The sequence below is a fragment of the Labeo rohita genome, chromosome 13 (genome assembly GCF_022985175.1).
Source record: "Labeo rohita strain BAU-BD-2019 chromosome 13, IGBB_LRoh.1.0, whole genome shotgun sequence".
Classification (NCBI taxonomy): domain Eukaryota; kingdom Metazoa; phylum Chordata; class Actinopteri; order Cypriniformes; family Cyprinidae; genus Labeo; species Labeo rohita.
In genome coordinates, this window is record NC_066881.1 from 4,583,815 (window position 1) to 4,712,538 (window position 128,724).

A 128,724-nucleotide genomic window follows, 5' to 3' on the forward strand; every position below is an offset into this window, starting at 1 on the left:
AAAATAGACTCTGTACATGTAATATGATTAAAGAAGTTTGTGTTTATGAAGTATTTCATTTCTGAGAGAATTAAAGAATCGGAGAAAACACTGTGTACAGACACCACACCAGTCCTCAGAAACTGAGTCTCTAGATACAGTTTATAGACACAAACACACAATCAGTTTCATAACTGTACATTATAATGTAGTTTATTGATCTGTCAGTATAAGAACCACAGACAAAATGTCCACAGAGGTGAGAGAGGTTTACTTCAACGGCACCTTCTACTCTGCCCACAGTTACTTTGCATTAGGTGATAAAGATGTGCAGCTGGAGCTTAAGACCATCAGCGCCATCTACAACTTTATGGCCTGCAGAGCATCTTAAGAGATAGATGTGAAGCTGCAGGTTGTAACAGATGATCACATCTCAGTCTATTACTGAAGAGAGATGCACATGCAGCTGGAGGCTAAAGAGAATGACTATCTATCTATCCTTCTATCTATCTAACTATCTATCTATCTAAATTGTTGAAAACATGCTTGCAACAACTAGCAGAAGGCTGGCTTTTGATGTGGTGTCTTAGCAGTCAAATGAGGTTTAATGGGGTTTGAAGTATCTTTCTGATTTTCTCTAAATTTTCTTTGAGTAAAACTTTCAGACAAGGCTTTGGTCAAGCTTATCATCAAACTTTACTTATCTAGTTTTTCTTCTTTTTTTTTCAGGAACACTGCTGAGTTCAAGAAAATGAGTGCAGTCCTCCAGGCAAACAAAATGAATGCTGTTAGGGAACGTGAATAAAAATACACGGATACACAGCTTGTGTAGAAAAGCGCTTTACTGAGGCTAGACTTGCATTACATAATACGTTTCCTGAATGATTATGCTCAGTATATATAATCACAATACAACAAAACTGGGAACAATCTTGTTGGTGCGGGTCAAATTAATACTAAATAGATTCAATACAGTCTAAAAAGACACTATGAAAAACAAACAAAATCAGGTTTATATATATATATATATATATATATATATATATATATATATGAAAGCTTGTTTACATCAAGGAATAAAAAAAAGGTAACTCCAACTTTTTCACAAAATTTTCACAATGTTTCCTGTATTCTGAGAAGAACTGTCACAACAAAGTTCTGAAACAAAAAAAAACAAAGGAACAATTCTTAAAAGAATTCTATTTCAAAGCAATGTGTCAGTAATAGACTGTGAGGTCTGTGAAGTATGGCCACGCTAACAGAAACGTAAAGTTCAGGAGGTAAGGACAGATAGAGTGGTTAGTAGTGATACAAGAGTGATATCAGCTGATATTTGCTAGCTAATACCTATTTTCTTCAGTATCATGGGCAGATATATAATTTATTATATATATATATATATATATATATATATATCATATATGAATCATATATGAGAACACTGGGAGAACATTCTGTGTTTGCTGGGTCTTTTTGTGTAGCTTTTTTTTTTTTGCCTCTCAATCAGTAACAGAGTAACCCAACAATAGAGATCCAGTAGTAAAAATCTCCAGTGATAATGAATAAAACTTTCATAACAGCCCTTGGAAACTTTCAAAACAGCAAATGGATTGCAAATTATGTAATTACGTTTGTCTATACTACTTGTAGGATACATTCTTATATTTCTGAATATTTTTAATAGATGTTAACAGCCATCAGCTGCCCTTTAGTGTACTACTTATATCCTATATTAATATATTTTAATATTTTGAAATTAACTTTAACAGCCAACTGCTGCCCTCTAGTGGCACTTAATGAAAGTGTAAATAATTACAGTGGGCTTCTAATCTGAGACTACAGGTGAAAATCATGAATGATGAATGTAGTTAGTTATAATTTTATTTTTCAAAAGTCTAAATTAAGACAAAGCTAAGAATCACTCTGCTTGAATTATGGTACAACTGCTTCCTGTTGAATCTTTTATTGACTGATTGATTGACACGCATGATTACAGACATACATGATTTAAAATGACTTTACAGAATAAATTTTGAAATTCTGTTTGTTTTCCAGGGCATGCAGTGCGTACTCTTTGTACAGGCAGGGGCACTACAAATCACTAGCATTCTTTGCTGTCATTAAAATGTATGTATATGGAAAATTTGTTTGCTTCATATCAAAATGTGCATAAATGGAAAATTTGTTTGCTTACTTCAATCATACCAGTAAAATTGTGCCTACACAACGACCAAAGTGTGCAGACTGTGCACACATATTTATGCTGTTTATTTTTAGAAAAAAAAACTGATATAATATGCATGCTCAGGTTTAAAAATCTAAAGACTGAACTTTAATAGAAATTTATGAATATTTTTAAACACATATGTGACCACAAAACAAGTCATAAGTGTAAATTTTTCAAAATTAAGATTTATACATCATCTGAAAGTTGAATAAATGAGCTTTGATGTATGGTTTGTTAGGAAAGGACAATATTTGGCTGAGATACAACCATTTGAAAATCTGGAATCTGAGGGTGCAAAAAATTCTAAATATTGAGAAAATTGCCTTTAAACTTGTCCAAATGAAGTTTATAGCAATACATATTACTAATCAAAAATTATGTTTTGATATATTTACGGTAGGAGATTTACAAAATATCGCTACAAATATACCCATGCAACATAAGACTGGTTTTGTGGTCAAGGGTCACATATATATTTGACCTACTGGTAGATATGAAAGCTGATAACTCAACATGAGTCCCCATCTGTTGGTTATCAGCCAGAACATGTTCCTACACTGTGCACGTTTGAAATCAGTGACATTTTAGTCCGTGTGATAAGAAACTGAACAACTGCACATCAGCAACAGACACACCTCTTTAATAACTACACAGCATAAGTGCTTACTGAAGAGATAATAAAGTAAAGTAAAATAAACAAATTAAGTAAAATTGCTTAACCTATTGACATTTCTTGCTGCCTTTGTCATTCAAATATAAATAATGTGCAAACTTGGTTAATTATCAAGTTCACCACATTATATAGTTTTCAAAGAGAGTCCATTAAACTCTGGCTGAAACTTCAGCCTGTACTGGCTTAGTGTGCTACTGTATATCATTTATGATTAAACTAAACTGATATTTCTGGCTTGAACAATATCAAAATGATTTTTAATTCACAAATTAGAAAACATGTTCGCCATAAAAGCAATTTAGGTCTATGTACCGTATTGCATTTTTAAATGTATTAATACTATTATTATAATAACACATAGGACAAATGAAATAAGCATCATGTCATTGACCCATAAATCTTATCAAAGCCTTGCAATACAGTATTATGTCATACATGCAATCACATTGGCTCATACAAATTTCGTGTAACCAAACAGCTGAGCATGGCATAGGACTTTGAGATTACCAACAGATTGTCAATTGCAAAAATACTATAGCTCTATAAAATGATTGCGTGAGAATAGAGACCTTCTTCCAGGCAAAGCGTGAACTGCATAGTCAAAGCAAAAAGTTGATTACAAAAGGCGAGTGTGATTGTGATTCACTGAGAGAGCAAGCAACTCAGCAAGAGATTGGACCTTACCTTTAACCTTAGCACCAATCAATGCCTTGCTGTCTGCTTGATCTAATCACAGGTCAAAGTCCTTTCCACGAGGCACTATCAACAGAGTCTGTTTGCGTGCTGCTCACTCTTTTCCTTTCTTAGTCCTTCTGCTTTATCGGTCTCCCCTTCTTCTTGGACCCTTCAGAGCTCACAGGACCCAGGGCCACATCATGTTTCCACGTGCATTGGTGCTGCTCCTGTTATGCATCACCGCAGGCTTGGCTGCCACGCTTATCCAGGCCTCTGCTGATGCGGCTACAGTGGATTCTCCAGCTGACGGGTCTGAAGCTCAGGCTGGTGAAACTGGTAATGGGGAGTCCCAAGCAGACAACATCTTAATGGCAGATGCCCCTACTGAGGGAAAACCTGCAACCCAGAGCACCACGGAAGAATCTGAAGATGATTCAGACTGGGGCTTAGGTTCTATCAGAGGGGGTTTCCAGGCAGTGAATGGCTATTTTGACTCTATACTGGAGCTGATGGGAGGCCGGGATGGTGTATGTCAGTACCGCTGTAGATATGGTAAGTGAAATGGTATCGTCTTTGTTTTTTTGCTTTATGGGTGACCCTTGTCAAATCTGTCACACTATTTGCTTTTGGTAAAGATTTTTACCTTTCTTTCTGCTGTAGAATGCAAAAGAATGTGAGTCCGTACATTACAAGTTCAGAAACATGATGACTGTTTGTGACCAAGTCTGTCAATCTCCATAAAGAGACATATTGACTACTTTTATTATACCTTTATCTTTTCAAAGCTTGACAGATGTAGTCTGTAGGAACTGTCATTGTACGGTAATAAGGAGAGTGTGTACATTCTTTAAAACTTTGATTCCACTGAAAAACAACCACAACAAAAACAGTAAAGAAGGTGAATTATGACTTAATGTTTATTAATATACAGCTTCTGGAAAGAAATATGCTGTGCTTTACAATATGCAAAGAGTGTTTGCACTACTAATGAAAAACTAAGCACATTTTTTATTTGATTTAAGTGATTTTCTTTAATGATGCAGAATTAATCATTCACAGGACAGGGTTCTTGATCAGCTTTTTATCTGACACATGCCCTCACTGATCTGTCCTCACTCGTTATGTTGACAGACATGGTTGTGGCATTGGGCAAGTCGATCACACCACTCTACAGATAACAGTAATGAATCAGAACGTTTGATCCTTTTCCTAATCATTTAGAACTTAATGGAACTTAGTGCACCCAGGGTAAAATAAGAAGTTAATTTAATTTCTTTAACTATGTTAAATAAGTGCAAATTGCTAACGTTCCTAATGTTGCCTAAGGAGGGCAGTTAGTGTAGTTTATTCAATCAGTATTCATACACAGTAAAAGTTCTTAATATAGGCCTGTGTACATTTTTTGCAAAATAAATGCATAATGAACTTAAGATAATAAGAGTCCTATACTGAACATTTGGTAGTTGTGCCTTGACTAAATGGCAAATTATTTAAATAGTGTTCAATGGACAGTATCACCTTTTCTTGAAATTATAAAGACCATGCTCTGAATACCATATATGGAAATGGTTGATACTGCTGCACCACGCAGGCAATAGGAAGAATATCTCACTTGCTCATTAATCCTCTGGTTTAAATTATACCAGGCATATCATGAAAATCATAAATAGGGGAGAGCGGGGTGAGTTGAGCCAATTTTTTATTTGCAGTGTGTTTAAAGTGAGCACTTGACAGTAATGGGTCCAACTTAAATGTGTACATAAATTTCAGCATGTGCATCCTTGGGAATAATCACATTGGATCTAAAATAAATAGATAAATAGGTCTCTTGGCACAATTTCCCCCCAGTGAGGAGGAAGTTGGGACTAGGGAAAGAGTAGTGTTCCACTATTTATGCTGAAGTAACATTAAACATTTTCACCTCATGCTATATTAAAAAGAGAAATTCAATAAAAATGACTTATTAAAATCTATGAGTGAACATACAACATAGAAAAAAAAAAAAAAAAACAGACTGCAACTGACCTAGTTGCAGGGAAATACAATTTCATAGACAATTCAATGGCCAATTTTTATAAACATGAAAAAATACAGTAAACTAATACTTTATAATCATAAGAAGGGGTGACCACTGGTTCAACTTGCCCCAGGACTTTCGGCTCAAATTACCCCACTCCTACATTTTAACAAACTTGTATCATCCACGTTTTAGAGCAAACACCATGCTAACAGTATAGCCTCATATTATAAACTCCTAAAGCACAATGCGATATTTTTTTTCGGATTTGTCTGTAATTGTTGAAAAACAAGACACATGAGTCCTTGAACCAAAAATAAATAAATAAATAAAATAATTACAAATATGTGTGGTCATATCACCGATTTTGTTTAAGGTCTAGATATGTGGGGTGGCTCAACTTCCCCACAGGTTAAATTACCCTGCTCTTTGCTATTTTACATTTACTGACATTAGAGTTAGCTAAGGATCTGTTTTAGGACCTCTACTATTAAAATTCCATATGTTAAATGTAGGTAATTTTATGAGGAATTTTGTGAAGTTTTTAATAGCTTTGCAAGTGATATTCAACAGCACCCATCAGTTCGATCCGAAGATCACTATTCAATAATAGATCTAAATACTTTTCAATAGATGTCTCAAAATGTAATAATACTAAGACTGAATTAATTGTAGTTCAGTATAAGCACATACATATATACACTGGGTGTTACTTGTTTTAGATTCTGCGTTTTGTCCCTTTTTTAAATGTATTTTAAATTGACCAAAGTTACATACTATACTGTGAAGCTAAATTAGTCCAGTGTCATGCACAAAAGTATTCATAAAAAACAATGTTTTTGGCACTTTTTTTTAATTTATCTTTTTTTTTTTTTTTTTGCAGGTAAAGCTCCTCAGCCTCGTGTTGGCTATCAAATGCCAGAGCCTGATGGTTGTAGCACCTCACTGCTTGGCTTCCAGGTACCGAAAAGTGTATGTGTCTCTATATTTCTACTAACATTAATCATTGGCCAGGCTACAACCTTGGAGATTTGATGCTGTTCTCTCCCCATGCATGGCCTGTGTGAATTCAGCCAATGAAGTATGCACTGATCAATGAATTAAAGTTATACATTTTAAGATCCATTCAAATCAACCTATTAGTATTTACATGTTAGACAGGGGAAAAACTGGATCATTTTATGCCTTTTTTTTATCTGATACTTGATAACACAAAGGCAGCCCTGCACTGACCAAAGACTTTGGGGTTCGAAGTACAGTGACATTATATAATGCTGGTCTTCAGAAAAGCTGGTAGTACTATGATTATGACTTAACTATGACTTTGCTTCAATAAACTCATAATTTGCTGCATATTAATAGTTAGTAAGGTAGTTATTAAGTTTTTATGGGGTAGGATTAAGGGATCTAAAATATAGTAATGCTGAATACATACTTATAGAAAGCCACTATACTAGTAATATGTATTCTTAATAGTGAGAATTGGTCCTTAAACTAAAGTGTTACAAATGGTCTAAAATAATGTTATGATATAATAAATTTCAAGTCAACCCCTAACTGTGACAAACTGGTAATTATTGGCCATAGTAAGTTGCAGAGTGGACCAGACATCATGCCATAAGGCCATAAGGTTAAAGGTCTAGTTCTGCAAGACTAGTATTGCATAGGCCAGCACAATTTCAAATCTGTGGCTCTTAAAGCTGAGAGACTAGCACGGACTTTAAAGTGAGGTTGAACATCCGACAGGTTCCAGACAGTTAGGTTTGGCATGCAGCCAATGCACTGATGGGACTGCTGTCAGGAAAGAGGAAGGCAAATGTGCCAATTACTTTCCACACAAAGACTCATGAACAGCCCTCTGTGTAATTTCTGGATCTTGAATGAATTCAAACTTTGAAGTTTAAGGTATTCATTCAGAAAGCACTAATACAGGCAATATATCTGTATCCTCCTCTATGGCTGACAAATGTAATTGTCTCATGTTTCAACTTTACGAATTACGATAAGACTCAAACCACCATCACTGCATCTCTTAACCATGGCTATAACTAAATAAGGAGTGTTTCAATTTTTCACAACAAATGGTATTGTGTAATTTAAAATTTAGCAATGCTTTTTAACCATGGCATATTTTATATTTTGGCTAGTACCGTAAAATCAATATTACATACTTTGCTTACATTGCAACTAGTTACTTATTAGCATGCCTATTATTAACTTATTGGCTGTTTATTAGTATAAAGAATATTAGTACTTACAAATAAATATTCTGCATGACCATATTTTGCATCCCAAATCCTACCCAATACCTAAACTTAACAACTACCTTACTGACTATAAATAAGCAGAAAATTAGGAATTTATTGAGGCAAAAGCCATAGTTAATGGTTTATTAATAGCAAACTAAAATTGAAAGGATGCAGTCACATAGGTTGTTCCATTTTTATTAATTTATTGACTTGTGACTAACAAGTTCTTTGTGTTGTTCTTTGAGTTTCTGAACTGCGTTTGTTTGTTTGTGTTTTAACTGTAGAGTGTGAAAAAGTTTTAATGCTCATGTGCAATTTGCTGTTACTCCACAGTTTGATATGGGTGTCCCGGCCATGACCAAATGTTGTAATCAGCTAGACATTTGCTATGACACCTGTGGCTCTAACAAGTACCGCTGTGACACTAAATTCCGCTGGTGCCTCCATAGCATCTGTGGTGACCTGAAGAAGAGTCTGGGCCTCATAGCAAAAGTTGAAGGTGTGAAATACACACACACACATTGGGTTTCCATGTTTTATAGGGACATTCCATAGATGTTTTATATATGTATACATGTATATGCAGTGGTTATTGTATATATCTGTGTTTGGAACAGATCCATCTATTATGGCTAACCAAGCTGAAAAATATTTTTGATTGATTTTATGGACTGTTACTTGCAATAGTAGTTTTGCAAACCAGACAAAACCTCATCCTCAACCCATATCCTTTCTATCCTTCAGCATGTGAGGCATTTGCGGACACCATGTATAACACCGTGTGGACTTTGGGCTGCAGGCCCTTCATGAACGGCCAGAGGGCAGCCTGCTATTGTGAAGGAGAGGAGAAAGATGAGCTTTGAAGACCTACAAACCACAAAAACACACCACCTTCAACACATATAAACGCTTTACAAGTTTAAACTACTCCACACAAGGGGTCAGTATTAGGATGAATCTCATTAAAACAAACCCTGGTCACATTTCGCCACATAAATGAAAAGAAACTATCAAGCAGATTTACTGCAGTGTGTAACAGTGGTGATTGTTATTGGATTCTCATTATAGTTTTGTTATCATTATTATTATTATTATTAATTGTAATTATTATCAGCATACATTAAATGCAGTATATAACATGCTACTGCAATGTATAAATACTATTAATTTAAATACTAAGTTAAATAAAATATTTATTTTATTTGCGTTACAACAAAAGAGTTTTACTTTGTATAATAGCAATTAAATTTTTTTAGAAATTATCCATATCTTTCTAAAAAAAAAAAAATGTTACAAAGCTAGCAAACAGTCAAACAAATGTTTTGGTCTTTAGAATAGACACATTTTTAGTAAAATATGACCTTCACATGTTCAAGTTTCGTGAGATTCACCCACTAACCCTTGACCTGGTGCTAGTGGATTAGTTTATTAGTTCAACAAAAACTAAAAAGGTATATGTTGTATGTGAGAATATCTATCTTACAAATTTATAGTTTGTTTGATTGTGTGTAGGTTTGTTATATGGGAAGACAATATCCATAAGATATATACAGTAGTTTGTGTCAACTTCATATGTCTAATTTAAAAAAAAAAAAAAACTATATTCAGTTGCTTACATTCAAAGATGTAAAATTTACTGGAGAAAAACTAAAGCATAAAATGTAGAACAGGAAATTTACAATACAAAATTCCAATAGTACATTAGTATAGAGGTAATCGTTAATTTATTGCCAAGAAACTTTGTTTTAAACTATAGTTGTTTTGTTTAGAAATAATCAAAATGAAATGATTGTTGAACTTCTGTGGGGTTGTGATATTTATACAATGTTTGATAAGTCTTAATATAATAATGCTGATAACTGAACTGTTCATCTAAGCCAAAGAGTTTTATTTGGTTTTTGTTTTGAAAGTAATTAAAAGTTGAATGAGTGCTGAACTGTGACACAGGAATGTTTATTGCACTGTATGAGACAATGTGACTACAGACTGTGACAACAATACTTTTATTGGCTGTAAAATAATTTTATTTTCTACAGTAAAACAGTGCTGAACTTGCAAATATGCAAATTAACCATTCAAAACTGTAAATTGCTACTCTTGTGCTTCTTGTTCTAAGCTTTATAAAAATGCCCAGGCTTATACTGGTGATTGCACACACAATACATCACCTAGTAAATGCATGCACATGGAAAGACATATTTTCTATTCAGGCAGATGAGCTTTATATAGTAAATATAGTGTCAGAAGCAGTGGAAGGAACAAATGATGCTTTTACTGATAAATGTAAGATTCCTGTAGATACTATATGCGGTATGGATGTGTTTGAATACAGTAAAGTAGCCTGTAGATGGCAGTGTAGGTAAGAGATTTTGTAGATGTGTGTGGTATCATGGATCTGGCAGTATTTGAATGGGTCCACTGGAAAGTACGTGTTTCTCTTGGTGCTGGTCGGTCCACAGATCTCTCCTAAAACGCTTTCGGCAGCCCTGAATACAACGAGATTCCCCTTGTTCCTGTCCACACACTAGCACACGGCAATGCAGGAACACCTCCTAATACACACACAGTACACACAAAAGTATTGTATTCAATGACCCACTCTTTTTGACATGCACTTCTTTAGCTATCCCATTAGTACACAAGTGCGCATGCACAGGACAGACTGGATTTTCCAGCATGCCCCTGTTCTCTACTCACTCTGTTGTCCTTGCCAATGAACTTGAAGACAGGGACCTGGTAGTGTTTGGAGAGCTGGTCTTTAGCCGAAAGCTGACGCACTGTTTCATCTGAAATGCAGCTGGAAAACATAAGGCCATTAAAGCACAACACTCTCTAGACTCTGCCTTTGTTTAAAAATGCCGTAAGCAATCGCTCCTCAAAGTACCAAGGATAAACTGCACCCACAACCTCACAGATGTGACATTACTGAAGGGGAATCACACCTGCCTCTGTGACAGCCCTAGGCACTAAACACAGCTAAAAATTTGTCAGGGGAGCAACCAAATCAGAAAACACTACCTCTGTGCCTTTCATGTGTCAGGTTTGCTATGGTATTCAGGTTTTAGAGAGAGATATTGTAATAGAAGAGATTGGGTGATCCAGGGGTCTCCAACCCTGCTAGTGGATAGTTACCGTCCTGAAGATTTCAGCTACAACCCCAAACAAACACACCTGAACCAGCTAATCAAAGAGGGCTACTTAAAAACAAAGCAGGGTGCTTCTGGCAGGGTGGTCTAATTCAATGGCTAGTTGAAGTTAGCAAAATTGCAAACTTGCAATATGGAGTGTACAGAACAATATGCCTTCATATTTGAATTCTGTTAAATACCTACCCGTCTCTGATAAGGTAATATTTTAAGGCCTGGTCAGCTTTTGGGCCTGGTGTTGCAAAACAGCTTTCTACAAAAGCAGCAAGGCCATCCACCCGCTCTCGAGGCTCGACACCAAAGTACAGCGAATCACGCAAATGCAATTGAGGAGGTTGGTTGTACGACTCTGAAAATTCTGCGTTCTTGAAGAGCTCCAAACTGAAGGGGAAGATTCCTTCGCTGTGGCCTGCTAACTCAAGTGCTGTGTTGCGCAGACTTGGCAGATAGCCATCCGACACCTCGTACTGTCGAGGAAACTCGCACGTAATTGGCAGCAGGAGTTTACTGGTGCGTATAATCAAGTCCCCATTGCTGCTGGTACTAGACCGTGGCAACCCTGTTACCAAGTTGGTGCCAACAATTTTGTCATCAATGACCTGGAGAAGAGAGAAAGGAAGAGGATGTTCCATTATATTCCCATCATACATACTATCATATATATCATATATTTTTAATTTTAAGTCAACATGCATTGGTTCTCACCACCTATTTTACTTCAGTCAAGTGATAGTGAGGAAAATATGTAAGCTGGGACTTGATTTTATCCATAAGGGTTGGATTCTAAAAGTAGGTGTTATAGATCCAGACCTGGATGCAAGCTATAGATTATGAAGGGGCACCATTAGTAAGTGCTTTTGAAGAGACTTTTTGACTAAGATGAGCGTGAATGTCAAGCTCAACCTCTGGAACATCACGCTATATCCCACTGGTAACAGTACTTTTTGTAGTTTTATTTGGTATTATTGCAATAAGGTTTTTTTGATAACATTTTAGAATACAGTTCTGTCATTAGTAAATAACTACACAGGAACAAATGACTAATGCACTATTAACATTCTAGTAATTACTATTGACTAACAAGAAACTTTGATTAACAAATCAGTAAGCAATAGTGCTTAGTTGAAAGCAGTAGTTCACTATTAGCTAATCAGTAACTACTATTTTTTCATATCTCCCAAAGAACTACTATATAAATGTTCATAATTAATGTGAATGATGCAAAATGTATAATTCATTCTAAAGTAAAGATCATGGTAACCCACTAGTAATGACTCAGGAAATAACAAATTACTGGTAATTATTACAGGTAATACAAATTACTATCTTACTATCATAGCTACATATTACATATACATTGTAAGCTATTGAGGTATATGTAAGGTTTTGGATAGTAAAGACTCAAGTGTTACTACATCCTTCTAAAGGAATTACTAATTATTTGGATTAAGTGCTGGATCAAGACTCAAGTGCTACCATTGCCATTGGAAGTATGACTATCCAGAAACTTACAAAAACCTTAAAAGTTTTTAATGACTTTAGTCATTACTAAAGAGTTATCATGATCTTCACTTTAGAATAACGAATCCAAATAATTAGTAATTCCTTCTGAAGTATTTGGTAATACCCAAATCATTACTAGTGGGTTACCATGATCTCCACTTTAGAATTAATTATACATTTTGTATTATTTACATTAATTATGAACATGTATATAGTAGTTCCTAATAGTTCTCTGGGAGATATGAAAAAAGTAGTAGTTACTGATTCAATGTTCAACTGAGTGCCATTACTTACTGATTCGTTAATCAGAGTTTCTTGTTAGTCAATAGTAACTATAATTGCTAGAATGTTAATAGTGCATTGGTCATTTGTTCCTGTGTAGTTATTTATTAATGATGGAACCGTATTCTAAAGTGTTACCCTTTATTCTTTTAACAATAACCAGTACTGAATTACTGCGTCAGTATTTGGGTTAATAATAATTAGTCAGTTGACTTTTCTAGGATCTGGTATGAATGAATGCAATGGCTGATCAAAGATCCAGGGTAATTTTTACCTGGACCACAGTGCCACAGGTCTTCAGGCTGAAGTGGAGGTTAATATGGGTGCCGTTGGAAATGCCACGACAGGAAGTGTTAGACAGGAAGAGTTCCAACCCTCCCACCAGGTCTTTGGGAACCGAGACCTCTATGGAACTAGGATCACACTGCACAGGGACTGCACACAAAACAAATGTCAAAGTGAAATCTACAATCCTTGACAGAAAAGGGGCAAAAGGCAGGAGAGATAGGTTTAGCTCACCCTGACAAGTGCGATTGTCATCTCCCAAAGTCAGACCCCGAGGACAATGACAGTAATATGCATCATCCTCTGAGGAGCATCCATGACTACATCCTCCATTCACATTGTCACATCCTGCAGTCTCTACACAGAACCACAGAATCCACAATGAATGAGTTAAATGAAAGGTTGCCCATATTCAGGATGTTCTGTTTTACTTTGTTCTTACCTTCACAGCTCTTTCCATCCACATCCAGTACTTTACCTGGTCCACACTCACATCGACGAGAGCCCTTGGTGTTGATGCATATTTCTGAACATCCTCCATTGCCTTTCTCACATTCGTTTACATCTTACACATAACACACCAGAACAAGATAAAAACAGAAGCAGATAAATGAATGTGGAGCAGAAACTCTGAAGGCAGCATCTGCACTGAAATAGACTTGGAACACACAGGCAGGAAGTTTGTGTGTCATTCAGTGCTTCACATGAAAAGATTAGAATCAAGTGCATTATGGGATTGCCCTCAATATAAAGGATGCATGCAGTGTTGTGAGTTTTCCCCCTCATATCTTTAATAGAACAGTTTTTTGTTTGTTTGTTTGTTTGTTTGTTTGTTTTATGTTCTACTGGGAGTGGAATTGACAGTGATTGTTTAAGTTGCTCCTGATCTGTAAAAATGTTTACAGGAAAACTGTTTACAGGAAAAGCTAGAGAGAAAGGATCAATAGGGGGAAAGAGGACTTTGTGTCCTTAATTACATCCAATTCAGTAAATGAACACATTCAATTACATCTACTTGTTTTTATTTTTTTTGTTTACTCTTTACTTTCCTGCTGTGTCTTTGCCTCTTCAGTAAAGCATTTGGAGTAGACACCTTTTTCTCACCAGCTTATGAACAGGACTGCCTGATGCACTATGTCCCTTCTGCAAATTAACCCTTAAAGAAGGATTTCAAGGGTCTGACCTTTCAAATTAGGGTTTGAATCCCCCAACCCTCAAGACAGAACTTTAAGTTTCAAGTGTTCGGTGTGTTTAATTAGAATTGGAGGCAGAGTGTGTGGACTACTTCGGCCTATACCATGGATGTCCATTCCTGCTCCAGAGGGTCAACTCTCCTGCCCACCAGCCCGGATCAGTGTTGCCAAAGTCCAGGGTTTTCCAGCAGAATTGAGCTACTTTAATACTGTTGCAACGGGTTGTTTTTCATGTCCGCAGGTTGAAGTGACCCCAGTAACGAGATATTTAGACTCTGGAATGCAAATTTTACCAGGGGACCCCGGCCAAGAAACATGTATTTTACCCCCTGGAACACAATTTTGAGCAGGGGACCCCCCAGAATGTGATTGGGCTAGTTTTGAGTAGCAGTTGGGCGGGTTTTGTCGTGACAACCTGGCAAACCTGGTTGGAGCTAAATCTGCAGGACCTCCAGGAGCAGGACTGGACACCCACACCCTTTACAGTCTTGCCCTAAACTTCTATTTATCCTTGACCTCTGGCTGTTCTTATAATAAGTACATATCATTAAGAGAACTGTGAACATACAGTAAGTTATGCTCATTCTGAGAGGTAATTATAGCAACAGCACCAGACGGGAGCAAAAAAAATTGAGCTCTCCAAGACAAGCTTCAACAGATTGTATCCTGAAAATTACCTACAGAAATTTCTTTAAAAATGTAGACTCCTTGAAAGTTGCTGCATAATTTGTACTGTCTTCTTTTACACCATTAAAAGCATTGACCTTGCTGGCTGCCTTTATACATTAGTGGAATGTTTCTCAATTTCGCCTTTCAACAGTCTTGTGGTCTTTTTTTCATCACTGCAAAAGCCCTCTCTCATTGTAATCGCAATATAACTCTGCTGCTCTATAAGCATTTATCTTGGCTAGCCCTGGACCACACTGTTACTTACCCAGACATGTCTGTCCATCAGGGCCTAGAACCGTTCCCTTAGAACAGCGGCATTCTGCCTCGACAGGACAGTCAGCTCCGTTACACTCCACCTCATCGCATATGTCATAGAAATCTGTTTTGACACACATAACGAAACATGATGGAGGTCAGTTTTATCCAACATGTCATAAAGAACCAGTGAAGCAGGAGGAAGACTTACGGCCACAGTAAACGTGGAAGCAGACTGAGGGTCGGGGGAGGCGGTAGACATAGTAACCCTTAGCACAGGCCTTTACGTCAACACTAGCTGTCCAGTGACAGCAGTTATTATTGAAGCTAGCACATGCAGGAAGTGTGATGATGCCATCACGAGGCTGAGGGTGGCTGCCATTCAGCCAGATGGGGGCATGGGTACCACAGTGGTTCTCTTCAATACAGAAGGTTGGCATGGCATCCCCAGCCATCCCTGTAAAGCGATACCATTCTCCCGCCACATGCCGGTCGCACAGAGGGACTCCCGCAGAGTTGTTGACGTGGTAGTCAGTGTTTCGCCATGGTTCATTCAGACTGATATACGCTGAGCAGGGATCTAGAGCTGAGAAAAATTGGTCAGAACTTATGTTTTAGTACATGCTACAACCAGGCTTCAGGTGATGATGACTTTTTATGCTAAACGTAATATGGAGAGACAACTATAAATAAGCTATTTGGGCACAACATACTTAGGAAACATTATCACATTTGTATTTGATATGGTCAAGTCAAGTCACCTCTGTTTATATAACACTTTTTACAATACAGATTGTGTCAAAGCAGCATTACAGTATTACACAGGAAAATAGTGTGTTGATAATGCAAGAGGACAATAGTAAACAGTCAGTTTTTCAGTTAAAGTCACGTCATTTGGTAAGTATGGGTGTTATAGATTTCCTGCTTCGATTCTGATTTTCAAACTCTCAATTTGATTTATTTGGGTAATGTTCATTGTTCTTACACATAATTTTTTAGAACAGATATCAAAATTACTAAAATAAATATCTCTGATAATTGAAAATCAATATAATGTATGGTGACACTACCTTGCAGAAAAAAAACAGCATATGCTGGTTAGGTATGTTTTGAAACATGGCTGCTGGTTTGAGCCAGTTTAAGATGATCTTTAGCTGGTCATGAGCTGGTTTAAGCTGGCTCTTAGCTGGTCATGTGCTGGTCCTATGCTGGTCTTAAACAACTAGCTCCAGGACCAGCTTAAGGCCAGCACATGAACAGCTTAAACCAGCTAAGGGCCAGCTTAAACCAGCTCAAACCAGCAGCCATGCTTCAAAACATACCTAACCAGCATATGCTAGATTTGTCAGCAGGGCAATGGCAAGAAATCACACATTTACCCTATAACTAACTTAACCTGCAAGACTCCGCTTTACTTGAAAAATGAACCGTTCAACAAGCATTACCAGTTTTTAATTTTTGTTGCTGAACAAGAAGGTTCAGCCACTAGACTACCACCAAATTAACACAAAACAGCATTAACTAGTCAGGAAATTTATGCTGGTCTATGCTGATCATTTCAAAAGTGGTAGAGATTCAATCTCAGAATGTGTTTTTAACCAGAGCAGGATTACTAAAGCTGTACAGATCAGGTCCTGTGCCCTATAGCACGAGCGTGAAACTGCTTGTTAAATAAGATCTGTCAGTGTAAAACCCTTTTCCTTCACTTGGTTGGCAGCTTTCAAAGGAAGGCTAATCAATACTTTACACTGCACCACTGCACCCTCCTTACGCTCTCAAATGAATTAGGTCCACATATGAAGTTGGGCTGCTCTGTTGGACCATGTGGAAATGAAAAATGATGCAGCGTACGGTGTGAATGACCATTAGTCAGGAAGCGGCAGCAGCTTGATGAGGCATGGAGGGAGAATCCTTTCCACAGTAAATTATCACCTCAGATAAAGCAAAAATCAAAGCTGCAAATAACACTGTGCCTTAGCTTGTGGTAAATTTGCCCTGTTGTACAGGTATAGAATCAATTCTCACTGGCCATATCTAATTCCAAACCATCACAACAGAGATTATAAAATTAGTCAGGGCTTTTTGGGCAAAAAAACAAATCTTAAAGCGGATAGACATTTGCCTTTTACTTGCCTTCTCAAAACCCTCACACAAAACTAACCACCTTTATGCTAGGGTGTTGTTTGTGTTTATTAAGAGTATTTTATTGTTATTGTTTTGGCTTTTTGCTATGTTGTTGCTAGGGTGTCCTAAATGGTTGCTAGGTTATTGCTTACTGACCCAAGTAAAAAGAGCCTACCCAGACTCTGATATTCTGGTTTCAAGATATGGTTTAAATGATCACTTAGAAAATTATTAATAGCCACACTTCATTTTAAAGTCTAATTTTCACTATTAACTAATACTTTTGCATCAATAAATCCCTAATTACTGCTTATACATAGTAATGTAGTTGTTAAGTTCAGGTATTGGGTAGGATTAGGGATGTAGAATATGCTCATGCAGAATATGTGCTTTGTAAGTACTAATAAATAGCCAATATGCTAGTAATATGCATGGTAATAAGCAACTAGTCAATAGTGAGGATTGCTCCCCAAAGTATTACAATGTAGTTTTTTTTTTAATTTAATGGTAAAAGGCTGTAAAAATGCTACAGTAACATCCCCTACGATATACGGTGAAAAACTATTGGATGTAATTTTACAGTAGTGGAAAAAGAACGTAAAATTTACAACGAATAACCTTAAATTGACATTTGCAGAATTCCCTGTGTTACATTAAATTTATTTTTGTTGTTTGTTTCTTCTCAGTTTTGTACATTAGAGTTGTATGTTGCATATAATGTTGTTAAATTAATGTTTATTGCATTATTTCAGTTTCATGTGTGTTACCATGATTTGTAGTATATATATATATATATATGAAGAGTTCAGATGCAAAAACCATCTGACGTCTTTCTTTAAAAAATGCATTTTTATCAGGCTCTGATGTTTAGGTTTCTATGTAAGTACTAGTACTTCTGATTGGGCTGAGGCTGGGTTTTTAGCGAGTTTGAAGTAAAAGTATTTGATGGACATATAATATGTGTCGAGAGCATTCACTCAGTATAATTATCTCATTTTAGACCCAGATGGCTTTTAGGGGGTTTTGCATCTGAACTCTTTATATATATTGTGGCGGGAGGAGCAAAACGACACAGTGGGTGTGACGTCAGGCCTCGGAGAGGCTTTTATTAAACAATATAAACAAAAGGGGAAATAAAAGTGTCCAAAATAAACAGGGGATCTGGTGTCCTCGATGTGCAGGGGTTCCATGAAGGAGGGGCAGTGTTCAGAAGGGAAGGGTCCAGGTAAGGGGCGGAGTCTGGCAGCCGCACTCGCTCCCCGCCAAGCTCCGCGGCACGAGGGGTAGCGGCTTCCTTCAGCGGCTTCATCCACCTTTCATCACGGCACTTCCTGAGGCAGGTAAATCGGCCCGGCATCCTAGCCCGCAGCCGTCTGGGTGCGGCTTCACGTCCGGACCGTGGGTCCGGCAGCTCGTCCATCATTTTCGGCGGCGCTCGTCCCTCTACGCTCCCTTCCTGGACCCACGAGGACACCAGCGTGCATGCACGGGGAAGAGACTGGTCTCCCGAGGAGAGGCGCGCTTGGCAGTTTAACACGCCGCCAGCCCTGGCTGTTTCAGCGCCCCTCCTCTCTCGCACACCCACTCCCGTCGGGAGCCTGGTGAAGGGCAGCGATTACGGACGGGGTGACGATGATAATTGGGGGGGAGGCAGCCGACTCGTCACATTATATATATACAGATTTCAGTACTTCCATATGTTGGTTAACATTACATTAGTTAATGAAATTACGGTATTTAAATGTAAATTTAAGTTAAAACTGTAAAACCTAAAACATTGCCACCATATTTTTTACAGTAAAATTCTGGGAACCACAGCTACATTTTTTACCGTAAAGTTTACGATTTTTTTTTTCACAGTGTACCATTAAAACATCTCTTAAAGTTGTAAGCTTTAACAGTGCCTTTAAAAACAGCACTTTTACACCCACAGACATGTTTTAATGATAAGTAATATTAGAGTGTAGTGCTATCAGCACAGGCAGACTGTAGATAGGTCTGTCTCCTAAGGATGTTCAGTTGATACAAGAACAGCCGGAGGTCAAGGATAAAAGGATGTTCAGGTCATGACTGTTTGCAGTAAACACAATATTCTTGGACACTGTTAGAATAAATCCTTAATGTCGTCTTTTATATCTGCTGCGTATCCACATACAAACCCACCTACCCACTCACAGAATTGTTTTTCACTCCAATTATTGCTTATTTCTTAGACACCTTTTGATATATGAAATAAATGGTGTATGAGCTCAAATGAAGAATGTTTCTAGATAAAGATACTTTAATTTGGTTAGAATACAATAGAATATCAATAAAGTCAAATCTATTGACTCACTTTAACTAAAAAATAACAATAAAAATTTATCTTTACAGCTGATTAAGTAGTAATATTTCTTTGGATGTCACACATTAGTATTACTATTGCTTGTAATCATCTTTGGCACATACAATTCATCTCGCATCATACAGTGTGTGGTACAATCATGCATGATACTTCAGTTTCTTATTAAGCAGATGTCTGCTATGTGACCAGATTCATGATTCATGAACTTACACTAAGGTATGTGAACCGTATATAGAGACCATTCTAGAGAACATTCTAACTCAGAATCCTTTCCTATCTTTTTGGTAACCATGGTGATTTCAACTAGGAAATAGAACTATTTAAAATCCTAAAAGGTTAGTTCACCCATAAATGACAGTTCTGTCTTCATTTACTTCCCCTCCTGTTGTCCCAACTTAGAATGACTTTCTCTCTTCTGTGGAACAGGAAGATAATTTGTAAAAAAAAAATTTTTGTTGTTCATACAGTAGAATCTATGGTAACCACAATTTTTCAAAATATCTTCTTTTGTATTCAGCAGAAGAAAGTCATACAGATTTGGAATGACAGGAGGGTAAGTTATTTTTAGTTTTGGATGAACTAACCCTTTAAGTCAAGAATTAAGATGGGAAGTTTCTGTAAAACAGTTACGAAACATTAAAACCTCCCACAACACTCTAAAATCAAGCTCATGACACTTGCACAAATAAGCATATCTTTTTAAAAAAATATCAAATGTATTGTAATATATTAATATGCTAATTACAATCATTTGTGTTTGTCACAAACAGTTTTGGTTTCTTTTAAGCTTAATGAAAAACCATAGTTGGTAGTTTTCTTTTGAATGAAACTCAAAGAATAATCACTTTGTAGTAAAAATAATAATCTGTGTACAAAACAATAAGAGCTTACCAATGGCCTGTGCTGTGCTTACAGCTTGTAGAAGAACAACCAGAGTGAATATAATGTCCATTGGTAGAGAAAAACGTATTTAATGAGAAAGTCGCAGACGCAGAGCCAGTTGTTCCCGTCTTGATACAGTTTGAGGAAGACCTTTGTGGTTTAATAGTGAAGTCTGTTATCTCTGTCATTATGAGGGATGGGTCTACTAGCACAATTACTGTAAATATTTTGTTTGTTGTCTTTCCGTGAACAGGACGTCCATCTCACCTTGACCTCTTCTTCTGTTCCCTTGTCCCCAGTCTAAGAAAACCCACACCTCCGGATAGAGACAAGACCATCCTTTCATTGTTACTGAGACCAGCTTATCCATTCCCACCCTGAAACATCTCCCAGAATCCTCTTCCTATCAAACACCACTTAGCACATAGGTTTTCAACCCCACTCCTGGGGACCCACTGTCCCACAAAGTTTCTTTTCAATCAGCTTCAGCACACCTGGCCTGTGACTTTTCAAGTGATCCTGAAGACCTTGATTAGCTGGTTCAGGTGTGTTTGATTAGGCCTGGAGCAAAACTTAGCAGGAAAGTGGGCCCCCAAGATCTATGATTTAGCAGACAGTGTATTAAGAAATCCAGGTGGAGTTCCATATCATGTTTTCTGTGGAGCTTCCTCAGGTGTTATTGGCTTATAAGTCAAACTATATTCTGGTTTATGAAGTTCCCCAAAATAGACCCAGACAGAACCAGATGTAGTTGCCTATTTTTTGTCCACTCATCAGTCTTTCTCTGTCCTGTTTAGATCAGGGTTGATTTCTTTCACTAAGATGTTTTGACTTGAAAGTGTACCATTTCCACACTTCATTAAGCAGCACAACTATTTTTAACTGTTAATAAGTTTCTCAAGCACCAAATCAGCACATTCTCATGCACAGGACAACTGGCTGCTGAAAATGAGGCTTTGCCATATGGAGGATTAGAAGTTGAAGTGCTTAAAATAAAATTAAGGAATCCATTATCAATCTGTTATTTGTATTATTGGCAATTTCCTTGTCCTGAGAGGACATGGCGTTGTAATTATGTGTGCTTGTCAGTTTGACGGCTGATATATAAATAAATATTAAACTGACAGATAAGTAAAAGAGTGAATTATGTAGTAAACATGTTACAATAAAATAATGGACAAACATGAAATTAACAAACATTCAGACATTTAAAACATTTTATTCATGAGTAAATCATTAGTTAAATGTAAAAAAAAAACCACAATGAACAAAATAAAACATTAACAACTAAGTTTTACATTTTAAACTTAAATCTAGACCTGTTTCACAGCTATTACATGCTGCTTTTTCTTATCAGTTTGGAGAGAACTGCTACTTTAAGCCATCCATTAGTCAGTAATCGGTCAGATTTAGCTTTGTACTTTGTGAAGTTTGTCGTCTTTCCTTTGTCCTTCACAGAAGCACAGGAAAGACAGGACAATGTGCTAATCATTGGTATCATTAGTACAGAGTAGAGGAAAGTGTCTGGAGGTTATCACAGAGACTGAAGAGAGGAGATTGACAAATTAAAGAGGTGCTGCTGGTTTTTTGAAGTCTTAGAGCTTAAGAGGCATGGATGTTTTTTATTTTTATTTTTTCTTATTTAGGTAAAGAAAAATCTTTTAGAGTTACTGGGCTGTCTAGTAAACCTGTTTCCTTGTTGCTTAAGATCAGTTAGATAATATCAGAGTAAATGCAGAGTTTGCAACAATGTAACTGTGAGAGAAAAACAGTCCTGCAGTCCTTCTTCATGTAGGTACATAAGAAGCATCTTCCTTAAAGACATTTGATTGCATACTAATGCAGTTTAAAGTATGCTGCTGGTGCACTGTGTACAAACACAAGCCTACTATCTGGCAGGAAGTTGAGCAAAATGAGGGATGAACCAGAAGTTGAGCAGGTCAAGGCAATCATCACTTTTGAGGTATTCTGTTTTGCATTGTTTGGAACCATTTCCTTGAAAGAGAAAAAAATAAAAAATAACTGCCACTTTGCAACATATTTAAATATACTTATTACTTAATTGCTAATCATTTAATTTGTAATTAAAAAAAAAAAAATCCAATAAGTATTCTTCAAAAAAGGTTTAGTTTTGAAGGTCGATTTCTGAATTTCTGTGTAACCACATACCTTAAAAAAATGTGCAAAAAAATAAAAAATAAATAAACAAACAAACAAAAAACAGATGAAGTTCATTTACTAATTCTGATTATGTATAATATACAGTTGTGGTCAAAAGTTTACATACACCTTGCAGAATGTGCAAAAAGTTAAGTATTTTTATGTTACCTGAATGATCCACAGATGTGTTGTTTCGTTACAATTGTTCATGAGTTAAACTGGCCGCTATTCTTAAGCAAAATCCTTCAGGTCCCAAAAATTCTTTGGTTTTTCAGCATGTTTGTGTATTTGAACCCTTTCCAACAATGACTGTATGATTTTCAGATCCATCTTTTTACACACAACTAAGGGGTTTATATACAACTATTACAGAAGGTTTAAACACTCACTGATGCTCCAGAAGGAAACGGGATGCATTAAGAGCCAGGGGTGAAAACTCTTTGAATTTGAACATCAGGGTAAACTTATTTTGTCTTCTGGGAACATGTAAGTATCAGCTGTAGCTTCAGAAGGGCAGGACTAAATGAGGAAAAAAAGATATTTAGTCAAAACAAGGAAAATGTACACATCTTCACTCTGTTCAAAAGTTTACACCCCTCGCTCTAAATGCATTGTGTTTCCTTCTGGAGCATCAGTGAGCGTTTAAAATTTCTGCAATAGTTGCATATGAGTCCCTCAGTTGTTCACAGTGTTAAAAGATGGATCTCAGAATCATACAGTCATTGCCGGAAAAGGTTAAAATACACAAAAATGCTGAGAATTTGTGGGGTTTTTCTAAAGAACAGTGGGACAAACAAGAGACTCATGAACAACTATCACTAAACAAATAAACAACAAACAACTAAAACAAAACAACAACAAAATACAGCTGTGGATCATTCCACTAATAACACAGTATTAAGGATCAAGCATATGTAAACTTTTGTAGCATACGTAAATATTTCTGTAAATTTAACTATTATTTTCTCTTGTGGACTATATGTAAATGTCTTTTATGTAAAATATCTTAGGTCAGTACCAAATTTTGTATGATCCCTCTTATTTCGGTAAATTAGCATTTTACAGATTCTGCAAGGTGTATGTAAACTTTTGACCTCAACTGTATATTCTGCTTTATAATTGAAGGTGTGTATTTTATGTTCTGTAACAACACTGTTATGCAAAATGTTTCGCTATAAATAGATTTGTATTTTCAATAAATAAAATGACTACCGGTTCCAAAACTGGATAAGTATTTATTGATAATTGAATTACATTTCTCTTTTATACACATTTCATAAATGATACAGGATTTTACATTGTCATTTTTAAAGTCTTCTAACATTACAGCATCCGATGCCAATGACAAAATGAACAAAGAATATGAAAAAAATGTTTTTCATTCAGCGTCACCCATTACCTATTTTCCCCGAAATATAATTTTCATTTTAAGTGCACATGAAGAAAACTTTAAAACAATACACATAACTAAAACATAATCAGTGTGGGAGTATAATAAGGAGCTAAAGAAAGACGAGCAAATGGGCGGAGCGAGGGGTGTTCGAGAAGGTCAGGTCTTCCATACTCTCTGTTCTCAGATCAGTGTTCAGAATAAAGGCAGCACTGCAGCGATCGAGCAGCAGCATTGAGACTGAGAGAGCAAAGACAGGCTAAAACAAGACATAATGGAGAGGAGATCCTTGACCGATCAGAGCCTGTGCAGCAGCCGAGAGCATCCTTGCTGCTGGGTCATGGAGGATGAGGGACAGGGTGGAAAAATCAAACTCTTGATGAACCAGGAGTCTGTAAATCTGCAATCAGCATTCATAATAATCTTTGCTTTTTTGATTCATTTATATATAATTTCCCCATGTAAACATACATTCATGCAACACCCGCTTTAGAATAGATTCCATATATTTGATATATTATTATTTAAAAAAAAAACCCTGAAACAAACAAAAAAAAAACCCTAGAAATAAATGAAAAGAAGTTCAACTTATCAGATAATGACCAGGCCCGAGACCTCTTATAGACATACAATAGGTCAACGGATGTCAGTGTATTGGGCATCTTGGAAAAAGAGATGGTTGAGTTTCTGCCCTGAAATAACTGGAGTGTGTTTACTGCTGAGTTTATGACTGGTGATTACATAAGTGAGGCAGAATGGATGTTTTATGCTATGGACGAAGATTATGCATGAACTGAAAATCTTAGACAAGATCCTTGCACCAACTGCAATCACAGTGACCTTGATTCCTTATGCAAGACATCCCATTCAACCAGTCAGATACTAAGGTTTAGGTTTAGGTTCAGAATGATGAACATTTGTGAGTGATTAATGCGTACCCATCAGCTACGACTACAGTGATGGAACCACAGTTAAAAATCCATCTTATAATATGACATACAGTCTGTTCAAACTCGGATAAAAGAAAGAAGCATCTCCACTGAAACCAGCTGGGTCAGACATAATGCAGTTATCAGCTGTCATCCTTTAAAAAAATAAATCACCTACAGTTCAGGTCTTGCTGTGTTAAATCACAATGTAATTCACTCACGCACACCGAGTAACTCCCACTGACCTGAACTCCTCACCAACAATAAACAGTCACTGTTAAAGGGGCTCCATCACAACACTTCCATTTTTAGCCAAACATGCAAACTCCACAAACCACAATTAGGTTTATGATAACCTGGATTATGCTTTGGCTCCCCAAATATTTCTGTCATTATTTACCATAATGTCATTCCAGACTCAATGCTGTAATTTTTTTCCTCCAATGAACACAAAACAGAGAAATCTTGAAGAGTTTTTTTTCTAAAACCTCAGTTTATAGTGACCATGTCTGTCAAGCTCCAAAAACAACAACAACAAAAAAAGTCATCCATATGATATATTCCAGGTCTCCTGAAGTGTGAGGAACAGACTGAAATATCTGCTCACCCTTTGTCATTACAAAAACATAAGACTCAATTGTCAGTTTGACATAAAACAAATAAGGTATTTTTAACATTCTCTCATCTTTTTCATCCATCCGTTGAAATTCCAAGCATCAAAAAATGCATAAATCCATATGAATCAAGTGATTTAATCAAAGTCTTCTAAAGAGACAGTTACTTTATATGATGAACACACTTAACTGGTAAAATGATTGTAAAGTTTTAACTTTGAGCTTCAGTTTACCATATTTGATAAGCTCCATGTATGTGCATTGAACAATGTATTAATAAAAGACTCTTCATCACATAAAGCAGTCGTGTCTCTTCAGAAAACTTGGATTAAACCACTCGATTCATACAAAAGTCTGTTTTGTACTTTGATGCATTGAGGTTTTGGTTGGATGAACTATCAATGGATGGACAGAAATGTCAATGGATTTTAGCAATCTTTATTTGTGTTTCAAAGAAATACATGTCTTGTGGCTTTGTAAAGACATGCAGAAAATAGTCCTCATTGCAACTCTGAAACATTTAATATCAATGTTTGAACCTAAAAACGAATCTACACAATCAACATTTTAGGAAATGTCAATCTGTGCCTCAGAATTGTTATATGGCTTCTGAAGACTTAAGGAAAATATAGTGTCATGTTAAATAATGAACACTGACGGCCATGGTCAGTATGAATGTTGTTTGGAAATAAGCTGTTAGAACATTCTACTAAATTTCTCCATTGAGTTTGATAGAAAGTTGTCTGAAGTTAAATGATCCTTCTATCAGAGTTGTAGGCTGGAGTCTCACCTTGTAAAATTTAAACACAAGGTAAGAATGGACGAGGTGGACTATGTGTCCCTCCCGCCTCTAGACAGACGAACACAACATGAATATGGCTTTGAAAGCGCTTAATGACGACCACAGGCACAAACATGGATAGTCTGTCATGATGAACAGACTTCTGCTATAGAACAACAGAGCTATTTCTCTGCAGGGGTCTGAGTGTGTAGGGCAAACCCATAAAAGACAGCAAGTTTATGGGTCATGATAATGGCCCAAAAACCAATTTCAAGACTTGACTTGATATGTTCCTTTTGTTAGAAAGCAAGTCAGTTTCACATCCCTTAGATTCAAACAGTCTGGGCGACCATCTCTGTCGAAATCAAAGTGAAAGGATTAAGAGAACTTTGTATTTATAATAGCATATATAATCTCATGTAATAAATAACTGGTCTGAAAATGCATGGGAAAAACAATGTTGACGATCAGCTCAACCCAGCTAGAATCGTTGCTAAGGCCTGTGGGCTAAAGATAGCACATATAGACAAAGGATGCGACGATCTCTCTCTATGGCATGCCACGAAGTGTGCAAAACACACGCTAATTCTAGATCTAATATATTACACGTTCTCTGCACGTTCCAGAAGACTTGGCATATATATGCAGCTAAAAACGCCACATGACTGATGGGAAATTGATCGCGTCCGGAACCTTTTTTCAGAAAAATAAATCGCGTTTTACACAGTGACCTGCCTTAAGACCGTTCGATGGGTCATTTTCTTGGATCGCGTCTGATAAACAGGTGTTTCGTAACAAGCACGCTGCAGCAGATGCTGTGAGGCACTGTGGGAAAATGTCATTTGATGATGTTCGAAAGAAGATTTATAGAGAAGAGAGAAGACCTTTAAAGAGGATCCATCTGCCAAGCAACCATGTGTATGTGCGTTTCTCATCAACATGTAAACTGATGGAGTGTATCATATTTTGAAAAAAAAAAAAAAAGGCTCACAGCGTTAGGGATGCACTATTTGAACTTCGTTTGATGATGGGAATCTTAGAAAATATTTTTTTTTAGAACATCTGCAGATATGTAATGTCTGGTGGCATGGTTAAAAAAAAAAATCTAATAATGAGAAGAAGAAAAAAAATTTCTGCTCATTTCTCTTTTTTTCATCATCATAATAAACATAATATGGCTTTTAAAATAAAAAGTGCCAAAATTCTTTGATTCTTTTTTTTCTTTTGGAATAATAGAACACACAGTGATATTTAAGCTGTTAGATCTGTCTTCAGCTTTTAACAGGTCCGTAAGGAAGCGAGAAAGGATTTGGGGTGAGTCAAGAGTGTTTCGCTTAGGCTGTTGGGTACAGGCGTTTCAGCCACAAGAGGACTGGCTCGATGGTAAACGGATCTTTTCCATGACGGAAAAGTGCACCACATCCCGAAATCTCTTCTGCAAAGTGTCAGAGTTAGGGATCTCAGCAGTACTCCAATGTGGAAAAAACTGTTCAACCCAAGGGCAGATGGTTTTTAGACCTAGAGTCTGTTTCCCATGCAAGACGATATACTGGTTGAATCCCAATGTCTCAAACTTCCTGTCTAAAGTAGCTCTGCGTTTCTCTGCGTGGTCCTGTTGCGATATGAGAGCGCCTGTTCAGCGAGCATCTGTCGTCACCATCCGTTCAGGGATGTAGTTTTGTTGTTTCGTTTAATTGTATCTCTTCTCCTCTGCATAGACTTGCCAAATTAAAGAAAACAATACAAAGGATAATAATAAAACTCCGAAGCCTGCTGTGGTTGTGGTTTTTCATTGAGGTTATAGAGATAAAAGAAAAAGATAAAAAGAGACAGAAAACAAAACGCAAAGAGGCAGAAGAGAATGAAGTAAGAGAGAGAGAGGCAGAAAGGGCTTTAGGTTGTCATCAGTCCTTGCTGGCATCGATTTGCTGGATAGGGAGGTGCAACTGCAGCGGGTCTCGTAGACGCTTTAGATCCAACTCCGCCTGAGGTACAGAAAGAAAATAAGCATGAATGAATTTAGAAAAGTAGAGATGCTGGAGAGAATGTACATCCTGCTCTTTTCCATACAACAAAGCAGACAGTAATCAGGGGCTTTCAAAAAATGACAAAAATGCACTAAAAGTAGTATGTCATGAGTTATCCATGTGACCCATGACCTATATTAAAGTGTTCTATTGCTTTCTTTTAATGCCTGATTGCAAAAAACGATATGTAGAAAGCAAAATCAGGCAGTTTTTTGCCTGTCATGCATTAGAATTGTATAATGCACACCCAACCATAGATTATCCCACTTACGAACCTTCAGAAATTATTCTAATATGCGGATGTGGTTCTCAATTATTATCAGTTATTATTGGTGCTCAACTATTATTAACGTTCCTTTCTTGTTATTTTTTTATTATTTGATTATGAAACAGTTTCTGCTGCTTAATAATTTGGTGGAAAACATTTTTTTAAGTTCTTTGATAAACAGAATGTTCAAAAGAAAATTTATTTGAAATAGAATTCTTTTGTAATGTCTTAATTTCATATAAACTTCATTTTTTATTTACTCCATAATTATTGGATGGTAGTGTATCACTGTTTCCACATAATATTAACCTGTTTTCAACATTGATAATAATAAGAAATGTTTTTTAAGCATTAAATCTGCATATCAGAATGATTTCTGAAGAATTATCTGACACTGAAGGCTGGAGAAAATTCAGCTTTGCATCACAATAAATTACATTTTAAAACAAATTAAACTGGAAAATAGTTATTTTATATTGTAATAATATGTCACTATATTATTGTTTTTACTGTATTTTTCATCAAATGATAAAATATTTAAAATAAAAAAAACATAAAATACAATTGTTTTTGCCATGTTTTGTCTGCACCTACAAAATAGGCACAAAAAAAACAACAAAAAAAAAACCTTAAGAATCTGAACATTGGAAAATAAGAACATTAAAATGAATCTCTGCAAATAAATTCTGATTTATAGACAGCTGAATATGCAAAATGACAATTAGCATTTCATGTGACATAACATTTACTGATTAAAATTAAGCACATTATGAATTATGAATATATTATTATGATAGAGAATAACACCATCTTTAAACAGCATTTGGTATTCAAATATATTCACTGTTGTCTATGACAATGCTGTACAGCTTCTCTTGTTTTGTTGTCAAAAAATAAATAAATAAATAAATAAAGCTGTCCAGGATAACAAAATCATAAGCCATAATAACAAACACCATCACATGTCTGCTGCATACACAGTATAACAACAGTTTTCCGATCCCTTTAAGAGGATGAAAGGAGTGACTCATATGATGTTTGTTTGTGAGCTAGCTTACCTCAGCAATCGCATCCTTCAGTTTGTTGTACTTCTCAATGTCAAAGCGTGTTCTCTTCGCTCCCTTATGAAAGAACAGCAGGTACTGTCTGTCCCTGGCGTCTGGGTAAATATATTCCTGTGTGAGAGAACAACAGCAGAGAGGTCAGACGGATCTCCTCCTGCTGTGGCACCCATGCATTCACAGGCACCTTCTAAAATTCCACTGATCTTCTAGGGCGAGGTGTGGGGATAACGAGCTGGAGCGGCTCACCTGACGTGTCAGCACGAAGTAAGCGTACATAGCCATTGCTGTACCGTAGGTGATAAAATACGTGACAGGCTCCATGATATCCCATGAGTACTCCCACCAGGTCAGCCGTGCCAGAATGCCAAACTGTGTGGCCATGTACGCCATCCCACCCCACAGCACCCAAGTAGTCCGGCGCTCTGCTTTCTTACTCAGCTCTTCTTTAACCTGAGAAAAGGAGAAAGATATTACAAACGATATTACAAACATTCCAAAAAAAACGATATTATGTTTTGAGAAGTAAAATGACAAATCATTCACGAGTTAACATTTCAAAATTAATTTAATGTATAATAGGTAAAATTTTACAGTGAGGTCCCATTGCATATATATATATATATATATACCCAAAATGTGTTACATTAACATCAAAATCTTAAGTAATTTATTCTCCTCATACAACTATATTGATATTTTGCTATCAGAACACTACAGACACACTTCCTTTTCCCTTTTTTAGAGCTAATACGGCTTTTATTTTGCTGTCCATGTGGAATAAACAAACAGTTTGCTCACTTCTGCTGAAGAACACAAAAATCCCAAAGGCAAAGCTCATTCGGTTTATAGCAAAACTTTGGAATTACAAAATTAGCAGTATTCAGGCAGCTCTCAGTGTGTTAAAACCCTCTTTTCCAAACACTCAATGTACTGTGCAATTAGACTCTCAGCCTAATTATCAGTTGTCATTATGATCAGATAATGTGTGTTTGTATTACTCTAGATGTTTCGTTTGCTCATCTATGATTTTCATCTATGATATCCCACAATCCTGTGTGAGTGGGTCAGTGATTGGCGCAACTAATAAAAAATGGAGTATATAAATTCATAAATGTCATAAATTAGTTTTTTTTTCTTCTCCAGTTTATGATTCCACTGAAAAATCTTTTTTTTTTTTTTTTTTTTTTTTTTGAGATGTTGGTTAATATACACTACCTGTCAAATGTTTTTGAACAGTAAGATTTTTAATCTGATCTCTTCTGCTCACTAAGTCTACATTTATCTAATCCAAAGTACAGCAAAACCAGTAAAACTATTTTTACTATTTAAAATAACTCTTTTCTATTTGAATATATTTTAAAATGTAACTTATTCCTGATTTCAAAGCTGAATTTTTAGAATCATTACTCCAGTCACATGATCTTCCAGAAATCATTCTAATATTCTGTTTTGCTGCTCAAAACACATTTATTTAACATTTATTTATTATGTTGAAAACAGTCGAGTAGAATTTTTTCAGGTTTCTTTGATGAACAGAAAGTTCAGAAGAACAGCATTTATCTGAAATAGAAATCTTTTGTAACATTATAAATGTCTTTATTCTCACTTTTGATCAATTTAAAACATCCTTGCTAAATAAAAGTATTAATTTCTATAATTTAATATATACTAACTCCAAGCTTTTCAATGGCGTAGTGTATAATGTTACAAAGGCTTTTTATTTCAGATAAATGCTGATCTTTGGATCTTTCTATGTATCAAACAATCCTTAATGTACTCAACTGTTTTAGATACTGATGATGATGATGATGATGATGATGATAATAATAATAATAATATTAATAATAAAATGTTTCTTTAAAAGCAAATCAGCATATTAGAATGATTTCTGAAGGATCATGTGACACTGGAAACTGGAGTAATGATGCTGAAAACTGAGCTTTGATTACAGAAATAAATTGCATTTTAAAATATATTTAAAAAGAAAGCAGTTATTTTGAATAGTAAAAATATTTCACAATATTACTTTATTTTGCATCAAATAAATGCAGGCTTGGTGACCAGGAGAGAGTTCTTAAAAAAAAAACCAAAACAAAAAAAAACATTAAAAATCTTTTGTTTGGTAGTGTACTACACTGTACTATGCTGTAAATTTACATAATGCAGGGCAAAGACTACGTAAACAAATTCCAAAAGTAAAATATTACACCATATGGTGAACAAGATTATCAATGCTTGTATCAAACTCACTAAGTAGACCGACAATTTGTTTTCAACGGATCCATTGTTCATTACATCTCTGCATGTGGGCAGAGACAAATCATAGGAGGGAAACTTCTTACAAGTAACATTAACTTCATTTTCTTTGACAGGAGATGATTCATGAGAGCTCCACTGTCTTAACTGCAGCCCCTGCATCACATTGCTGATTAATTTGCATAAATTACATCTTTTCTGAACTTTGTAGCACAAATGAAAGACTGTTGGTGCCACAGAGTTAAAAACATGAAAACTAATTGACCATATCTTCCATTTGTGTCCTTACATCACACATTTTGACACATACTGTATATCTTGCAACTGTGACTGCGTCACAAAAGACCAATTTTTATACCTTTCAATTGAGACTTTATATCCCCCAACTGTGATTTCAAATGACAAAATGTAATTTTGCATTTGTGACTTGTTTTCATGTAATTGCAACTTCATATCTCTATTTATATCTCGCAATGTCCTGCAATATCATGACTGTAACGATTGTTTATCGTGATTGTTATTTCAAACTTTGCAATCTTATAACTACCTTTTAATTTTTTTTCCACTCTGAAGTAGAAACAGCTTACACCAGATATGTCAATGGTCTTTTGGTGTAAAATGGAAATCGGTCAATCAACCAATCAAACAATAAAAGCAAGTAATGTTTTTGGTGTTTTGTTGGCTTTACATACTTATATTGACCTAAGTTAACACACCTTCTCCAAGGGCTGGAGCTGAGAGTTGAGGTCCTCCAGTCGTCCAATCAGCTCTCTCTCTTTGGTGAGCTGATGCTCCTCTATGCGCAGAGTGGTGTAGAGCTGCTGCACCAAGAACTTGACATCGTTCAGTCGGTCCGCTTCCTCGTGTGGTAGCAGATCTGCAATGATGCCAACAGAATATCAAAAACTCCATTGGGCCTCTGTAAAGTCTTGCACGTAATGATCCTCAATGCAACAGTCACTGTGCACACTCACCTCTCCTGGGTGGCTGCACCAGGTATGTCGTGTCATTAATGACTAGCTTAAAGCTGTCCATAAGTAAAATGTCAACCCCTGTAGAGGATGCTATTCTTGCTCCATCTATAGAGAGAGAAGGAGAGACATTAGAGGAACGCATTCCTCTCACTGAAACGGTTATGTAATACAAGAGCCAATCCCAATGCTTATCACAAAGGTTTCCTGCTCTGCGTTAGTATGCTCATCAGGTGAAGAAGCATTTTCCAATCTGAGGTGAAACAGAGAGAGGTAACGACAGCAGACAAGGCAAGAGAAAGCTCAAGTGCCTCTCACCCGGGAATAATTGAACTTGTACAAATGATTCTTGTTCCTCAATTAGATTATAGGATGTACTATCAATTAAACATGTCAGATAAAGCCACATTCATCTGTGATTTGTAGATTAAACTACAAAAGATTTTGCTAATGACTGAAATTAAAATACAGTGAATGTGTTTAAATGTTCAATGCTACATTGACTATTCTTAAAGTGATAGCTCACCAAAACATGAAAACTCTACTATTTGTATAGTACCGTTGGGGTCAGTCAAATTTTTTGTGTGCATTAAATTGATGTGGCAGTAAATATTTTAAATATGGTAAAATATGTCTAGTTCAAATAAAAACTGTTCTTTTAAAAATCCATTAACCCAAAAAATTCTGAATATATATTACGGTTTAAGCAACACAACTATTTTCAGCAATGATAATCATAAATATAGCTGCAATCAGCGATTACCGGGGTTCAAGCGCTTTAAGGCATTTAAGCACATATGAAATAATACATTATTTAGCAAGCCTGTAACCACCATATCTATGATTTTAAAAAGCATTTTTGGCAAATCCAGGTGATTTACCATAAAAAATATTATGTTTTTAACATTTACGACTATTATAGTGGCAGCTGTGGTCTGATCTCTTTAAAACTTTGCGTGCTTGTTTAGAATCACCTGTCACATGTGCTCACCAGGTTTCGTGAAGTTTTGAGTTTTTCTTTAGGCTTTGTAGGATTTTTGGTAAGTCTGGGTAAAACGACCCTTGTTATAGCTTTCCAAAGAGTGAATTTCGACATTTTTTTGATAACTATTGACCTAGAGAGTCCACAGAATTGTACTGCCTTGTACTGACTAGTTTGCAAAAGTATGTTTTTTTTTTACATCTTTGCAATCATTTAACAAACAATTTGATTTACAGAAGTGGTTCTAGAGCCAAAGTTGTCCGGAATGAGAAGTTCTATCGCATGATATATGAGTACTGTGTGTATATAAGTGAAAAACTGCAATGTACAATTGTTTACAACCTTGAAAAATGCGATATCGTCCCCCAGTGGCCAATTTCTTTCAAATCTCTCACAGACCTCTGGGGCCGTTAGTCAAACAGGTCCACCAAGTTTCGTTCCGATCGGTCTCCGTTAACCTTGTCTAATGGTTGCTCAAAATTTATCGGCCAAAGGCGGCCATGTCTTTTTGACATACACTAATGTCCTTATAGACACTTGTGGCACTGTGGACCAACACCGTGCACAGCGATTTTAATATTGATAGGACAAATGGTTGGGTAGGTATAGCCATTTTTGTTTTGTTTTTTCTCTTATAGCGCCAACAAGTGGCCAAGCTCCACAATTTTTGTCCTGTGACCTCAGATTGAGCTCTTACATAAGTGTTCTGAGTTTGGCAAAGGAGTTATAGGCATTTTACTAAAAGTGGCCCCGCTCCTTTTGAATGTTTTGGCATCCCTTTGCGACAGTGAGTTAAAAGTTTGTCCTTTTTTTTCTCTAATTATTGATTTTCCAGAGAATCTTTCTGCACTGGTTTGGTTCCAATCGAGCAAAAAAACTAGAACTAGTCAGCAAAAGTAGATTTTTCAAAAAATCCAAAATACATTAAAATTTGAGCACTGTAGCGCCACCGTTAGGCCAACTGGGGCAAGCCTTGGTGATGTTGTAGACAGTGTGAGTACTACCATCCCTCCAAGTTTCAAGTCTCTATGACTTATGGTTTGGTCTCCATGATCAGTTTTACTTGGAGATGATCCTTGGCCATTCTAACAATTACACTAGGGTTTCAGCACTATGCACTTGAACCCCAAAATAAATAACCAGCAAATCAGCATATTCAGAAGACTGAATGCTGAAAAGTAAGCCTTGAATCACAGGAATAATTTCATTCATTCATTCATTCATTCATTCATTCTCTTTCTTTCTTTCTTTCTTTCTTTCTTTAAAAATAGAAAACAGTCACTTTAAATTGTAATAATATTTTGTAATTATAAACTAATATAAGCTTTTAGTGTATTTTTTTTAAAGGCAGCCTTTGTCAGCATAAGAGAATTCTTCAAATGCGTGTTTAACAGAAGATAAGACATTAGACTCAATATCCAAGACTGATTTTCCATGAAAGTGAATGGTGATTTAAACTGCCAAGCTCAAAGAAGAAAAAAATGAAAATAAAAACAAAAAACAAAGGAAGTTCGTACTGCATATGTACATACTACATACTTACATAATACTATTGAAGTATACTTCTGAAGTCTTATGGAACGGAAATCATTACAGTATGAATAGTATGGACTAACATTTTTGTGGTGCTTTTTTTTTTTTTTTTTTTTTGTATGAATCACCTTCCACTTTCATTCATTCATGGAACAAAAGGTTAAACCAAAACTTGACTTGTCTAGATTTCGATTTCAGAGATGTTGATGTGATGCGTGTTGTACTCTACCTGTAGAGTAGATGGCGACTCTATCAATGCCCCTGTCCTCCGCCTGCAGCTGCTGAAGGAAAACACCCACTGTGTCGCTCAAGGGTTTGAGGGTGAACTGGCAGCGTTCTCGTCGGGACGGCAGACGAACAGAGATCACCGGCAAGCCGTTCTGATACACCACTGAAACATCTACAGACACATAATTGGCCATTAGAAGTGTAGAAACCAAATTACACAGACTTTTTATGTATGGTAATAGTGTAGTCCAGTTAGACCTTACTAGCAATTAATTGAGCCTTCAAAAAACTACCAAGCAAGAGTCGCAAAGTCATTAAGGACATTTAAATGACAAAATAATGAGTCTGCTGAGAGTGTGTACAAGTGTGTAACAGACTTATGGGTGCCAGCAGGGGGCAGTATTGTAATGACGGTAAGAGGAAACCAAAGGGCCCTGGTGAATGATGGGAGAATTCATCACACTGCTGCAGCATTACAACTGTCCAGCCTGAGTTATGAACGCTCTCTCTTAAGCGAACAACAACCCGGCTACTGTGGAGTCAGTGAACGTCACTGTACATCAGTTTACTATCAGTGAATATCCTGCCGCTTCGAGATGTCCCGTAGATGGAACAGCTCTGATCTCACCGAGGGGGCTTGCAGCGTCCCATTCATATACTGCCTCATTACTGCAGTCGTTATGTTTAATGAGTCTGAGGGGGACCGTGACGCTCTGTGGTGAGGTCTGATGTCTGGATGATAAAGACGGGAGTCATTTAACATGTCACTCAGACCCCTCATAAGGATGGACCTTACTCAATTTCCCCACATTTACAATTACTTCAGAGCTGAAAGATGACATAACGGAGAAGTATTAAGAACCTATTTTAATATCTGAAGTAACTTGATTCACTTTTTTTCCCCCATCAAGAGCTATTTTTGATGTTAGGTTCAGAGATTTAAATACATCTTAAATCTTCATAGCGATCAATTTCAAACAGTGAATTTTAGAAAGACTCAGAAAATAGTGGCTGAAGCTGTGCAACGTGTGACATTCATATGAACTGGATGCCTGTCAGCTGAACACATATCTTCCAGCGCAGACAGCTTCAGTGATTACAATGGGAGAAAACTAGTTTTATGCAATCTAGGTTTGTTTTGCCTCAGTTTCACCAGAATGACTTCCTGGTTTGAGAACAACAGGTTAAAGGAGCAAGTGCAGAGTCAATATTTTTCTATCTCAGAACTGCCTTTCATGTAGGCACACGCAGGACCGTACCAGATCGGACAAGCGAGCATGGCACGATGACAAAGAGAATCTGTCAGTGCCAATTGCAGGACTATAGTTTTATTAAGGCCCAATGAGTTTTGCTATGGAGGGAATCCAGATACTTAGCATGAATTTCATTTTCAGAGCTGTTCTGAGAGTCATTTCAAGTGCATTTCACCATTTAATTTGATAAAACTATTGATACACACAAACTCAAAAGGTCTTCTCTACAAGCTGTGAAAATAGTCTACTGCAAGAAAATATGAATGTAAAATTGATTGTAAGACGTAAATATTGAAAGTGATCTCAACCCTAATTGAGATCATGCTCCACTGTTTTCTAAACTTATGTAACTGAAAAATACATTGCCACCTTATATAGTTTAAATTAGCCAATTTTGTTAGTAAACTGCAGAGTAGTAAACAAAAATGGCTTGATAGTAGTTTAACTATTACGTTAGGAGTTGCTTGTATTCTGGAGGGTAACAGTTATCTTCCTCAACACTGTTCAGTAAGCCAACTGAAGTAAAGTACATCACATCAAAGACAGCATTAAAAGCTTGAATCAGCTGCTCTGCTGCAGGATTTCATGATCCAACTGTTACACAGCAACTGTTATTAAATCCACTGCAAAGCAAATCACTCTCTCTATAGTGTACCAAATTGACAGTCTACATTCACACTCGTATCAGTGTTTTTATCTCTCCTGACCTGTTGGGTGTAATGCCAGAGATTCATTGCTTTCGTAACAAACACTGATTCCATCACCCATCCAGTCAGATCTACCGGACTACAGTTATGGCAGCAGAACTACATTACCCACTGCCTTGGAGCTATGCTGAGTTCAAGGAAGTAGAGTGAGTGCCATTTCAGATTCTGAAAGTGCTGTTTATATGAACTTTTATGATTCACGTATTCATTTACCCTTAGCGCATGTGTGGTGCCTAGTCACTGCATTCGGAAACAGAGAAAACTACTATGAAATATATATCAGAAGACATTTTTAGCCAATATTTATCAAGCATTCAGTCTCCTACACTGACCTATTCATAAAACATGAGACATAAATAAACAAACACACATTTTTAAGACATAAAATGTATCTGAACATATACATTGTGGCACTGTGCATGTCTATTTTTTTATTTTTATTTTTAATCTGACTGAGAAAATAGCCTGATTCATGCATTTACATGCTTCATCTTTTCCTGTCGATTAAAATTATTTCTTGTCTACACCACCCTATCCAAATTTTTTTGGATCAATCCCTGTCACATCCATTGAGATGTTCACATCAAGGCTTTCAGTCCAACTGAGCAATTATTTCATTTACAATTCATATCTGGGTGCACATAAGCGTAGCAAATGAGTCAAAGATCCAACATTACATAATGATAAAACCTGTTTAGCAAATGTTTCCAGATACAGGCGTATAAAAGACAGTAAATGATAATCATACACCTGCAGAACAATGCTACCATTGCACAGCATCCTTTATTTGTATTTGCAGTTGCTAGGAGGTTTCTTTTTTTAAATACAATGTTTCTGAAAACTATTATGCCAAAGATAATAAGTAGGAATATCCCACATCTGATTTTGAATGAAACACACTGATCAACATTATGGTCCTAAAAGTTAAAATGCTATTCAAATTCTCAGTAAAAATTACTACATAAATTACAAAAATAACTACATAATTTTATTGATTTATTTGATTCTGATTTCCACAGAATCAGATTTCCCTGTTGCCTGAGACTATGTTTTATAGGTAGTAATGTTGTAAATAATGTTTTGTTTCTTGCACAGGCTGATTATTTCACTTCATAAGACTTCAATACATCATCAGGAGCCACAAGTAATAATTTTTTTATTTATTTAAAAAAATTTTTTTGCCTGATATGCTTTTATTCTCAAATACGGGCAGCTGCTAACTTGCATTTTAAGAAATCACCAAGGACCTCTGTCTCAGCTAAAAGTCCTCTTTACTGTTCTACTCAAGAAAAAAGTCACTTACATCTTGAATAAATAAATTAACAGCCAATTTTCATTTCTGTGTGAACTATCCCTTTAGGGTTGTTAAGTACGTACAAGTGGCATGCGAAAGTTTGGGAACCCCTTGCAGAATCTGTGAAAATGTGAAAAAGTTTAACAAAATAAGAGAGGTCATACAAAATGCATGTTATTTTGTATTTAGTACTGTCCTGAGTAAGATATTTTACATACACGATGTTTACATATAGTCCAAAAGAGAAAAAAAATATCTGACATTACTCAAAAAAAACCCTTCAAAAATCGGGAACCCTTGGTTCTTAATACTGTGTGTGGTTACCTGGATGATCTACAGCTTTTTGCTTTGTTTTCTTTTCTTTTCTTTTGTGATGGTTGCTCATGAGTCCCTTGTTTGTTTTGAAAAGTTAAACTGAGCACTGTTTTTCAGAAAAATCCTCCAGGTTCAACAAATTCTTTAGTTTTCCAGCATCTTTTGTGTATCTGAACCCTTTCCAGCAGTGACTGTATGACTTTGAGATCCATCTTTTCACACTGAGTATAACTGAGTGACTGAAACACAACTATTAAAAAAGGTTCAAACATTCACTGAGGCTCCAGAAGGTAAAATTGTACTTAATTTGTCTAATGGGAAAAGATGCAAGCATCTTCTTTTGCTTCCGAAGGGAAGTACTAAATGGGGGGAAAAAAATGATATTTCAACAAAACAAGAACAATTTGGACATCTCTAACCTGTTCAAAAGTTTTCACCCCTGGCTTTTAATGCATTGTGTATCCTTCTGGAGCATCAGTGAATGTTTGAACCTTTTTAAATAGTTGTGTTTGAGTCCCTCCCAAACTGCTGAAGGGGGTTATTTTAATTATTTATATATTTTATTTTATTTTATTTTATTTTATTTTATTTTTTGTCACGTAGACTATATGTAAACATATTTTATGTAAAATATTTTACTCAGAACAGTGCTAAATAAAAAAAATAACAAAAAAACATGCATCTCTAATTTTGTTAAAATTATTCACATTTTCACAAATTCTGCAAGGGGTTCCCAAATTTCCGCATGCCACTGTGTTTTTTTTTTTTTCTCCCCCCTCATTTTGTCATTTCTGACAGATTCTCAAATATTTACTTTAAAGCAAATATTATTTGTTTTGTACACTGTATCTTCTCTGAACTGGCTGGTTTGGTTCAAGGCTTTGAACTCTTTAATAAAGAATTTTCTGAAACGCCTTCGGAGAAAACCGAAATTGAAAACATGCTTTGAGACCAAAAGGTAGGTAGTTTGTAAACCATTTTAATGATGCAAATACACACACGTATTTGCATGTGTTCAAATAAACAGAGCAAGAACATGACCACTCACCTTCTGTAGCAGCGGGTGAACACAGTAGTCTTTGACCCTGCCATGAGGGGGAGTCCTTCCAGCCCTACAATGAAAGAGATGGGTCAGTTGTTGTTGAATGTTATTAAGTAGTACAGTGGCACAAACATATTGTTACTAAGCAGCTTGCACAATTGAGCCTGTTTAAATGGTTGCAGACATTCCCTATTTGTCCAGGCTTGTCTGACTGCAAAACGTGAGATATGACGGCACTGACATCGCAGATGGGCTTTTTTCATTTTGAGTAGTTGATGTAGGTGTTAGAGTGTTTATGTGATCTACAACAATCCTTCAGGGGATAAATGGAAATGTTTTGTCTTCACAACATGATGGGGGTTGGCACTAAGCAATATACACTAGTGAAAATATACACAAAGGCAAGAACCACTGAATCACAGAGAATGTGAGATACTAACCAATTCATTTGTCTACATATATTTAGCATTCACTAAAAACATCATGCAGAATGAAGGTGACTGAGTTTTATACTGCAGGATAAATGCAGTGGCAACAATATTCAAAACTTGAGCATTCCCAAAAAAATATTTTTCATGTCATACTCAACCTGACTTTCTTCTTCAGTAAAACACAAAAGGTAAATATGAAGAAAACTGAAGAATACCCAGGCCACACTCTTTTTAACATAATGTAAGTAAATGGGGACTGTGGCTGTAAATCTCCAAGATGACAAAAACGTGGCATAAAAGTTGACATTGTGCACTATATATCAAAGTCTTCTGACAAACGAAAGCATTGTGTGAGGAACAGTCATTATTCACAGCACATTTTGACATCTAACTTTACTCTTTATTGCCATGCTGAGGGGAGTTTATTGGGAGATGTCAGAATCATGAATAAATTGACATTTAAGTCTGATCATTTTAATTAATCAACTGATCCAGTCACAAAACTGTTCTGAACTATTCATTCACAATTTGGACAGTTACACTTTATTTTAAGGTCTCACTATTAATTTGTACTTTATAAGTACTAATAAACAGCCAATATGGCAGTAATATTCATACTAGTTAAGAGTAAGAAATTGGTCCTTAAAATAAAGTGTTAACATTTGGATTTATCTGATTCCATAGTCCTAATCCTCACTTTGATCATTTGAATAAGAGTGAGTAGGATAATCTTTAAATTTTTTTTTTTTTTTCCATTTGTGTATGGGTTGATACATATCATATGTGTCAGGAGCAGTAATTTTGATTATCAGGTAAACTATCCCTTTAGAGGTGCAATGATATTTGCTTGGCTAATTTACGTTGCTTGGCTAAATTTCACAGGCGGAATCCAGTCATTTCAACAGGAAACTGCATGGTTGGGAGTTTCATGTATGGGGTGAAAGTTCCCTATGACAGAATTCACTCCTGTTCAAGTTTGTCATGCAAATTTGGCACATGGGCCAACAGAAAGCTGCATGCATGGTGCCCCGAGTTTGAACTTCCAAAATGCAGTTTAAATGTGGCTTCAAACAATCCCAAATGCAGTTGTAAAAAATCCCAGCTGAGAAGGAAAGGTCTTATCTACCGAAAGGATTGGTTATTTTCATAAAAATAATTTTTCTTGTTCATGACAGTAAGGGTATGTCGAGAATCCCTTATCTCATGCTCTCAGCATTCAATCCTCCACCAATGCCATCTCTCATGTCACTAGCTAGCCTCTGTTCTGCATGTGTACATTCATGTGTTTTGGAGGAGGTGTGGCTTTGGAGGGTGGGATCTTATGCTCTCAAAACTAGCTTGCTATTGCTAGCCTCTTCGAAATCGCCTACCCTACCTTTCAGGCATATGAACTTTGAAAACACTGTTTGCATCTGAGGCAGCAACAGTATAAATAACAAGACCACAAAAAAAAATATATGCAAATGAGCAGTGGATTAAAAAACGTGGACAGTATAACCCGGTATGATGGAACACCCTCTGTCTCTCTCAAACCGGCAGTTGGGCGTTTCTGAATTGCGAGGCAGCCAAAAGGGAACCACATGTTTTAAATCCAGGAAAAATGCATCACATTTTCCACTGTGCCTCTGGAGACGACAATCACCACAAAGAAAGAGACAAGCATAGAGAGAGAGAGAGGAAGAGAGCAGAGAGAGAAGGGGTTGTGACCAAACTGAATGGGGATTCTATATTGAGATCATGGGAATTTAACAGACCTTTGCCTTACACCACATTACGAGCTCACACACAAGCACAGAGAGAGAGAGTTTGCGGAGTTACCACCAGCAGCAGCAGAAGTGTGTTTGGTGTAGAATGTCCAAAGATTTGCAGTGTGGTCATTTTAGTGCACATGGTGTCGGACTAGCGTTGAGGTGAACAGGTCTGATCCAGTCTCTTCTGTCAGCGTGTTTTACAGGCCTCTCCATGTCTTCCTGAAATAGAGCTCTCAATGTTTCCACCCACGCATCACGCATCTACACACGACTCTGCACCCACACACGCTGCCCCACTAACCTGACAGCGCTCGATTTTTACGCACAGCAGATTTACTTGTGTTGTGTCATTTATGATGCAGCAGTCAAAGCTCAGGGCTTGTAATGGGACGGTTGCCGGTTTAAATAAGGAACAAGTTAAGAACAAGTCATGAACTATCAGCACTACACCCTTAAGCGCTTGGTTTTTCCAGGTGGACTGTTCCTGTAGTAAATCTGCTTTGGCTAAAAGCGACTGTTTACATCTCTAAGGTGAAGTTCTCCTTCCACTCCTACTGTAAGCAAATGACTCACTCTACTGTAACACCATGACCTACATGTTCACATGTAAAACACAAGGGACCAGTTTCCAGTTGTACCAGCTGTTCATAAGTTACAACTTAGCCTAGTTTTGATGTAAAGTTACAACCTATACAATATTAAATATTTTTGAATACGTAACTATGTCTATCTAAATATTTACAGAAGTTAATAGCTGATAGCTGATTGACTAAAAACAGCTGAAATGCATCTTGTTTTACTTAACAGACTTCAGACATAAACTGAATGATAACATTGACATTTACACTTGTTCACGTTTTAGGAATAATTACAATATATGTCAGTATTTATTGATTGATCCTTATTAATTTAAAATACAGTTTCTGTCCTGAGCAAGATATTTTACATAAAATATGTTTACATGTAGTCCACAAAAGAATAAAATGGCTGAAATTAATAAAATAACCCTCTTCAAAAGTTTGGGAACCCTTGGTTCTTAATAGTGTGTGGTTACCTGGATGATCTACGACTGTTTTTTTGTTTTGTTTTGTTTTGTTTTGTTTTGTTTTGTTTTGTGATGGTTGTTCATGAGTCCCTTGTTTGTTCTGAACAGCACTGTTCTTCAGAAAAATCCAGGTCCTGCAGATTCTTCAGTTTTCCAGAATCTTTTGCATATTTGAACCCTTTCCAGCAGTGAATGTATGATTTTGAGATCCATCTTTTCACATTGAGGACAATTGAGGGACTCAAACACAACTATTAAAAAAGGTTCAAACATTCACTCCAAAAGGAAACACGATGTATTAAGAGCCTGGGGGTGAAAACTTTTTGAATTTGAAAATCAAGGTAAATTGTACTTAATTTGTCTCCCGGAAAACATGCAAGTATCTTCTGCTGCTTCTGAAGGGCAGTACTACATGGGGGAAAAAAATAATATTTCAACAAAATAAGAAAAATTTGTCTTCATCCTGTTCAAAACTTTTCACCCCCCAAGATGCTGGAAAACTGAAGATTTCTGAAGAACAGTGCTCATTTTAACTGTTCAGAACAAACAAGGGACTCATGAACAACCATCACAAAACACAAAAAAACAATTGTAGATCATCCGGGTAACCACACAACAGTATCCACACAACCCAAACTTTTGAAGGGGGTTATTTTAATAATACATTTTTTGTCTTGTGGACTATATGTAAACATCTTTTATGTAAAATATCTTACTCAGGACAGTACTAAATAAAAAAAAATTAACATGCATTTTGTATGATCTCTCTTATTTTGTTAAAATTATTCACATTTTCACAGATTCTGCAAGGGGTTCCCAAACTTTCGCATACCACTATAAACTACTGGATCATTGAGGGTAAATTTTATAGTATCTGACTACACTACTTTACAGAGAACTTATGTCCTTCTAGTTTTTCTGGTAGAAGGTTTCTAGTTAGTCAGAACTGGTTCAGTCTGGTTTAAGAGGATGACCAGCTGGACTGACAAACAGGATGAACAGTTAGCCATTAGTTAATCATTGCAATCCACAGCTTCAAGTGTTTGACCAGCTTGACCAAATTAAACCACCAAATAGTGAAAAAGATCTCGCCATCATTTACTCAACCTTACATTGTTCTAAACCGACAAGACTTTCTTTTTCTTCTGTGGAACACAAATAATATATTTCTGAAGAATACTCTGGCCACTCACGATTGAAACTGAATAGCAACTAGGGCTATGAAGCTCCAAAATGATAAAAAAGCATCATGAAAGTCTAAAGCCATTAGATACTGTAACTTTGTCTGCTCTCAGACCATCATTTTAAATCATTACTCACTGAAAGCAGCCAACCCAGCTCTCCCTGGCACATTCATAAAGGTATATAAGAGAAGTAGAGGTTTAGTAAACGTATTACTCTTTTGAGAGCTTTTCAAAAGAACTGAAGTTTGATCCAGTTCATGAAATCAGTCTGAATGATGCTTTCAAGACAGATTTGATTCTTGAGTTCTGACCTAATGATGCAGTTAACAGCCCAGAAGCAGAAGATTAGTGAGCAACAACCTTCACAGTTTCTTCTTTGTGGCTTCAGAAAGCACAGGATATAGCAAACCAGTCATGTAAAGCACTTAGACGACATTTAATAGACTTTAAAAGTCTGATTTGAATCTTGAAATCATCAGTCCCCATTCATTATAAGTGCTCATACTATGGGCTGCTGAATGCTTGAAACTGATGGTTGATAAAAGTGTGCAATATTTTATTTAAAAGGGCCTTACAGCCTACAAAAAAAAAACAAAAAAACTAAAACCCACAAACACAGTGACTATGCCAATAAATAACAATTAATGAAAAAAAAAAAAAAAAAAAAAAAAAAAAAAAGTTGTTCGAAACAGTGTGCTAGAAAATAATAAAATAAAATAAATAATAAAACAAAACAAAATAAAATAAAATAAAATAAAATAAAAAAAAGTGTGTGTTGTAACTTGTATCAAGGATAGAGTTTGGTGGCTAATTTATTAGAAATTAGCCATCATTTACTCAACCTTACATTGTTCTGAACCGACAAGACTTTCTTTTTCTTCTGTGGAACACAAATGATACATTTCTGAAGAATACTCTGGCCACTTACAATTGAAAGTGAATTGGAAAAATTATTTAAAAAATAATAACTTGTTTCAGGGATAGAGTTTGCTGGGAATCCTGTCATATTATTAATTCCTGAGGCATGAAGGCTAATTTATTAGAACTGAAATTGGCTTTTTGTGGGGAAAACACTAAATCTTTTTAATTAAAGACTAACATCCACTGACACTACAGTGGCACTGGGACACCATGCAACTGATCCATTTGAAGTGTTTACCACTGCAGTGGGAACTAGAAGTCATAGATCCACCTGATCAGAACCCCTAACTGTCATCACAAACACGGTGTTTGATTGTCATACGTCAATAAAACACCACAGATACAATGCCAGTGCCAATCAGCGATCTTTAACACATAAGATCTGACATGGTAAATGACACTCCTGACAGACAGCAGAGGTGTGAAGGAGTTCAATGAGTGAATGTGCTCAGCCTGAGGGGGAAAACGAGACTGGAGGTCACTGCAGTTCTCTGACAGCCGTTTAAGTGCAGATTTCAGACAAGGACTGCCATTAATTAGTAATGAAGAGATAACGAACCAATCCCTCCTCAGAGGGTGATGTCTGCTTTCATTATTACGACTGAAAATGTGGAGAGGTGTCAGGGGCAATAGACAAGAACAATAGTCTTTAGCTTTACCCAAACAAACATAAAATGCAGTCTCAGATTCACAAAAAACAGAGCGTCCGATGCATTCTGCACACAAAAAAGCAAGAGGCAGCTGAAATCACCTGATCCAATCTGATAGAACTGGCGTCTACGCAGTTTCTGGAAGTCAAGGTGAACAGGCTTTTAACAGCCTGTCAGGAAACAATGTTCCCAAGCCGCCACAATGAGAGTAGAGCTGGAGAAGAGCTAGCGGCTAGCTTTGCCCTAGTATCCAAGGTGAATCTTTTTTTTTTTTTAATCTTTCTAATTTAAAACACACGTGGCATTCAAGTAATCCATTATCATCAAGTAAAAAGGCAATAACATATTGTCCTTACATCTTTAAATCATTATTACCATATTTATTTCATGGTGTCCTTGTTATAGTGTAATTATACATCTGCCTGCTTAAAGAGTTGGAAACTGCAGTCGAATAGGAACGCCTACCAGAAACCATCAGCGGAGCAAGCTGATGACCTCCAGATATTTACTGAAGAGATAAAAAGAGACAGTGACAGTTTGTCACTTGTGGTCTACAGCAGCTTGTGTTGTTGCTTGTGTTATTTCTGTAGCACTAGTTCAGTAGCTCTTGCTGGTGAGAAGCTGCATGTCAGTGTTGCTAAAGAAAGAACTGTTAATGGGTTGTTAGTGTGGAGCAGGAGATCCTGCTGGACCTTTAGTTCACACAGTTTGGCTGTGGTTTGTTAATTCAAGAGGCGGGCGACGATGTGAAGCAATCATTGACTGACTATTTAACAAACAATTAGCACTGACTTGTGAAGACTTGTGAACCTATCTACTGAGCAGGGAAACCAACAAGGTACAAAACACAACCTTAAAGATCTCTCTTGTTTTACTTACATATTTTATCTAACATTCTCTTTTCTGCCATTTCCTGTCATTTTTTCTACTTGCCTGTTGGCATCAATACTTTAGATCTCTACTTGCCTTGCCAACTTTTTAACTAGCCCCAAAATATGAATTAAAGCTACAGTCTGTCCCCATTACAATCTCTGTGTTGAAACCTGCAATTGAAGTTATTTGCATAATTATTTTCTTAACATAGGTTGTGCATCAGCACAGCTCCTCAGCACGAATTAATCTAATGTTTTGAGGAGAATGTGTGGCTGTCAGTCACCGGTGTGGATTCTGTACTTCAGAATCACAGATTCTTCGTCTTGGAAGTATGACTCAAATAAGAATTTTCACCAGATATTGTCATCTAAACAAGTAACATGTCTGCCACTTTCGTTCTGACTAGGGCCCTATGATTTCCGCAATGCGGAAAACGTGGAATCCAGTTATAAAAACGGAATTTACTGAATAGCGCGGAATGTCACGGAATTTGTCAAAGTTTTCATGACTTAATCAAAAGTAGGTCATTACACTTAAATCAAACCGCAATATAGACTAGTATCTGTAAATATTATGCGGCAAAAATACCATTTAAATGTGGATCCTGCATGTTCTGTGTGTCTCTGTTTTAATGAATGGAGCAGACGAGTGCGTTTACTACACACACCGAAGCGCACGTGACACTAGCGGTGATTTCAGCGTCTGTCCTCTCACTAAATGAGGACATAAATACATGAACAATATCTGCTGAGAGTCACTTCATGAGCATTTGACCATTCCATTTTAGGAAAACTAGCTTTATATTCATATACACACAAAAATGTAAGACACGGCAGGTCGGGTTTAACCTGAAGACATTGTGCCAGATATATATTACAACTATTACTACTACTACTAATACTAAAATGAAAACGAGCATTATTTTTTAGGGTATAATCACATAACATTTCTTCCATGTTTTAATTTTAATAGTAAATTCCCCTTTGTTTGCCAAAAAAAAGTTTGCTTAATCTTCAATAATTAAAAGATAAATGAAATTAATGTTTTACGCCTTCATTTGATAACCAGAACATTTTAAATACGCGACACAGAATTTCTGAGGTTAAAAAAAAACCTTTCATGAGGCTATTTTAAGAATAAATTTGAATAAATTAAGTATGCATTCACAAATAATTAGACATGCTAAAACAAAGAATACACACTACCAATGGTGATTAAATCTAAGGATCGCTTAGCTCATATCACATTAAACCATGCAAATTATTATTGTTATACTTTGTTCTCAAATTGTTAATCTTAGCAACATCAGCATTGTGTGACTAGTACGTGTATATATGTATTAGCATTACCTGTAGACTTCAATTTCTGTACAGTCTAATCTCTAATTAGCATAGAATTCAAATTTCATAGAAAAGAAATTTCTTTAAAGCCAAAAAGCAAATTAATGTTCCTTAGAGCAACAAATCTTGTGTAATCCCATGTATCTGTAATCAGACGCACATTTAAAACTGCAATATAATCTAATTTCAGTCACTTACACGTGTTTCTTTAACACAGTCTTTTCTGGATTACAGTCTGCCATCAAAATGATAAGTCTAATATTTTATTCCAGCTGCTGGTTTCCCCACGGCGCATTCGCACTCAACACTTTCGCCCGGAGCTGCTTCCGTGTACAACCAGTTGGCGAACAGCTAGATTAAAGTGATTCGTATGTTTTAAATATGGATATTTTTCTTATAAAAATGCATCGATCCGGTACAGGAGGCCTTCATTCACCCCCCGGAGCCGTGTGAGGCACTTTTTTATTATGGATGCACTTTATTGGACTTGTTTTCGACTGATGAAGATAAACACTCGCCTATACCGTATAATTTTAAATAACTTTTAATATAACTCCTATTGGATTCATCTAAAAGAAGTAACGCATATACACCTAGGATGCCTGGAGGGTGAGTAAATAATGGCCTCATTTTAATTTTCGAGTGAACTTTCCCTTTAATATGTGCTTTATAAATATTAGTAAACAGCAAATACGCTAGTAATATCCATGCTAACAAGCAACTAGGTAATAGTGAGAATTGGTCCTTAAAACAAGCTGCTGTTATTATAACTACACATGAAACTCCAAATTCGTTTCCAAGGAACGACACTCTATGTGCATCATTAAAATGGAGATGATAAAGATAAAGCACTGAGCCAATAGGACATATAGCTGTTCCTTCAACTGGCCTGAAAATCTGTAACACTGGCCCTCAGGCCATCCTTATTCTTGAGCCCTGCAGTACATCCCACGTTACATGTACAGAATAAGTGTATCTCTGATCACCTTCACTCTTCTCTGTGCTGCTCTTTCCTTCTCAGTAGGACTGAGCCAGTCTGCTGTCAACAACGTTGACTTCATTGCTGCCTTCACCAGTCAGTCATTCTCACTGTATTGGCTCTAACTGAGACTGCAGCCCTGTCCACTTAACAAATACTACAACAGCACCAAAATTCTACTGAAATAACTCTGCTGACAGTCAAAAGTCTGGCTGAGACTAAGCACTTCAGCAGAATATCCCATATCAGTGACTCACAGAGGATGCAAACACACACTCAGCAGTGTGTGTACTCTCATAATGCACCTGTAATAGTTAGTCAGCGTGAAATGAATCCCAAACAGTGATTAGATTAGTGCCGTGATCAGATGCTGCAGTAAGACGCATTACAACCATAACAGTAACACCCACGCACTCGCACTTCTTTACAGTTTGTCAGCACTAAAGACAGCCACAACTGTTTTCAATCAGGTCCTCCCTTTCAGCTCAGGGAATAACACGAAGCACTGTTCTGCAGCAGGACCAAACAGAGAACTAGGGTTGAGAATCGACAACTGTTTTTTCCTAAATGTCTGCAATTCCTCTGATATTGCAGATACACTGTAAAAAATTATTTTCCAGTTTGTAATTGAAACAAAATCATTAAATGCTACTTTCATTTCTACTTCATAATTCCATGTTTAATTCAAAGTGTTCATTGCTGTTCCTTTGTAATTAATTGTAGCAATTTCTGAGTGGAAATAGTTTCTACAACTTTTTTTTTTATTTTTTAGTGTAGAGCATTAAAAACTGACAGTGTTTTTTTGCACCGGTGAATCTACAGGGCCACAGCAAAAGAAATTGTTTTGTCTGAGTCGTCAGCTCTCAGTATGAATCAAATGTGATGAGACAGAAAATTCATGCTGCAAAATAATACAAAGACAAATAAATAGACAACCCTGCTGCCATCGTTTTGCACTGTAAGGAATCAGCGGACACTGTGTTGGTTAGTTATTAGGAGAGAACAGCTTGTGTGGGATTAAATGAATAGCACTGCATTCACAGTGGTGTGATGTGTGTGTGTTGAACACAGCACTCAGTGTGCAGCAGGGCTGTAGTGAAGACGGGGAACCAGAAAACCCCTCCTGTCCCCTCTGCACGCTTACACAGCAGCTGAAATATTCAACAGAGGGCTGGTCAATAGCACAGCACCCGTAGAATCAATGTCATTTAGGCAGACGGAGAAGGAGAGAAAACGTGAGAGAGCAAGAAAAGGCAGAAAAATGAAGCAGAATTGAGGGGCTCTGAGCTGTTTTCTATTTGTTGGTCTATGTACAACTATGTTAGATGAACGTTTTTAATCATTGCATCATCTCTTGCTGTTTTTTAGCATCTCACGCAATGAGTGCTTGGTTTTGGCATTTAAACCGATAAGAAATCTCAGCCTTTAATGTTTCAGGTCTTACTGTGAATGATTCATTGGTGCACCCTGACATCTCTATCACCTTTTATCAAAACGTAATAACTTACTTCACTGCTAAAATGATTTTACTTTTAGACTGCTGTCACCCTCATTTTTCAATCCTCTCCACAACCTCTCTATTCTTTTAATCCTAATACATAATGACACTTACATACTGTAAAATGCCCTGTTCAGTAACCCTGACCTCACTTGTCTGCTTTCCATCCTGTAGTTTTTATGCACATTTTGGCATGTTACATGAAAAATGCTAAATAGAAACTACAAGATGTGGAAAAAAAAAGAAAGTCCAAAATGAATCCACTCTCTCTGCACATAAAACATAATGATAATGAAAACATTTTACTGAATAAATTTGTAGATGCACATTTAAAATTAATTAATTCAATCAGAAAAGAAAATATTGTCTAATGCTGCAGAACACAAAGTTTAATCTAAACCACAATGTATCACAATTACAGTGATGGTTCACCCAAAAATAAATTCTTTAAACATTTGCTCACACAAGTGAACACATCTTCTAGACAAGTATTAAATATACACACACACAGATTTTCGAGAATGTTTTTGCTGTAATTTATAAGATGACTTCATTTTTCAACCCAGGCTCATGAAAATACATCCCTCTCTATATATGTTTCTTTAACACCGAATTACGTACCTTACTGCACATTTCGCCACAGTTTTAAAGTGAAGTGTCCAGAGAGTGGCACTAAAACGTGTTTAATACGTGAGAATGGCATGTTTTAATTATGTTGTTACAGGCACATATTTCTGCAGTTTTATTATGCTGCTTGAGGTATGTGTTCAGAATTCAAATATCCAGGTAGTGTCACTAAAGGTTAATGCTCTATGGTGTTGGAAATATCCCCTACACCAAACCCAACCCTAAACCTACCCGATAGTGTTAACAAATGCGAAAGTGATATAAAAACACATCTGCATGCTGCTGTGCTTTTTTAACCTCTCTATACCAAGTGCAACGTTGCATCACATGAGCTACTGAGCAAACCTACTGAATTTGCATATAAAGCTATATATGTGATGACAACATTCAAAAGTATCAATTCACACAGTGAATTTGTTGAAATTGTTTTGAAGTCATAACATAAAATTCTGTAAGTAATTGTGTGAAAATTAGGCTTTATTAATCAAAACTCTGTGTATAAATCATACTTTGTGTGAAAAAGAATAAAAGTTGTTGGAGTTTAACTGCATCTAGTGTTCATTTCAAATGGTAACTGCAGTGATTTGTACATATAGGTATGTTTTTTCAGGCTTGCAGAAAAGTATATAGAGGCATGTATTTCCAATAAGCTGAGGTATTTTTTTTTTTATTTTCAAAAACTGTAAATGTCCTATTTTTTTTAAACTTTAAAATTGCATGAAATGTCCCGTTAGATCTGTTAAAGTAAGGGAACCTAATGTTAATCAATGAACAGGTTTTTACAATAGCATTTTACCTTTAAAATACCTTTTAAATTTATGAAGTCACAGCAACTACAACTTCTGTGTAATTCTTTTTTCAGAAATTTCTGTAAAAGTGACAATTCATTCCCTTGAACACATCAGAAGGAAATTGCCATTTTCGCTAATTGTTTTTGCGATATTCAGATTTTTTTCACTAATTAAATCTACTACTTGGATGGTTGTATGTCTAAACAGAAGCCAAATCCATATTCCAGCATTTAGTGGTAAGCATCCTGTAACAATTAAAACTGTAATAAAAGACCAACTCCCTATAAAATTAAATGATTTTGCAATTAAATGTTCAATAAGCAATATATGGGTGTGGTGTACCAATGTCCACATATACAAACTATTACAGAAAACAATCTATTTCACACAGAATGTCCTGCTCGACCTTGTTTCTTTTGTCTGAACGGTTCAGGACAGGCAGAAGGACAGTGAGAGTGAGAGAGTGTGTCATGGTAAATGATGACTGGAGTCAGATGAAAGGATTTCTGGGGGAACACGTTTGTGAGAGCGTGCGCACGGGAAATCTGCAGCAGCACAGAGAGAGACTGCAGGAAACGCTGATTACTGCAGTGGTGGAATCCCTTGCCTGGAAAGGAGGGTTACCCCTTACCTCGCCTCTCACCGGCATCCCCATCCCTCCCTCCCTCACTCTGAAACCTAGTGTTTCCCTGTTTGACATGCAATAACGCCCCCGCTACCCCCGCACTGCGCTGAAACAGCTCAGCAGAACGCATTTCACACCGCATGCGCATGTACGTGCACGTGAGGATTTCGACACAGGATGTGGCCAGACCATAACACAAGAGCACAAGCTGTGTTAATAAAACACCTTAACACGACTACAGACACGCACTCCCCTGCCTGTAACATTAATCAATGCACGCTGCAGCACTTTGTAGTATTACTGCAGACACACGGCCATATGGGTGTTTTGCAACAACAGCCACACATATTTCACTGATTGGTGATCATTATGAACACGTCCATTAAGAGCATGAGATGGGATACAGGCCCCTAGACACCATTCGCTTAGGAGTGAATGCTTGCGCGCTCACACTCACACACACACACACACACACACACACACACACCAATATTTGGGTAAGCTTCCCATTGATTTCTTTTGTTCTTAAATTCAGCTAATGATTTTACGTCACCCTTCTACTCTACAGTCACACCCTTCCCTTTAAAAACACCATCAGATTTATTTATTATTATTATTTTTTTTACATTTAATTAAAACCTTTTGCACTTTAAAAGAGCAGGTCATATGGGCTTTTGAAAAATCTCTTTTGCAGTTTGTAACGTAGCTATCAATCATTAATCAATAAAAGTGAATAATAAATATATTGTCTCACTTCCGCTAGTTATTGTGTTTATATCATGTCGAGAAGACGCTGTGTTCTGCGCTGTGAAAGCTAGTATTTTTTTTTTTTATTGCTGAAAGATGATGATAGGAAGAATCAGTGGTTAAAATTAGTTTTTTCCATGATACCACAGCAATACAATTCAAACCTTTTATTGCACTCGTTATTTTACTGAGGACTGCTTCTCTAATCTTTGCGAGTTCAACGCCAAATTCACTTAATGCTTGCCGATGAAAGATAAGTCTGTACCTTCTTTTTTTGGACCGACAAGCGTCTCCGAACCACAACCTGTAAGTACGACTGATATGTTATGTGCTCAAAATATCAAGTTTTTTGTTATAATATGTGACGTATACCTAGTGTTAGCTTTAGGTTCCCAGGTAAACCACGATAGTACTGTCTAGCTGAAATAGTTCTGATAATTCGTGATACATCGTAACATCCTTTGTCACCACAACAATTAGCATTTACATAGCAACCACAGTATATATAGTACAGGGTCAATGTGACCTAACCACTCTTCCCTGTCTAGCCATCTTTAGTACTGAGACCAATAAAACCTTTTGAGAACTAAACACTAATAAAACACTAAACTAGGGATGTTAGATGTTTGACTTATTATTATTTCCCTAATGTGTTCTGTTGCTGCCTGGCCTTTAAAAACTAAACACAAAAGCATTACAGCCAGATTTCCGAACTTTATTTATATATAGCACCATATTACACCACTTAGCCAAAAAGGCTTTGTGCATCTGAAAGTATAAAGTCAGTGCAGCTGATTTATCCTGTCTGGATTCATTTGGGTCAGTGTTTTACGCCTGCTTCTCATTGCAGTGAGATGCAGCAAATCAGACAGTTATTTATACCATCTGTGGAGATCATTGATGTTTGTACATTTACTTGCAGTGAGGCTTAGTGAAATGTGAGACTGGGCTGGTCACCATTACCAAGAATCGTGTTTCTGAAGAGCTCTACTCTATTCACAAATCATCTGCACTACAGTTGCACAAATAGCATCCACCTACCCAAATAGCATTTAACTGAGCTGAATAGAATTCATATCGAACGTAGTAAAAACACTACTGCTTCAGCTCTTTACCATGTGAACCTGTGATGACTGGGCTTATTACTGCTGTCATTGCTAGGGTGCTTATAAAATGATTTTGTGCATAACACATCAGAAACCACCACAGCTCTTCACTTGGAGTGTTTTGAAGGATCACATACTCGTACTGTATGAATCAAATGTATTATTCACTTAAATTTTAGTACTTAAAAACAGAAATGTTGCTTGGCAAATAACTGAAATATATTTAAGATGAAAATGTTCATTGAATATTTATATTTCCTTTCAACTTCATTTAAATTTAATACTTTAGTTTCAGTTAAAAACAACAACAACACTGGGCTGTGTGTAAAACAAGGTAAAATAAAAACAGAAGTGTAGCACCTTGTTACGGTAGATTGCCACTTATAGGAAATAAACAGCTTGGAAAAAGCTGCACATTTTAAAACAGCTGTCACACTACTGAAAGATGCCAAGTTGTACCCATTCTACTTCTGTTAGTTACTTCCCAACATTGGCACGCACAAACAAACCTGTTTCTCCTCTGTGTGAACAGAAGGCAAGCTTAAATAAGTATTCAGGGTTTGGTCATTCACAGGACTTACAACTACATTATAAAGACTACAAATTCTATACTTCCAATTGAAAACTTCAGGCAGTGACAAGCAAATTTACTTTTAAATCCCTGTAGAATGTGCAGAACCTAAACAACAACAGATTTTGGGCTGCTTTGGACAGTTGTTTGCTGTTGAAATGAGTCTCAAAGTGTGCTTTTGCTCCATTATTTTGTTGTCAGTAAAAATAAATTTAATTACGTGAAAACAAATTTCAAGTCAATTTAGGCACCACAGCATTATTATGTAAAGTTTGCAACAGGGTTTTTAAGTTTTTAAAGATTAGAATAATTTTAAGTAATCATTACTTTAGGATAAATATAATATAAATATAAAAATAGCGGAAATGTGCACAATTACATATGCAATTTCACTTGACATTAATAAATATTTTTTAAATCACCAATACTGGCTGATACCAAGTCAAGTCACCATTATTTGTGCGCTATATGCAATATAGACTGATTCTCAGATTCTTGGCTGTGTGACATCACACAGGCCCAGGTTTGTCAGTCACGATTTTTGACTGACTGGCTCATTTTAGCATTGACCTCCCCTGAGTGAGCTATGAACTGTCTGCCATTGTTTCGACGAAGAACAAGACAAGAATGTCTCCGAAACGATTGAGGTGTTTTGTTGTTGAATGTAATAATGAACAAAGCAGTCGTCAGTTTACTCCCGACATCTGAGCCATTGAAGACGCAGTGGATTACTTTTGTTTTAGAAGGGAATGCACCCTGATCTACCTAAATGCATCTGTGTTTGCGCAAATCATTCGTGATCCAGCTTCACCTACAGAAGAAGTGAGTATAAGTTTATGAATCTTTGCAAATAGCTTTTCCTAATAATGTGCTAGTTAGCAAGTTCCGTGGCTAAAGTTTACAGTCTCTCAGAGAACTGCTCGTCACCCTACAGAGGAGAGGGGCGGGGTGAGCAGAGCTCATTAGCATTTAAAGAGACATGCACTGAAACGACTCGCTGTGAACAGAGCTGTTTTCGACAAGGTAAAAGGGGTGTTGTTTTACACTACCACTGAGAATGTTTAACCAAGGTATGATATAGACTTCTTTTAAAGGGGTCATCGGATGCTAAGTTCATTTTTTCATGTTGTTTGAACATTAATGTGTGTTGGCAGTGTATGTACATCTCTACCCTATAATGATAAAAATCCATGCAGTGGTTTTTAATTAATCTGTAAAAATAATATCCCCTTTTTCAAGATGCCTGTCGATGTGCCGTCAACGGCTCGATTTGAAAAAGGCCGCCCCCATGATAGCTGATTGATGTGAGCTCTTACCTTAGACCAGCTGTCACAGTCCAGTAACTTTCCTTGTTTCAAAGCCAAAGCAGGGATGTAAGTTACACAAGAATATCTCCGATTGAGCGATTGAGGTGTGTTGCTGGATGTAATAATGAACATAGTGGTCGTCATTTACTCCCGACATCTGAGCAGCTGAAGATGCAGTAGATTACATTTGTCTGTGAATGGAATGCGCCTCCCAATCTACATATATCCGTCTATGTTCACGCGAATCATTCATGATCCAGCTTCACTTACAGCAGAAGTGTGTATAAGCGTTTTTTATGAATCTTTGCGATCGCCTTTCCTTATAACGTGGTAGTTAGAAAGTTTAGCGGCTAAACGCGGCTAAATGCGACTAATGTAAACAAGCTCGTCACTCCACAGAGAGAAGAGAGGGGTGGGGTGAGCAGAGCTCATTTGCATTTAAAGGAACAACCCCTTAGAATGAGATGATTTTTGCTGAACTCATTTTGACAAGGTAAAAAGGGTGTTGTTTTACAAAACCATTGAGAATTTCTAATCAAAGTATATTAGAGACTTTTCATTAAGACCCTAAAGAATCATATCAACTTGCTGACAATGGGCATCCGATGACTCCTTTAAACAATAAAACAGTGTCTAGAATGCAAACAAAATTTTATTCTACTGCAAAGTACCTATAAAAGAGGAGAATAGTAAACAATCAATTTTTCAGTTCAGTTCAGTCAGTTCTTCGTTGATTCAGTGATGTCATCGTCCTGCCCAGCTCAGTTCCCTTAAAACAGTGTCTGTGCAATTAAGTCGACAATATTGCCAAAAATTAACTGTCTATTTTATTCCTGTCTATAGTTCATTACTTTATGAATTGGAATCCATCACATCTCACAATGCAGCAACATAAAGTGCTAGAAGTACTGTATTTGCATTCATGTAACTGTGTATGCTATGAGCGCACTGCCGACCTAATGAGTCATAGTCTGGTTGCATATGTAAACAGACTGCAAAGTCCATAGGCTCCAAAGTAGAGTGAGTAACCTCAATGCAACAAACAATCAAACAAGCCTCACACATGACTCACTGGAGAATCCTTAGTGACCGTTGCGCAAATATGAGCACACAAACCCAGCCACTGACTCACTGGAGATTCCTGGGCTCCTAGTCCGTCCCTCACTGCAGAGCTGCGGTTGAGTCTTCCTCTGCAGGAAAGATATTTGCTGGTGGAAACACTGATGGCTTATGTATCTGAATACTGGCGTCTCCAGGGTCATGGCACAGTCTGCCAGGCTGGGGGGGCACAGCTGGGCTGGGAGGGAGGGAATTGGCTCTTTCTTGCTTTGCTTGTGTCAAAGTTTCCACTGTCTGTCTGTGCTCTCTTTGAGGCTCATGTCCTCAGGGTGGATACAGTATGACTGAGTGACACAGCAAATTCAGTAGAAAATATGTTTGAGCATTTTGAAATTAGATAAGTGTTGGTATTTATGTATCAGCTATTTTTTTTTGGTATTTACATATCAGCTTTTTTTCTAGGAAAAAAATCATTTAGGCCAAACAACCACTATAGCCAAGTAATGGCTAGAAAATTCTCCTTTTTTTTTTAACTGTACTGCTACAAAATGTTTAATAAAAAAATGTGCATCAGGTGTTTTTGCTGTTCATGCTTATTTAATTTATAAATGTGCTCTAAATGAAATTATATATTCTGTGGTAATTGTATAGTATTACTGTATTTTGTACACTGGAAATGACGATGAATTGTACAATATAATGAACGCACCGCAATTCATAAAGATTAATTGAACTTACCAAATCTAATGCCATTTTTCTAACATTTAAAATAGAGACGCTAATAAAACCTCTCCACCTTATAGCCCAAACTCATATCTTACACTCATCAGACAAAGACTGACTGATAAACTAACAGCCAATAAATAGCTCATTAAAATCCTTTAGATATTCACAATGTTGCTTAATTTTATATCACAAGCAAAATCAGGGTGAATACATCATGAATATTCAATTGCCTAGCCATTAGATGTATTAAGCATTTATTAATAAAAATGAGAGAGAGTTTGACATGACTTATTATGAGTATTTGGGGAGTTTTCCAGCAGTCTCATACTTCATTCGCAGAGCTCCACTAAAGACAAGAGTCTGCAGTCATTTAAAGTTCATGTCACTGGGGTTATGGTGTCGGAGGACACACATACACACACACACACACACACACACACACACACACACTCAAAAGCAAAAAACAATTTAAATGCCACATCAGCTGTTGTAAAATACGCCTTAGTGGCAAGAATCAGAAATGGCAGTGCCACTTTGCAGCCATCATGACAATTAGCTAGAGTTTTGTGCAACATGGTCACAAATGTAACATTCAAGAATACAATACATGTTTCTGACAATTACAATTTCTGTATATGCTTAAATGCCAACCTTAAAATTATGCAGGCACAAATTCATTACTAAAGTTTCATGCATGATGCAAAGAAATTAATTTAAAGAATGTTGGTAACCAAACAGATTTTGGTGACGTTTCAAATGCATTGTATGAACATCTGTGAAATTTCTCAAAATATTTTATTTTGTGTTCTGCAGAATAAAGACTTAAGTTGTACAGGTTTGGAACCACATGAGGGTGAATAACTGATTTTTAGGGAATCTACTTTTAATTAAAAACAAATTAGATTTCACAGGCTGCTGCTGCATCACTTAAACTATGGAAGACACTGTGTTTGGGAAAGCTGCCATTCGTTATTTGAATATTGAATCCTAAAATTCTTTAGGGTAATAATTCACCCTTATCACAACAATTGCAAATGTATTACTTATAGATAATACAATCTGTAGGGTTTCCAATTAATCTAATCACATAACTAAACATAAGCTCCTTGGAGAGGTGAGAAACAATTAAAAACAAATGATTCACTGAAGCGAATCAGTGAACACACAAAGCCACAAGGGTTTACAGAAACAGCCGTCCAAGAGCAATCAGTGATAGGTCTTTATGACAAATATTGTTTTTTGCAAGCTCAATGAAACTAGGATCAAAGATTAAAATGTCACGACCCATTCATTTTCCTAAGAGACAAGAGACTGAATCAATACTCGTCCGACCTTTCAGCTTCACTCGTTCACTGCAGAGATTTTGTACGGCTGAACGCGTGCAAATGGATTTATACTCCGCACTGATAGGATTCATAGTTATCTATCCCTCTAAAAAAATAAAATAAAATTATGTTCTACTGTAACGGGGTTAAAATGTGGTGCCATTAAAATCAAATCTTATCTCTTCAATTCACAGTTGCAGCCTATTTCTGTTAATGATGCCGTTCCTCTCTGGCACACACACCTCCCAGGAGATCAGATAAAGATTTGAGCCTTAACCTAAGACAAAGACTCGATTCAAATTGAGTCCTTCACTCTGAGATCATTCGGACATTAAGGGGAGACACTGCAGGCAAAAACGTTTTTTTTCATGCACCTGTCAAATTTAAGATATAGGGGTTTTTGGTTTTTAGAATTTTTTTTAGAAATAAAACATCCAAAAGACACTGTTAAATGTTTCTTTTATACCACCTATCTGTTTGTGTCAATAGATTTCAGTTACAATACATATTTTTAAAGGCCGTATTCCCAAAATGAGCTTTTTCTCCTACACTGAGCTATAAATCTCCACTTCAGTAACACTTAGACACACCAAACTTTACATTTTTATTACGGTCTATATCCTGAAGGATTTTACAGACGGATTTGTTTATATATAACCCAAAGGGAACCCAAAATCCCCTTTGTAAAAACATTTGACTCTAATATGTCAAAAAAAAAAAAAAAAAAAAAATTAAACTGACTTCATCCAGTGTTTAGATTTTTGTACTAGAATGTATGCAAATTAGCACATATCATTAAATAATGCCTCATTTGCATATTTAAACCTTACATTTTAGAAAACTTGTAATACAAACATTTTTTGCAATTATCAATGTATAACTGCGATAACTATTAGTATTTTTTTTTTTTTTACCCTATTTACCTGCAGTGTCTCACCTTAAATAATTATGTCACGGAAATAATTTACATATACTAGGGCCTTATGACGCTGAAAACACAGCAAGCTTGACTCAAGTAGGTGAAACTGTATGTCTGTGCCATTCATTCACAAGGAGACATTCAAAATTAATTTTTAAATAGACAAGTCCATTTGATTTAAGTGTACCGACCTACTTTTGATTTGTTCATTCAGAATTTGGCGAATTCCGTGATACTCTTTGTTATGCAGTAAATTACATTTTTATTACTGGATTCCATGATTCCTTATTGTGGAAATCATAGGACCCTAATATGCATACACACAAATGCTACTTTTGTTACATAAAATGGGACAGCAATGGTACCTGAACTGTTAAAGAGGTCATAGATTACGATTTAATGTGGCTGAATTTGCTTCTTAAGGCCTACAACAAACAGCTGGTAGGAACTACAACGAGCTATTTCCTGGGTTAGTGACATCACAAACCCTTAAAATTTACATAAACTTTGTCCCCAGGAACATGCAATTAACCATTATGGTACGTGCACTAGGTGGACAGTGAATCACAACACACTGGGCCAGGTAACCAATCTGAGACAATTGCAAATTTCTCAGAGAGGAACCAGAAAATCAACAAACTGTTTATTTACCATACACACAATGAAGCCTTCAAAAGAAAGCCGGTAGACCACCCCTTTAAAGGTCCACTGAAGTGCTTTGAATCAGCAGCGTTATTCTATGTGTTGACATAATTTCAAGTGAAACAGGACGATTCTTTTTTTAAATAGCCAGTAGCATTTTGTTTATATCACTTCTTTGGGCCAGAGCCCTTGAGCTGTAGCTTCAGCGTCTATTTATAGTGTAGGGGGCGGGACGCATCAGATTCATTTGATTGGACAGAAAGTTTAATGAGAAGCTGAAGTGCAGGGTGATGTCATTAAAATCATTGATCCATATTGGCAAAAGTTAGAGATTGAAAGTTTTGAATGCTTATATTTTCTAAATGCGAATTTTGTCAAAAAGCCAAAAAAACAAAACAAAAAAAAACTCATAGGGAGTTTCATAGGGACTGCTATTTTACTTTAGTAAGTTGGGGAAAGCATCTAAATCTAAAGTGAAGGTTCACCAGACACCATAATGACAAAATAACTTCAGTTATGGTCAAAATAGTGTGGAAAAATAATAAAAGTAAAAAATAACGCTACATAGACATTATATGTCTCAGAGGAGTTTAAAGCTGGGGGAAAAAAAACAATAGGTCATATGTTCCATAAAAGACGTGTTTGGACGGGGTTCAGATCACACTAATTTACCCGACCTCTTCACGGAAAATTTGTTTTGTCCAAATTGGGCTGAACAGTGAGATGGTTCCACTTCATTAATTCTTTCCTATGGAGACTGTTGGTCACGATGCTGGTTTTCAGCAGACTTCACCCATCTGATGTCCAGCACAACATGATATCAGATTTCAATATCAACACCAGCAAGGTCAGTTATATCTAATGTTTGTGTTTTGTAGAACGTGTTTGTGTGTGTGCCATTGACCCACGGGATCTGATGGGTTTTCAGATCTCATGGGGCGGAAAACATCATCTTCCAGTTTTCCACAGGGAGAAAGACAATCTCCAGGCAACTTTAGTATCACAGACAGAGCCTAAATACAGTGTTTGCCTTCACCACCACAAAAACACCTTAACTCTCTGAGAAAGCATCTATTTACCCTTCAGAGAGTGTTTTTCCATCTCAAAGAATGAAGTAATCAAACTTTCTGACACCAGGGTAAGACTGCTGAACAATATTATAGCTCTCTCTCACATTAAACTAGGATCAAGTATTTTAACATCATAAAACACATCAGTGATTCTCATTCAGATTGCATAACAGTGCCATCAAACATTCTTTAGTCATATTTAGGAGAGGGGCATAATGTTCATTGCTTTGATAAAAGAAAAAAATATTCTTATTGTATTCACTACACATCAGCCTGTTGTGAAGAAATTATAAAAAAAAAAAAAAAAAACACAAACATTTACATATTCAAATAAAATTCAAATTCACATGCTTGAAACCATGTCCTGTTGTTTATTGGGTTGGTTAGTATGATAAACTCTTGTTTTTTAGTGTCACTCCTGGTAAGTATGTTGTGTTACAATGGAATAATATGTGATTCTGTGCCAAATCATTAAACAAACTGCTTCAACAGAATGATTTGTTTGTGAATTGGACACCATTAGCCCAGGCAAAGAAAGACCGCAGGCAATCAGAAATGAGGCAGATATGTGCGCCAGAACTCCTGGCCCTTGAAAAAGGGGATTCTGGCTCTAGGCTCAGGGAGGTCTGGCAGCTGGGATATTACACTGAACACACACTCTGCTGTCATTATAAAACCCTACGTGCACACTGTCTAGGGTTGACACTGCTGCTTACTTTGTTGCTGCTACGTTGCATCATGGCTGTTCCCTGAGGAACAGCACTACAATCGTTTTCAGATTTCAGCAACTGTAGTGGGACAATATCTTATTATAGTACATTACATACAACAAAGAGGCAATCTGCAATAAAAAGGAGAAACACAATAAGTCAATAACCAGGTGTTCTGCCTGGCAATAGTGTGCATTAGGGTTTGCCAGCTGCTGAGGACACAAGATACGAAAGTTTGCTTTCTATGTTTAAATTTTCCATAAATTGGATATTCAATATGGAAATCATAACTATTTAACTGAACCAAATACAATTTACTCAAGGTATTAATAATAACATACAAATTATTATTAAATTATTATTAATATATAAAATACAGTTGAGGTCAAAAGTTTAAACAGACCTGGCAGAATGTGCAAAATTATTTTACGAAAATGCATGTTTTGTTTTTTTTATTTAGTACTAACCTGAATAAGATATTTCACATAAAAGATGTTTACATGTAGTCCACAAGAGAAAATAATAGTTGAATTTATAAAAATGACCCTGTTCAAAAGTTTGCATACACTTGATTCTTAATACTGTGTTGTTACCTGAATGATCCACAGCTGTTTTTCTTTGTTTGTTTGTTTGTTTGTTTGTTTGTTTGTTTAGTGATAGCTGTTCATGAGTCCCTTGTTTTTCAGTTAACTTGCCCGCTGTTCTTCAGAAAAATCCTTCAGGTCCCACAAATTCTTTGGTTTTTCAACATTTTTGTGTATTTGAACCCTTTCCAGCAATTACGGTATAATTTGAGATCCATCTTTTCACACTGAGGGACAACTAAGGGACTCATAGGCAACTATTACAGAAGGTTGAAACACTCACTGATGCTCCAGAAGGACAAACGATGCATTAAGAGCCAGGGATGTAAACTTTTGAACAGAATGAAGATGTTTATATTTTTCTTATTTTGCCTAAATATCATAGTTTTTGTCTTCAGAAGCTACAGAAGATACTTGCATGTTTCCCAGAAGACAAAATAAGTTAAATTTACCCTGAACTTCAATTCCAAAAGTTTTCACCCCCGGCTCTTAATGCATGGTTATTCCTTCTGAAGCATCAGTGAGTGTTTCAACCTTCTGTAATAGTTATGAGTCCCTCAGTTGTCCTCAGTGTGAAACGATGGATCTCAAAGTCATACAGTCATTGTTGGAAAGTGTTCAAATACACTAAAATGCTGAAAAAACAAAATATTTGTGTGACCTGAAGGATTTTTCTAAAGAACAGCAGGCAGTTTAGCTGTTCAGGACAAACAAGGGACTCTTGAACATAGTCATTTTTTATAAATTCAACTATTATTTTTCTTGTGGACTATATGTAAACATCTTTTATGTGAAATAGCTTATTCAGGTCAGTACTAAATAAAAAAAATAGCATGCATTTTGTACAATCCCTCTTATTTTGGTAAAATAATTAACATTTTGCAGATTCTGTAAGGTGTACAGGTATGTAACTTTTGACCTCAACTGTATTTAAAAAAAAAGTGAACAAAACTCTTGTGTACAAAAATCTGTTGTACAAACTTTGCAACAGATCTTTTCTCCTGCACTGTGATGTACATTTAAGCAAAATCGATTAAGATTACAAAGCAGGGAAAAAAAAATCAATTGGTTCAATACACTGATTGATGGAGGGAGATCTGAATGCAGTCAATTGTAAGAAAGGGACAGGGTGTAAACAGACTAAACGATTGGAGAAGTCTGTTATTTCACTGGAAGGTTGCATTTTGAGATTTCGATTAAAAATGACATGGTTAAAACATGAAAAACATGCATGGATAAATCCTTCATAAGACAATCAATAAAATGCATTAAGATACACAACCCAAAAAGGGTTTCTACAGTGATGCCATTAACGGACCATTTTGGGTTTCCCAAATTTTTTTCTTAGCTTAAAGAACATTTTAATAATCTAAAGAACTTTTTTTTACAATATAAACAACCATTTGAGCATGGAAAATTCTCCACTGATGTTAAATGTTCTTCATAAAACCATAGATGCCAACATGAACACTTATTTTCAAGTGTGCAGGGTAAAATTTTATTCCATTCTGACTTTAACACACTAGCAGTTTTAGATTAATTTTGAGCTGAATATGTCTGAAAGCAATGACCTGTAGTTCAGTGATTGAGTCAGATGGTAAATCACTAATCGTACTAACTAATTTAGTCATTGAGTGAGCTGTCAACCATGAGTAGGAAACTGATTGCAATTGATTCCGGTTGATTCATTAAATTCATTAAAAATAACAGGTTCATGAGAGTAATTTGTTCTGGAATTGTACTACACTGGTTGTGCTTCATTCACTGAAAAAGAAAAATCAAAAATCAACTGTCACTTCTGATTTTAAAACTGCTAACAGGAAACGCTGTGTTTTAGTACGGTGTTCCAGCATGCAAAACAAAAAGCGCATATGTTCAAAAAACACACAGAACCGAACGTCATGAAAATCACTTGGTTCCAATATTTTTTAAGAAATGGAACATACCCTTGATGCCCAATCCCACAGTGGCAGACAGGATGTGATGCATCTCTTCACACACTCCCACACTCCAAACGTCCTCCTCTAGCGTATCACACGTTATTTAAGCAGAAATGTCTCAGAGGAATTCAGGGCACCTTCAAACAACACTTTCTCCATGTGACATGTCTCAGACTAATCTAATTGAAGCAGATGCAGAAAATACCACAGGAATTGGATTGTCTGTGTTCTCATTTCTCTCTGCTGTAGTAACTAGATTTTCTCAGTTCTACAGAATGCTGTTCTTCAAGATAAGAAAGTTAAGAAGGTAGTGCTGAGAGTGCGAAAAAGACTCTGCAACCAAAGCAGTGTTTTTAAACCGGTGCAGCTGTACAGCTGTTCAACTTCTAGGTCCCGTAGAGCAGTCAGGTCACAGAAGTCCACACTACAAAACACTTCTGTTAAAGACAGAACAACAGTCAGTTCTGTCAATATGATGTCAATACAGATTGTTGTACCTAGATGTTGTGAAGCCCCCAAAAGAACCAAAAAACACAACAAGGTTGGAGGAATAACAAAATTTCAGTGCATTTGCAAAGGTTTGCAAGGAGGAAGGAGGAACACTACTGAAATGGAGGAACACAATATTTTTACATTCAAATATACATATACATTTTTTCTCCCACAGTTGGCAAATTATATAAACAATAACAGAAAATATCTCTATATGCTATGGTAGAGTCACAAAATGGGATGCCAACAGTATGTTAGAGAGGTTGTTATTTTTACCAACAAAGTTGGCAAAGGGTGTGAATCCATAACAAAGGAGCGCAAGAAATTCAGTTTTAGTTAGTGTGCAGTTTGCCGAAGATCAGAATAAATGAGAAGCACTGTGAAAAAGCAATATACCACAATTCCTATCCGAACAGGATTAGATTCCTCAGAGGGCACAGAAATTACATAAATTTGATCCCAAAAGACACGTCTGGGGTTAAAAATCAAGACATACATCAATGTAAAATATGAATTGGTCTGACTATAAATTAGTACTGTCTGAATCTGGAGGACAGAGACAGCAGCAAATGACAGCACACGCAGAATGACACTGCAAGCGAGTCTATCATTTTTATTAAATGATGTTTTTGATAGGGTGGCTCTTTTTGGACTCCTGGCATACATACATGAAGAATGACTGAAAGCCTAACTCAGTCCAAGCAAGAATTGCTATTCTCTTGTTAGGCAGAGTGACAGAGTGTCAGCCTGCAAGTATAAGAACGATAACATTCAGTTGCGGAAAACAGGCTTCTGCAATAAAGAAAGCTGTGGAAGAACATCATTGCAGATTTGACTGAAGAGGGCAGTGGCCTCTCTAAGCTGCATGTGTGTGCGGCTGCACAGTTCTGATATTGCTCCCCTCACACAGAACAAAAGTGCAAAAAGCAGCTGGAATGTGTGAATGCCTTGAATCAGAGCGAAATAAATGGACAGCAGTACAATCTAGAGTCCATACACATGACCACTGATTTTCAATACGGTACTAAAACTGTTTCTGGATTTCAAAATCTTTTCTCAAAATTTTTTATTGGAACTATTTACATTTACATTTACATTTAGACATTTAGCAGATGCTTTTATCCAAAGCGACGTACAAAAGAGGACAATGGAAGCAATCAAAATCAACAAAAGCAAGCTAGTGTTAGAGGCTTTTTTTTTTGTTTGTTTGTTTGTTTTTTTGTTAATTGTATAATAAATGAATAGAAAAATAGGTAGAATATAAAAATAACAGAGAAGCTAGTTTTTTTTTTAAGAAAACAAGTAAATGAATAGAGTAAGTCCAAATGGAATTTTTTCTTCTTTTTTATATAAAGAATAGAATTAGAAATTATTTCCAAAGATTTTTTGTGTGTCAACCATTTTGAATAACTGATTTTCAGTTATTGTTTTATTTTTGCCAAAATATTTTTTGACAAAAAAAATAAAAACAATAAAAAAGTATGCATTATTATTAATGTAATAATATTAATAATAATCATAACCATGTAATTTGTAAATAATTATGATTACATTAAATAGGTACAAAAGTGTAAATATTGTTACTAAAATACAAAGTATATTAGATACTAGTATGCTAGATTGCATATACTAGTATCCATATAGTTGTGTACTAAATCACACAAACATACAAATATAATAAAAGCAAATGTTTTGAAAAAATGTAAAAGTAATGACATTAAATGAAGATGCAATACTTACAATTCACCACTATTTCTAGGTCACTAAATTTGTGAGACTCTGTACACTACCAGTCAAAAGTTTTTGAACAGTAAGATCTTTAATGTTTAAATGAGTGTCTTCTGCTCACCAAGGCTGCACTTATTTGATCCTAAGTAGAGCAAAAACAGTAAAATTCAGTAAAATAGTTTTACTATTTAAAATAACTGTTTTTAGCATCATTACTCCAGTCACATGATCCTTCAGAAATAATTTTAATATTCTGATTTGCTGCTCAAAAAACATTTATTATTATTATTATTATTATTATCATTATTATTATTATTATTGTTGTTGAAAACAGCCGAGTAGAATTTTTTCAAGTTTCTCTGATGAATAGAAAGTTCAGAAGAATAGCATTTATCCGAAATAAAAATCTTTTGTAACATTATAAATGTCTTTATCATCACTTTCGATCAAGCATACTTGCTAAATAACCATTTTGATTATAACATAACTGTTGCCTTTGTTTATTTAACCCATTTTGGGTTCATTTAAAAATTTTTACCCAGCAGTACTGTAGTTTTACTATGGTTTTGCATGTTCAAACTTTTAACCCAAACCAGCTGGGTTTGTCCCTAATTGACCAGTCACTGCATTGCCAAAATACCCCAAATTGGGTTGTTTTTACCACAGGACTTCCATTAACATTCATTAGAAAAGAGTAACTGCAGGAAAACGGCAGACAGGAAGGCACTGAATGATCAGTGCTATTAAGGCAGGCCTTAGCGAAGGTCAGTTTTCCTAATGCAGCACACCAGCTATTGCTCCATCTTTGCTAGCTGCGCCGGTTAACCAATCCGGCATCTCTCTCAAAGTGACACGCTGTTTGTTGGGGTAATTCCCGTTGTGTGTGCGTGTGTGTGAGAGAGATAAATCACGTCTATATGAGAATAATGCTGAGCACAGCTCTCTGAGAGATAACCTGTCAGTGGAGGAAGAGAGCTGCAGTTCAGAGCAATCGATGCAGCGCCTGACCCTCAATACAGCAATGCAGCGAGAGAGAGGGAGGGAGTGAGAGAGACAGACAGAGACACCGAGAGAGACATGCAGCCTTGAAGAGATTTATTAATTAGGTTATACAGCGGAACATGACGTTTGTCAAAATATTGCCTAATCTTTTGATTTTGTTTAATAGGCAAATAACACTGTGAAACAACCAAGTTTATACATTCGTACAAGCTCATTAAAGTGTTTTTGCATAATATTACAGACTGGGCACTTACATTCATGTCAGCTTTCATTTGAATCAACCCTTGAGTCTATCATCTACTGAAGTATAAACCCAGACCCTTTAGACATGCAAACTCTATTTCACGCACCGCTGTCCTGAAACATCTGAGCGCAAATTTGCTGCATATTCAGTGTTACAGCACGGGGCACTACAGCACTTTTGTGATAGTACTTCTACTGGTCGTTTTCACTTTCATGTTCGGAATACCTATTTAAAGGAAAATGTATGGCGCAAGTTAACGTTAGTTAAGTGCTGTGTGTAATTTTTGAGCAAAATGATGTCCAAAAATAATGACTTTTTAACCTGCTATTAGTCAGATTCACTCTCAAAAATAAAGCTTAAAAACTAAAGGCACTCCACGAAGAGCCTTTCCATAGTACAAAAGGTTCTTTATAACAGAAAAATATTCTTCAGATTATTAAAATAATCTTCATACTAAGAAAAAAAAAAAAGTTCTTTAAAGAGAAAGGCTCTTTGGGGAAGCCAAAATGGTTCACAAAAAAAAAAAAAATTGGGTCAAATATGGACTAGCCCAACTTTTGGGTTAAAATTTTAATTTAAAAAATTGGGTTAGTCTTATTTGACTCAATATGTGATTATATATGATCAGTTATATGAAACAGTTAATAAGATTATGCGATATAAGATCGTCGGGCCATTCTGTAACTCCCCAACCGGACCTCACTGGAAAATTGGACCTTTTTAGTTACATCCAGCATCACTACCCACTCCTACCCTGCGAATATTAAGCCCCGGGACGCCCCTGTTGCTTTAAACAAAGCGATAGATTAAAGCTTTTCCCCTGCGCTTTACTGGGACGGCTCCCGTGAGGGCTCGTGGGTGATTCCCATTTATATCATTAACCACTGGCCACGAGTTTTGGGGCTCTGCTCTCACTGAGCATATTTATTCATATAGCATAGTTTATTATATTTGAGATCAACTACAAACAGTGTTTAATTTATAAAGTTTAGTTTTGAAATGTAAGTGAATAACAATAGGCTGAAGCCAGAGCCAATGGGGAAAGTCTTTGCACAACGAGACCCTGGCCCATTTTGGAGGTTATGCCCACTTTTAGAGTTGCCGCCCCATTTTGGAGATCTCCGGTCTGCAGTTATACATACTTGGGAAAATCACTAGCAGTGTGAATGAACCAAAATCAAAAGATTCTGGGACAAATCATGGGACGCATTACCCGTGTATTTTCCAGAATCACTGTGTGAAAAAGGCTTTAGAGTTGGGTTGAAACCACCCAGCATTTTGTAGACTGTTCCTATGTTGCATTGCTATGAAAACTCCCTTTTGGAACCAATATTTTTAAAAGTTTTGATATGTGTCCCAATCTTTTACCATTGGTTGATCTGCAACCATGAGGAAACCAATCACATCATAGCGTAATATGTTTTCCCTCTTTTACTATCCAATCAAATTTCAATTGCTAAAATGAAATCTAAATCTAGAATACAGATGTGACACACAATAAAGGGTATCTTTTCTGTGTTAATCAATTCAATTCTGCAACGTCACGGCTGACAGCTCAGATATTGTGTTTTGTATGATATTAAAATGGTTTCATTTAAGTTTGTATATTATTGTTCTTGACTTTAATAAAACTAATGAAAGCCACAGTGAAGATCTCTTTTAACATCTTGACAACAACGGAAATGAGAACGTTCAAACTGTGTGAACAAACAAATGTATTTCATAACAATTGCATCAGTCACATTTTCAATAATGGTGAAATGGTATTGTTTTCATTTATTTGATTGTTGTTATCAATTTCGTTGGAAGTGCATATTAGAAGGCGCCTGCTGAGAGAGCCCTCTTTAAACTTCTTAATGAAAGTTTCTAGACATATTTTGAATGACATTTTGAGAGAAAAAAAAAAAAAAAAAAAAGTATTTAAAAATTAGGAATAAAATCCAACATCACAACTGGCACCGGCAGCAAAAATAGTGCTTCCTAACCATGCAAAATTTCTTTTTCAGACTGCCTACATCAATGTACACATCAATAATAATGATAAGAGATAATTGTCTCTGATATCCTGTTTCACTTGGAAATACATCAGATTACAGAGCTGAAATGGGTTTAACTGACTTTAAAGAGGCTTACATTTGGCATGCTGCTGAACCTACTATTTATTCATACAGTGGGTAAAATAAGTATTGAACACATAACAATTTTCTCAGTAAATATATTTCTAAAGGTGCTGTTGACTTGAAATTTTCAGCAGACGTCTTATTACCAACAAAGGCTTCTGTACGAAGTATGAAATAAACTTCAATAGTTCAATACTTTTTCCCCCAGTGTCATTACACATAACATAATTTCTAAAATTTGTTTTGTTTAATTTGTATGTATGGATTGCTTGGGTTATTATCAACATTTGGTGAAAATCGTGTCAACAGCACCTTCTGAAATATTTTTACCGGTATTTTTAAAATGGTGACATGTTCAATACTTATTTTACCCACTGTACATACATGCTCTTTCCTTTCTATAAAAGCATACACTCTGCAGCAGTCTGAGAGAAGAAGGTGAAAGGAGAGAGAATGCTCTGTCTCTCTACTATCCTAAAGAGGTTGATAATGCGCTATAATCTATTCCTTCATCAAATCCCTCTAGTAGGAAGGAGAACACCTCCATTTCACACTCAACACTCTGAAAACGGCATTTCTCTAAAGGTCATGCCAATTTTTTTCCCATTTCAATGATCAAAAAACAGGCGCACACACACACAGAATCATACTAATGCATCAGCAAGAAGGCTAGCGAGCACTCACAACAAATATCATCCTCTGATCATACATTTTTCATGTCGTAGGCACTGGCAGGAAGAAGATACACATCCCTGTTTAAAACATGCGAAAACTTTACCTGTTTTAATATCATGCATACACCTCACTGGTTTTGCAAACTAAGCCAATGTTGCAGAAAAAGCCAATACTAATGTTTCTCCAGACAGATTTAGCTAAATTGATGATCTGTCAAAGGGAATTACAATGAGTAGAAACCAGGATGAAATGATCATGCTAAAGAACGCTACTACAGGAGACATCAATTTGATTATGCTGGGGTTGCTCTTCAGGAACTAAATTGCACATGGCCAAATATAAAGCTCCTGGGAGTTGGAATCATATTTCATTAGAGATAAAGTCTCAAACCATAAAATGAAAATTACAGGTAAAGTTAACATGAGATGTGAACATGCACCAAATTTGAAAATGCTTAAAGGGAGTTGATCAGAAATTAACTGGATTGAATAGAAAGGGCTTGATTATTTTAGTCAACAAGGAAAGTCATTTCAGGAGTGAAGCAAGTTGTAGCCATTAGGGTACAATGTATAGTGCACAAGGCACAAAGCCTGATATTTCTAACCATGCATACTATGGGTACGCAGCTTGCACATGCACCTTTCATGCTAATTATTTTGTCCACAAGGTAATAACACCATTGTTCCACAGTTCAAAAAAAAAAAGAATGGGAGAAGACAGAAGAACAACAAAACAGAACAAAAAGCTACTTGAAACAGCAACAACAAAAGACGCCCAAGTGCTTGCGTGAGGGAGCTGAGAGAAAAACACAACTTTAGTATTTTTTAAGCAGGACAAAAACACAGTCTCAGTGTGGACTGAAGGCCAAAACTCAGAAAAAAAGTATTAAGATTAGTGTAGATGAAACCTTACTTTCTTACTATACTGTCCTGGTCTTATTATGGACAATCCATTTGTGCACATTAGTCGAAAGAAACCTTAAGTTTTTGAAGATGCTCTCCCGAGTGGATAAATTTGGAAATGTTGTTTTCACATTATAGTGTAGACTGTGAAAACAGAGGCATTTGAAAGCAGCGAGGCATGTTTATAGTCTTGTGACACATGCAGCGTTGGGGAATAACTTGTTACATGTAATGGAATTACATAATTTACTTACAAAATAAATGTAACTGTAAACTGTTACAATTACTGTAATCTTTTTATTTTTAAACTGATACTTTTGAATGTTGTCGTCACATATGCACCTTACATGAGTTTTGTAATTCATTAGGTTTGCCCAGTAGCTCATGGCGTTGCACTTGAGTGATAAGGAGCTCCGGTACGAACCCCATGAAACTACAGTTTGACAAAACAGCTCAAATCCGCATAAGGAAGTACAAATAGCATGGCTGCATCAACAAATGTGTTTTTATATAACTTTTGGCATTTGTTAACACTATCAGGTAGGTTTAGGGTTGGGTTTCGTAGGCGATATTTCCAACACGAGAGAGCATTAACCTTTAGCAACACTACCCGGAAACATGGTAACTTGTAATCTGTAACCTATTACATTTCCAAAGTAACCTTCCCAACACTGTGACACATATTGTACCAATACGTATTGTGCCTTATGTGTTATTCACTTACACGCTGCTGCCTAATATACTTTAGTTTGTACACTCTTCGTATCACTGTACTGCAAAGATTACAGAAAATGTATTCACAATTGCTGTCCTGTGGCAAAACATAAGAGCAGTTGTGTTTTAGACCAGACATCTGCCTGCATCATCTCAGTGAGCTCATATGAAGGTTTTATGCATGCGGAGTAAGACAATGTTAGCGCTTTCCAACATTGAAAAACTTCTGGAAAAGGCTAGTGTGGAGAGACAGCATTTTGCAATGAAAACACTATTTTTGAATGTATCCTGATTAACCCTCTGGGGTCTGAGGGGTTTTTGGGGCCCTGGAGAAGTTTTTACAGATTTAGCCTAAATGGGGTCAATTTTGCTTTCACGTCTGTGGACTAAATCTACAAAATGACGCAAAAATAAAAAGTAAAAAGTCGTTTTTCATCCCTCATGATTTTGTTCATAAAAAAAGTAAAGCTTCCCCCCAGTAGTTGACTTACCGTTAGTTAACGACAAGAGGCTTAGTCAACCAAAATTTTATTAGTTGCTTAGTTGCAGAAAAAACAATCCACAGTAAGTGGTGAAGTCATGCAGTCTGTGACAGAAAGATTATTAACGACTGGTCTATGAGGTAATATAGTATAGGGCAGGACATCCAGGCACTCTTGTATCATTCATCAACCTTAAATATGGCTTTTCATCTGAAATATGTAAGTAGTAGCAACTTCACATGGCCGCTCACTGTAATGTTAACCTAGAAAACTGTGCGCTACTTAAGTGTCTGAGTGGAAGCTGAATAATAGTGCGGTCACTGCATGACAGCTAGAGGCGCCAGTGCAGTCACTTGCTCTTAAAATGCTCCCTTTTTTTGTGGTCATACAGATAAGAGTAATACATCTTTCGAATCTATGTTTATTTGTGTGCACTCACAATAACAACAAAATGTTGCATTTTTGTAAAATAATGAAAGTAAACAGGATGCGCTTTCTGGCTCTCGGTCTCTGTGAACTTCAGCGCAAAATTTTGAAACTCTGTGTGAACTTGCCTTACAGATATGAAAAATATATCTACAGAGAGTGAAATGTCTACTTTTAAATGAACCAATTCAAACAGAAAAAAATATTCTCAGATTATGTCATCCATATGAAACACACATACAGGCTTCATCTCTGAAGTCAAAAAGAAAGCACTAGTTTATTAATAAATTATTCAAATGTTAATGCAGCCTCCTTACTGTTTTTCCTGACATGCGCTTGAGCGCTTCTAAGCTATGTAGGCAATTAAAAGCTCATTATTATGATTTATATGGTTTATTAATAAACGTGTGACAAATAGTCAACTAATGCTTAAAGGAGAAGTCCACTTCCAAAACTAAGATTCACATATAATGTACTCAACCCCCTTGTCATCCAAGATGTTCATGTCTTTCTTTCAAATTATGTTTTTGAGCAAAACATTTCAGAAACATTTTCAAAACATTTTTCTCCATATAATGGACTGATGTGGTGCCCCAAGTTTGAACTTCCAAAATGCAGTTTAAATGCAGCTTCAAACGATCCCAAATGCAGTTGTAAACGATCCCAGTCGAGAAAGAAGGGTCTTATCTACTGTAACGATTGGTTATTTTAATAAAAATAATACAATTTACTTTTTAATGTCAAATGTTCGTCTTGTCTTACTCTGCCTGGACTGTTTTTGTTCCAGTTCATGACAGTTGGTGTATGTCGAAAAACTCCCATCTCATGTTCTTCCTCAACTTCAGAATTGCCCTATATCGCTGTTTTACCTTTTGATCTTCTTCGCATGTTCACTTTGCAAAAACTAGGTGGGTAGGATGATTTTGAAATGATTTTTGAAGTTGAGGGAGAAAATACGAACTATCTTGAGTCAGAACACACAGAGTTCAGGGAGAGCAAGACAAGACGAGTGTTTAAGATTAAAAAGTATTTAAATTGTATTTTTTTAATGAAATAGCAATCGTTTCGCTAGATAAGACCCTTCTTCTTCGGCTGGGATTGTTTACAACCGCATTTGGGATCGTTTGAAGCTGCATTTAAACTGCATTTTGGAAGTTCAAAATCGGGGCACCATATCAGTCCATTATATGGAGAAAAATGCAGAAATGTTTTTTTTTTGTTCCTCAAAAAACACAATTTCTTCACGACTGAAGAAAGAAAGACATGAACATCTTGGATGACAAGGTGGTGAGTACATTATATGTAAATCTTTGTTTTGGACTTCTCCTTTTAAATGAACGACTACTAGTCGACCAGAAAAATCTTTGTTCAAGGGCATCCCTATAAAAAAAAATGACTGGGACATAATTGTATATTGTAAAAATGTATAATAAAACATTTAAATAAATGTTTAAAATATACAGTGACTGCATGGCAAGGATGTGATGTAAGTCTTTGCATGGATCTAAGGTCTGTATTATACCGTCAATGCATAACCAACTGTTCCTCCACCAAAAAAAGCTACATCTCAAAATTTAGACAACTTTTTCATAGTTTTTACATTAGTACAGACTGCAATAGCTTCAACAAAAATACAAAACCCTGGTTTTAAATGCTTCTTATTGGACTGGAGTAAGAAAGAGGAGATGTCACTCTCTGAAGAAACCTTACTTCACAATGTATGCGACGTTACATCACAAATGTAGAGCCTGAGAGGGATTGTGAGGGCTTTGATTCTGCATTTGGGATAGGGCTTATAAACACTTTCAAGCGTAGCTTTGCACAGTAGCTCTGGCTGTGAATAAATCATGCTGTGTGAAACACTCACCTGGGCTGTCAGAGTGGCACTGGGGTGACAGAAAATAGCAGACCTGGCACCTGTTCTCAGGCCGTGCGCTCTCCTGACAGTCTGGTGACTTCCAAGAGAAATGGACAGCGCCTCCTGTGGGAAAGGAGGACAAACAGCATATCAGTCTCTGAGAATGTGACAAAGTCAAAGTTCTCTCAAAGAAAATTTTTTGTTTGTAATTTTACAGTGCCATGTATTTTGCATTGTGGTAATATCAACAATATCTGTGCTGCTAAAAGTGCATAATAGCAAAGTACCAAGCATTCACCAGACATTCAAAGAAACATTAAACCGTTACGCCCCTACTAAATACAGCACTGAAACTCACCATCCTCTTTTCATCATATAGCAGCTGTTCCCTATCCAATTACGACCAGTTACACACATTACAAATTAATTATGCAAAAGCTTAGTACTACAGACAGCTGCAGGTGGGTATGTCGCATCAAAGAGGCAGAAAGCAGCAGGGGACGGCGTGTGGCTGTGAGGGACTACGTAGGCGAGGTGTAGCGCAGGTTGAGAGGGGTCAAGGACTCGAATGTCTGCAGCGCTCTTATCTTAAGTTAATGCAGGCGCAGAGCCCGTAGATCTTACTCTCGACTTCTGCAGTGTATTTGCACAGCTCCCAGAGTGATGGATAAAAGCTGTCACGTCCATCACCTCAGGAACGAGAAGAAAGTAATAGAGAGAAAATAATAGGCCGGCGTATGCAAAGCGAGAGATGAGATTTCACGTTGTGTCGCCGGTGTTTAAACACAAAGCTGTGACAGGACAGTCAGTGCGAGCAAGTAAATCGTTTTGTTAAAGTGAGACAGTCTCAGGAGTTAGTGAACCTCTCGGCCACTCATCCATGACGGCGGCAATTAGCCCTGCCCTGTGTAGGCTGTGAGGATATCCCTCCTTCAAATCGTCTCATCAAAACCTATTACTTTCGCGATATCCACTTATAATGTCAGACAGGTTGTTTATCTCAGTCCAAACTGTTAGATAGCACACTAAGAGTCCATTTACTGACCATCTGATGCTTACTGCACGCAAACAGGCAAACATTCTCTCAATCTGGCAAACTCTAATCTGATTGGTTGGCGCAGCGTAACTTCCAAGAATTGGATCCACAGGGGGGTTTTTTGTTTGTTTTTAAATGGGACCAGGCTGTGTTTCAGAGGAAGAATGAATCCATGGATTTGCCTTGATTAGAGGCATTATACTTTTTTTTTCTGAAATATTTCTTTGAAATAAAAATCAATATACTTATGCACTTTTAAATTTTAAAATTCTTTTTTACCAAACTTTAAAAATTGAGCTTTTTATTTTTATTTTATTTTTTTTTTACATGTAGAAGTGAAGATTTTGATTCAACCCCCGACTCAAATGTTTTAACTCGGTTTGATTTGTTTAGTGATTTGTGATGACCAATGACCGTTTTTTGCATATTTGAGTGAATTACTGAATTGTTCAGTTAATGTATTCTTAAAAAAAAAAAAAAAAAAAAAAAAAAAAACACAAGTTACATCATGTTTTATTAAATGAACACATCCAACGGTTGATCCTTTTTTCTGCTGTAACTATTTAAATCATCTTCTCAGACACCAGAAAGAGAGATTGATACACTGTAAATAATCAGTAATAAATAAATAAATGAATTACATCCTTTAATGTCTTCACAATACTTGATTTTATGTTTAAAAATGGCAACATACATGTGAATAACATCTGTTAGGTTTGGTTAACCTCTGTGAGCAGGGGCATAGTTTATAATGTCATTCATGTCCATCTCATTTTTATTTATACAGGTTTATAACTTCATTATTACATTTATTTTTATTTAATTTTACTTTACCATTTTATTTTATTTTATTTACATTTTTATCTTACCATTTTATGTTATCTTATCTTACCATTTTATTTTATTTTATCATTTTATCTTATTTTGCCATTTTATTTTACAATTTTATTTTATTTTTTACCATTTTATTTATTTATTTATTTTACCATTTTATTTTATAATTTTGTGTCACATTACGTTACATTTAAACTATATTATTATTTTATTTTATTTTATTTTACCATTTAAATTTGATTTTATTTTATCTTACCATTTTATTTTTTAACCATTTTATTTTATTTTATCTTACCATTTTATTTTATCTTATTTTGCCATTTTATTTTACAATTTTATTTTATTTTATTTTTTTACCATTTTATTTTTATTTTTTTTTTACCATTTATTTTATAATTTTGTGTCACATTACGTTACATTTAAACTATTTTATCATTTTATTTAATTTTATTTTATTTTACCATTTAATTTAGTTTAATTTATTTTATTTTATATTACCATTTTATTTTATCTTACCATTTTATTTTTTTAACCATTTTATTTTATTTTATCTAACCATTTTATTTGATCTTATTTTGACATTTTATTTTACCATTTTATTTTATTTTGCCATTTTGTTTTATCTTATTTTGCCATTTTATTTTACCATTTTATTTTATCTTATTTTGCCATTTTATTTTATTTTACCATTTTATTTTATCTTATTTTGCCATTTTATTTTATTTCACCATTTTATTTATTTTATTTTACCATTTTATTTAGTTTTATTTTATTTGACCATTTTATTTTACCATTTTATTTTACTTTACCTTACCATTTTATTTATTTATTTATTACCATTTTATTTTATCATTTTGTGCTACATTACGTTACATTATGTTATTTAAACTATTTTATAATTTTATTTTATTTTACCATTTTAATTTACTTTACCTTACCATTTTATTTATCTATGTTTTTTTTTTACCATTTTATTTTATAATTTTATGGTACATTACGTTATGTTATGTCACATTATGTAACGTTATGTTATTTAAACTATTTTACAATTTTATTTTATTTAACCAATTTATTTTATTTTATCTATAAGAACAGTTAGGGTGAAGAAAGCTAGGAAACTTGGGTGACTCAAAGTGCTAATGTGATATACAGTGTGTCTGCTTGTATGTGACCTATATTTATTTTTGTCAGCACTGAATTAACCCACCAACATTTTTCAACACTGCAAAAACAAAGAATATCTTTCAGACTGCAGACAGAGCCATTAGAAGATAAATATTTTCTGGAGCAAAGAAAGTTGGAGTCTTACTGATGATTTGATGTTGTATAAAAGGTAATTGAGCATGTATATGTAGTGAATCTATTGTGTCAGTATTGCAATTGGAGGTCTGCAGGAAAGCCAGTGCTGTGCTCAGCTGTGAGACTTCAATTAACCCAATACACTGGCAATAATTGTTCCAGATGACCTGAGGTTAAAAGTGCATGCTTGGTGTGATTTCTTAATTGTACCCCGCGGATTCACATGCAAGAAAATTAAAAAGAACCGCAGTACAGTTTAGAGGTTGGACTTGGGATAATAAAAAGGATACATTTTCATCCAAAAGAAAAACAATTCAGTTATCACCACAACTCACATCCTTAGAAACTGGGTGTGGATATTCTTATGTAAAGGGCTGAAATATCATTTTCAACCTCAACATCAAGCGACACGTGTATTCCTGTTGATTAGTCGATCACAGCATTACAAGTTTCCTCCAAAGATCAGAAGAACAACCATTCATGTCTAGTTTTCTACTGTCAGCACAATGACAGCCACTTTCTGGACATTTCACCTCTTGAGGCCTTTAGACACGGTGTCCATGAACAAAGGCTGACAGATTCAAAATCTGCTAACAGAAAACATATTTTTCTAACCAGTTTCTATTTTAAAACATTGGCTATCAAGGCATTTGGGGAGATTGTGGTGGGGGGCGGGGGTTGTTGACAGTTATGTAACATCTTTTAGTTCAGAATAGAGCTCTTTCATCAATGTGGGAAGCTTAACCCACAGGAAAGTCACACAGTTTAATGTGACAAAACATGAAGTTGCAACTATTGCCTCAGAAACTGGTTAAACGCTTATTTGCAGGCTAGTTTATTAGGGATAAGCTCATCGTGAATTGACAAGAACCTAGCAGTGAGACATTTGCAAGGTCCTCAATTCACTAAATTTAATGACTTAAAAAAAAAAAAAAAAGCACCTTGACCTCCTCTCAGTTGTTAAAGGTTTGGATATTATAATCTTTGTGAGCCATCACGAAAGCCATTTTACATCTTAACTCAAAATAAAACAAGGAAACTGATTTTTTTAATGTTGTGGGCAATAGATTTTTTTTTTCCTGTCGGTAAACCAACAAATAAATGAACGAATACATTATGACCACAACCAAGATTTTGTTTTTTTTTTTTTTTTTTTGCATTTATCTGATCCAAAGTACAGCAAAAACAGTACAATTTTAAAATATTTTTACTATTTAAATGAACTGTTTTCAATTTGAATATATTTCAAAATATATATTTTTTCCTGTGATTTCAAAGCAAATTTTTAGCACCATTACTCCAGTCACACGATCCTTCAGAAATCATTAGAATATTCGCATCTGCTTAAAAACATTTATTATTATTATTATGTTGAAAACAGTGGAGTAGAATTTGTTTTAGGTTAAACAGAATTTATCTGAAATAAAAAGGGGTACGGTATAGTATAGTGTATAATGTAACAAAAGCTTTTTATTTCAGATAAATGGTGATCTTTGGATCTTTCTATGCATCAAAGAATCCTGAAAAAAAAAAGTTTTAAATATTAATAACAACAATTAAAATGTTTCTTGAACAGCAAGGAACAGCAAATCAGCATATTAGATGATTTCTGAAGGATCATGTGACACTGAAGACTGGGGCAATGATGCTGAAAATTTAGCTTTGATCACAGGAATACATTAATTTGAAAATATATTCAAATAGAAAGCTGTCATTTTAAAGAGTAAAAATATTTCACAATATTACTGCTTTTGCTGTGTTTTGGATCTTCGAGAATTCTTTAAAAAACATTAAAAATCTTTTGACTGGTAATGCATTCCTAATAGGGCTGGACGATTTTATCGATTCTGCGATATAAATCGATATTTTTTTTCCAAAGAAAGTATCGATTTTTTAGCCGCGAGTATCGATACATACGTCCCATTCAAATCCCCCGTGTTGTTTACCCCTGTTCGCGTTGCAGGAAGAGCGATTTGGTCAGCCAGCCGCTAGTGTTGCTGTAGAGCAAGTTACCCGTACTAACTTTACACAGACACAGATGTCTACCTCTTCCTGTTTACCAAGTCAGAGCGAGGATATTCAGAGAATGGCGGCGAATATAAATCCAGCACCCGCCTGCTTAAAAGCAGATGTGTGGGAGCACTTTGGTTTTAAAAAAAAGAAGGAAAGCAACGACTTGGATAAATGCATCGCGGTTTGTAAGCTATGTGGCACTAACGTTAAATATTCCGGCAATACCACAAATTTACGAGCGCACCTAAAACGTCACCACCTGGACAAGTTTATGCTTACGGAGGACCCAAAGCAGCAGCGGCTTGTAAGCTTGTAAGCTACAGTTTGCACTGTTTCAATAAATGGAACTAATTTTCTCAACACATCTTTGATTAATTTTGTCCAGCATTTATTTTGCAAGCTGTCTGATGTTTTTTGAGTTTATTTCAATTAATTCAATCCAAGTAAATGAAACACTCACAAGATGTCACCAAAATCACTCTGTCTCTTTTAAATAAAAAATCTTTTATAATAATAAAGCGTATCGAATTATATAGAATCGTATCGAATTATATCGAATCGTATCGTTGGCTAAATATCGTGATATATATATATCATATCGTGAGCTGAATATCGTGTATCGTATCGTATCTGAGATTAGTGTATCGCTACAGCCCTAATTCCTAATACTCTCTCGTCACAGTTTTACAGAACACATTCTGGTAATGAGATTCCTTATGAGGTCAAGTTCTGCTCGCGTTCAGAGATGAGTAACAGACGTAAAGTTAATATATGACCTGACATACAGACACGAGCAAGTGGTAATGAGGCCCCCCGTGATACACAAGACCAGAGCGCAGCAGTTCTAAATACAGACACATGGCTGAGAGAAACAGGAGTAAGAGGAAAATAAAGCCATGCACGCAATCTAAACACCCAGAAAGGCTTCTAGGCCCACAGCACATGACACAGGAGACATACCGGCTCGAAAGAGCATTAGTTGTGCTTAGCATAGCAAGGTGTGAACAGGCTTCAGTATCTGAGAGATCTTCTCATCCGAAAATCTAATTAACGTTGACCACAATGTGGCAATTCCACGAAAATGTCAACCAGAACATAAAAAATCTATGGTTTTAGCAGAATCCTCAATATTTCACTAGAATTAGGTGATATAACAGAGTTATGAAGTGAATTGCATTATCTACAGTAAATTGCATTATCTACAGTACCACATGAGGTTTGCAATTATAAAGTTTCATATTTTATGGCTTCAACAGAAGGAACAGAGCATTCCTTACTCTGAATTTTTCAGACAAACATATTCCTTTATTTATTTACTTATACACATCTTTAATTACTGACTTTAAAAAGTCAGTTCAACTGATAATCCTAACAGTTGAGTTGATTCTTTGACAGCTTTGAAAATGGCTTTATACAGAAAATAAACTGATATCTGGGTTACTAAATTGGGTATTTCTTGTAATAACAATCAGAAATTAATTATAAATGGCTACATCACTGTTTTACCTTTTTTTGTAAAGGGTGTTTCACCCTCATAGCGCATTCACTTTGTCAACACTGAGTCAGTACTTCTGCAGCCATGTAGGACGATTTTAAAGTTGGAGGAGAAAATGAGACTAGAGATTTTCAACATACCCTAACTGTCATGAACCGGAATACAGAGAGTTCACGTAGAGATAGACAAGACAAGCGTTTTGCTAGATAAGACCCTTCTTCCTCGGCTGGGATCGTTTAGAGCCCCTTGAAGCTGCATTTAAACTGCATTTTGGAAGCTCAAATTTGGGGGCACCATTGAAGTCCATTATATGGAGAGAAATCCTGATTTTTTTTCCCCTCAAGAAATATAATTTCTTATCAACTGAAGAAAGAAAGACACGAACATCTTGGATGACAAGGGGGTGAGTAAATCTGTTTTTGTTCTGGAACTGAACTTCTCCTTTAAAGGGATAGTTCACCCAAAAATGAAAATTTGATGTTTATCTGCTTACCCCCAGGGCATCCAAGATGAAGGTGACTTGGTTTCTAAAGTAGAACACAAACGAAGATTTTTAACTTAAACTGTTGCAGTCTGTCAGTCATATAATGGCAGTCAATGGCTACCAAATCTTTGAAAGTAAAAAAAAAAGCATACACAAACAAAACCAAATTAAACCCTGCGACTCGTGACCATACACTGATGTCCTAAGGCACGAAACGATCGGTTTGTGTGAGAAACTATGTCCTACAGTCTTACTGCATATGACGCATGACGTGTACACGCACTGGCGTAGTATACACAAACGCCGGCGTTTGCGTATACTACGCCAGAGCGTGTACAAATCTTTGCATGCAGTGTAAAACAGGCCTTAGTTCAACTTCCCTATCAAAACCGGACTAGATTTTTCGGATGTCCAGTCTCTCTATGCAGGTGCTTAGTCAGATTATAGACACAATTAATCAATATACTGGTAATTAGTTTTTTTGGTGGGGTTTTTTGGCTGCAAATGTCACGTCCTAAAAGGTTCATCATATGGCTTGAGGCTTTGGCTACCGCTGTGTGTGTATGTGTGGGGAGGAAAGACTCTCACATCCAAAGCAATCTCACTGTAGACAGATGCTGGAACAAAGAGTGCAAAAAATCAATGCCTGCTGCCTTCTGCATCAGTGTGAATGAGGGATAAAAGCAGCATTCACAGCTTGAGTGTAAATGTAATAATGAGAGGGGGTCAGTGTGCAGGTACGCTTTGTTGGAATGATGAGAGGCCCTTCTGACATTGGGTTTTTTTTCTGACCCTTTTCTTGTATTAGGAGTGGTATCTATGACAAGCCTCGCTATTACTTTAGGACATAGTGTGTAAGGGATTTAAAGGAGAAGCATCTTACAGATAATGTACTCACCCCCTTGTCATCCACAATGTTCATGCCTTTCTTTCTTCAGTCATAAAGAAATTATATTTTTTGAGGAAAACATTTCAGCATTTTTCTCCATGTAATGGACTGACATGTGCCCCGATTTTGAACTTGCAAAATGCAGTTTAAATGCTGCTTCAAATGATCCCAAATGCGGTTGTAAATGATCCCAGCCAAGGAAGAAGGGTCTTAGTTAGCGAAACGATCGGTTATTTTAATAAAACTAATACAATTTATATACTTTTAAATGCCAAACGCTCGTCTTGTCTTACTCTGCCTGGACTGCTTTTGTTCTGGTTCATGACAGTTAGGGTATGTCGAAAAACTTCTATCTCATGTTCTCCCTTAACTTCAAAATCGTCCTATATCACTGTTTTACATTTTTTGTTAAGGGTGTTTGATCTTCTTTGCATGTTCACTTTGCAAAGATTGGCTCAAAACTTCTGCCGTGATGTAGGATGATTTTGAAATGATTTTTGAAGTTGAAGGAGAAAATACGATTGGAGTTTTTCGACATACCCTAACTGTCTTGAGACAGAATACACAGAGTTCAGGGAGAGTGAGACAAGACGAGCATTTAAGATTAAAAAGTATTTAAATTGATTTTTTTTTTTTTTTTAATGAAAATAACCAATCGTTTCGCTAGATAGATCTTTCTCGGCTGGGATCATTTGCAACCGCATTTGGGATCATTTGAAGCTGCATTTTGGAAGTTCAAAATCGGGGCACCAGTCCATTATATGGAGAAAAATGCTTAAATGTTTTCCTCAAAAAACAATTTACGATTAAAAAAAAAAGACAGACATAAACATCTTGGATGACAATTGGGTGAGTACATTATATGTGTATCATTGTTTTGGAAGTGGACTTCTCTTTTAAACAAACCTCTCACTTTAAGTTTTAAATGTCCTGAATAGTTAGTCCCAAAATCTGGTAGCTTGTGGCTTGTTTCTAAAGAGGATTCCACTTTAAAGGCATTTAAAGATCTAAAGGTCAACAATTCAAATTTGTTGCATCAGAAATGATCACTAATACAGCCAGAATTACTTCTAGTTGCTTTGTCACACTGTCAGTGTGTATTTCCCAAGTCATTGTTTCCCAAATCTGTTCCCAGAGGCACAATAAACAGTACACATTTGGATGTCTCCCTTTAAATCAGGGGTGGCAAATGTCAGTCCTGGAGAGCCACAGTCCTGCAGAGTTTCACTCCAACCCCAATCAAACACACCTGAACAAGCTAATAAGGTCTAAGGGTTACTAGAAAGCTACAGGCAGGAGAGTTTTTAATCAAGGTTAGAGCAAATCTCTTCTGGACTATGGGTCTCCAGGACGAACTTGGCCACCCCTGCCCTAATTGATCCATCCATTTCAGTTCTCGGTGAAAGGATGGACAACTCTGGCCCTTGAGATCCATTTTCCTGTGGAGCAGGGGGTCACCAGACTTGGTCCTGTAGGGCTCCAACCCTAATTAAACACACCTAAACCAGCTAATCAAGGTCTTACTAGGTATCTTAGGAACTTCCGGGCAGGTGTGTTGAACCAAGTTGGATCTAAACTTTCCAGGACACTGGCCCTCCAGGATCAAGTTTGGTGACCCCTGCTGTAGAGCTTATAGCTCCAACCCTAATCAAACAATCCTAAACAAGCTAATCAAGGTCTTTAGGATTACTGGAAAGCTGATCAGAGTTGAAAAGTGGATGTTGAGGGCCAAAATTGCCCTCTCCTGCAAATTGGAGTCTACTAATGAGCTGACTAGTTGAATCAGGTCACGTTTGTTTTATTAGGAAGAGTATAAAGATATCTGCTGGTGTGTCTCCTGGAACAGGGTTGGGTACACTGCCATATGTGTCTGGACACAGTCCTGGTGGGTGATAAAATGGATAAAAGATCTTAAAGAAGGGGCCTGAGCCATTATCTTGGACCAGAATGTGTGACACTTGGGCCAGTAAGCAAAACCCGCAGCATGTGCTACCCACTTTCTTGTTGACTCTTCAAAACCCTTTTGGTTCTTCTTTGAGACTACATTGAACAAGTCCTCTGTTGTGGAGGCAGCAGCAGCATGGGTTTGTCAAAAGTGTGCAAAGCAGGTGCTTGTGGCTAAAATGACAAATATACCATGTCACATGCTCATGGAGTTTACACACATGCACACGTAATGTTTAACAGGATTTCACAAGACTGCAGTTGCTTATCATGTGCACCATTAGGGACTTAGACTCTGTATCCCGTAACTGGCTTGGGACACACAGAGAACATGATCTCTTGAAGCTACAAACACACATGCTCGTGAGCATTTGGCGTGGCCCAGAGGGACATGAAAGAAGAGGTTAAGGAGAGCAGGGAATGTGTGAAGAATAGGTTACATTGAGTGGATAAAGATAAGGTGCTGTCTTGCATGAATCAGGCTCTTGTATATACAATGCATTCCATGGAGGTGAGTGTGTGAAGCAGGGTTAGAGGAGGGCAGCTCAGCCAAGAGAAGAAAAATTGTGGCAGGAGTTGTGAGGGGAAGACGTGAGCTCTTGTGCTGAACTGAAAATGAAAGGAATCCCTCCTAATGAGCAGTATTAGTGTGCTTGGAGGAACACGCATGAGCGAAGTAAACAGATATCGCAGACACTGTGTCCATGAGAATGTGCACTCAGTCAAACACACATACGCATTCAATTCCTCTATTCTAGACTCACATCAGGTGCGCAACCTCTGCCAAGGACAAAACTAGGTAACTGAGGCAACCAACAGACCTTTGTCAGAGTAGGTGCCATATTTAATTTGAACACTTCAGTCCCTCACAGCCACAGCCTTATTTTTCATTTGTGTCGGTGTGACATGGCTGTGTACCTGAACACTTATTTTTTTTATACAAAATGTACATTCACTAAAAAAAAAGATTTTTTTCCCCCCAAATAGTCACTTTTTTTTTAAAGCGTTAACTGTGAATATTAAATAAACTAAGACAGGGCTGTATAACCCTGTTCCTAAAGGGTCACCTACCAGCAGAGTTTAGCTCCAACCCTAATTAAACACACCTGAACCAGCTAATCAAGGTCTTCAGAATCACTAGATCAGTGGTGCCCAAACTTGGAGGGCTGGTGTCCTGCAGAGTTTAGCTACAACCCAATTTAGACACACCTGAACCAGCTAATCAAGCTTTTACTAATCATACTAGAAACTTCCGGGCAGGTGTATTGAGACAAGTTGGAGCTAAACTCTGCCCCTCCAGGACCAAGTTAAAGCACCCTTGCAACTTCCAGGTAGGTTAAAAAGGACCTCCAAGAGCAGGAATGTACACCCTCGAAATACTACCTCAAGACCAGGCTTGTCCAATTCTGCTTCGTAGCCTAATGGTTAAAGTGTCAGGCTTGTAATCCAAAGGTTGCGGGTTCAAGTCTTAGGGCTGGCAGAGATTGTAGGTGGGGGCAGCACTACCATGACTGAGGTGAGACCCTTGAGCAGGACACCGAAACCCCAACTGCTCCCCGGGCTCCGCATCATTGGCTGCCCACTTCTCCGGGAGTGTTCACGGTGTGTGTACGTGCGCATGCATGTTTGTTCACTCACTGCTGTGTGTATGCACTTGGATGGTATTCTCATAATGGGTCACCATACTTGGCCACGTCATGTCCTTTTCTTTCTTCCTTTCCTAACCTTCCTGCGGAGCTTAGGTCTAACTGTAATTAAACATACCTGAACCCAGTAAGTGTTACTACAAACTTTGACTGATGTGAATTACTGACACTAAACTCTGCACGAAGGTAGCCCTCCAGGAGCAAGTTTGGACACCTCTGCGCAAGACAGTACAACATACTGAACAGACCGTGCTTTTATCCCAAACAGGCAGCGTAGGTGTAATGTAGTGCAATAAGGTGCAATGTGGGACAGACTGCCAAAACCTCAAGAATTAGTTTGATAACCACCTACTTTTAAACAAGAACGGTCTATCTGACCAACATATAATGTACAGCCAGAGTTTGTTTGGTTTTATGTGTCGTTCAAGAGTTTTGTCAGAAATACTTTATTCTACACTAGCAAACCAACTTATAGTTATAGAAACTTCATTTCCAGATGGACTGATGCACTCCAATGGCCATAAAATGGGCAGAAGCCAGTCAATAATGTGGATGAACTATCAATCCATGAATGTACAGTCCAGGACTCTGAAAATATATATTCTGCAAGAGTGATAGAGATATATAGACCCGGAGTTCAATACTCCCAGCCAATAGCAGAGAAACGCAACGTACCCGCTCTCAGTAAAGTGGTGAAAGCTAGCAGGCTCAATAACAGTGAGGTAGGTAATCTCTTAAACTGGCTGCTGTGAAGAATTTTTTCATCATTCATAATGAAAGACCTGCAACATGGCAGCCCTACAAAGAGGCACAAAGAGTGAAGGAGTGCCCATTCCAGTCGACACACTCTAATAAATATAGTGGAATGTTATCAAAACCAGATTGTTATTCATATTTACAGCTGTTGTTTACACTGAAATTCTCTCAAAGGGGGAAAACGGGCACATGCTGCAGAGCTACAGTCACTAAAAGACAAACAAAGCCAGCGAGAGTCCTGTAAACCTGAGAGGTCCTTACAATGTCAAGAGATTACAAGGGACTTTACAGCGCTTGAAAACGACGCCTCTGCTCATTGTAGCAAATTACCTTTCACTCTTTCTCTCCCCTGGCCTTTCTCTTGATCTACGTTTTCCTGACTGCTTTTCTGACATTTTCAAAGTGTGCCCTTTTGCGGGGAAAAACACGAAAAAAAACTTGGTTGCCAGGAAGTCTTGCTCCCTCCCCAACTTTCGCACCTTTACATAGCAGATCACATGGAAAGGAACGCATACTAGGAGAAATGCTGATGGTGTAGGTGTGTGGGGGTGAGACAGATAGACAGAGGAAAGAGCGGACAAAGGCAGATGGCGGAGAGATGAGAGTGCCGGTAAACCGTCTGACAGCAAAGAGCGGCTGTGCTGTATGCTAAACGGGGAATTAGACAGTTGCCCCCTGAGAGCCTCTTTACCATCTCATTTTCATTCAACCTCTGTCATGCACATCTATTAGCAGATCTTTCTCAAGGCTCAAGTTGTTCCTCCACAAGAACATATCCTGCTGCTAGCTGCTCCCATCCAATCAAGGATGATTAAAAAAAGCAGCTAGTTATCCATTATAAAATGATATATCTAAATAAACTTCAATATAAAGACTATGATAAAAAAAAAAAATACGAAATTTCCAAATCGTGAATTATGAGAACCAAAATCCGAAATTCTGAATTTCCCCCTCAACCTAATATGCACATTCATGTAGCTGTGACCATTTAATCTCAGCTTGTAAAAACAGCCTACTTACTGACATCAGACCCTGACAACCCCCATAAGGAGCGTGAACGGTCAATTGGTTGAGGTTTCCAGTGGAGGAGAGGTCTTTTTATGACAGCTTCCCCCTTCGTTAGAGTCTGTCATTAGTCATGCACTGGAGAGAGCTTTGATTCTATTACTGGTCACTGGATAGTACTTACCACTCTGAGTCTTGACAGAGAAGCAAACCCATTTTCTTACTTAAGACTTACCCACACTGCACCAAGTTAAGATAAGCCTTTTTCCATTGGCTGAGCAAAATTGTGGGAAACTAAAAAAACTCTCGACTTCAACAAACATTCATTCAAAATGACAGCAAAACATCTGTTTTTACCTAGTACCTCCTGACTCCTTTACAGCCCCTACGCTTGAAAAATTTAGATCTTAATTAATTCTTGGTTACAGATGCACCTTTCTTTCCCCAAGAGTGGATTCATTCATTTCAAACAAGCTTAGAAAATGTTAAAGACATCTGTATGAAAGAATGTTTCATTTAGCCAAATTTATTGAAGTCCATATCTTTCACTTGATCCACACAATAGGCATTTTTATAGAACATGATTCAGTGAGCCACAGCGCCGTATTGACGCAAGGCCACACAATCAAATCACTCTGCAAAGAAATTTGATATGGGCTTAGTGAGTCAATACAAGACCGCATTAGTCTGGGACTAACACTACAGCTGCATGTCAGAGTACACCTTGACAACAGCTCAGTTTAAACCCGAGAGTCTAACTGCCAATGCTCTTAACGTAAGGTGTTAGTGCCGACCATCTGGCTGTAATATTTCACAGATCACACATAAATGAAGGGAGTGTGTCAGAGTGGGTGCATTTCAGCAGGCTGAATTGGAACTTCCTGAAAGAAAAAAAAAAAAAAAACGTTGCGTTTCCACAGCAACTCCATGGTGACTGGGAAAAGTGTGAGGTCATATGCTCTCTGAATGGCGTCTCTTCACTCCTTGCCCGCCTGAAAGCAGCTTGCCCTGAATGTTCGTGCTTTCTTTCGAGCTGCGCGTGGAACACTTCAGTCTAGATTTAAATGCCTTTGTGGAGTCGCCGCGGGCTCACCCGCCTTAGTAATTTGCCAGCGAAACAAATCTTTTGTATGCACGTGTCTGTTTTCTGTGCAAGAAAATTTGGAATCCTTTCAAAACCACAGTCTCTTACCTTTGAAGTCTCTCTACCTATTGCGCACTGGGTAAGAAGAGGGAATCCTGTAGGATACCCTGGTGAACCGGAGATTTAGGCACAGGGGGATTCTGTCAGAAGCACTGATCATGGCTATAGAATAACTCTGTTGTTTTTCTCTTTTTACTCCAACCTTTATTTTTTTCCTCTATTTGAACAAAAAAAATATCAATCAAGACTGCAGAGCTATCGAGAAAAATCCATTTGTCATCTCAGCACTTGAAACGTGATATACTTTGAGGATATGAAGCAGTGGTGAAGAGTGGTGCATTGCAAACCTCATGGACTACAGAATAGCTTCATATCATTTGATTACACTCTAAAACTGGCTGTTTTTTTTTTGTTTTTTTTTGGCTCAGATCAGCCTGTTGGGTCATTTTGATGAGTTATTTCCAGAGTGTTTGGTTGTTGTTTTGTGTGTGTGTGTGTAACCCACTGCTGGGTAAAGATTCACTGACAGCAGAAATGTAGTGCCCTATGATTTCCGCAATGTGGAAAATGCAGACGTAATCACAGAATACAGTAATAAAAACAAAATATACACAGTTTAAAGTGGAATGTCACAGAAATTAACAAAGTTTGGATGGATTAATCAAAAGTAGGTAATCAAATCATGATATGGACTTGTATTTGTAAATATTAAGCTGCAAAAAGATTTAAATATTAATTCTGCATGTTCTGCACGTCTCTGTGTAAATGAATGGCGCAGATGCACGGTTTTGTTTACTGCTCGTACTGAAGAGTGCGTGACACTCACAGTGATTTCAGTGTCTGCCGTCTCTCTAAATGAGGACATAAATACATGATTAACATCTCAGGACTGCTCTGAGAATACTTCATGAGCATTCTATGATTTCATTTGAGTAAAACTAGCATCATATCACATACACAGAGAAATGTAAACTTATTCACATCAATCCGTCAAAATGAAAGTTCAGTTTAACTTGAAGACATTGTGGCAGAAATACACTAATATTGTTCAGCAGAATGTACATAATACTACTACTAAAATTATTAAAACCTCATTTTTAAGGAATAACCATACTTTTTTTTTTTTTTAAGTTTTAATTGTGATAGTAAATCCCCTTTATTTGCCAAAAAATAAAATGTTTAATTTTCATGAATGAAAACATAAATTAATTTTTTATGCCTTCATTTGATAATCAAAAAAAAAAACATTTCATAAGGCTATTGTAAGAATAAATTAAACTTGTTTTTATGCATTCAAATAATTAGACATGCTAAAACACAGAATTTGGTAACAATAAAAAAGGTGGGAAAAAATAAAACATGTAATTGGGTCCTTAGACATACTTTTTGATTAACACAATTTAATGTAACCATTAAAAAGGAATCCAGAAAAATGAAAAAAACGGAAACGGAAAAATTTGGGAAATTTTATAGGGCCCTAGAAATGATGCACCTCTTTACAAACTACCCAGCCTGCTGGGTTATAGTAACCCACTGCTGGTTTGCAGTTTTAAAACTAGACTGGTTTATTAACAGTCAATTTGTCTCTTGTCCTAAGAGAAAGAGGTTTAAGAAAGAGGTGGTCTTTGTGAATAACTTTTACATAGTTTGTATTCCAGATAAAAACATCTGTAGTTTTAATCTTTTTTTCCCAGTAAATGTAGCATTGTTTGCTCCACTACTATTTCATGTTTCCTAGGTTATCAACATTTGTTGTGCATGCAAACAGACTCATTGGTTTAGCCACTATGTAAAGTTCCACTGCACTCCTCAGATGACCCACATCTTGTAACTCAACATTTTTTATTAAAACGTTCTACATTTTCTCAGTTTCAAAATGCAGGTCGCAGTATATTGCGACAGTCTGGTGGTTTATCAGTTGCCAAGGAAACTTGATGTGAGGGTTTACACCAGGGTGACCCTCACACACTGTGTTCTGCCTACTAAACCCCTCCGAGAGTTAACTGTTAGAGCCATTAATGAGTGTCTCAGGGTTTTCCTTTGTGCTTCCTTTTGTCTTATTTCCCTTGTGGCACATAGAATCATACACTGCAAATTCTGCGTTTGTTTGCGCTAGAGCTGGCATGACTACTTATTTTTTACTAGTCAATGAGTTGACCACAACATTAGTCAATGTGAATGCCATACAAAATCCACATGTGAATTCACAAAACTAGTCAAGGCAACACCAAAGCATTGACAAGTCGAGTAGTCCAAATGTTTGCATGTTTAAGTGTTAGTGTTTCTATTTACAGGATCTTAAGCATGCACCTTGACAGTGAAATTAACTTTGCATCATGAGGAAGACATTCAAATTACGGATGCTATAAAAAAATGTTTACAGATGACTGGATACTTTAAATGATAAATACTATATGCCATTCCAAAATTACTCATGGTAAAATGGTCTGGTAGATTAAACGGAATAAGCATGCAAAAGGTAAAGCGTGTTTATTCATCCATCAGTAGTAGTGGGAATGCCCGTATCACTTTGACAGCACATAGCTGGAGCAGGGCTGCAAATCTACTGCTCAAGAGCCAAGGCTGACAGGCTGATCCACAGCGCAAACTCCCCCATCAAACAGGCTGTTTTCCCCCAAGACACAGTTGACAAACAACACACACAATCATGCCTTAACCCCCTACTAGCCAAGGCAACAAACAACTTAACCTCACACTTGTAATTACAATACCCGCTTTCATTTCAAGTTACGGTTCACTGTTGGGTCACGTGGGGCTGAAACAACTTAATGCATCACCAAACAAATCAATTCTTTTATGTGCGGTGGAAAATAATCTCCAATAACTAACCAGGATAACTTTCATATGCTGAATGACTTACTATCCACTAGGGCAGGGTAGTATGACAGAAATGGGACATTCAGTCTTAAATAAACTACATTTCAAAAAGGTGCCAAGCTCAAAATTTTGATTTTGCTTATAATTTTTCCTGAAGAAAGGTAGACTTGTAGAGGCATGAAAGCCAAAAATATTAAATTTCATGGATGAATATTTGCAGAGTAATCCACTATTTTGTAGAGAGGGGTCAGAATGGCAATTTTCACCTGAGAACAGAGCCAAATTACAAGGGGGTAAAAATGACTTTAGAAAGCTGGCAGAATAATAATGTTATTTTTACTCAGAGATTGGTAATTCTGTTAGTAAATCAGTTGACTTTAGCAAGCTTTGTTGCATTATGTGCCAATGGTGACCATTCAAAAATGGGGAAAGGGCACATTTCAAGTTTTTTGTTTTTCCTCCAAAATTTGGATGTCTGTAACTTCAAAAGTATTACACATAACTTAGTGCCCGTTTAGATAGTGGGTCTTAACAAACTTTCCTTTTGGCATCTTAATTTTTAAGCCTCTATATGATTCGGTTCCAGAGATATGTGCTCCAGGAGTAAATTGTTAAAATGTACACATTTTCAGTGGTCAAAAACCAAATGTGGTTCACTTTGCAAAAGTATACTTCTTTTAATTTAAACAGGAATGTTTGAAGAACAAATAATCATAAGACCAGAGATGCATTTCAATTCCTTCTGTCAAAACAACTGCACTGAACATACCTGCTTGAGTGCCATAAAAATCTTGTATGCCTATAACTCAAGAAATATCGCAGTATGATTTTAGTACATCGTAGACCTATTGAAACCAATGGAGCTACGATCAACTTAGGCTTAGGAGGCTTTTGGGAAATGCAGCCCTGTCTGAATCTTTATTTTCAAGGCCCTACATTGTTCAGTCCCAGAGATACGGGGATCTTAAAGGGGTCATCGGATGCAAAGTTCACTTTTAAATGTTGTTTGAACATTAATGTGTGTTGGCAGTGAATGTACACATCTATCCTATAATGAAAAAAAAATGCAGTGGTTTTTAATTAATCTGTAAAAATAATATCCCCTTTTTCAAATCAAGCCATTCTCAGATGCATCACACTGACAGAGGGCGCTCCCACGATAGTTGATAGACATTAGCGTCTTACCTCAGACCCACCCTAAATCAGCTGTAACAGTCCGACCTCCATTGTTTTGAGCCTGGCGCAAGGTTAATGTAGGTTAAACAAGAATATCTCCGATTGAGGTGTTGTGTTGCTGGATGTAATAAGGAACATAGTGGTTGTCATTTACTCCCAACATTTGAGCCACTGAAGATGCAGTGGATTACGTTTGTTTGTGAAGAGAATGCGCCTCCCAAACTACATAAATGCATCTATGTTCGCGCAAATCATTTGTGATCCAGCTTCACTTACAGCACAAGTGAGTATAAGGTTTTTTTTTAAATGAATATCTGCAATCACCTTTCCTAATAACATGCTAGTTAGCATTTTCACGGCTAAACGCGTTAAATATGGCTGAAGTAAACTTGTGGATCTTGTGGAAAATGGGCATCCGATGGCCCCTTCAATGAGGCTCTATGTTCAGAAAATTGAATATTACCCATTTTCAGTGGTTGAAAACCAAATGTTGGTTATTATGATGGCTGCCAGCTTTCTGAAGTAATTTTTACCTTCTTGTAATTTGGCTATGAATCTCAGGTGAAAATTGCCATTTTGGCCCCCTCTGCAAAGTAGTGGATTGCTCAGTAAATATTAATCCATTACATTTAATATTTTGGCTTTCATCACTATACAAGTCTGTTTTTCTTCATAAAAAAATATTAGCAAAATCAAAAATTTGAGCCAGGCTGAGTTGATACGGAATGACCCAAATGTTATATTTCTTTTTATATTGCACTACATTTGCACACAAGAGAGGGATGAAGTAAGAAGGAATAAAGTGGGATATGATGCAAACAAGTCAAGACAGGTTTAGTTGTTTACAGTCAGCTAGCATTAATCTAGATGTGCGGTCACATGCAAGGTTCGAAGGCAGATCTAAGTATATAATAATATATATGTTAGTCATATTGTTTCACTGCCCACCTCAAATTTCCAGACATCTGTGTTCTGTAGTGTTGCTAAACCTTAAATGCCAAATCAACTTGAGATCAACTGAGAGCAAATGCCAGAGAGAGACAAATAAATAATTGACCATAAATAGACAATTTGTGAATGAAACTCTCTCTTTTTTGCATTTCATTTCATATGCAAGTTAGCCTGAATCAAATTCTTTAAAATGAAATCTAAATTATATGAATAGACAATTGCCTGCACATTTCGTGTTAGATTAAAGCTTGGTGACATGCAAAACGTGCCAAAAGCAAGCTGCTTGAAATGAAGGTGACCTCTTGGGAGGTGCTTTGTAAATTCAGCTGGTATGAACATTCTCAATGGACAAGGCACTTGCTTCAAACCTAGTACTGTCTTCTTTAAGCAGCAAATTTTCAAAGGGTGTGATTTTAAAAATCTGACTGATGCTTCATTCATGAAACTCAAGCAGAACGACTGTGTAAACTGTTATAAATCATAAATCACATTTTTTCTTAAGAATGGTATCTTGAATGATTCACAGAAACAGTTCTGAATGATTCTTCAGTGAGGTCCAATGTGTAGCAGCTTTTCATTAAGAATTCTGCAGTGGGACACTGTCCCAACCTGACCCACGGGCACCTGCAGAACGTAGGAACACCAACTGTATCCACTCAGGGGCACAGTGCGGCTACAGAGTAATGAAACAGTGGAAAGCTGAGTCATCTGCATCAGGAGCACCATTGCTCAGCACAGACACAGCGGCACATGCTGAATTAAGGATGAGAGCGGCGCACAACTGCCCTCATTATTTCACACACTTCGGTTCAACCATAAGAGCTGCTTACAGCACTTATTCTTATGACTGCTCATGTAACATACAGTATAATGGAGAGCTTAGAAAGATGGTAGTGAAAGCCATGTGGAGTCCAGCAGAGCCCAAGGGACAATACTGACACTGCCTTCCTACAGAACAATTAACCTTCGGCTGCATGGACGGCTGCATCACCCTTCTGAAAAAGGCTCATATGATAGTAGAACAGCTAACCCATATAAGTCTGACAATTAGAAAACGTGGAAGATCTCTATCTTTCAAAACACTTTCAACCAACCACAGTGACCTAAAACAAGCCTTATCATCTACAAAAACAAAAACCAATGTTTGTCTTAACGACCACAGGCAAATTAAAAGCTCTTTTCCTCTGTGGTGTCTTGAGAAAGTATAACATTATTGTACATGGCAAACTTGCCCCTTGGATGCATTAGATCCAGCATGGAGGACCCATGTTGAACTGTCAACCCAGGCTCATGAAAATACATGTCTCTACACATTTCTGCAAGTTTCGCGGCAGTTTGAAAGTGAAAAGTCCAGAGAGTGGCGTTAAAACACACATTCAATACGTGACCGTAGTTATTATTACACTGCTTGAGGTCCGCAGCGTAACACCAAACCCAACCCTAAACCTGAAGTCATAACATAAAATTCTGCAAGTAATTGTGTAAAACATTATTAATCAAAACTCTGTAGCTGTAAATCATACATTTGTGTAAAAAGGCAGAAAAATGGTCAGTTTTACTGCCTCTAGTGTTCATTTCAATTGGAAACTGCAGTGATTCATACATATACAGCGGGTAAAAAAAGCATTGAACATTTCACCATTTTTCTCGGTAAATATATTTCTAAAGGTTCTGTTGACATGAATTTTTCACCAGATGTCGATAACAACCCAATCAGTCCATACATACAAATAAAACAAAACAAATAATTTCATAAATGAAGTTATGTGTAATAAAACGGAATGACACAGGGAAAAAGTATTGAACGACTGAAATTTATTTCATACTTTGTACAGAAGCATTTGTTGGTAATGACAGCTGCAAGAGGCCTCCAGTGTGGACACTGCTCAGGTGCAATTTTGGCCCATTCTTTCACAGAGTCTTCAAATCTTGAACAGTCTGTGGGCCTCTTCTATGAACTCTGATCTTTAGTTCTTATTTTCTATTGGGTTCAAGTCAGGTGATTGGCTGGGTCATTCTAGGAGCTTTATTTTCTTTTTCTGAAACCAATTGAGAGTTTCCTTGGCTGTGTTTGGGATCATTGTCTTGCTGAAATGTCCACCCTTGTTTCATCTTCATCATCCTGGTACTGTAGGTGTTGGGACTGAACCATCTAATAATAATTTCCACTGACAAGAGGCAGGAATGTTTTCTAATTACTGATTGATTTCAGCTGGTGTTTTGGCTTTCCATGCCTTTTTGTACCTCCCTTTGTTAATGTGTTCAATACCTTTTTCCCTGTCTCATTCCATTTTATTACACGTAACTTAATTTCTGAACTTATTTGTTTGTTTGTTTTGCATGTATGGATTACTTGAGTTGTTACCGACATCTGGAGAAAATTTCAAGTCAACAGCACCTTTAGAAATATATGTACTGAGAAAAATGGTGACATGTTGAATACTTATTTTACCCACTGTAGGTACGTTTTTTCAGTTTTGCAGAAATGTATATAGATGCACATATTTCCAGTCTACCATGCTAGATATACAAAACATTGTTGATCCATGAACATGTCTTATTGGCAAAAATCACGACAACAAGGTGACTACAACACTTTGAAAACATACATAACTGGAGACTAGCAAGGAGTCCATTAAAGTGAATGGAAATGCTAATGGAGACCTCCTTATGCCCTACTCACCACCAGTGTTGGGCATGTTACTTTAAAATAAGTAATTAGTTATAGTTACTAGTTACTTCTCACAAATAGTAACTGAGTTAGTAACTCATTTACATCATTATAAAAGTAACTAATTACCAGGGAAAGTAAATATTGTTACTTTTTAAAAAATATGTCAAATAACTTGGATGTCCCCAATTTTAAATACGGTAAATGAATGAAATTGACACTAAATACACACACACACACACACACACACACACACACACATATACACATACATATATATATATATATATATATATATATATATATATATATATATATATATATATATATATATATATATATATATACACACACACATACATATATTATATACATATATTATATATTTACAAAAAGTTATTGTAAATATTATCAACCCTCTACAGACACCTTGACAATAGAATTTCCATTAGCTAGTAAATTTTTTTGTTTACTCACCAGACTAATATTAAATATCTTATATATAATATTAAATTATCTCTCTCTCTCTATATCTCACTCTATCACTCTATCTCTCTCTTTCCACAAAGCGACGGCTAGTCGTGTGCCTTCACACTAGACTTTACGATTCATCAAATACACGTAGGCCTACGCTGCACATCCATTCAAATGAATTGAAAAATAAAATTATAATAATATTATAATATATTATAGTAACGCCACATTTTATTGTCAGTGACGGTAACAGCATTATCATGGGGGAAAGAGTAATTAGTTTATTAGTTAGTTAGTTAATTACTTTATATCTAGCATGGAGAATTAACCATGAATCCTTCCTTACGTCAAACAAAGCCTGAATGTTTTTATGATACAACCTAGTGTAATGTTCATTTTTGCATACTTGCAATGTCAATAACATTGACTAAACGAACAAAACACACCACCCGTTTAATTAACGACTTATGCACATCAGTTGTGTATTCGTAGGCTAGTATATTTCTAACTGTTTGTTTTGAATAGACATTTTGAACATCAACTGTAAGAATAATACAGTCTCTTCACTCCACATAACACACTTTACAGTAGTCAACATTTGAAATGGATCAAAAAAGTTCATCAAAGTTGTCCTATATGACAAAAACAGGTATTGTTTTGGTTTAAGGACAAGTTTGATGAAAGGTTTTGATCCACTTCAAATGTTGACTACTGTATATCGTTGTTTGATATTTTGATCATTCCCTTCGAACACTGAAAGGAAATACAGTGTGTGAAATGTTCTGTGACTGTACAAAGATAATGAATATTTAATGAGTAAAGAATACTTAATGATAGTGTGTTTGTTGTAAACAACTGGTTATTACAATCTAACATGATTTCACACTGTATACTTTTTGCACAAGGGCTTGGGATTAACTCCACAAAAGCAGAGCTCTGGGTTTAGTGATGTTAACCTTCTTTCAGAATTACAAGTGTGAAATGCTACATAACTAGTGTCAAAAATGCAGGTTTAAATGATGATAAACTAGCACTGAGCAGTGTGAAAACCGGAGGCGACATATTGTGCTGAGAACCATCCAACAGATGTTGAAACCGATCTGGCAGATTAATTTTTGTCTTTCACAAGTTTGGCACGGTTTCAACTAGGCTCAATTATTCTACTATGATGTATGGTGATAAATTGTGACTAATGCATCACATGTATCATCACATCATGAGGTAACAGTGGACGAATCTCAGCCTTGTACCAATTCGCTTAAGGCAAGATCCCACTACATTTAGATTTTGGTGGTGGATCTGCTTCTGATTTTGCCCTACTATTCCTAGCCACTTGAAGCTCACTAAAATAAGCACAGGAGCACCGTGTGAGCATAAACTGTAACGGAGTGAATTAGAAAGAAAAGTTTTGGATCAGATCTAAAGCAATGATTCTCTTTGATTCTACATAAAAAGTAACCACAAACTACAAATGGTGGGATGCCAGGATAATCAGTCATGAGTCTCAGCAGTAGCTTTAAAGAAGCTGTGGATCAAAACTCTAGTCCACTACCAAGGTAACCCACTAACTCACTAAACTAACGCACATAGGCATGTCAAAGCACATCTCTGAGTAGACCGAATCCGCATGTCGTTGTCTAAGCTTTAGTTTTCCAATCTCACATCCCCAGAGGAGGCCAGTGTGTGAGGCTGCTTTGTTACAGTTAATAAAATCAAGCCCCAAAGGTTAACAGATCAGTCTGAAGGATGGCTTGCTTTTCTTGTTTTGTCCAATGTCCAAAATTTTCCTCATTCTGTTCATTTCTTCCTTTTCTTTTCATTCCTACAGTCACCCTTTTCCTGCACAACCTCCCCGTTCTGCAACATGCTTAGCTTGTGTGTAATTATATTGATTTCCTGTTGTGATACAGAGCTTAAGTGGATGTGATCAAGCTCTACGGAGTATGCCTCCCCTCCCATTCGCTTTTTGTTCAGCGGGGGAGGAGGTCGTGGTGCAGACAGCCCACCGAGAGATCCACGACAGGCCTGGCAGGACAAGGAGTCAGATGGGAGCTTGCAGAGCAACTGTGTCCTTGGAATATCTGGGTCACGCGCACACACTTTAAAACCAAAAACACAAACGGAGATCAAATAGCCGGTATGAAGTCAGAGAGAAGCCTGCGGTTTGGGTTTCACATTTGTCTATTGTATGCTGAAGAAATGGCCAGTCGGGGTAATCGACTAGAAACACAACATGGCAGCTGTTGAGCCGGTCAGAGCTGGATTGTTTGTTTATGGCGCTCTCAGCGCTCAACGGTAAATCTGGCAGAGCATTGTTGTTGTGGTAACTCATTACAGTGTAAACAGATTTCAGGTCATCATGTGGACGCTGGGCTTGTTTGTAAAATTTTAATTGCACTAATTAGCCCGTATAATATGCAAGTAAAGATTTCCCTTAACCCCTCCGTTAATGATTATTCATCTTTAAGCATGCAACCTTTGTCATTGTATTCTCAACTGACTAAAACAGGTTCGATGAAGGTGACTTACACTTCCTGTGGAAGTTTTTAAAGCCGTTTACATGCTTCACTGAAGAGCAAAACTTTAAAGGGACAGTTCAACCACAAAAAAAAATAATTTTATGTACTCTAATGTCATTCTAAATATCTAGAATATTCTTTTTTAACACAAAAGGAAAAATGCTGAAGAACATACCAGCTACTCTTGTCCACATAATGAAAATGGTGATTTGTAATGTTGAGCACACCATTACGAGAGCTCTGGTTGATGAACAGAGTGAAATTTAAGTCATTATTCACATAAAATGTTGCCTTCTGCTGTTTGTATCAAGTACTTTTAGACCAATTAAACTGAAACAAGCTTGATTGCAATATGCATACTTTAGAATAGGGAAAACTTACAAGTGAAAATACTGTACTTCTGTTTTCTTTCTTTTTTAAACTTTGGAACTTAACAGCCCAGATCCTCATTCACTTTCATTACATGGGAAAAAAGTAACCAGTACATTTGTCAGCATTTCTCTTTTTGTGTGGAACAAAGTCATACAGGTTTGAAATGACATGAGGATGAGTAAATGATGACAGCATTTTCTTTTTATGTGATGCAATATTCTAAATTCTCCTCCATTTTTCTTCTGTCTGGCCATTAAGAGTGAGCTACATGTATTGGAGATGGAGATGTTACATGCTTCCCAATGCATTAAAACACAAGGCAGAAGTATTTTACACAACATGAACTGTTGACATTGCAACAGATCCACCACAAAACCACCTAGCAAGGTCACTACTTGTCACTTCTCCACTCATTTCCCCTTAATGTCCTCTGACTGTTTCACTTTAGATTTAGGTACTTTTAAGCAGTGTTGGGGAAAGTTACTTTTAAAAGTAATGCATTACAATATTGAGTTACTCCCTAAAAAAAAAAAAAAAAAAGTTACTTTTTATGGAAAGTAATGTGTCACTTTACTTTTGCGTTACTTTTTTAATCTGGGCAGGGCTTGCCTGTTTGTTTTTAATATAAAAAGTTATATTTTTGGCAAATGTAAAAGCCTTTGCGCACCAAAAGCCTCAGACTTTGAAAAAAGTAAATTTACATCTGTACAGTAGACCACAGAAAAAAAAAAAAAAGTCAACTCTTCAGCAATTAAAAAAAAAAAAAAAAAAAAAAAAAAAAAAAGGGAAACAAATGTTAGATTATCTTGAGTGATTTTTGCTTAATAGTATGGTTGAATTGGATCATCGAAGGTCAGCACTGGTTAATAAAATGGGATTAAATGCATAGAGGATATTTGTATAATTTAACATATTTAATTATTGCATGTTTGCGTCATATTCTGAGTAGAATTTCACTGTTTTTATTTATTTTGAGGAATACTGAATCTGTTTTTTTATGAGTGAGATGAATTAATGCTTGTTCACATTTAATGTAGAACATCTTTCTCGAAAATCCACACAAATTAATTCCATATGGCCATTATGAATAAAAAGGGAGGGAAAAGTAAAAGGTGAGTTTGAAAAATTAAATAGTGGCTACACCCTTGAAATGCTATGGTTAACTAGGCAGTGTATGCGAGCAAGATAGGCAGCCATAAAAAATCCTGTGATAAGAATGACAAGAGCTGGAAATGCAAATACCTAATAAAGTAATCCCACTCAAAACCTTGGTAATATGCAAACATTAATGACGCAATCAATGCAAATCTGTTCATTTCCTGATACTCTGTGCAGTCTACATGCCAAATATGGACTTGTTTACTTCACTTGTATATTCATTCTATTGTTTGTATGTGCCATCTTTTTTTTGGTTACTTGTATTATACATAATTACAGTTGAAGTCTACATGCTATACAGTGTTCACATTAAAGTTTTACTTAAAAAAATGCATATTTTACTTGCATTCACAACTATGAAAATTCTGGAAGCTTTGACAACCTTTGTTATAACACTCAAACATCTACATCGCCAATTTTTTTATTGCCAGTTTAATGCCTTAATTAATATAATTAATATTCCAAGAAAATATTCCACAACTCCATCAATGACTTCTCTGTTTTAAATCCCTGGTTTAAATTTATCCTACCATGATGGCAGGGTTTAAAATCAGGCAGGCAGGCAGGCAATATTTTCAGATGCTCGCATTACAGTCTGGACAGGATGTTTTTTTTACCTCCTCCAAACTCTTTTATGGATTTCCAGCAAGGTGCTTAAAATGATGAACTACTTCAAATCAAATCTCATTTATAGTTGTGCAATTAAATAAAAGCTGAATAATGAAACTGAGCAGAGGAGGGTTAACAACGATGTCCGGAGATAAAAAAAGAATGCAAAAGCAGGTGCAGAAGTGATAAACGCAAGAGGGGGTGCGGCGGTACTGTTGGCATGCAGGTTAGAAATATGACCTTCAATGACTATAAATGTGCATACCTGCAAACCGTTAAACAGATATTGTTGAAGCACATTATTAAGCATTTCACATATAAAAGCGCACGTAGAAACAACTATCAACCCAATAACGCATTAATTCAGCACGTACACCAACCTATAGTGAACCATCAACATACTGCATGGAATCTTAGCTCGGATGACCTTCGTCTAAAAGCCTAATTTACCAAGCTGATGCAGATCTTCAATGGACAGAGAGATTTGTTTTCCTGTCAAAAGTAATGACATTGTGCTGCGTCTAATATTCACTAACCAATCAGATGGCCGGGCTTTGTAACGGTGTCAGAATCTAGGGGAAACATCAGAGCAGAGGGGTAACCAACCGCCTCCTCATCCATCATCATATTACTCTCACCGGCCTCCATTACTGCCTGCATTAAGCATGACTTGCACCTACGGGCAATGGGAACAGCGAGCTGCCCAACAGCAATGAGAAGGTTGAGCTTTCATGTAAGGGCACTTATACTAAAAGCAGCTCTAATAACCTTCAATATTGTCACCTAGAATGTTAAATACGCCCCCGTCCTCTCCACACTCAAGAAGCGGCTAATTTGAACATACTTAAACTGATTACAGATGGACCTGAAGATGGCTGTAAGACACTATTGCATATGGGGGTAAGTGAAAAGATCTTTCTTAAATAACAGCAGAACTTAGGATTGGGCACAAATTGTGTGATTTGACAAAAATTTAAACAGAATCAATGGCTCTGTTCAAAAACCTAGTAAGCTGCCAACAAAGCATTTTAGCATTTTACAGACACAAAGGGACTTCCAAGAAGTCACAATTTTTTAGCTAATTATAAAGCAACATTTAATGTATCGTTGAAATATCAAAATGCACTGTGGAAAAAAATAAAATAAAATCTACCAAAACACTGCAAGCAAGAATACTTTTAATTAATTCAATGCCAACAAATATTGATAATTTTATTAAAAAGGACTGCTTTCGGCTAAATGTTACATGTATTAATTGTAAATGTACTGTTAGCTTAGCAACAGACAACTGATGTCACTTGTCAGAAGTCAAAAGAGTGGAATTTGTAAGATGCACATGGTTGCTGCCTATTTAATGAGTTTCAAATGAATCTCATTTGATGTTTAATAAAGAATGATGCTCAAGAAGGCAGTAAACAGCTCAGAAAAAGTCATGGAAATGAACCTAAAAACTTGTCTGCAGCTGGTTCCTAAATCACATACTGTCTAGTAAGTACTAAATTTAAGGAATGAAATTTGCAATCATTAAAACGTATGTTCTAGGTTAAATGTGTGTAGTATGAATGAAATCCAGATGTACTATGGTAAATCCACCATAATGGAATTATCATGTGACCTACAACATCAGGTGTGTCAATTTACTGCAGTTCATAACTTATCTTCCATGGCTTCAGTCAAAAAAAATAAAAAATCCAATGGCTACACACTTCAAAATATCAATGGAAGTATCAGGTGACCAGGTACATTCCATCTACTATACTATGGATTTGGACGTTCTATTCAGTCTATTTTTTTTTTACCTTTATTTATACAACACTTCTTTTAACAAAACTGGTTGTGGCAAAGCAGCTATTCAGTATTAAACAGGAAAAATTGTGTGTAATAATGCAAAAGGACAACAGCAAACACTCCATTTTTAGTTAAAGTCAGTTCATCATTAATTCTGTCTCATTTACTATATACTTCTTTTACCTTACTAAATAGTATGGAAGTAGGACACTGTATGAGATCCAGCTCGTGCTTCTGTTTATGATGTTGTCAACCACATGAACCCACACTGGAATGCCTCTGTTTAAACATTTTGTGTTTATACACTTGTTGGGAAAGATAAACAGAAACACAAAGTTGAGCTTAAGCTACACCTACCCAAATATATGCAATACTAATAGTCTATTACAAAACTGCATCTAAGGATTTAGAATGATTAAATGCACAACTGTACCAAGCCATAATTAGGTGCATAACCATAAACAAAGAGCCAATGGATCATCTTTTTATTAGACATAAAGGGACAGTACTGAATAATTCTGATCTTATTTTCCAGCCCAGAGTTTGCCCTTCCTGACATTCCTCAATGCTGAAATGACAATAGACTACCCATTATACATATTAAAATCTTAATCTGAATCTGTCTGATCAGCATCCATATATTGATTATTAGGAGTGTCTGCAAAGGCAAGCATCACTATGACTATTCATGCTACCATAAATGGAAGAGAAGTGCAAGGCCCACACAAAAGAAGATATTCTAAAGAAAGTTCTCATCCATAGCATGGGGTCCAAAACAACATCAGACCCTATTAACTTAACTGTACAGTAAAGAAACACACACACACACAGTCTGGTTTATTATCTTTGTGGGGGACTCTCCATAGGCGCAATGGTGTTTATACTCTCCACACTGTATTTTCTATCCCCTTACCCTACCCCTACCCCTAAACCTAACCCTTACAGAAAACTTTCTGCATTTTTACTTTCTCAAAAAAAACTCATTCTGTATGATTTATAAGCTTTTGTACCCATGGGGACCTCAAGCCAGTCCCCACAAGGTCAAAAATTTCAGGTTTTTCTATCCTTGTGGGGACATTTGGTCCCCACAATGTAGCAAAAACAAGTACACACACACACACACAAAGACATCTTTAAAGAGCAGGTCATATGGGTTTTCGAAAAATATCTTTTTTGCAGTTTGTAACATAGAAATCCTTCAATGTAAACAGCCTGCAAAGTTGTTAAGCAAAAAAAAAAAAAAAAAAAAAAAGAAAAAAAAAAAAAACTCCGAATCGCCTTAACGAGTTGTCATATTTTTGAATCTTCTGCCTGTTACCGATCTGCGTCACTGGGTAACATATTTGCATAATGCGAAAAAACACCCATAAAAATACGAACAGTCTGACCTGCCCACCTTACACTAGTTAGTGTGTTTACATCATGTCAAGAAGATGCTGTTTTCTGCACTGTGAAAGCAAGTTTGCTTTGTTTTCATTGCCGAAGGATGATGATGTAAAGAATCAGTGGTTAAAATGACTTTTTTCCACGATACCACAGCAATACAACTCAAACTTTTTGTTACGCTCGTCATTTCACCAAGGACTGCCTCTCTAATCTTAGCTTTTATCTTTTGATTCTACTCTTCTTTATTTGGACTAACAAGCATCTCCAATCCACAACCTGTAAGTATGATTGATACTTTATGTGTACTTTAAGTGAGTGCTCAACATATCTATTTTTTTGTGCTATGATGTATACATAGCACAGTTTTAGGTTTCCAGGAAAACCACGATATTACCTTCTTGCTGAAATGGTTCTGATAATTCGCTGTGAACCCACTATTTCCTAAGAATGTGTTGATTAATGTAGACTAATCGTTGTTCTAATTAATTTAATTAATAATAAAGAATTGAACTTAGACATATTTTTGTTTACAAACTGTATTGTTTCATCAGTTAGTCATGTTAGCACTTGGCTAACATATCCACCATTATTATTTTGTTACGTGTTTACAGTTTAACAGCTAAACTTTAGCTAAGGGCACGATTCGCTTGCATAAGTGTTAAGCAAAATGTTTTTATGTCATTATTTTAAGAATAGATTGGAGCAGTATATTATTGTTTTATGTAAAGGTGCATGCTAGGGTTGCCAGGTTTTCACCACAAAACTGCTACTCAAAACTAGCCCAATGGCATTTCAAGGGGGGTCCCCCGTTAAAAATCACATTCCAGGGTGCAAAATAAATACCAGGGTTCCCCTGGTAAATTTGCATTCCAGAAGCTAAATATGACGTTATTGGGGTTGCTTCAATCCGCAACATCAAACACAACCTTGAACTTGGCAACACAGATGGTAGCACTCTTGTAACTTGCTCAAGTACTCCTCTCTGTACCAGTCTCAACAGGCTTGGCCAGCTGACCAGTAAGAGCAGAGTAGGTTTATGGAAGGGAGAGATTTACAGACCTTATGCTCAAAACTGATTCAGACGAACCGTTTTGAAATCACTGACGAATGACTATGTATAAATGTATATTCTGACTAAATTTTCTGACCGTAGATGCATTTAAACCTGTTGTAGGGGACTCCAACACAATATTAGAACACAAAAAAAAACATATATTATATACACATCTGAATTGATATGCAACCACAATCCAAATTGGTTTGTCTGTTTTTCACATCACTCTAAAATATAATATGATCATGTAAGCAGATTTTAATTTGTCAGCATTCTTATCTCAGCAGTGCTCTCTTTTATCAACATAAAGGATCTGAAAACATAAAATAGAGCTTCTTATAACAAGTAAGAGAATGCTTTATAAAGCTGTCCACTGAGAGAGACAGGCAGACCGCAGTTTTATAAAACCAGTGCTCCTAAAGCATTGTCCATTCAGATAACCAGCCAAAACAGCCTGAAACATAATTAAGGACTATCAAAAAGTGATTGTTGGTTCGGTTGTGGTCTTACCCTTGGCTGTCAAAAGGCAGACGAGTTTCAGGGGTTTCCAGCTGGGACAATGAGAGTTGCAATCTCTGTCTAGGCCATCCTTCCTCTCTTCCTGCTACTCTAGATCACTGAAGCCGCCCAGTCAATCACTATGACAATTAATCGGGCCACTTAAATCCAAATTGGATTAACAAACTGGGAAGGGTTATAATTCAGATTCGGTTCGTTTAAAAAAAAAAAAAAAAAAAAAAAAAAAAAGGAAGTTAGTGGTTTCATGATGTTCATGTTCACATGGTAAGAGTGAGCAAGTTTAAAAAGGAAAAAAAAATATTTTTCCAAGTACATAATAACATTTCATTTTAAAATTACATTTATATAGACATCTGAACTGATATGCAACCACAATCCAAATTTTTTCCAAATAATATGTTGACACAGGCAAGGGTCAACTGCTTCAACACATTTTGCAGTACTTTTTATTGTTTTATATTTGCTGCCATGTCAATGGCAAAACAATCTCTGCATATAATTTCTTGAGTCGCACTACTCATTAATATGATGTGACCACTGGTATGTACTCGTCTGTGTAAACACCAAAAACAGACCTCACAAGTAATTAATCTGGCATGCTTTGTAGAAAGCATGAACATTATAACCAGAAACGAGTGGCTAGTATGACTCCAGATGGCTGGAAAATAATATACGTCTAAGGTATGCAAAAGGACTTGCAGCTGGAGAGAGCGCTCTGCATATGCAAAAGAGTAAACTCAATTCACTGCCCGAGTGATGACCCTTAAGAAGATACGACAGAAAGCCACTGCAGTGGCCCACAAAGATCAGTGGACACAGCAGACCAGGTTTTCTACTTTTTAGATTTGTTACTTAGCAGTCTGTAGCTGTCCACATTCAAAAATGAGACTTTTGCTGAACAGAGTCAATAGCGAGCCAACAAAAGTTAAATGCATATCTCAGGGGTCTGACTTCAGAGGCAGGCTAAATATGTGACACTGCAACTGCCATTTCAGCTAGCGATCTAAGAGGATGTTGTTTTGCCATGGCATTCTCCACTGCTCATGTCCAGCTAAGGTTCAAAGTGTTTTTAGACACTCAAAGCCTTGTTATTTCTACTGAAGTGCACAGTCCTAAGGGAAAACGTTGTGCCGCAGCAATTCGTTAAACACCTCACAGCTGGGCTTTGGATATTTATGATGAAACTGTGCTTTGAGACTTGGTGCTCAGCTAGCATGTGATGAACAGATGAAGGCAGCATGGCCTTACTGTCAGAGACCTGTCACTGCGGTGTCTCAGCCCGACAGGTTTGTGCCAAGCACCGTAAGAAGCCACGCTTGCTTGGTTTGGGGAACACTATAAATGCCAACAGAGCCACAAACATTACTGCCCAGAGATAAATAAACAGAAGACACAAGATTCATGATCAAACTGGAACTGCTTAATCCATGGAAGGGTGTCAGAGTCTGCTTTTGTGATTCTCTGCCAATCTAAGGGACATGGTTCTGGAAACAACTAAGATTTATGTGTATGCTGCAATCTCAAAGGCAAATGCTAGTTTAAATTCAGATAGTATTTCTGTATTTACCATAGTATTGTTTTAGTATATTTTGATGTTTGTATTCACATAATCAGGTCCATATTTATAGGTTTTCTGATATGGTAAATTTGCTTGGTACCTCACCTGCACTTGATGCAGAGCACTCTGAAACACGAGTCACGATAAAACAGCTTGTAGAAGCGAGCAAAAATGGCATGTTACTTCAGCTAACAAGTACTATATCAATTTTATTTTTTGTTAACACTATCGGTTTGGCTTAGGGTAGGGTTTAATACATGTGGCATGCTAACATCAACAGAGCATTGATCTTGTAGCATTGCTCACTGAGCATTTAATTCCTGAAGTGCCGTGAGATGTACAAAAGCAATGTAAAAGAACGTTGCCAAATCCATGTTTATCATTCACATTTCGGACAAAACTAAAAATGCTTTTAGTGCCACACACTGGACATTTCACTATGAAAGTGTCGCAAAACATACAAGATGCAATTCCATTTTGGCAGAAATGTTGCCACAGAGTTGTTTTTCCAATGAGTCTGGATTGAAAAATCTTTTTTTTTTTTTTTTTTTTGCGTACAAAAAGTATTCTTGTCACTTCATACAATTCAGATTGAACCACTGATGGCAGATGGACTATTTTGACGATGTCTTTCATACTTTTCTGGGTCTTGACAGTGGTATTTAGATGGAAGTCAATGAGTTTGTCACAAGCCTCTCAGTTTTCATCCAAAATATCTTAAATTGTGTCCAGAAGACAAACAAAGCTTTCACTGGTTTGGAACGACATGGGGGTAAGTGATTAATGACAAAATATTCATTTTGGGGTGGAGTAACCCTTTAAGCTACTTAAAATAATAACTGTATAACCAACCAACCATGCTATCCATAGATTCTCTTCATCTATGGTACTGTCTACTAGCTTAATTCAAAGAATATCACATATGTGACCCTGGACCACAAAACCAGTCGTAAGTAACATGGGTATATTTGTAGAAATAGCCAGAAATACATTGTATGGGTCAAAATTATCGATTTTTCTCTTATGCCAAAAATCATTAGGATATTGAGTGAAGATCATGTTCCATGAAGATATTTTGTAAATTTCTTACCAAAAATATATCAAAACGTAATGTTTGATTAGTAATATGCATTGCTGAGAACTTAATTTGGACAATTTAAAGGCAATTTTCTCATTATCGCACCCTCAGATTCCAGATTTTCCAATAGCTGTCGGCCAAATATTGTCATATTCTAAGAAACCATACATCAATGGACAACTTATTTATTCAACTTTCAGAAAACGTATAAATCTCAGTTTCACTTAATTGAACCTTATTACTGGTTTTGTGGCCTAGGATCACATATAGCATACAAAAACAGCTGTATCTTCACGGAAATGCCTCAGTACTTTGCTGAAAGGGAACTCCTCGTCTTCCTCCCCCCATTTTTCTAACTAAAACTAGAAAGTCATGAAGGTTGAACAAATCAAAATATATGGTGGTGTCTCAAGGATTGCCCGTGTGCTTTCTTTCCAACTGACGAGCTTCCAAAACATGCTTGAGCGCCATTGAGCAATGCGCACTGGAGTTTGCTCAAAGGAAAACCCACAGGCTTGCCGCTGGAAACGGGAAACACCCGCAGAAAGGAAGGGAGGGGTGTGTGAGTAAAGAGGAGGAGTGACATAATTAAACGAAGATCTGAACATGCATGGCTGAGGGAGCGTGTAGTCCTTTTTACCCAACAATGACAGCACTTCATACGAGAAGGGGGCGTTCTCACTGTACGCATACTTGCGTTCCATCTGCGCTCTTTTTTTATTTGTCGTTCTCAGTACGCATGCGTCGGCCGTTGCGTTGCGTTTATAAGACGGCGCGTCAAGTTACGAACAGTTCAACTTTTAATTCAGTTCAACGCGTCTTGAGAACGTTTGGACGCAACATCCTGCGTGAACGCAGGGGTCCTGCCGCACTGTCACTATCTCTCAATGCACAGTACACACACACACACAATCGGACACTGCAGTGAATCGAACAGACTCACACGGTCCGTCCAGTCCGGCAAAGCTTAAAAGAGCACGCTTTGCATGTCTAAAATCACTGAAGCGGTCCAACGCCACGTAATCAATCACGGAGTGATTATGTGTCTCGAAGTTGTGCGTGCAGTCAACGTTAAAGTTGAGACCACTGTTGCTTTCAAGGTTATCCTGGAAGGGAATGCACGGAGCCCATGCGCTACGAGTGCGTCCGATCGCTCGCGTGTGATTCCGTACCATGCATGCAAAGTTCAAATGTAATGTGCATACATGAGTCAAACCGTGACTCTGGCTGTACATGTGTAAACGCCTCCGGTAAACGGGACGTCTTGTACAGCTCGACTGAAAGTGCACTGGTTAATGATGCAGCACTGCTGATCATCACTGTGCAATGCACGAAACACTCACTGCGGACAGAAACGTCCCAAAACACTTCCTTGGCGGGTTGTTTTTATCTAACCCTCAGCAGAGAGTGGAACCCAGCCCCCTTATCTCTCCCTTCACAACCCTCCCCTTGTCCAGCAGCAGCAGCAGCAGCGGTAGCGGCACCCATGCTCGGTTGGTTTCCATTCCGGGGACTCACCGTTCTTGTGCTCTGAGGATGTCGCTGTGATGAGACACCGAATGCGGGAAAAGCAGAAGAGGCTACGGCTCCGCTGCTCCGGGACAGGAGGAGGACCGATCTACACACTTTCGCAGCCATCTCTGGAGTGAAACCCAGCCGAGAGAACGCAAGTGCTGCGGGCGAACCGACTGAGACTGTTGGAGGAAAGGGAGGGGAAATAGGAAGGGCTGCTGGGTTGGGCTAATATTTCATACACACACGCAACACTACACACAAACGCACACATACACGTATAGCCTACACAAATGTTTCACAAGAAGGTTGCTGTAGTTCCGCGTTCGAAGCAAAAGCTTTTGTATTTCTAACGAGGGAAACTCTGACAGTTTTTTTACGGTTGTGTCTCATAACACACTCTGAAATGTCAGAATAAGGAAGTCGTAGACTGAAATATCACGGTCTCTAGGACAACATGAAACGAGCGTTTTGATTGGTCGAGCGGTTACCTGCTGGCGCCGCTTGGAACTCTTTTCGTCCAATGAGAAGACGCGCAGATCTGTAGTTTTGACAACTTGAAAATAAGGTCAGCTCGACCAATCAGAAAGCGCGGGACGTTAGCGCGCCAGCCTACTCTCTTTATAAAGAAAAAATATGTAACATCTAACTCTATGTATCTAGCCTATATTTAACTTTATATGCTTACATTATTAAACCATGAAACAAAATCCTTAATGTTTTCTTCCCAAAATTATGTATTCTACATAGCTTGTTCATTACAAAGATAGTGACAAATATGCTAGAATTTGGTGGTGCAGCTACCTTGTCAGCCATGATAAAGTTGGCGTAAACAACTCAATCCCAATATGCTTTCCTAACCTTTCTATATACGTCATTCCCCTTTACCCACCATTCCAATGAACTTATTTACATATTATTGTAATGACTGCAGTAACCAGACTTGGTCTGCACCAATGTGTTGGACTGCATCAATGAAATAAATATTAAAGTTCAGATCAGTTAGAAGAATATTAAGGCGACAGCCTGTGTCCACTTTTTGCAGGGTACTCCACAGTACACCAGTAAACATTTACTAAAAAGACTAGAAACATGTCTTAAACCATCTCCTAGGCTATCTGACGTTCCACTATGCCACTGTGTCACTGTGTCATTCATTCTTGCTTCTTGGCAACTCAACCATTCTGTGCATTATATAATTATGTCTCTATTATTAGTCTGTCCTTCAACAGTTCCTTGGAGTTACAGGACAAGAAAATGCCAAACCACATTTAATATACTCTGTCAAGACAGCTAATCCACTTAAAGCAATAACACAATACACACTGAAATTCAATCTAGGCCTACTGGCATATGCATATGCTTCTCTGAGTCCTTGTGTAGGGCTTGTAGTTTCTGATCTCAAAAAGATCACTAGGCAGCCAAACACATCTGAGGCTTTCAAAGATGTGTGTGTTTTGTCTGTTTAAAGGTTGCATGGCAGGTCACACCCTTTAAACTGTTGCTACACATTCCAGAGTTCAATCGATGATTACAGTACACACTGTAACTCCATTAAAAGATCACTGATTTCCAAATGGCACTATTTTGGCATTGATCTGATTCAGTGCCATTATTTAAATTACAGAGTGACAGATGGCATGGGTTTTTCTTTGGGATGCACTATTGTTTGCATATACAAATTCTGCTAGAAACAGATGGCTGTTATTGATAGTTCCCATGAATCTACCATATCATTCATTAAAAATTTGAAATAAGTCATGGACTGCTGCATACATCTTAATTCAATCTGTACTGATTTTCAAGTATTTTAAATCCACTCTATACTATCTATCTGTGAACTTCAATTAGCAACTGTTTTCCAAGGAGTGATTCTCCAAGGTCGGTCAGATGGGACCTGTGTTACCTTTGAGCCTTGGTTCCTCCCAAGGTTTCTTCCTCGCCTTTAAGGAGTGGTTTACTGCCATTGTTTGCCTTTATTTTTATGTCCACCGTTGATAAAAGCACTAAATAAATATGCCTAAATTGTGGCTTGTAATGTTGCTTTTTCATTTCAAATCAAGCGACTCTGATTCAATCAAAAGAACTCAATGGCAACAAATATCTAGGAATTTGCTGTGTTTCATACCTCTTTACATTAATATTATGCAGTCACACTATAAAAAGTCTTTGTAAAGGGCAGAGAACATGGAAAAAACATTACTGATATTAAGTACTTTCAAACATTCATTAATCAATTCTAATCAGTTTTCATCAGAATCATATGTGATTGAAAGAACATCTCTGATCACTGTTGTTTCTTTTCACTGAAAGGTTTTTTGGAGAACCCAAAATGGTTCCTTTATGGAATCGCTGTAAAAAACCGTTCTTTCAGTCTTCATTTTTAAGCATGTATTGTGACTGTTTATGGGAGTTGTTGCCAGATTAGGTAACTAGGTTAACTTTATAGGTGATAAGATTTTTTGAACAACTCTAAGATATTTTTGGAACTGTCTGGCAATCTACATTGTTTTGATACTTTTGTTTTTCACTAAATTATATATTTAAAGGTTTGAAATAATGGAAAGAGACTGAAGACTGAAGAGACAGAGGCCATTTCAATCCTCACTCAAGTAAGTTTTTGTTTTTTTAGTATGCGAGATCAAGGGTTATCTCATTAAACAATTTTAAAAAAGTATCACAGGTAAATCTTGTGAAATAAACATATATTTTTGTTATTTTTATGGTGAAATTATTGCTTTTTTCTGCTGTAATTTCAGAAGGAGTTTTCAGGTAACCTTAAGGACTTTTCTACCTGACCTGACCCTTTAAAAATGACTGAAATGATCCCTCTAATGACCATTCGAAAGTGATTTAAAGTTTAATTCTTGTGGGATTTTCTTAGTGTGTGACAATTCTGACCTATTCTGATTGATGAACATCTACCCACCAAATCCTCTACTTATTTTAAGACTTAATCTTAGCAAGAGTCAAATCAACTGAATATACAGCTGGCCATTAGTTTTTAAGACAGCATATGTGTTCAACAGCTGTAAGGCTTATGCAGTTAGTTAACTCGAGCCATGTGATTGAGGCTAAAAACGGACACCGTTTTTTAAATTTCACACCTGTTGCTGAGTCACAGACCTCTAAAGGCCCAATTCTAACAATGACACCCGGCTGAAAACATGGCTGACATCCTGATTCTCTGCCTACAACTCTCTCCGAGTCACTCCTCTGTTGCCATGGGTGATAATCGGGCACATTTTTGAGCCGGTTCTTCTTAGATCACCTCAGGAGTCTTATCAGTCAATCTGAATGAATTACAGATGAACTCCAGCAGATAAGTCAAACAGATAAAACCAAACACAAGCTCTATTCTTAACTGGACAATCTGGACTGGAGTGTTTCAGTCATGTCGAGGGGTTCGATTTTGATGACACTAAATCCAAAGGTATACAGCCAAGAGTCAGGGACTTTAGATCTGAAGTATGTGGGGTGAAAGGAGTTTAAGAACGACATTAAAGAACAAAAGAAAACATCTGTACTGTCACTTATCCTCGCCAATACAACTGCAGGAAATAGTACACAACATTTCCTTAAGGAAACACCTTGTAAAGAAGTACAATAGTCTAAAAGTAAGTGATAGAACAGTTATAAACCCAGATCGATGGACAAAGGGAGTGAGAAATTAAAAGTAACATCAAAGAAATGATTTATAAATAGGCCTATGAGAAAGTAAACACTCATCATAATTTAGTATGCAAACAAATTGCAGTTCTGCGTGCAAATATTCATTTAAATATTCATTCAGACGTCAAATCCCTGTTTTTTCCTCATGTAAATATTTTAGCAAAAATATTATTCATTAAAGTTTATAAAAAACCAAATGTAGCTAACATACCAGATGAATTATTGAATGTTTTATTGAATTAAAAAACTAGAGTGCTATGAAATTGTGTCTATGATGAGTGTATAAATAAAAGTGCTGTTGCTAATTAAAACACTGTACAGTATTTATCCTGCCCTCATATTCACCTTATTGGTCCGTTGTTTTAAAAGTGACATTCATTCACTGCATAGCATATCAAAAACTTTTTTAATGTCTAGTGCATGTTTACAGGCTGAAGCTATCCATCTTATTTTTGCAATGCAGAAGTAAGCTATTTTCTTTGAATGTGTGACTTTCACTTCATTAGATGCAAGAAGTAAAGAATCAGAAGAATAACAAAGTGTAGTAAATGATGCAGTAACGAATAACACGCTGTTTCTGTACAGGTGAAATAAACAAAAGTGTATTACACTGGAAGCTTTGCACTTCCAATCTACTCTGCATGCTATAATGTTAAAAACAAGGTGGATAGTCAAACCTGTCTTTTAGCATGCAAACCATGCAGCTTTGAGTTTGTGTGCTCTTTGAATTCAGCAAGAGTTCAAGAGGTCATCTACTGACTTGACTAATGGTAAAATGTCTGTGCGCTATGGCAATTTGCAGGTGCGCTTGAACTTTGGTAGGTATCAGAAGATAAACAAGTGAAAGAAGCATGATGATTAGTGTGACTGTAGCTTTACAAATAAATACATCCTGTGTGTGAACAGCAGAAGGCTAAAATTACCTACAAAACAAAGATTGAGAGTTTGTTTGTTGAGAGGTTTGAGTTAATTCATTGTGGAGAAGAGGAATTAGAGGAACTAGATTTGCATTTCCTTAAGGAAACATAAGTGTTTGCAAGGCAACCAAAGGACGTTGATGAATTAAAACTTCTGAGAGATTGATAGAACACTTGAGGCCAAGTGATTTGAATGAATTTGTTTCTTAAAACTGTGCAGGTGTAGAAGATGAAGAAAAATATGTTTTAAAGGAATATTTCATTTAATTTTAAACTGATATACATTTTAAAACTAAAAAATGTAAAATAAATAAATAAAGCGCTATTAGAATTCCTTAAATGAAGTACTCAATGCCCCGTTTTAAGGTCACATTCCAGAAATGCAGTCATATGGTAACCACAGTGACACGGAAACATTTGTCAGCACCTGATGAATGCACCGCTCCCAGGGCTCAGAAGCGAATCGAGGGAGAAAGCGAGTGAGCACCTGACACCCCTTACTAACCCGTATGAAATATTCATCCACACCACGGCACAAATACTTGGATGAGAGAACTGATCTATTAAAGAGCACATATTTCCATTCATTAGACTCTTAGTTGCATGAACTCGACATCTGATGACTTGGCCCTACTCTCATACATGGCAGACACACACACACACACATAGTGACCAGACAAGATAAGCAGAAATCTGAACCTGCATTACTCGTTCTGTTGGAACTATCACACACACCTGATTAACAGTGTGTAACATGAGTCCATTTCTTTCTGTCATACAAACACGCAGATGACAGATAGCCAAAGCAACCACATCGTCTGCACTTCTGTGTCAACAATATCAAAAGAGCTCTGCTTTTTCTGGTTTTAAAATTCTGAATGGGCAAATTCTACCTCTGTTTAAAGATCCTAGTAAATCAAAATGGCTTTATGGCTTTTAGCCTGTCTGTTAGCTTTAGGCCATGTGTCCACCAAAGCATTTTTAGCCAGCTGAAAATGGCAGGCACGCTGAAAACGCCTAGCTGTGAACGCTTCTGAGGCGCAGCGTGTTTTCAGTTGAGACACCTAAGCTGCTATCATACAGAATATCCGCGGATGTGTAACTAGTCTCTGATATAAAAATGTTGACAATGTGCTTTGCTGTCATCTGTTGCTGTTGAATAAACAGGATGTGACGGTTGTGTGGAATTTGTCCTGCCCATCCTCCACTGTGATTGGACGGCTGACTGAAAAGTGACAGTGATGAGTGCTATGTTTTACCCAAAGCTAAACATTCTTAAACTCTGGGTGCAGAGCAAACAATGCTGAGGAAAAAATGCTCAGCGCCTTGTCACACTCCTGGTGTTTTAAAAAAAGCAGCGCTCCCATTGAAAACTACTGAAAAAAAATATGCCTTGGTGGACACATGGCCTCAAAGGGTTAGCCCTGCTGAAAAAAAAACAGCTAAAACTAGCCTCGGCTGGTTGGCTGGTCTTAGCTGGTTTAACCTGGAAGTAGCTGGTTTTAGCCAGTCTCCCAGCCTGGCTAGGCTGGTTTTAGCAAGTTGTTCCAGCTGGTCTACCAGCCTGACCAGCTAAGACCAGCCTGGCCAGCCAAGGAAGTGGCCAAAACCCCTCTAAAACCAGCTTGCCGACCAACTATGATCAACTAAGACCAGCATGGATGACCAGCTAAAACCAGCCAACCAGCTTAGGCTGGTTTTAGCTGTTTTTTTCAGCAGGGAAGTCACCCAAAAATGAATATTCTGTCATTAATTACTCACCCTCATGTTGTTCCAAACCTGTAAGACCTTTGTTTATCTTTGGAACACAAATTAGGATATTCTTGATGAAATCCGAGAGCTTTCTGACCCTGCACAGTCAGCAACGCAACTCCCATGTTCAAGGCCCAGAAAGGTAGTAAGGACATTGTTAAAATAGTCCATGTGACATCAGTGATTCAACCGTAATTTTAAGAAGCTACGAGAATACTTTTTGTGCGCAAAATAGAGAGTACCTGGATGCACATGGATGCATCATGGTACTTTAAATAATGGCAGAACATGTGATTTGCAGGAGAAGAAATGTTGAAAATAAGTTGTTATTTTTGTTTTCTTTGCACACAAAAAGTATTCTCGTAGCTTCGTAAAATTGCAGTTTAACCACTGATATCACATGGACTGTTTTACCAATGTCCTTATCTAAGTTTCTGGGTCTGGGAACACTTCAGTTGTATTGCTGTCTATGCAGGGTCAGAGAGCTCTCGGATTTCATCAAAAATATCTTAATTTGTGTTCGAAGATAAACAAAACGTCTTACGGGTTTGGAACGACATGAGGGTGAGTAGTTAATGACAAAATTTTCATTTTTGGGTGAACTATCCCTTTAAGGTCAAAGGCTAGTGAGGATGTTTTACTGGTCCTTACTGGTTATAAAAAGCCTCAGCCAAAACATGTTTTGATGTAAATTTAGTATTTTGCACATGTTTCTGTGAGAGGTAGGTTTAGGGGTAGGGGCTGGGTTAGGTGATAGAAAAAAATCATTGACTTGATAAAAAAAAACAGTATGTATAATGAAACAAACCTGTGTATGTGTGTGAAAAGTGTGCCTTTTTGTGTTTACAATATGTCCTTGGTGTACACATAATTATGCCCACTTTAGTCAAATAGTCATCTGTCTGGTGATTTTTAAAGTAATAACATTCTGACATTGTGCAAAGGTATAGTCAATGCTAAGACAGTTCTGAAACAAATGTTAAAAATATAAATAAATAAACCAATAAACAAACAAACAAACTAGATTCTTCCATTATATGAAGCAAATATGAGTGGTTCTTCCATGCTGTTTTGGCAAATGGTTTTGAGGTTTCTAGGGTTTTCTGGGTGGTTGGTTGGTAGATAGTTAGTGACTGGCCTAAGTCAACGTGGTTATTTATGTTTTTTTATTTTTTTAACAGCTTCTACAAGTTTTTCAAAAGTAGTAGTTTGGTAAGCTACAGTTTCAAAGTCACCTCCTCAAACACTAATGTACACTTTGTTTACATTTAGAACCGACACAATAATGTCATTGTTGCCGTGTACATTTTCCTGTCATAAAGAAACATGGAAAGGGTTAAAAAACAAAAGAGGTGAGGACACATATGCTGCCAATAAGGCTAGTTTGGTCATGCTGTAGGCGTATGATCTGAATAGGTCTATTGTAATAAAGATGAATTTGCGTGCAGATATTATCAGGGCCACCACTCTGTGCCCACTGTGGTTTCAAAATGGCATCCTCTCTGAACTTTTATTACCACCGTCCCCTCCTCCAAACTCGGAGGAAATAGATTTATCAAAACTTTGTTCCATGTAAATGCAGCATAAATACTGAGCACTATAGCTCACATCTCCTCCCACCAAAAATCAATAATAATATGTTTAAAAACAAGCCAATCCCTTTTTCTAGCCAGAAAAAAAGCTCCTGATTATACAAAACTTTATATTTATGGCTTTGAACAATAAAACACCATGTTTTATTCTGGCTTAGTAGCTTAGAAGGCCTCGATGATTATGAGAGAGATTCTGTCAGTCTGACAGCAGAGAAATTGGATACGCTATGCAGAGCACTCAACAGATCAATGACATTTCTGATTGACTGAAATAGACTTGAATTGAAATATTGCTCTAAGTTACTCTATTTTACACATCATAAATGACTGTACCACTGGTGACTAGGTGGATCTGAACTAAAATACACACCTAAAAATTGATAATGGCCGCCACTTGAGACGTTTATGGAGATTTATAGAGATTCAAAAGGGTACAGGGAAGTGGGCTTAAATTGAGACATGTCTGCAGTCTGGCTCCACTCTCAAAATTAATGTGAGAACAGTCAGTGGCCTGTGGTTATTTCTGAACAGCAGTGAGACTTCTGCTTGAATAGGCTACAGTCGTGCTCCGCCATACTTTTGACTGTAGGCATAAAGTCTGGTCCTCTTTACGTCAAATTGTATTTAACTATGCTAAGTGCAACTAACTATAACTAAAGACTGATTATATGACATTCAGCTATAAATACATTTGCTAATGGTCACTGACTGCAATACACAGTCAAACCAAAATGTATTCAGACACCTTCAACCTTTCTCACATTATCACAGTTTTTTCACTCTAGTTTAGAAAATGGTAATAAAATATGAACTCAGAGTTAAACTGTGTCAGAACAAATTCATCTTGACAATGTCGTAACAAAATATTGTCACATTTTTATCAGTTTTACTGGTAATCCACTGTATGAAGAATGTTTGGGTATAATATGTCACAGTTTACTTTATTTTCCTATCCTCACTTACATAAATTAACTATAATGTCCTGCACTAGTAAAATTATATCAAAAATTATATATTAATTTTTGGTTTGACTGTATTCCTGCATACACAATCACATTTTCTCATGGGCATACAAAGATGAGTCAGTATAGCTTCTTGCACTATAAATTTGAGGTCAGTATGAAGTCAGATATATATATATATATATATATCTATTTAATACTGCCCTTTGGAAGCAACAAAAGATACTTGCATGTTTCCCGGAAGACAAATTAAGTACAATTTACCTTGATCTTCAAATTCAAAATGTGTTAAAATTATTCACATTTTCACAGACTCTGCAAGGGGTTCTCAAACTTTTGCATTACACTGTATAAATATATATATATATATATATGTTCCTTCAAAATCATTCTAATATGGTGATTTGTGGCTCAACACGGACAAAATTTACACATATTTCAACTTCAAAATCTACTTTGCTGTATGTCATTTCAACTAAAATTACATTAAACTGAAAAAAAAGTTGATTTTCATTTATATTCATTTGATCAACTTATTAAAAAAAAGTCATTTTGATAAGTTAAAGTAATGTAAAATCATAAGTGCTCATAATTGTCACGAAACACACGAACAAACACACAGGAGGAGATGACTGGTAAGTGCAAATGATAACAATGTTTAATAGTGTAGAGAGAGTCAGAGAATGAACAAACAAGGTATGGCAGACTTTCCTGAATGAAGAGTGATACAGGTCCAAACAGTAAACATACGATGATCACAGGAGACATAAAACACGGTCCAACAGGAAGGAGAAAATCCAAACAGGGAGCAGAGCGGTCTGGTGTGAACTTGAGACCAGACAACCAATTACTGGAAGCGTGTCCATTTTATAGGGAGTGGTAAACGAGATCAGGTGTGTGTAATTAGAATTCAGGTGACGTGGACCGGTTGGGCGGAGCCTCCTGTGATGTGGCTTGTGCTGGTGGATGAGGTGAACGCCTGACACTACCCCCTCCTCCAGGGGCGGCTCCCGACGCCCTAACACGACGCCGAGGACGACCGCGACCACGAGGGGCAGGACGCTCTGGGTGGTTGCGATGGAAGTCTGTGAGTAGACTGGGATCCAATACGTCGTCCCGAGGCACCCAAGAGCGTTCTTCGGGACCATACCCCTCCCAGTCAATAAGGTATTCCAAACGGCCTCCTCGGCGTCGTGAATCCAGAATCTGGTTGACCGTGTAGACAGATGGTTGGTCCAGGATCTCTGGAGGAGGGGGCTCCAGCCTCAGCTCCCGGGGTTTCTGTGGCAGACGGAAAGTGGGGTTTAAGGAGTGAAACGTGAAAAGTGGGGTGTATGCGGTACCTGGGAGGGAGCTGAAGCTGGAATGTGACATCATTAAGCTGCCTCAGGATCTTGAATGGACCTATGTAGCGGGGACTCAGCTTGCGGCACGGAAGCCGGAGACGGAGGTCGCGGGTTGAGAGCCAGACTGAGTCACCAGGTTGATATCGTGGTGCAGTCCTGCGTCTGGCATCAGCAAAACGTTTGTTCCTGCAAATGGCCCGCTGAAGGTGGTGGTGAGCTGAGTCCCACACTCTCTCGCTCTCCCGGAACCAGTAGTCAACAGCTGGAACATTGGAGGGTTCCTCCGTCCAGGGGAACAGCGGCGGCTGGTAACCGAGTACGCACTGAAATGGTGTTAATCCGGTGGAATCTTGACGTAGGGAGTTCTGTGCGTACTCGGCCCACGGGAGGAACCTGCTCCAGCTGTGTTGGTCCTCTTGACAGTATGCCCGGAGGTACCGTCCGAGCTCCTGGATCTTCCTCTCTGTCTGGCCATTGGTCTGCGGATGATATCCTGAGGAGAGATTCACAGAGACACCCAGTAATTTGAAAAACGCCTTCCACACATGAGAAATAAATTGAGGACCCCGGTCCGACACGATCTCCTCTGGTATACCAAACTGACGAAACACCTGATTGAAAAGATGTTCCGCGGCCTCCATAGCCGTGGTAGACCACTCAACGGGATGAGTTTGCACATCTTGGAGAACCGGTCTACGGCGACTAAGATGCAGGTGTGTCCATCTGACCTGGGTAGATCAGTGATAAAATCTACCCCCAGGTGGGACCAGGGCCTCTCCGGGATGGGAAGTGGGACCAAGAGACCTGCGGGGGACATGCGGAGGGAGTTAGACCTGGCGCAGACAGAGCAACTCTGGACGTACCTGATGGAGTCCCGGCGCATACTGGACCACCAGTAACGGGATTGTAGGAGCGAGAAGGTCCGTTTGCTGCCTGGGTGTCCAGAGCCCGGAGACTGATGAACTGTGCCCAGAAGGCGTTGGCGTAGGGAGCTGGGGACATAGATCTTGCCTTCTGGGCAGTCCGGCGGAGCGGGCTCCTGGAGGGTGGCACGTCGAATATCCTGATTAATATCCCAGATGATGGGGCTGACGAAGAGGTGAGAGGGAATGATCGGCTCCAAATCTGTGGAGGGTTCCGGGGATGAAAGACGGGAGAGTGCGTCGGCGGGTATGTTCTTGGAGCCTGGTCTGTATGTGATCTGGAGATGAAAGCGTGTGAAGAACAGGGCCCAGCGTGCTTGACGGGGGTTGAGTCGTTTAGCATCTCGGAGATATTGTAGATTCTTATGATCGGTAATAATCGTGACTGGATGTTTAGCCCCCTCCAGCCAGTGGCGCCACTCCTCCAGGGCCAACTTGATGGCAAGTAGTTCTCGGTTCCCTACGTCATAGTTTTGCTCCGCCGGAGACAGTTTATGAGAGTAGAAAGCACAGGGATGGAGGATGGCAGGATCACCGGCCGCCTGCGACAACACAGCACCAACCCCCGCTGTGGACGCGTCGACTTCCACCGTGAAAGGGAGTCCCGGATCAGGATGACGTAGGAGGGGTGCTGTGCTGAAGAGATGCTTCAGGTGCTGGAAAGCTTCGTGGGCAGCGGGGTTCCAGGTGAGGTGTTTCGGCTTACCCCGCAGGAGGGAGGTCAGAGGAGCGGTGATGGAGCTGTAACCTTGTATGAAACGGCGGTAGAAATTGGCAAAACCTAGAAATCTCTGGAGTTCCTTGACATTACTGGGAGGTGGCCAATTCAGAATGGCATCAATCTTCTTCTGGTCCATGTGCACGCCCTCGGCACTGATGTTATAACCTAGGAAATACACAGAAGATTGATGAAACTCACACTTTTCCAGTTTGAGGTACAGCTGATATTGGCGGAGTTTATGGAGGACCTGCTGGACGTGCTGGCGATGTTCGGCCATGTTCCGGGAGTAAATCAAGATATCATCGATGTAGACTATGACAAACTGATGGAGGAACTCCCGGAACACCTCGTTCATAAACGTTTGGAAGACAGAAGGACTGATGGATAAGCCATAAGGCATGACCAGATATTCATAGTGCCCCGTGGGTGTTACAAAGGCGGTCTTCCATTCGTCTCCCTCACGAATACGAACGAGGTTATAAGCACTCCGCAGGTCCAGCTTCGTGAACACCTGGGACCCACGAAGCTCTTCGAGGGCGGCTGGGACCAGAGGGAGCGGATAGGGCTGTTGGATGATCTGAGAGTTGAGTGTTCTGTAATCAATACAGGGGCGGAGACCTCCATCCTTCTTGCCCACGAAGAAAAAGCTCGAAGCGGCCGGTGAGGTAGAAGGTCGAATGAATCCTTGGTCGAGAGCCTCTGTGATGTAAGCCTCCATCGCCTGGCGCTCCAGGATGGACAGTGGATAGATTTTACCTTTAGGTAGTTGAGCCCCAGGCAGCAGATCGATGGCGCAGTCCCATGGCCGATGCGGTGGTAATTTGGTGGCTGCTTGTTTGCTGAATACGTCCTGGAACGCCCTGTATTCGGCCGGGATTTCTTGAGTGCCGAGAGTTTCGGGACTTTCAACCAAGGTGGATGCTAACGGAACAGACGTGACGTGATGAGGGGGAACTCCAGACAGACAATGGATGAAACAATGCTTACTCCAGCGCGTGACGTCACTGGTCTCCCAGCATAGCTCCGGATGGTGTAATTTCAGCCAGGGGCGTCCCAGGATTACACTAGCCGTAGAGCCCTCCAGTACCAGTAGTTTAATTTCTTCAACGTGAAAAAGTCCGATTTGCAGGGTGATGTATGGTGTAGAGTGCTGTACCCTCCCACGCCCGAGTGGTTTTCCTTGTATGGTAGTAACAGCGTATTCCTGATGATGACGTTGGCGGGAAAGTTGTAGTTGTTTTAAACAGTCCGAGGAGATGAAGTTGCCTGAGGAACCTGAATCAATCAAAGCAGAGGTGGAAAGAATCTGATCAGAAGTACGCAAGGTAACAGGCAATAACGTGAGCATGGTGGGTTCAATTTCAGTGGTAATCGTACTCACCATCGGGCGTGGGGGTCGGACGGGGCAGGTACGGAGAATGTGTCCAGATTGACCGCAATACAGGCATAATCCCAGACTGATGCGGCGATTTCTTTCGGTGCGAGTAAGACGTGTGGAATCCACTTGCATAGGTTCAGGTACTGGAGGGCTAGCAGCCACCGAGGCAGCCGGAGGAGCGGTAATGGGAGGCTGGCAGGCGGCTAGCTGCTGAGAAACTCGAGTGGTGCGCAGAAGGAATGCCTCCAATCCGATGCTATCCTCATAGATCGCCATAGCGGAGCGAATTTCTGGATTCAATCCCTGACGATACGCACCCAGCAGCGATACCTCATTCCAGCCGCTAGCCGCCGCCAGAGTGCGGAACTGAAGGGTGTAGTCGTGAATCGAAGACGAACCTTGACGTAAGCGGAAGAGTTGGTCCGATGTAGACAGTGTATCGGTGGCCGTCCTGAAAACCTCTGAAAAATGGGAGACAAACTGTTCATATGAATTAGTAATCGGGTTATTGGAGCTCCATATTGCCTCAGCCCACTTCAGGGCTTTTCCAGTGAGGAGCGAGGTGAGGAAAGCCACTTTGGTCCGTTCGGTGGGAAACTGTTGAGGTTGCATCTGGATATAGAGATTGACTTGCAAAAGAAAACCGCTACACTCGGCTGCCTCACCCGCATATTTAGCTGGTACGGCCATGGGACTTCCTGAGGCAGCTGGCGGCGCAGGTGGAATTAAAGCCACTTTAAAGGCGTTCACCAACTCCGAGAATTGATCGCTTGCAGCTGGCGTCTCGGTGCTCATCGTGGTGTGTGTGTCGGTCTGGTCTTCTGTCACGAAACACACGAACAAACACACAGGAGGAGATGACTGGTAAGTGCAAATGATAACAATGTTTAATAGTGTAGAGAGAGTCAGAGAATGAACAAACAAGGTATGGCAGACTTTCCTGAATGAAGAGTGATACAGGTCCAAACAGTAAACATACGATGATCACAGGAGACATAAAACACGGTCCAACAGGAAGGAGAAAATCCAAACAGGGAGCAGAGCGGTCTGGTGTGTGAACTTGAGACCAGACAACCAATTACTGGAAGCGTGTCCATTTTATAGGGAGTGGTAAACGAGATCAGGTGTGTGTAATTAGAATTCAGGTGACGTGGACCGGTTGGGCGGAGCCTCCTGTGATGTGGCTTGTGCTGGTGGATGAGGTGAACGCCTGACAATAATATTTTCCCCCCCAGGATTCTTTAATGAATAGAATGTTCAGAAGATAAGCATTTATTTCAAAATAGATTATTTTGCAGCATTCATTTTATTTTATTTTGATGTGTCCTTTCTTAACAAAAGTATTATTTCATTTTAAAAAAACTTTATGAACCCAAATGGTATGTAATTTATTAAAAATGAAGATTTGCTGCTTGTATCATTGGAGGGTATTCTTGTTGGCACTTCCTATAGTTTCTTAATGCCCAAAATTTTGCATGATCAAATTGCATTGCAATTAGAAATGAATGTATCTGCTTAGCTGATTTTAAGGAGAAGACTAGCACGACTTTAACAGCATGAATATTTTCCCAAAACCAGTTAAGAGCAAACCCTGGACTGCAGCTGATTTCATCAGTCAACTCAGTCATGCACTTACCTGTCAAGATAAGTTCAGACTTCATGGATTTATTCAAATAAGCTACCAAGTCTATACTAAGGTTAAGGTCAGGGTTATGGTTAGGGTTAGGTTTCATAGTGTTTCATCGGGTCTTAATTATCACTATTTGACAGGCATTTGATCAATGGACCTGCAGTTGTTGCCACAGCGTTTAACTTGTATACAGAATTCTTTTATGTAACTGGACCTTGCAGGCTAACAGTGACTAATTATTTAGTCTGTTATGGCAACAAGTTAACTCTATGTAACCCGGTGACAAAGCCGAGCTTCACATAGATTTAACTTCAAAAGATCTGGTCTCCGAGAGCATCCAAAATAGAATAGTTTGCATAGATGGATTCTCTATGCACCCAAGCTCAGATCCTGTTTCACGGTTGGTTGATCCAGAGAGGAAATTTGCCAAAGACAGTCTATTTTGCAGAGGGAGTATGTGTGTGATAACACTAGGAGACAAATTATAGCAGAGGAAACACAGCAGAAGGGAGGGAGGAAAAAGAGGAAGGCTGAAAAAGGAAGGAATTAGAAGAAGCAAGAGCAAGTTCAAACATGTAGGAGAAAAACTTTCAAAAATGTGGCCTATTTCTGGTCTTCGGCTCTTGTGTTGTGTGCTTTGGGCATACAATTTTGATACTGAGCCATCTCCATCTGCAGGGAGGCCGCCAAACATCTTGAAGGGGAAATTAAATCATTCAGCTAAATCAAATATCCATCCCCACAAGAAGTGAACATAGAAATGTAAGTGTTTATGACCAAGCCCTGCTGGAAAGATCAAGTCATACTGTACTAAAGTGGTCAAAGCTGTATTTTATAACATGGTAACCAGTTCCACTGGCTTAGACAAAGAGGTCTACCAGCTTTACTCAGCTTGATTTTGGTTACTCTTGCTGGTTGCCCAGCTGAGCAACATATCAGGTATCTAATGACTAGTCTATATACAATCTATGATATATATGGAAACAATTTTGCTTCCATCCGAAGCTGGTTTAGCTGGATTTTCTGGCAAGACGACGCCCTATTTATAACAAAAACAACAACAGCAACAACAAAAAAAACATGGTTTTACAAACAGGTGACATAATAAATTTCTGAAATAAACCCTATGACATTTTATACCGGAGTATGAATGTGTGTGGGTAAGAAGACTTATTGTAATGATGATTCTGATTTAACTGTAATGTTAAGTATGTAACTTTCATATGACTTAAGTATTGTCTG

At 37.3% G+C, this 128,724-nt stretch overlaps 3 protein-coding genes across 4 annotated transcripts; 1 reads left to right on the forward strand and 2 right to left on the reverse strand.

Annotated features, from left to right (window-relative positions):
• The first annotated feature begins 3,625 nt into the window (after window positions 1–3,625).
• On the forward strand, window positions 3,626–9,117 carry pla2g12b (phospholipase A2, group XIIB). 2 transcript variants are annotated; one of them, XM_051126406.1, is made up of 4 exons: window positions 3,626–4,106; window positions 6,455–6,543; window positions 8,154–8,319; window positions 8,565–9,117. In XM_051126406.1, the coding sequence occupies exons 1-4, from the start codon at window positions 3,755–3,757 to the stop codon at window positions 8,681–8,683; spliced, it is 726 nt and encodes a 241-aa protein (XP_050982363.1). In that variant the 5' UTR covers window positions 3,626–3,754; the 3' UTR covers window positions 8,684–9,117. The 2 variants fall into 2 exon arrangements, with proteins under 2 accessions (XP_050982363.1, XP_050982364.1); XM_051126407.1 differs by having other exon boundaries at window positions 6,455–6,531.
• Window positions 9,118–9,807: 690 nt separating this feature from the next.
• On the reverse strand, window positions 9,808–20,679 carry oit3 (oncoprotein induced transcript 3). Its single transcript, XM_051126405.1, has 9 exons — window positions 20,513–20,679; window positions 15,365–15,739; window positions 15,164–15,277; window positions 13,479–13,601; window positions 13,271–13,393; window positions 13,026–13,186; window positions 11,153–11,565; window positions 10,518–10,617; window positions 9,808–10,372 (listed from the first exon to the last, which is right to left on the reverse strand). The coding sequence occupies exons 1-9, from the start codon at window positions 20,571–20,573 to the stop codon at window positions 10,208–10,210; spliced, it is 1,635 nt and encodes a 544-aa protein (XP_050982362.1). The 5' UTR covers window positions 20,574–20,679; the 3' UTR covers window positions 9,808–10,207.
• Window positions 20,680–23,878: 3,199 nt separating this feature from the next.
• On the reverse strand, window positions 23,879–112,795 carry mcu (mitochondrial calcium uniporter). Its single transcript, XM_051125911.1, has 9 exons — window positions 112,596–112,795; window positions 76,391–76,504; window positions 40,324–40,387; window positions 35,708–35,878; window positions 32,967–33,071; window positions 32,709–32,869; window positions 29,983–30,186; window positions 29,731–29,847; window positions 23,879–28,362 (listed from the first exon to the last, which is right to left on the reverse strand). Exons 1-9 carry the CDS (start codon window positions 112,713–112,715, stop codon window positions 28,282–28,284), a joined length of 1,137 nt encoding a protein of 378 aa, XP_050981868.1. The 5' UTR covers window positions 112,716–112,795; the 3' UTR covers window positions 23,879–28,281.
• Between the last annotated feature and the right edge of the window lie 15,929 nt (window positions 112,796–128,724).

Excerpts from the sequence above, each read along its gene's own strand:
- pla2g12b (XM_051126406.1), top strand. The coding sequence starts at position 3,755 with ATGTTTCCACGTGCATTGGTGCTGCTCCTGTTATGCATCACCGCAGGC. Across the intron at positions 4,107-6,454 it reads TCAGTACCGCTGTAGATATG|GTAAAGCTCCTCAGCCTCGT; the intron begins GTAAGTGAAATG and ends TTTTTTTTGCAG. Across the intron at positions 8,320-8,564 it reads CCTCATAGCAAAAGTTGAAG|CATGTGAGGCATTTGCGGAC; the intron begins GTGTGAAATACA and ends TCTATCCTTCAG.
- oit3 (XM_051126405.1), bottom strand. The coding sequence starts at position 20,573 with ATGGACATTATATTCACTCTGGTTGTTCTTCTACAAGCTGTAAGCACA. Across the intron at positions 15,278-15,364 it reads CTTCCACGTTTACTGTGGCC|ATTTCTATGACATATGCGAT; the intron begins GTAAGTCTTCCT and ends GTGTCAAAACAG. Across the intron at positions 11,566-13,025 it reads CCTGTGGCACTGTGGTCCAG|GTCATTGATGACAAAATTGT; the intron begins GTAAAAATTACC and ends TCTCTTCTCCAG.
- mcu (XM_051125911.1), bottom strand. The coding sequence starts at position 112,715 with ATGGCTGCGAAAGTGTGTAGATCGGTCCTCCTCCTGTCCCGGAGCAGC. Across the intron at positions 33,072-35,707 it reads AGTCGCCATCTACTCTACAG|ATGGAGCAAGAATAGCATCC; the intron begins GTAGAGTACAAC and ends CTCTCTCTATAG. Across the intron at positions 30,187-32,708 it reads AGCTCCAGCCCTTGGAGAAG|GTTAAAGAAGAGCTGAGTAA; the intron begins GTGTGTTAACTT and ends TCCTTTTCTCAG.